Source organism: Falco rusticolus, chromosome 4 (assembly GCF_015220075.1).
Source record: "Falco rusticolus isolate bFalRus1 chromosome 4, bFalRus1.pri, whole genome shotgun sequence".
Classification (NCBI taxonomy): domain Eukaryota; kingdom Metazoa; phylum Chordata; class Aves; order Falconiformes; family Falconidae; genus Falco; species Falco rusticolus.
In genome coordinates this window covers 55,610,996-55,734,429 of record NC_051190.1, presented here as the reverse complement: position 1 = coordinate 55,734,429, position 123,434 = coordinate 55,610,996, and the positions used below count along the sequence as shown (strand labels likewise).

The window sequence follows — 123,434 nt, the reverse complement described above, 5'->3', positions numbered from 1 at the left end:
TCTCATTCCCAGCTGCTCCTGCCTGGCATCTGCACCGTGCTGCTTGCTGCTGGTGGAGGGAACAGCCCTGGCTGGAGGGGGATGGAGGCATCACTTCTTACACTGTCATCAGGCGGTGGCTCTGCCTTTGGGGCACCCAGGGCTGTGTCCAGCTGTGTTTCAAATATCTCCAAGGATGGAAACTACATGACCTCTCTGGACTGGGAACTATCCAATTCCCTCCCTTTCTACACCTCAAGTTTCTCTTGCCATTTCCTTAATTTTTTGGATTAACCCACACAAACTGAAAATAAATATGGCTCAGCTCATCAGCTAAATCAGGTGTAGAACGGGTTTAAATCTACAATTTCCACAGATCTTGTCCACTGACCACTCTTAGTCCTGTAATGGGAAGAGTGCCCGAAATACCGGTGCCATTAGCTACAGACCCGTGTACCACTGACGGCAGATAGCTGCGAACCAGGGCGTGCACTGAACCTGCTTACTCAGCCCAGGTGTGCCCATACCCGAGAGAAGCACTTCAGAGATCTTAGTTTCATGGTTGAAGATGCAAGACTGACCCTTAGAAAGCAATTTATCCTTCAAAGTCAGCAGGCTACAGCTCACAAAACCCCTAACAGCCTTCACCTTTCATTTTTTGCTCTTTTCATTTCATCATGCTGAGTGGCTTCCTCAGCTGTAGGGAACAGAGGAATGATGTTCTGTCTTCCTCCAGTCTGCAGAAGATGGGGACCTGTGACAGGGCTGCTTTTATCTTGGGAGTCAGCCCCAAGCCCACTGCTGGCTTGGGTGATAGGCAGTGAGAGTGATACACTGGCAGCTGTGGTGGGAGGCACTGGAAGATGGGAGATCCCAGAGGACTGGCACCGAACTCAATCATGTACTGGTTCCCCTTTCGCCACATGATGTCATTAGCTCCAGCACCAAGGGTTTCGTTAATAGCTGCTGTGTGGCTGGGTCCTTTTCAGTGCTGATAGATGCTGATGTAAACCAACCCATTTCCATGGCTGCGGCTACATGAATTTGAGCTCTGGGATGAAGGATGTCATTCGCATACCCGCAGCTTTGGGAATGCCCTTCAGGCTCATGCACAGGTGATGTCTGAGCTGCCTGTCCCCACTCCTTTCCATCACCACAGTGAAAAAGTAGTAAATAATCCTGGTAAGCTTTTAAGGAGCCCAGATCTGCAGAAATATATGTAAAGCAGTTTAGAACAATCAATGCCAAGGGAAAAGAAAATGTTTGTTATAAAACATGGGCTCATTTAGTGCTGAGCTGTAGGCACTTTTGCTTCCTGCTAATACTGGGCATGCCATGGGGTTATAGAGCATAAAACATTATTTCTGAGTAGTTTAACTCAGTACTGGTAGAAAGCAGAATAGCCTGACTTTCATAACTGAAACATTATCTGAGATGTTCCTGTCCGGCTGTTCTTCCCATGTGCATGACCTGATGCACTCATGTTCTGGTCCTAAGCCTTGACTCTGTTCCCAGAGCTCAAAGACTTTGTGGTTTAATTTAATTTTTTTTTTTTTTTTATGCATACAGATGGCAGATGAGGCTGTTTTCAGTGTCCTAGTGCAAGCGTAAGACACTGAAGACATTGTCACAGGTTGATGCTGCTGTAAATCAGAAGCTGCTGGGTGGAAGACTGCTGAAGTGCAAAAGCAAGGTTTGGCAGTATAATGGCCCACATCTGCCTCAGGCTTGGCCACCCCGCATGCCTGTGGACAAGGTTAACATTGTGCATGGGGAAACAGGCTCTGCCAAGGATGTATTTGCAAAATGACACGTTGCAAAGGTATTTCCACCCTGCTTTTGCATTTGGAGCTCTGGGAGGAAGAGGGGAAAGGCCAAACCCTGCAGATGAGATAACATGGCAAGGGCCTCACCCTTTGGAAAAGTGAGGGAAGGAGGTAAAAAGAAAACCCCACAAAGCTGCTCAAGACAGCGGTGCAAAGACCCATCACTACTTACTTGAGGTTAAATGTCCTGAGTTGTAGCTGCCAAAGCTTTGCGTGAATTTCTGAGAATGCTTCAGGAGACATTTCCTTGACCCACAACCAAAGCATGTGACATTTTACTATAGATCCCTCACGTAGCCTCGCTCAGGCACTTCTCGGCCCTACAAAATCACGATGGCCAAATGAAAATCTATGGTGCCTCTTACAGGTCTGCCTATAGACCTGATAGAGGAGAACTGGTTATAATTTACTGCTCCCTTATCTGCTGTGCTCCTGGGGATGGGGAAAAAGTTGAGGAAGCAGTACACATGCATGTATATTGACCATAAGATGTGCGAAGATCTCACTTATTGGGGCATATACCTTCCCAAAGCAAAAGACCCTCCTGAGAAGTACATCTCAGCCAGCCATGGCATCCAACCTGTGAGCAAGGCAGGGATGACTGGCAGCTGTGAGGGACTGAGCACCAGCTTCAGGATTTGGCCCAGCTGCCTGCAAAGGGAGTGTTAATGCGGGGAAGTGAACACAGCTTTGCTCTTTGGCCTGGTGGGCTCGGACCGCTGGAGATGGGGGCTTTGCGGGGAAACAGTTTTATAGGGCAGCGCTCCAGCTGACCGGGCAGCACAGAGCTGCTGCTGGCAGCTACCAGTGTGCTGGTTAATGATTAATAGCAGCAAATGGGAATGTCTCAGGACAGGGGAAGGTGCTGGGCAAGCAGGTGAGGCATGCTCCTGTGCTGCAGTGCCACGATGCACGCCTGCGCTGCACCGACAGAGAGATGATCCTCTGGAGCTGCAGGGAGCCATTGCATCCTCCTCTGGGCACCTCGCGTCAGTCGATGGCTCTCAGCACCCAGAGAAGCCTTGATCCTGCAAATGAGCCCTTGCAGCACAGCTCTTGGGCAAGGCTGTGCACGGAGCCGTGTGAGCGACAGATACCACAGAGGCAAATCCTTTTCTCCTGATTCAGAAGAAAGGAGTGGCCTTGGCAAGCTAAGGACAGAAGGGTAAATGCTGATCCAGGGCAGGAATAATTTTGGTGAGAGCTCTAGAGGTGTAGTTTGTCTTCCTGGAGCCACAAGCTTGCAGCAGGATAAGACAGGAGCAGTCGCTCTGGCACAGGGGTCACAGCACTGAGGCAGAAGCAGCCTGTAGCCATTGCTCCAATTTATTGCTTGGCAATCTTAGTGCAAAAGCCATTTTAAGCCAGCTATGCTGGGCTGTGAACTGGGGATATGGGGCTCATGTTTCCTCAGGCTTACAGGAGAAAGTACCCCCCTATGAAAGAAAAGGTGAGAGGGCCAGGGTGGATGTAGCATGACAGCAAGGTCTGCCAGGGCTGCTGGTCAGTCTTGAACCTCTCTTTTATGTCCTAAAATGTCTATAACCCATCTTGAAGGTGGGAGGTGCAACTTTAAGTCTCTGCTAGCAAGGAGGAATACTTTGGTGAATATAACTGCACTGACTATAAATATGGGCTATAACAACACTGATGGAAATGGCCACCCTGTGCCAGACCCCCCCTGGTCTTTCTGTGTGAGCTCTGGCTGCTACTGGAGGCTTTGCAGAGTGATATACTGCAATGCGTTTTCTTTTCCAGAATTACATTTGGGGTAATGTGGAGGAAAATCCTTGGGGAGGGTGTTTCTTCCAGACTCCTGCTGGTGAATGACTCCTGCCTTAGAGCAAAAGACCTAGCATCACCTTTCAGGAGGTTCATCTGCAACTCATCGGGGCACAGGGCTAGCTGGGGAGGTGGCCACCTCTGGGGGTGGCTGGTCGTGCCTGTGTGCACTGCAGGGTGTGGGTTCCTCTGATCCATTCTCCATTTGCTGTCGCCCGCTGCCACCAAGAATTAGCAGGTGCACTGAGAAAACAGGATAGGTGAGGTGGGAGGGTGACGTGGCATGGGCAAACAGCAGCCCTGGCTGCCTGCCAGCCAGAGGAGGAACACAGGGGCCTCAGTTCAGAGCTGGATGTGTTCCCACCATTATTTTATCTGGGGAGACTTCCAGAAGGACCACAGTCCCTCAGACCCATCACCCCAAGTTCCCTGTCAAACCCTACGCCTAATGCTGATGCCAGAGTTTGGGCACCTGCTGTTTTTCAGGTTATTTGCTGTCTGCTAGTACGAATGAGGTTTGTGCTAGAAAAGCTTAGATCTACTACTTCAGAAAATTAGCCTGCTTTTCCAGAATGCCAAAAAGCTTTAGGGAAGTACCTGATGGCAATGAAGACTCAGCAGGAGCTGGCCCTTTATTGTAAATAGATGGAGACTCTAACGGGGTGAGCATCAAGGCAGCATGGTAGACTTCACAGAGTCTAACCATGGGGGAACGATGTGCAGGAAAACAAATCTATTGTGTTCCTGTTCCTGAGTGGTTTTCTTATTTTTACATAAGCCACAAGCAGGCGAGCTGAGGATCTGGACTATCAGCTGTTGATTACTGTTATTAAATTACAATCTTCTTCTAGAGATCTTAAATCCTGATTCAGCCATTCGCAAAGCAAACGCAGGTGATTTACAGACTTAATCCCAGGATAAGGCATCGTGGGAGCCCTGCATGGAGATGTTTACCTCCCTCATGTCTGCCTTAAGATGGTAGCAGGGATTATCTCTCGCTGTTATAGGGATAATACCAGGGAGGGAGTACAGGATACAGATGGATAAGGTTTCCCAACCAGCATCACTGCAGGAACTGGGCAGTAAAGGAGAAGAACAAACACAGGTCACCCATGCTCCAGCTTGGGGATTTGTTCATGAAGCCTCCTGAGCATCCTGTGGCCACCCTGTCCTCAGACCTCAGCCATGGTACGGAGCAGGTGTTTCCCCCAGGTAGGGCAGCATGCTGACCTTGAAGAGGAAGGCAGTGAGGAGAGGCAGACAAAAAGCAGAGAGGATCAGTGAAAACAAACATCCCTACGAACGGGGCGGTGTTGCAAATCACTGAACAGATACTTCAGGAGTTTCACAAAACCTCAGGGGCTCCCTCTCCACCCTAATGAAAACCTTATGAAACCCAGCAAATTCCAGCACGCTTTGGTCAGGGTCATCAAGCAGAGCCTCCGCGATTTCCAGCGTCAGCTGAGCTGGCAGAGAGGAGACATTTGGCAGCAGAGGCCATGCAGGCAGGGGCGGCACAGCCGCGCTGGTTGATGGGTGCACGAGCCTGGCAGCAGTTATCCCGGGCAACCCTTGGGCAGCGGAGGAGCAACTCACTGGTGCCATGGTGGTGACACCCCCTGAGGGCCAGGCTCCTCGGGACTAGGCATGGGAATCACACTACAAGCCAGCAAGATGAGGGATTAATGTTTTGTTCTCCTGTGGGAGCCGGAGCGAACAGAGGTTATTTATGCCTTTTGGATGAGGTTACGTGGGATGCCCGTGCAAGAGCCAGAAAGTCGACTCAGGTCCCCAGCAGCTCGCCCGCACCCTGTGGGAGATGTGACCTGGGTTTCTCTCCTGCAGGGTACAAGGCTGGTCCTTCAGCACTCAGTAAGGCCAACCGGTCCCAGTGGTTTTAATGTGTTTTAGGATCCCTGGATGCTGAAAGGTGTAGCTGCAGGACACGCTAGCTTTACTGGCAAAGGCTGCTGGAGCTCTTACTCTCACTGTTTATATTTTTTTCTTCTAGCATTCAAGAAGACCAGCAGCTTTCACAACTGTGGGAAACCTGATTGCTCACGTTGCTGACCATACCTGAGTGCCCACAAAATAACTCCACCCTCCCTTGCAAGCTTAATTTTTAACCTCTCTCATTTCAGTGACCCAGCTGCATGTGTGACTACAGAAAGTTGCTCTGTTAAGGGCTGGGGTGAGGGATGAAACCCTGAAGCCCTGCCCTGCTTCCAACACACACCAGCCTTCCCCATGAAATTAGTGTCACAGCAGCTGCCTGTCTCCGGTGCCCAGACATGGACAGTGTCGGGGATGTCCATGTACCATGTCAGGTGGCAACTGTGCCCTGGGAGAGGATCTGGGTTTTTCTCAGGGAATTTTGAATTGGTTCCCGAAGTCTTTCCCCAAAATAGAGCAAAAATTTCCCCAGGACAGGCAGTCTGGTAGTGAGCTGAATTTACCAATTTACCATGTTCCGTTGTTCACATCTGCTAAACAGAGTTAATGAATTTCAAACCTTAGGAGGCAAAGGGGTGTGAGGAAAGACCATGCCGGGTGCTGAGCCCGAGGACCTGCCGGCAGAGCCAAGACCAGGGCTTGGGATACAGCAGGTAGCTGGCGCTGGGGCTGGCCAGGTGGCAAGTTATTGTCTGCAAGAATGCAGCCCTGCCTGTGCCAACCAGGAAGGAGCAAGAAAAATCAATCACCCCAAAGGCTAAGAAACTGTCATCCTGCTACGTGTTGCCCCTCCCTGTTTTCCACGGTCCCCAAGGGCACGGAGCCCCATCTACACCTGACACGCGCTTGGTCTGTTAACCCCACTCATCAGACGGTCATGTCATGCTGCTGGAGAAGCTCCAGTACTGCTGCAGCAAGCATGAGGAGGGCACTGATACTCATCACAGCCTCGGTTCAGGTGATGAATGAAGATCAGGCACTTTGCTGGGTGCAGTAGGCACTTCCCCCTGTGCCCTCTGGCCTTCTGCACCTCATCTCCACCTCCTTCTTGTAGACCAGCCCAAGGGTCACACGTAAAAGACCACATGTTGAATGGGCTGGATTAAGTAGGACCCACAGAACTTCTTAAAAACTGGAAGATGAAGGGCTACTTGAGGGGAACAATTTTATTTTTATTATTACAGTTTTTCAATGATTGAAGAATTCTTCCAGCCACTTTTTAAGCAACATCGCAGTCTGGAGAGTCAAGGTGCCTTACCAGAAATAATCTTCAGGAAGACAAAGCCAGAGCTGAAACCCAAGGCTCTTGTATCCCTTGGGCCATACATCCTACCGTGTTGCATTTGGAGCTAAAATGCTGCCTACAGGCTTGGGTGCCCACAACAGATGGTGTCCCCCCGCTGCCACTAACCCCTGTGCAAGAGGCCGGGGAGGAACAGTGGTGCTCATTTGCAGGAAAAACCTTGTGGTGAGGCTGATACACCCAGGGGTGCTTAATCCATGCAAACACTGACACCACCCACTGTTAAGAGGCTGGAGCAACGGCACCGGGAGTTGCTCGTGTGAGCCCAGAGCCTCCTCCCAGGCAGTTCTGGTGACTGTGGTTGAACACTAAATGAGAAACCTGCGATACTTCTGTGTGAGGTGGGACTCTTTCTAATACAAGTGAGAGGTCATGCTTGGGGCATCCTTGTTCTGCTCTCCAGTGGAATTTGACCAGTGTTTCTCCTTCTGTTTCCTTGTTTTTCTGAACAGCAGCACTTGCATGAAGAGCTCGTCCAGCAAAGGGCAGTATTATCTTAGCAATTTTTGGCATGAAGGGAAAGCATCAGAAGTCACGGAACTGCCTCCCTTAGGCCCAGGGCTTGGCCTATTTGGATTAAACATATTATCCAACAAAGCGAATGGACACCAGCTCTATCTGTAGGCATCCGCACAGTGCAAGAGCAATTTCACTTCTTACGAAAACTGCTTGGGGACAGATGATAATCAGGTGCCGGGGATGTTGCTGTGCACGTGATGCCACCAACGTACGCTCACACATGGGCTCTCTGGCTGGGTTTGCACGGGTTTGGCCCCGCCTGGGGTCAGCAGCATCGCCCCCTTTGCAAACAGGGGAGGAGGAGGGTGGCAGTGAAGCTTGGCAGCCTGGGGAGGAGGAAAGGGCAGGGCACTCACACCCCAGTAGCAGTTGGGTCCTGGGCCCTGGGGGCAGATCTGCTGCACCCACCTTTGGTTTCAGGATATTTTCACTCCCTGGTGAGGATCTGGATGAGACCAGGATTTGAGTCCTCGTTACTCAAAGATTTACTGGGGAGGATCTGGATGAGACCGGGACTCAACTCCTTTTTGCTCAAAGATTTACTGGGGAGGACTCTTCCAGACCACATTCCTTCCACACAGAAATCCAGCTCCAGAAGAGCATTTTGGGAGAGGACCACAAACGATGCCTCCAGGGTTGCATTCCTGGGCTGGTGGATGAATCATTTTCCAGTCCCACAAGGGAAAAGCCCATCTCTAACGAACTGAAGGCCAGGAACCAGGCGAGGGAGGGGATCTGAAGGGGATGGACTAGTTTCCAAGTTCCAGGCAGTGCGAGGGAAGGCGCAGGAGAGCAGTCGGCAGCGCAGTGAGCGTGTTCGCACAGCTCTGCCGGCACTGGCCATGGCAGCTGCATGAGGCGCAGGGGCTGCTGCTCCACAACCTGCCCGTGGAGCAAAGGACCTGCCATTTTAAAGGGACCGCACTTTACACATAGGGAGCGCATGGCCCAGATTTGCTGTTTTGCATGAACGACTGACAAATTAAAGATTTCTCAGGAATGTTTTCCACTTTAGCCAGAAAGAAGCAGTTATTCGATAAAAACCCACACCCCAGCTCTCGGCCGTTTCAGCCAAACTCCAAAATACTTCAGAGCTCCCATGATGTAGGCTTGACGCTATTGCCTTACATCCCCTTTCTCTCCTAAACCAGCCTTCCCAGCTGGATTACACTTCCCGGAGGCTCCCCTAATGCAATTTTTCTGGGGTGATTTGCACCTCATGCTCCCTGAAAGCCAAGCAGCAGCAGATCAGCATCCTGCCTGGCCACTGGGAGCTTTCTCAACACTTGCTTTTGATGATAAGTCCAGATACATTCATGCCAGAAAATCCCAGCTGCAGACGCTACAGAAACATAGCTACAGAGATCCCAGCTACAGAAGCGCATGGTGCCTTGTGGTCCCAGAGATGCTTTGGTGGTCAAGGGAAAGAAGCATCACCTGCAGCACGGTCATGGTCGTGGGGTGCATGCTCTGTTTGTCTAGGTGAGGGGTGTCCCCACTCACACAAGGGAAATAGGAAGTGTGAAGCATCCTGAAGAGGCCACACAGGGCAGGGGGGAGGGGAGGGGAGGGGAGGGGAGGAGGGGAGGGGAGGGGAGGGGAGGGGAGGGGAGGGGAGGAGAGGAGAGGAGAGGAGAGAAAGTTCAGTCTGAAGGGACCCACAACAGTCATCTAGTACAACAGCATCATGCACTCTTATAGCCAGGAAGTAGCTGTGTAGTAGTCCTAATACTCTGCTGAAATATTTTAGTTTTTTTTTTAAATTAAGCCACCTTCTCAATGTGACAGAAATCTGGCATCCTGCTGAAACCCAGGCATTTATCCTGACAACAACCTTCTCTCTCTTCTAGAACCTCTCTGTGTGCTGCTCTCTGTGCTATGCTTTCTGTATTCCCCTCCCAGTGCTCTCCCAGCCCACTTCAAAACTTCTGCCTTAGAGCACACGGGCACTGACCACAGCTCCCAGCAAAGTCTCTCCAGCACCAGTAGAACAGCAGCAATTATTTCCCAGAGTTAACATACCTCTCCTTTCTCCCCTTTTGAATATATTCCTTGAATTAGACTTTCTTTTTCTTTTTTCTTTTTTCTTTTTTTTTTTTTTTTTGTTGGCAATGGTTTGTTTTTTTAAAACTTGTGGTTGTTTTTTCTTCTGAAGCCTGGTGTAAATGATCTGGACCCCATCTCCCTGCTCTCTTTCTGCAGCACGGCTTCTTACGATGCTGTTCTCTGGTCTCTATGCATTTGATCTGCTTGGATTTATCATGCAGGGAGATCTCCCTGCTCACATCTCTAATTTTAATCATCACCAGGAAAACTCACCTCTACTCCTTATGGTGTTTGAACTGCAGGTTGCTTCTCCATGGCTTCAGACACCCATCACCCATGCCACTTCCCTGGTTCACCTGGGAGACCATCAGTCAGGTGTGACTAGCCACAGCCCCATTGACTGTAACGTAATTTTGCACGGAGCTTCCTTAAAATAACAGCGGTGTTTAAAAGAGTGCCTCTCTTATCTTCCCCTAGCCTGGTGATTCGATTCACTCAACGCAGTAACCAAAACCATGCGGGGAAAGGGTTCTCCCTGGGGAAAACTGCATTAAGAAATGATCTTTGGGAAGTACCACCAAGCCCAGTGAGCTTAAGGAGATGGCTTTGAGACAGGAGGGTTTAGTTCTTTCCATGGGGCTTTGGGCATGACTAAAGCAATTTTTGCTCAAATTTCCTGTAAGCAATGTGCTTCGGATCAGGCTGGGGGAGCTGAAGGATGAGCAAAGCTATGTTTCGTACCTCTGGACAGGCGACTGATGGAGACAAACATCACCTGGAGCAGATAACAGCAGGGAAAACACTGACCTCAAGAGGATACAACTTTTTGCCCATTGCCACCCAATGATTTGGACTGACCAGCGATGAGGGTGACTTTTCCCACGATCATTTTTCCCAGCAAAAAGCACCTGATGTTATTTTTCCCAATCTTGCATGTTTTCCAACTCAGACAGCTAGCATTTTGTTGAAGCGCTTTGAAGTTCCTGCCTCTGTTGTAGATCTGAAGGCAGCTCTGGTACCTGACAGCTTGTGCTTCCCATCCTCCCACCCACCTCAGCCTGATAACGTCACTCTCCCCTCCTGCCTTGCCACTGTGCAATTGTAAATAGAGCATCAGGATAAGCTCCCAACAGATATTTAGGAAAACAGGACCGTGCCTTTCCGCAAGTTACAGACTTGGACTGGGACTAGTTAGAAATCAGCATCTCCACTTCTTTCCGTTGAGCAGTGGTTCAGGCCAGCAGCCAGTTAGAACTGACTGCTCTGAGGCCAAACGCAGCTCGCCAGTGCTGCAGCCTTTGTTTCCCCATATCTCTGTTACTTCCATTATGGTAGTGCAGCTCATTCGTAACAGTCCTCAGAGCAGCTCTCGGGGCTGATAAAAGATACAAGTAATTAGGCTAGAGCTGTTGCACATTTAAGGGGGGGGAAAAAAGGGGGGGGGGGGAATAATGATTACAGAACTGTTTTGAACTTTGAAAGTGCTATTACAAAATGTGACATTTTTTCGTTGCTTTACAGCTGGCCATGACACAGGAGAGGGGAGCAGGAAGTCTGTAGAAATTGCTAACTTTGCAGTTTGTTTTGATAAAAGATTGGCATTTAAAAAAGCAACTCAGAGCCCTGTCGCCAGGCTCCAATTGCCATCGTTACAGAAGAACCAGCTCTCCAGAGCGTGGAGTGCAGCGGTGGGAGGTCATGGCACAGAAAATCTGGCTCCACATCACACCTTCCCTGGCAGGGTTTTCTCAGCAGTGCCATGGCAGGCGGGATCTCCTCCCTGCAGTGAAACCTCTGACATCCCAGACTGAAGCTAGAAGTCTCTGCGAGCAAACACGCATCCCCCCACTCCATCCAAACAAGCTGCTAGATCTCATGTCACGCCTGTTAGCCCTCTCCTTTTGCAGGAGAGATGCTTCCCTACAGCAACTTTCACCTTAACTATTGTATTTGTAACTACTGATAATTTTGTAAGCTACAGCTAAGGCTCATTCACAACCTGGGTTTACTCCAGACATAGTGCTGCTGCTCCACATTTCCAGCTTCTGCTCAAAATAATTCATCAAGAGCAAGTCCCTACCGTGAGGCAAGTGATGGGAGGCTTATAAAGGCTGGTGGATGGGCCACCTCGAGGTGATGTTGGAGGTGGAGTTGATTACCTGTGGGGAAGCAGAGACAGGAGATAGTTTGTGGTTTTCTAACAGGATGCAAACAATTTATTTTGATCAGCAAACCCAAGCTGTTCTAGCACTTGGCTGTGAGCACAGCCTGGGCGACTCAGAACCAAAGCAAAGCTGATGCAATGGCAGGATGTAGAGCTGCAAGCAAGATGAGGTTTTTAAGAATACTCGTCCCTCTGCAGTCCCACTTTAATTGCGGCATAGGCCAGTGCATTGGATGTGGTTTCTTGTAGCCAGTCTGGCCCCACACCACAGCAAACATCCCAGGGGCTGAGAGGTGTGCTGCAGGGCCAAAAGGGTGATGCTCTCCTGTGGAGATGGAGAAGGGTTGCCTGCAGTTGGAGGTGTCCTTCCTCCCCCAGCCAGGGCTAGGTGGTTTGGGCTGCGGGCCTGTATGGACTGAGAAATCAAACACGCCTCCGTCCAGTAAAGACTGGCGGTATTTCATCACTCACAGCCCGCGCAGCTGTGAGCACCTCGGCAGTGAGTGTGTGGGCTCACAAGATACCTGGGGAGACAACATCGTGTCCCATGGGGTGGGACACAGGGGACCCAGAAGCTCTGCCACAGGTCACCTATGTGATCTGGCGTAGCCTCTCCCTCTCCCTCCTCCACCTCCACTTCCCATCTGTAAAATGGGTACCTTGCCCCTTGATGGAGCCGAGGAACATGAAACGGTGCCTGCGTTCTGCTCCTCTGAAGGCAGAGACCTATAAACCATTTCTCATCCTGCCGACAATCTCGGCAGCTAACCTGTGTTTCACTTCCCTCTGGGTTAAGTTTCCTCAGATCCTGAACCACTTCATTTGCTAAAGCACTTCTGTGCACTTACCAAACGCCTCGTCTCACTGGAGGATGAGCTGCCTTTCTCTTTAATTATGGAAGTTCATAATGATCCCGTATCTGCTTCACTAATATCATGCAATAGTTCTCAGGGGATATCTGCTCTAAAGCTGAAAAAGGTATTAGGGAAGGGAACCCGCTATTATGCTCATTAGTGCCCCTGCTTCAGCCTTCTGTTTCCAGGGTGGAGCTGATACCCATCTCGGTGAGCTCCCTAAAAATGGGTGAGAGGACACAAACCCGGTGCCCATGCAATCCAGCCTGTCAGAGACCACATCAAATTCATGGTTTTAAAATACATAGTAAGAAAGCACCAGAGCTGACAACCTGGTTATGAAGAAGTTAAAAGAAGAACTTGATTTTCTGTAAAGCTGAAATTTAGAAAATCTAAAGCAGCCAGAAAAACCGGTTCCCTTTGCTGCCTGTAGCTGAGTCACCGTAGGCAAATTAAAAGCATTTATCCCCCAGCTCCCAAAGTACAGATTTGAGCCAGGGTGATATGGAGTCCAATGGCACGTGGCCTCAGCCTTTACAGAAGATATAAGAAAACATATTATTTATGGGGTTTTTTTTACCCCTTGGACAATGGGAACTCAGGTAATTTCCTTCCTTTCCATTGGAGTGACGGTGGTAAGCGCCTGTGCCCCAACAGCATCCAGGGAACCGAAATAGTTCAAGGAGAAACAGGATCCTGGAGAGATGGGAGCCATGTTTAACATCAAGTCATTCACTGGAGCCTGACCTTTTCCCTGGTACTGGTACATCACTGGAAAGGCTGGGAGACACCTCCCAAGGAATTTTTTTCCTTTTAATTTAAATTCTCTGTATTGGCTGGGTTACATTAATCGAGTTGCACCTTCATTCTGCATCTCATGGGGAGTATGCGTTTGCTCAGAATCTGATTTTTTTGGAGCACAGAGAACATCTTTGTTTTGCTAACAGGGATGCAGGTGTTACTTGCAGCATCATCCCTTCTGCTCCAGCACCCCCAGGGCCCCGTGCAGCTAGAGGCTGCCCACGACAGGCAAAGCTGTCACCTAGAAAAGCCAGGAATTAGGCTCAGGCATGGATCCCAGGCTTTGGATTTAACTTTCAAGGCAGCCTCCCCCTCACCATGGGAAGGCAGGAGAACCTGCAGTGCTTATTTAAATCCACAAGAACGACCTTTTTCACTCTTTGCAAGGGCAGCTTATATCAAAACATGTATTCAGGGCTACAGCTGAGAGTCTTGTTGAAAAATTCAGACGGCTGTAAGAGGATGAATTAACCTTCAGGTTAAACACAAACGAATCACCCCGTGGTGCATCATATTCCCTGGTGAAGCCAGACAGGGTTTGCTTCTCCCATGTGTGTCTGCAAACACCCATCAGCATGTCTTGGCCCCATGTGTTCTCATTTGTGAATGCCCTTCTAGTAATGCTCCTTCTCTTATCAAATGGCAGTATGTGCAAAATAAAAATATTCTGACTGAATGAAAAGGGCAGTTTTGCTCCTCAGAATTAATGAGGAGCAGGATTGCGAGGGGTTTAGCACGCCTTCCAATCCAGATGTTTTGTACTTAGAGAAATAAAACAACCAACTCTCAGGGAAACCTGTTCATTCCTCTAAAAGAAGGAACAAAAGAAGGGGAACAACGGAGCCGGAAGCAAATAGCGTGTCCAAGGTAGGCTGGAGGGTTTATAGCAGAGCTGGGGGTGATACCCTGGTTGGATGGATCTTCATCAGCTGCTGGAGCCACAAAGCCCTCCTCCTTCACCAGGACATGTGGCCACCCCATCCCTGGGGACAGTCAGCCAGGAGGTGGAAGAAGCCACGTGGGAACTGTAGAATCAAAGAACAGCTCAGGTCGGAAGGGACCTTGAAAGATCATCTGGTCCAACCTTTCGTGGGAAGGGAAGCCTAGGTGAGGTGATCTAGCCCCCTGTCCTGTCACATCTTGAAACCCCCCAGCAACGGAGAATCACTCCACCATGTCCCTGGGGAGGTTGTTCCTGTGATTGACTGTTCTCAACATAAAAATTTTCTTTTGTATGTCAAGATAAAACCTCTCCTGGTGCAGCTTGTACCCATTGCCCACCATATTCTCGATGACTCCTTGTGAAAAGCCTCCATACATTTTGTAGCCACCTTTTAATTACTGGAATGCTGTGATGAGGTCCACCCTGAACCTTGTCTTCTCCAGGCTGAAGAGATCCAACTCCTTCAGTCTTTCCTCATAGGGCAGGTTCTTCCAGGTGGGAAGGAACAGGCAACTGTCAATGCAATGAGAGCAGAAACCCACAGAGATGAGCTGCAAGGGGGGCTTACAGGCTGCAAACCCACCTTCTCTCATCAGTTGGCAGCGCGTTGGGCACATGGCACCGGACGATGCGCTAACTGCGGGGGAGATGCAGCCCTGCCAGCGCGGTCCGTTCCCCGGCAGGTGCAGCCTTCCTGGCCCAGCCCCAAGCCCTGTCCTGGCCGGCTGCGTCCCCCAGTTCCACAGGCTGGCTCGGTCCCAGCGCGCAGGGCTCAGCGCACGCGTGTCCGCAGGGAAGCGGAGGAGGCGCACCGGCCAGCTTGGCACCAGGTTTCCTTCTTTTTTTTTTTTTTTTTTTTTCCTTCCCCTCCTGGAGACTTAACATTTGTCCACAGTTTTCCTGCTGCACTTCAGCCAAATCCCAAACAAGTTACAATGACGCTGCTTTAAAAAGGAGGAAGAAGATGGTTAACAGCAAAGATCTTGGAGAAAAATAAATGGGATTACCATTCTAGGAAAGCGTAAGGACGTTCAATTTGAACTCAACTATTTATTTGTTCAGTGAAGATTTCCCTCGTTATTTTTCACGTGTTGATCATACATTTCTGCATTTTCATAATCAGCAACTAAAATTACCGTGAATACTTGCCTGCCCTGCCTTGGGTTGTGGAGCCACCAGTTCCTTTTGCAAAGGGAACTCAGCAGTCCTTGGGCAAATGAAGAAATTGCTTCTGAAATACTGAGAGATATTTTTTTTTAACCGAAGGAAGAGGTTATCTGTGGACCTGTGGAGTGCAAGCCTGGCAGGGGATTCAGCTACCAGAGTTATGGTGATGCTTTTACTTGAGATAACGTCTTTTAAGCTTTCCTTTAGGTGCCTTTAAAAGCCAGTGCTGCACCGCTGCACCATCTCGTGGTGCGACCGAGCCCTGCATGGCCCCAGCCTCTGAAACCCTCTCCATTTTCATAAACTGTCATCAGGGGTGTATAAAAGCCAAGTGCACCCACCGCCGGACCCCACCACAGCCTGGCCTACCACAGTCCGGAGCCACAAGGTCACCCCACTCCTCCCACAGCTCCCACCCTTCCTGCCTGCTCATCCTCCTCTCCGGGATGCAACGGCCCAAGCATTTTCCAACTGCAACCATCATCATCCCAAGTATTTGCCCATATCCCTCCAGTTACTAGCTCAAGATCTATTCAGCAGATTAGGGATCGGGCAGTGAACCGTTACCCACCCGAACCCGCCTTACTGAATCACTAAGCTGTGTTACAGAGGATTCAGACAAGATCAAGGCTCTACTCGCTATTTAGAGATAAAAGGAAAATTAAGGGTTATGGAGCTACACAGCCCCGTGATGCAGAGCCAAGGGCAGGAGCTGTGTGTTCTCAGTCTTAGCCCTACTCTTACACAGCGTGTGGCTAGAAACGGGCTCAGGTCTCGCATCTTCCACCTTTCTTCCCATCAATGCTTTTACTCATGAAGGAGCAAAATGGCCCAAGACATATTATCCCTGAAAACTTTAGGTGCATAAACACACATAAATTTTTCTATGTATCTACGGGTCTCAGCCTCTCATGGTATGGCACGTAGTAACCAGGTGATTAGGTAGACATTAGAAAAAAAAAATTCTAAAACCAGTTATAAAATGACTTTCCTATTAAAAACATTTCCTATTTCTGTGGGTTAATCTGCTAGCACGTGCTTAGCTTACACCAAACTTCTTCAGCACAATGCTTAGATGCTGCTGTCTGGAGACCCGACTCGGACACACCTGCCAGATGAAAAGCAGCTGCACAAGGTCACCTTGAACTGACTCAAGTCAAGTCACAGGCAGCTCCCCCAGTTCCCTCCAGCTTGCTTCAGGTCTAAGCATTGTCTGACTGTACACTGGTTGTCACTGGTTAACCCAAGGCCAGGATCAGGTCACCTGCCGAGGGATGTTCTGACGACAGGCACTGACTGCCAAGCTACAGAGGCAGATGCCAGCGCAGCCTGGAGGTTAACGCGGTGACTGGCGACCGTGACCAGCGTGTCTCCTGCTCCACGTGCCCCTGCCCACCCCAGCGCACCGAGGGTGGCTGGGTATGGAAGCGACCTTCTGCTTTGGCAGGTGCCTGAATGCCACGTGAGGGACTACGCAGGACCTGCACCAGGGTTGCAGAGGAAACCCCACCAGACCCTATCATCTGTTGTCTCCCACCACCCTACCCCCACCCAGGATCCAAGATCATGCCCCTTCCTCGCCGCCAGCTTACAGACGGGCTTCAGTGGCTTTGGAAGACGCAAGATCGTGCTACTCAAATCCCAGCAAGTCAACAAGAGCGAGCAGGAACTGAAACCACCCACCCAAATACGCTGGTAGAGGAAGAAGCCCTTGATGGTTAGCGGTCAAGGCTTTAATCCTTATTATATCCCAGCTAGTCCAAAAAGTTGGGACAGGAATGGAATGAGGAGAACTTTCTGACTTGATGCTACACAGTCCTTGCTTCCCTCCCCCGGAGAATGGCATGTGTTGGGAAAGGGGCGTTTCTGGGAGCGGACCTCAGCTATATGCATTATCAGACATGAAGAGGATGAAAAAAATAACACAGATAGTTTATTGTCAAACTGAATCAAAGCATGAAAAAAATCATCACAAAGTTACACTGTAAAGAAATTTGGTTTTCACCACAAAAGCTCATTAAAATCTGACAAAGAAAACAACCCATTTTCAAGCCAGTAACTCCTCCAACAACCCTCAGACTCTTTGAGTGCAACATTTATTGAAATGCTGGGAATTCACGGGTGGTGTACATGGCGTTTGTATGAACAAAACGATCAACCCTCATTCTCTGGAAGAACAGTGGCTCTCAGAGGGGGTGACATGTTTCTGGCTTAACGGTGACTCCTCTGTTCGCCTTCAGGTAGCAACAGCCTTGTCCTAGCTGCAGTCCAGCCCGGGGCGGTGGCCAAGGCTGAGGGGTGCCAGCTGCGTTTCTCTGTCCAGCATTTTCCTGCAATTTACATCCCGATCAAACGTGTTTACATCCCGAAAATTAAAAGGCGGTTGCAAAATGTAATGATGCCAGTTGCACAGAGGAGCGGTGGGAGGTACGATTGCAGCACGGGCTCCACCAGGGTCTGGGGGCACAGCGACACAGACACAGCCAGCACCTCCAAAATCCAGGTTGCTGCTGCTTTCAGCGATGACCAACTCTACCCTTGTTAAATTGCTCTTTGGGAAGGTGTGTAATTGCAGATGCGGACCTACTTCACAGAGTCGAATCGATCTCTCATTAAGACTAAGATGTTTGTGTACGTCCTGTGCTTCAGAAATGCTGATTAACGGCGGCATTAGGCAATTAGAGGACAGCCCGCTCCTCAGCGCTGTGCCCTTCCCAACAGCGCTTGAGAAGGCTTGAAACAAAACACACCTGGATGCTTTTCAAGTTTAGAGCTTGCCAATCTGTCCAAACCAATATATTTTATACCCAAAGATAATTTATTTTCCAGTAGCGGCAGCAGAACCAACAGAGGAGTCCAGGAGAACTTCACCTGGTCTCCTGCCAGCATAGCTGGGTTGGTGGGAAATCTGGAAGGCAAAGGTCGCTTGCCAGGAAAACTGCTGCAGACTGCAGGGTCCCCTGGAGCTGCAGCCCACCTGGAAGAGCCCTATCCCACCTTGCAGGGAATTTCAGAGCGGTTGGCTTTCCTTCTGAGTCAGAACACAATAAAAAAGGGGAAAAAAATATTGGAAGGCATATATGTATATAGACTATCATATATTCAGTTTTGCAGACAGTTTCAATCAGTCAGGATAGAAAAACAGTACCTTTCTCACCACTATAAAAGAGCTGTTTTATGAGTTTCGAAATACTTGTTTTACTGAGTGAAAGAAAGGCATCTTTATGCTAAGTAGCAGCTAGGGAGACTCGTAAAACTAAAACAAAACAAAAAAACCAACCTAAAAATTAAAATAGATCAAAACCCCCAACCCACCAGTACAAAGTACAGGCAGTCCAGGTAATTCCAACTGATTACAGGAATAACTAAAAAAATATTTTTAATTGCAACTAATGTGTTATCTTGAGCCAGCTGCTTATTCTAACAGGCCTGAGGTTTTCTGCTCATAAAGCATTAATAGTATGTGCCTTTTCCTAGAAAGGACGGCTCTGCCCAAGTCTTACTGTGTCAGATAAAAAGTCCCAAAATAGAGTTTCCAACCAAATAAAGTGTTTTATTCAGATATTCATTTGGACACGGCAGTGATTTTAAGAACAGCTATTCAAGTAGCTGAAGTAAGCCCTTCAAAAGAAGTCACACAGCTTTGAGACTTGAACAAATTATTGTATGATCTCATCCAAGAGATCTAAATAGCTGGAACATCTGCAAGAGTCACCACCAATTTATTTAGCAGAGTTCATCAGTAGTTCATCAGCTCTGTTTGCACAAGCAGGTGCCAGGGCAGTCAATGAGGAGTCCTATACATGACTTAAAAAGAGGAGAGGAGGAGGAGAGTGGAACAGAGATGGGTGATTTTACTAGCTAACACGGATATGCAATAGCAGGAATAAAGTCCCTGTCAAACTAGGGCAGCGACTATTACTGAAGAAGTGCAGAAGTTATTTTTCCCAGAGAAGTATTACATGCACAAGTAACTATATTGTTAAATTTTTTTTATTTGTGACAGTAAAGAAACCATTCAATACCTGATTGACAACACTTCTCTCTCCTGAAAACACTCATATGGTATCTGTAGTGTTTCTCAAGTATCGCTGGATTGTTCATTGCATTAAAGTGTAAACAGCTCCATTATTAGGAAAAAAAAAAAAGAAAAAAGAAACATTTCCATTGCTTACTCCTCTGTTAAGAAGCTCCCAATAGATCTTTAACAAGAAAGAAAGAGAGTCAGCTGGATTTTTACAATATAATGTGAAACAGAAAAGTGACAGCTGGTTTTGCATAGTTAGCCCAGAGATTTTTAAGCAATTGCCCCACGCAAGTCTCACCTGCCCTCCCCGCCCCACAAAGGCATAACATCACAGCACCTTGGAAATCAGAGGCACAAACTTGTTTTTGTTTTACAAATAGGGCTGTGCGGTACTGTGTTTTATTAGTTTAAAAAGAATCTGTAAAACATAGGATTATGTGTTTGTAAATTAGAGAGCTACAGATTTTTTTTTTACACTGAAATTTCAAGAGCTGCAACATCAGTACACACCAGTGTCATTTAGATACTTTATTGTCCCCAACCAGTCTAATCAAATCATGCTGTGATAAAGTGATTGCATACACTGATAACCAAATCTCTTCAGGTGCTGAGTTTCTTCCAGGTACAACTTTGCTGTTTAAAAAAGATTAAAGGGCAAAACAAATAGACAGATTATTCTTCCAAAGCTACCTAAATGAACACAGCAATATTGTACATTTGCTACGACCTTCCATTCACAACCTGCCACGCTTCCTGGTGGTTAACAAGTATTCTGCGCACAGCCCTAGTTTACAAACGGCAATTTAATCGTAACACTTCAGTTGAATTTCAAGAATCTAAGGCATTCTGCCTTACAGCTTAATTTAAAAATACCTATACAGGCAAAGAACCTTTTTTAGCCCGACATAAAAAGGACAACAGAACTTCAGGCCAGGCAGCATTTCTTTAGCTGAACAGAATGACCAACTGGAAAAGACTATTTAATGCTTCTGTAATATCCAGAAACAGAACTGAAAACCAGGGTTTAACAACCGCCCTGGTGACCTGCATGCATTAACTGCACTTCAAAATATGCAAGAGATGTACGAAAGTAGTATTTTTTTCCTATTTTGATTTTTAAAATCTTGTATTTAAAATACAATCAAATACCCGTATTACAAATTTTACAAACATTCCACTCATTATCTGACTTTATGGACAGAACTATATTGCTTTGTTAAAATCTAGAAACTCTAAATATATAGCGTATGTATATTCACGCAAACTTAACACTTGAAATTTCAAGTACGATGATAGCGCATCAAAATAAACAAGTACGACAGTTTGATCCCTTTGGCCAAATTTGAGTACCCAGGCAAGTCCAAACCTGACTGCAGAGCACTCCAAGTTTTATTTCAATGGGAGTGAGTTTAAAAAATAAATAAATAACTTTTCCATCAAAAGTTATAGAAAACACTCTTAAGATACTAGCAGAGATCAAAACTGTTGTGTTTTGCCTTTGTATTGTCACCAAGTATCATTTTAACGCTGTACTATGTTAAAATAAAGTTGGTTGTTTATTTTTAAACTCGTGGATTTCAAGAGCCAAAATAAACACTACAGAACAAGAATGGTTGCACAGAACATCATCAGAACCGTTCTTCCAGAAGCTGGTGCAGAAGTTCAGTTGTCCATTATATGTGGATTTTAAAACAATACAAGACACTTTAATAATCAACATTCATTCACAGACTTAAGGCAACTGGTTCATGAAATCGCTGCTTTTATAAATGCGAACTAATGACATGGTTCATCTCGTACAACAGGTCACAACCATCAAATGGTAATGTCTCGGTGGGGTCATTTATTGTCTAATTAGAAGATTGTTTGGTCTAATGCTAGCGAAAAAGTCTTTGAATTTTTTCAGCCATTTCTATCATACCTGCACAACTAACTACAACCTGAATACTTCCCTGCAAACTGCATCTGAAGCCCAGAAGCTACAAACACAGTTGAAAATACTGCTCAGAGAACAACTTTTTGGCAGCTTACAGTTTCATTACTCTGAAGTCAAATACAAAATTAAACAATCTTAAACTGAAAGTAAACGTTAATGGACTAACCAGAATCCATACGTCTTTTTTTTTTTTTTTTTTTTACCAACACAGTTTTTTTTAAATTTTTATTTTTTTTAATTTGACAGTTTTTGTCTTTTGTTGTGGCACAGAATTATACAGTACTAAGGTAATGCCAACTGGTAAGAAAACAAAACGGTGATGCCGTACAGACTCACGAGTGTCACGGGACTGCCTCCAACATCCCTCGCTACCCGGCACAGTCAGCAGCTGGCGCACAGCTGCACTGCGAGGGGACAAGTCATCTTTCAGTTTTATACTGCACCTATGACAACCTACTCACTGCCTGCGTAGGCTGGCCTGCCCTTCTATGAAGGAATTTGTTAAGCTGCTTCACCAATGTTTTAGACAAGGATGACGATCCAAGTCCATTCCAAAATTTTTTTCCAAGTCATCAAGACTTTTTGAGAAAAAAAATGAAAAAGGCCAAGGGGATCTACCATTCAGAATTTAGTGCTAGGCTAATTAGAAGCACCAACTAGTCTATTTAGTCTTCTCTGATGACAGCTAACATAGCTGTAATTTTTCTGTTTGTAGATTTCTGGTGCAGGTAATTAAAAGGTGACACTGGAAAGGGGAAAAAAAAAAAAAAAAAAAAAGAGGTGTGCCTTGTTCTTCAAAGGCTTAATCTATTTAAACATTAATCCTTTTGAAAGGGTACCTATGACACTACAGAAGATGCTAAGCAGGTTCTCAGATTTAGAGATGAGAATGACTCAGCTCCAAAGCCAGAGGACCAATTTTAGGCTAGGCTAGTAACATCTGCCCTTCTAGTGAGACTCAATAAAGCTCCCCATCTGTACCTTACACGCTGGGGAAAAAGAAATACAAACCAGAGATGTGGGAAAAATACTTTGTGCATTTTTATATAACAAAGAAAGGAGAGGGCTTCATCCCAATTGAATTTTTTTTTTTTTAAATAACCTTTACAGGTCACCTTTAAATGAGTTCTCTGGTATATCAGATACCATAGGATTAATACATAGGGGTGGGTTATGAAGCCTGCATTTTATTTATTGCCCAAGTTTGCAGCTTACAGAAAATGTTTCATAGCACAGGCACAGTGGCAAAAACAGTATAACAGCCGATGGTCAACTCCATTTGGTGAGTATACAGTAGCAGCAATTAAAAGAAAAAAGTACTCCAAACAGCTCAATACAGATCCAGCTTACCCAGATGGGTTTTTTTTTAAGAAAAGAATCTTAAACTAATAAATAGATCTCCTCCCCATTCTCCCAAGATAATGGTTTTCCAAAAAACGAGAGGCATGGCAGTTGTGCGTAAGCAGAGACAATAGAACTTCATCTGTCTAGACTAAAAGGTGCTTTAGATCTATTAGCCACCTTATTTTCTCAATTCCATCATTCCCTAATACTCAAACAACTGCAGATACGTTCAAAACTGTGCCCAAAATCATATCAGTGAAACAACCATGTAATTAACCCAAATCACCCCTCCCACAAACGCTTCAACCTTCTGAGCATGACAAAATGTAATACAACTTAATGTCATTGTGGAGACAGGAACCCAGCATCTTTGTTTCAACTTTTTCCTTTGTTATATATTACAGTGCTCTATAAAATTTTTCCTTTTTCCTTTTAAAGCATTTAGACAATACAAGACTAAAAGATGTCTGGAAATACGTCTTATACAAAAATGAATTTTTATCTTAAAATAACATTCAAAAAGGCACTTCATTCTGTAAGAAAAAATTCAGAGTCAGGTCAACTGCTCTAAGCAGGGGGTAAAATTGTCTGCATAGTGGGAGGGGAAGAAAGGGAGAGAAATTCAACTGCTGAAATACAAGCTTCTTTTTTTGGCATGTTTTAAGAAAAGCTGATCCAGTAAAAGATGTCCATTTATGAAATTCATTAAAAGAGTCCCATTTAAAATAGCTTCTTTTTTTTTGTTTTTTGTTTTCCTTTAAAAAAGTAGTCTGAACACATGACCTTAGGAGTCAGGCTTCTCAAGGCTTAATAGCATCACTCATGATTGTCCTTCGTGTCCAATGTAACAGGAAGATCAAGAGTAGCACTTCTGACAGGGGCGACTTCCCCAAAGCTTACATTTGAAAGAGCTGAAAAAGATGGAGACAGCCTCTAGCAACTGCAATCTAGTAGCAGAAGTCAGTCAAAGTTAAGGGCTACCTGTTGCAGAGTTTATGAAGCATACTGTAAACTTCTTCCTCTTTGCTTAGTCCTTCAAAGAAAGGAATAAGATCTAGCAGCTCTGTGTCTGTCATGTCATCAAACCAGGACTGCACAGGCACCTGAAACAAAGCAACCAACAATACTAAGATGACTTCATGACGTGAAGAACATGTGAGTTTTGCCTAGGCAGATTACTCATCGCCATCACAGTACGGCAAACTGCTAGTCATTAGCATTCAAGCAGAGCGCCAGGTTCAAGTCCACGTCTTCTAGTATGCAACATCGACCCCCAAATCCAGCTGTAAACCAGCTGACATGCAGCTGCCCCTCTCCTACATGTCCAGGTAACCTACACGACCCAGCACCGGACAACTCAATTTGCTCTGCCTCTTTGACACTCAGAACACACTGGAAGGATGATACCGGTTATAAAGTTGTACTGACACTTTATTTACGGGCAACTTTTTTTTCTCCCCCTCTAAGTATTATCGGTGTGAGTCACTAAACATAGGCATGCAGCAACAACCCCTTCTGGCATGAGGTTGTGGAGGAAATATTTAAACAGTGAGCAGTTCTCTGATTAAAACATAAGACCTTGAGCACACGTTCAGAAAGTAACGCATGTAATAACACTCCTTAAATACGTGGGCTGGGTTTGGGGAAGGAGCTCTGTGTGTCTTCACTAAGGAAGTATACTGAGGTCTTCCAAAGAGTATCTTGGCTCTTGTTACAAGCTCTGGTTTCTGCACAGGCTCGAGTATCAGTTAGCTAGCAGCACTTTTCCATACGTGATTAAACCACTCTGACAAGGCCCTTAATTTCATCTCCCAAATTTCTACAGCTTGTTATTTTCTTGGTACTGAATTCCGACATACCAAATGATGATCTGGATCAGGTTTTTAATTTTAACCATGAACATAAATTAGAGTTACGTGTCCTGGTTATTATAAACAGCAGCTTTAAACCATGTGTGGCACCAACCAGAAAAACATTTTCACCCAATCACTTTGGGCATCAGAGTATTAGGATCCAAACTTAAAAGCTGACTGCTGCAAGACAAATAGCTCCCATTAAAAAAAAAAAAATCCAGAGAGGCAGGACCATGCAAAATAGGGTTCTTGCTAAAAATTTCCTACGTTAATTTTAACAGTTCACATGAAAGGCAGTCTAAAAACATCAAAGAAAACCCTGCAAAGCCTGGTTGTTTAAAAGTCAGTATATCTAAGGGGACTTCCAGCTTGCTGTCCTGGCAGCTATAAAACAGATGTAAGCATCTGTACTGATTGCAGGAATGGATGGAGCAAGTGCCAGACCATTCCATCATAGCTTCTGGAGTTGATATGAAACACACAGTGAAAATGTACAGTGCTCCTAATTATTCTCCCTTGAAGTACTGTTGCCTGCCTTTTATCATTATTCCTAAAACCTGAAGAACTTGTTGACTAACATTTCTAATTATGAAGCGAGTTAGCACAAAAACACTTAAAGGAGAAGCACAACAACACAACAGGATCTTGATTTTTTTTCCTCCCCTCAGCCACGAATACAGAACTCAGATAGTAACCAGTAAAGCATTAATTATCTTGTCTAATATTTTTTTTATTCACACAATGAAAAAAGATGGGAGTATTAAAAGCAGTTCAAGTAAACCATTCATAATCACCACTCCAAAGAACAAAAACTACGCCGGAGGGCAGCTTCGCTTTTTAGAGATAGGTTAGTTATTCAGGTTCTACACCGCTTGGTATTTCTCAAAACTGATGGAGTTCATGCCAAAAGCTAAAACCGAAAGCAGACGAACAGTCACTACTATGACACACTGTCAACATCAGTTCGCCCTAGTCCTTCACCATTTGGCAGTGAATACCAGAACCTACCTGCAGTCTAAGAACATACAGAAACTAGTACAAGTTAAGTGTTCTGAAAAGCTATTTTCTGAATCAGAAAGTCTGGGCAAGGACCAGAAGGATAAAGTTACACTTGAGTACTTAAAATACTAAGAATACTTACTGCATTTTCAGGGTGGAAGATGTAAGATGCAGGAGAATTATCTACTATAATAACTTTACTCAGCTCACGTCCCAGTCGACTCAGATCCTTCACGTAATTTCCTCGATGGAAAACACAGGATTCTCTAAAGAGCCTTGCCCTGAACACACCCCAGCGATCCAGTAAGTCAGCTACTGGGTCTGCATACTTAAAAATAGAAGTTAGAAACACAAAGTTAGCAATCTGCAGATAAGGCTAATTCACAGAACTATACAAAGAAGGGACAGACAATAATTTCAGATAGAATGCCCTTTCTTCATTTTCTTCCCTGTTCCTTGTTAATTAACTTACATGCCTGCAAACCTGCAGTGATTAATAAGGAGATAACAAAAAGTAGGACAGTTATCTTTTTGTGGAAGGCTAACTTGCACCCTAATGTTTTCTGTGATTTATTGATTAGGTTTTATTCTTAGGGCCAACTTACAGTTACCTAGAAGTTGATGGATCCAGAGTTCACAACTAACGTTACCATAAAACCAGCCAATGCTAACAGAAAAACTGCATAAAGCTATTTCCACAGCCCATTCATTTCCATGTGCCTCTGAAGACAAACTGCAATGAATGAATCTGAGCTTGATGTCGTTTTTCAAATGATGCCCTTGGAGCGACTGGGTCAGTAAGAATCTTCAGATTACCAAAATGCATAATTGGGCAATAAAAGATCAGACAAAGATGTTATTACAAAAAATGCCCATACTGGGAAATTATCATTTTATATATAAGATGATACTTTGAGTGAGGCACTGCTTAGAATCCAACAACTGATATAAACTGTCCAAGGAAAAGTATCCAAATAAACTAGAACATGAAATAACCAAGTACTTGACAATGGTAGTTAAAACTTACAGGAGTTACCATTTTCCTATATTTTAAACTAAGAAACAAAAACTGATGTTGAAATCCATCACAATTTAGCTATGAGAACTGTCAGACATCTAACTTCAGTATGAAGTTATTCCATTATTTAGGATTTTCACAATGTGGCTGAACAGAACACAGGAATGAGAGTGCAGGGAGGAATCCCCTGGTCAGAAGGCACTATAGCAGATCAAACAGGGTCCTGCACCCTTCCACCATCTCTACGCTAAGTTGGAGTAAAAGCTTACTAGGGGAGAGTATTACCTGGAAATAATCAGTATGATTTTACAAACAAAACCACCACAAATACAATACACTGAAAGAAGCGAAGAACTTAAGGTGTCTACTACTGTAATGTCTACCACAAAACTACCTACGAGGTACTACTGCTACTGGAGACCAGAGGGCACAAAATATTCCTGTTGATGTTTCAAGCACCACAAAATGTCTAATTTTCTAACTTCAGATTGTAATTGCACCTTGACAGAACAAAAACGTGTTCCCAATTTTCAGACGCAGTAAAATTTCTGAATCACTGGTTGATCATGTAGATAGCATTAAATACAGTGTATTTTATTTCATGCCCAACTTTAATATACTGCTTTACTTGCACGCTATTTGTTCTAATTTCTCACTATAACCATGGTAACTTGGTAAGCCTTTCATATTGGCATTATGAGCAATGCATGGAGGCTACATTATGAGACAAGCCCATATGTGATGGTGTTACCATGGAAACACTTACCCACACACTAGCAGACAAAGTACACACTGTCAGACAAAGAAGCAGAAAAGAAGGGGAAAAAATTAAGATAGTACCAACTGTGGAAATAATTATCCATAGAAAACCCGACCAAAAGTCCACTGATCAGCGCCGTAAGGGCTAATGAGATGGAGAGAGGAACATACCTTGGCTAGACTGGCTGTGAAGAGTACACATTCAAAGAGCTCTCCCATCCTCTGAAGAAACTCATCCACATGTGGTCGTTTCAATACATAAACCTGAAATGATAATGACTACTTAGGTCAAATGATGTTTAAGGTAAAAGGAAAGGACAAAAACAACCCCCAGACACTCCTGTGATCCTAACACTTGAAACAAAAGGTAATGTGGAAGCAGTTCAAATGAAATGCTGAAAGGAAAAAAAAAAGTATACAAGATGAAAGTAGTCATCCAATAATGAGAAATTTGAATGCATGGGCTGCCAAGACCCATGCTGATTATGCAATTGCAAATACTGTGCATCATCTGGAGTGATGCTTCTTGAAAAATCTCATTAAAGGCAAAGAGTGAAAGTGGGGCTTCTCAAGAAGCAAGGATTCAGGTCTCTTAACCGACACTATTTTGGTGCTGGTGTCTTCAGTCCTGAAGAGCTTTACAGAAGCAATAAATCTGATGAAACCTCTGCAATAACAGGAATAGCACAACAGGGACCTGTTTTCTTCCTGTGGCTAATTCTTTCATTTTTTAAAATCCAGACAGTAAGCACTGTCTCTCACTATGGATAGTTACTGGTTACCTGGCTCTGCAGACAAGCTTTCACCAAAAATCTTCACAGCACCACGCCAAATGTCTAGCAAATGCTGCTTTCAGAATTCAGTGATGAAGTCTACAGCACCTTCTACTGGGACCTTGCCTTAAAGATGGTAAATACTCAGGATCTCTCTCCTCTTGAGCAGCTTGGTTTCAGCAATGCTACATTGCCTTTCTGCACTGACAACCATACAGGCAGCTTGGCTGCCTACTGTCAACAACCTGATTAATAGGTGTCAGAGCCTCCTCGCCTCCCTTTCCAGAGCAAGCAAGATGATCTACAGTCACAGAAAATACCAAGATAAGATAACTGCTGCTCAGAAAGCTCTGAAGTAGTTCAAAATATACTGGGAAGAATGTACGGGGAAGAGGGGAGTCTGCTTGAAAAATACTTATTTATCTTGTTTGCAGTTAGATTGAAAGTTTTAGAGAAAACACTGGCAGCATTTTATCTTTCTCTGGCAGCTAATCCTTAATACTGGACATTTCAAGTGGAGAAGTCTGGCACAGAACTGAATGCAGGAAGAATTGCAAGACTGATGCAATTCCAGTAATTTCTTTCTTTGATATGCAGAACTAAGATTAATTGTATGTATTTTACTAGATTCATATTCATAAAGAGGAAAAAAACATAAGGCAGCCAGAGAAAAAGCCTGAAGGAGAAAAATATGGAAGTGCCAGCTTGAACTGAAGTGTAACCAAGTCCTTAGCAAAAAAAGAAAAACAGTTGTGGAATAGGGACCCGAAACTGAAAACCTAAATCTGAAAGCAAAGTTTTATTAAAAACATATATGATGCAGCTGTACCTCAGTGACTAAAGCAGAAATGTTAATTACTTTTCCACTTTATGTAGCATATAGTGCAGAGCACGAAGACTTGCACTTTAAGTTACTTTTATGCAGCTGAACTAAACTATTTCTGGCCCCTCCAATTCAAGCAATATATTCAAACTTTGATACAGATGACAATTTGTAACTTTTAATTTGTAGTATTTTTTTCAAAACCACAGCAGCACCTAACCAAATAAATGTGACATTTTATGAATTAAAGACAGTTAACAGATGCACTTCAACACCATTCTCCTTCCAGATAATTACAGTGGTTTCCTGTATTTCACTAGGCATAAACCAAGTAATTTCCTCTCCTATAACAATGCAATTAATTTTTCACTTCAATCTTACTAAAGAAAGTTGTTCTGTACTATTTCCTTTCCAAATTACACCTTCAAATTTTTTAAAGACACAAAGAGAATTGCAGTTCCTCCGTATTTGGGTACCCAGAAAGAAACTATCTGACTTGCCAATTATAAGAGGAAAGACAGCAGGACGCAAACTACTCCTTGACTCTACAGTTCGTAATCAAGTCCTTAATTCTTTAGCCTTAAATTATATTCCAACACTTATTTTTGAGGCCACAAAAGGGACACTCCAGAGTCTCAAAGTCATGCTTGGATAGTAACTGCTGAATTTAGTATTTATTTCCCTTTTAAAACCTAGTGGCTTCAGCCACAGCAAAAGAAGCCTCCTCTTCACTCTCCATCCCTATCTATGCCTGTGTTGAAGTATTTCCACTTGGAATGTGATTACGAACTCCAAGCCAAGGATATGACTTTGCTGCTTGCAACATAACCCACCTCCTCCATAAAGACAGCATGCAGTAAATCAACTCAGTAGCTACAGACTGAGAGCTCCTTAACCACAGCCTTGCGGACAGGAGTGGCCCTATAAAAGCAAGGATTTGCAACATATGCTCTTTTGGCAATTTGTTGGTCTCCTAATACTGCATCTAGTCAGTATTAGCTGTAAGTACACAGCATTTTAAGCTATATTGTCTCCCTTCTGCAGTTTAGATCTCCTGATCCACCACAGAGCACTGTCAATCTCCTCTGCTTGAGTTTCTCTTGCTGTTTGGCCTTAAATCTTATCTACTGGGCTCAGGCCAACAGCCCCACTTCTCATACCTGATTAATAATAAATATGATCTCTTAGGATCAGGTCTCACCAAATTTTTCCCTTAATTCTCTCCCTCTCCATAAAGACCCAACTTCTTCACCTGTGTTTTTTAAATTTTTTAATTTTTTTTAGCACTGTTTTTTCTGCAGAACAACATATCTTAATACTCTGGATGGTTATTCTCCTTGAAGTTTTGTGTGGGGTTTTTTTTTTTTTGAGAAGTCCTACTTAGACTCTGGAAGAAATTTCAAGCGTACTGGTATCCTGGGCTACAAAATCTCTTTGGTTTACTTCACATAAAAAGCTTTCTTCAGCTGACAGTGCAGCTCTTTTCTCCTCTTCCTCCTCATTTGGAAAATTTTCCCCTTTACTTTGTTAGCGGCTGGACTTGAATCTCAATGCCACATGGTTATTTGTGGCTTGGCTTTCTCCTCTGTTGCCTGATGTCTTCAGTTTAAGCCTCTAGACTAACTGGCTCCTGGCATTTTTCTGAGATTTATATACAGTCTTCAGGGCATTAAAGAACAAAAACCCCCTCCAGTTTTCCTGTATCGTATGCTCACTAATTTCTTCCTTATCAGTAAGAATTCAGAGGAATACAGTCTTTTTTTCTTTTTTTTTCCCCCTTTTTTTTTTTTTAGTTTAAAATGAACCCTACTCTTAAAATGTTAAGGCACAAATCAGGCAGTAGGCCTGTTTTCACAGGAGTCTGTACTTAAGCTGCTAATGGCAGAACCCAACCAATTATCTTTAATTGTTTTCGAGCATTTGGTATTTCCACATACATTTTCAATACCTCAAAGCAGTCTTAAAAAGACTCAGTATTTGTAAACCAAAAGAGAAACCCAGCTCAACTGTAATCAATTGAACAGGTCACAAAGAACTGCCTTTCAAAACCAGCTTTACAATAATGAAATCTTCAAGTAATGACAAAGAATTCTGCCTGTGACAAATTCAAGCTCCTGTAACGTCCTGTTTTGTGGACTAGGTGCATCTTCTTAACAGCAAGCAGAAATTACCGTGTGTCCTTGAGGCTCGTTTTTCTGGTTCACGCAGTTGTGGTTGCCTCCCAGTGCAAGTAACCAAGAATAGGCCAGCTAGAATGGATACAGCCTATCCTGGATTACTTGAACCAGGCCACAGCCTTCTGTAAGAAAATCAATACATTTTGTACTTCACAGAAAGGAAGTTTATTATTCAAACAGCATTTCCCCTCACCAATAAAAAACATTTTGTACGTTACATTCAAGGTATGCATGGAAACATTTCTTTAGCTTTCAACAATTGAACCCAAGCAATTGCTAATTGAATTAGAACAACATACCCAAACACTTAAAAACTGGCTTTACTCACCTAATAAATTACATTCAAGAACGAAATTCCAAGCAACACCAAATCCAACTCTACCTGGCTCTTTACTCTTTGACAGTGACAGCAAGGCACAAAGGCATTGCAAATCAATTTGGATAAAAGAAGGAGCACCATACCCTACAGATCTTCACTCATGGGCGATTAAAGCTATACTTGATGCACAGTTTCTAATCTGGGGATTGTGATTGCCCTGCACTTGTTACATGGGAAGCATGCTCCAAAAGAGAGGACATGTTCTTGCAGAAGTTACGTCAAGGGTACAAAACAGGTTGAACATCTTTCTCCAGCCACTACTTTCACCCTCAGTAACTTCCTCTAAAGGGCACTCTCAGTTGCAACACATTTAACTGGACTTCCCAAAGTTTCTCACCTATAATTCAGTAGAGCAGGGGACCAGCTCTGACTTCCTTTTATTCAGAGAATTAAAGAGAAATGAGAGAATTGGCCAGAAAACCACCAGCTTGCATTAGAACTGTGCTTTTGTATCTATGCCATTGTTTCCAACACAAAGTGTGGGATTCACCTCCTGTAACTTCATCTGCCCTGTAAATGGGTGGATGGGCTGAGTCTCTGCAGGCATCTAAAGACCCATAACAGAACGAGAGGGACCTCCAACACACGAGTTATTTTCTTGTAAAATAAAATGACCAACCCTTTCTAAAGACAAGGTAAATGAAGCTAGAGAAAGAAAGACGGGAGAGGGAAAAGAGGTGTTCAGAAAAGCTATTTTTTAATCTAGGGAAGCTGGTTTACCCAGGCACCCATCAAGATTATGATTTAAATTGTCTTCCCTATAGAAGAACAAGAATCTCTCTGGCCTTTGGATTATAAATTCTGTAAGTGAAAATAAAAACCCGAACCAAAGACAATCTTCTTTGAATACCTCTGTTGCACAACAAAAATTTACATTTACCATGAACAAAACTTGCTCGGTAAGTCAGTCTCAAAACTCTTTCAAGCATACTGAATTTGCCACAACTTGTATTTTTGGTATACGAGATCGTATAATTTCAGATTTCCTTCTGAATGGGCACTTCTGAAATGGGTGTTTTCCACTTGATTTCCATGGAGTTCTGTCTAAGGCAGAGTTCAAGTACAACAATACTCTCTCAGACAATCTCCTGCTTACCAAGATGCTAGGCTTACTGGTAAAACAGGTAGGGATATGCACCACGGACAATATGGTTCCACAACATATGCTTTCACATATCCCATGACGTTTTAAAAATGCGGCTGTATTTCCCAATGCCAATGATTAGTATATAAACTGCTTAAGAAAATGGACAAGCATTATACAGATGACAAATTCTGACAGACAAGAAAACCTGTTGATAGCTGTTCGCTTATGCTCTAAGTGAATACAAAAATTCAGGTTTGAAGCGGGAACTGGTTGTCAAAGCTCTACAGCCTGTGTTAATGCACATGAGACTAAGCCAGAACAGCCACTTTTGCCCTTTAGGTTATTACAGTTTTTTTTAAAAGACTGCTGGCTAGCAGTACACTGCTTTGCCTGCAGAGGAATTACAAACATGGGAACCCAAGACTGCCTGTTCTGCATAAATACTATATAAATTACCTTTATTTCAAGGATTGCAAAGTCCTCACAATTAACTTTACTTCTACCGCCCTGATGCAACTGAGATATTTACCTATTTTAGAGATTAAGAACTTGAAATACAAAGAGATTAAGCAATTTCCTTGAAAGACGAAGGAAGTCTCCAGCAGAGCAGTCAGACTAACTTCACTTGACCTTCTCTGTTAAGAGCATCCTTCCTCCTGTTCACATTTAGGGTATGCACAGATCCACTCCCTTTGACCAGGTGTTTTGTTTTCTTTTGTTGTCTCCCATATGCAGTCATCTCAAGTACCTAACTGCATTATGCTTGATGAAGAACCTGAAAGTTTGCAGCAGGGAGTGGAAAAGCGACATGTTTTTGAAATGCTTGACTGTTAAGCCCAGCCAGTCTTTTATTGGGTTTTGTTTCAAAATGTAAATATACCATCTTGACAAGCTAAGTGATCACAATCCTACACAATTCAAAACTGTTAGGTCCCCTCTTGAAAGCGATCTAGAAAGTTTTAGGAGAGAAAAAGTCCACATTACAGCACCAAACACAACTAAAGCCCAGGTCAAATGAGGACCAACTATACCACAATATAAACCTCCCAAACCATCACTTACATGTTTTAAGCATTCAGTGCTGGTGAACATTACAGGTTTAAGTACCCTAGGTATCGAATTTTTCTACACAAAACAGGCACAGCTGAAAAACTGTCAAAGCAACTATCACTTTAAAACACATTTCAATCCACTGACTGATATTTAGTATATCATTTAAAGAGTGACAATTACACAGACGGTTTTCATAATAGGAAGTTAACACTATGACCTATCAATTGTTCTAAGATCAAAATACGAACCTATTTGTCCAAGTGAAAATAATTCACACAAAACACAACATTTCAGAAATTAAAGTATTTAAAATCTCCATTAAATCACAGCCAGGGAAGATCTGCAACTCAGTAACTGCATTATCTTTAACCGATAACAACCAACAGAAGCCGTTTCAAACAAATTGCAAGATTCATGTATCAGGAAGGCTCAACTTCACATTAGCCTGTATAACCCATCTCCAGCAAGAACTTTAATGTCTGCCTGAAGAGGAAAATTTATGGCGCTGTAATTTCTCTCATTCAGTGCTTTCTGAGATGACTACTGATTAAAGACACTAAAGCTAAGGCACCAAGATACATGAAGGGGATTGATTTTCAAATTATGGGTATTTTGCATTTACTGAAAACCATTTCAGAGTCTTAAGTGAAGTTCTTACAGAATAAGACATAAAAATTAGTCTCCTCGCCAATTTTGTCTGGACCTTTTAAAGATGCTGAAGTATATAAAAAGTCTTATCAGAGGAACTTAAATAACTTAAAGAAAAAAATGGGGACAGAACTTAAACATAGATTGCTACAGAAGCTGAAGAAATGTCTGTTTTTCCTTAATATTTTAATAAAGCTTTGTCCATATGAACTACCAAACAGACATTAAAACCAACTTCTGTCCTGTTTATCTGTGGACAGAATGTGAAATGCAGTATTCAAGTAGTTTTTTCTGGGCCTAGCAATGTTTGAAAACTCATCCCTAGTGTATTTCCCGTTTGAAAATGTTTTAAAATTGAGAGTGAAGTATTGAAGTCCTGAGAGACATATTCTGGAGAACTGAAAAAGTTAAAACTGAGACTTAGTAGTTAGAAACTACATATCTGATCAGACAGGGACACCTCTCTGGATGATACACTCCAGTACACACAGCTTTTGTATTTTGTAAAAGGACATGCTATTGAATGTAAAGCAGCAAATGGAGAATGATAGCACTCTGGGACAGCTCCACCACTAGAACAGCAGCACTTACCTGATGTATTGTTCCATCAATTTCAACAGGAACGATGAAATCAGCATTGCTAATTGGCTAGGAAGAGTGACAAGGAAATAAATCGACATTAAAAATAAGATCATTAGAAGGGAGAATTCAGAGGCATAAAAGAGACGAGCACTTACTTCTCAGGAACAAGTTAATAAGCATTACTGACTATACAGATCCACTCTGTGTGCACACCCTTTACACACACGTAAGTCAGAAGCCTTACACAGCTGTATTCACCAGATACTGCACTTCCCTCTTCTCTTGTATTTTTAAGGTTTGTACAATGTAATATCCATTACTGCTTGAATAACCCCCACTACCACTGACAGTGTTTGCCAGGAAAAAAATCTATTTTGATAACTCTTTCCTCAAGTCTGTGTGGATGACAAAGAAATTCAGCTATGTGCTTCGCGTATTCTACTCTGGGTCATCAATCAGTAATTAATTAAAAATAAAGATAGTGGTAAAAGTAATACCAAACAGTTATATTTGAATCGGGAACTGCAACAAGCTGCAACACGACTGAAGTCATATAGTTAAATTTTGATTCTCAGGATGCGATGCTTCAATAACATGCTGTATCAAATTAATCATGTAAAACTTAATTCAAAAGGGAAGTGCAGGCACACTCTGAGCAAGGTCTTGAATCCATTTTTCTAGCCTGCTGATTACAACTTATTTCTTAAGACTTACCATGAAAATCTGCTTTCCAAAGTAATTTTACTTGACCAACAGAAAAGTGTCCTTGCCGACAGTTTTAAGAGTACGCAATCTAATCTTGGCTACACAGCAGCGGTGGCGGGGGAACACACTGCTGACTGTTCAAGTGGACATCAAATTTGGCAGAACCCTCTAGTATGGCTCACACGTTATGTCCACGATAAAAAAAAAAATCACGTAAACATCCCTGGCTGTAGTTTGTAACTCATTCCACGGTCTGCAGCTTGGAAATGGCTGAGACTCAGAGCTGCCAAATAGAGTTTTAACGTGACTGATTGACAGACAATACGCTTCACCGGTAACAGCCTAAAACGAAGGCTGGGAGTAGTCTGGCTGGTAACTGGTAAGGCATTACTAAGCTAAGGCTGGAAAACCTCTGCACTCAGCTCTATTAAACTCGTACAGACTTTCCCACCTGGTTTTCAGGATGAGCTAACAGGCTGATCTCAAGTACCACACTAAGGAGGTGCCTCTGAACAATCTGTGAGACTAGAAACAGCCTTCAAACCCATTGTGGGGGGAAAGGGGGTGCCAAGAAAGCAGAGAAGCAGCCAACGTAAGGAGCCTTGAGAAGGAGATCACAAACTGGTGAGCCTATGCTCTATGAAAAATGGTAGGAAAAAAGAATCTTGCAGTATTAAACTGACAGCACCACTTTGACCCCATTCCCTGGAAAAGATGAGATTCCAATTCCAGCGTCAAACGAGCCTCCTGGGAGGAGAGCAAAATGACTGTAAGAATTTATAAGAAGGGCAACACCCTCTCTCAGCAGCAAAGTAATAAGCAAGATGGTTTGATCTGACATCTGCAAGTGCTGTGTCAGAGGGCAAATGAGAAGCTACACTGAATCTACTCATCCTGACCAACCAGTAAAGGCAACCAAACCTCCAGAGCAGCTGATGTTGGAAAACTCCATCTTGTCGATGACCGCTGCACTAGTATGATCTAAAGAATTCCTCAAATACCCACACAGATAAAATCTAGTTATTTTTGGGTTTAGCTGACATGAAGCAATTTCCAAGATATATTCCCCTTTCTGCTTCTGAAAAAGATGGAGGGGAGGCTCCCATTCATTACCTGCTTGAAGCCCCTCAGACAGAGGAGATACTCTGCAGCACCTTTAATAGCCACAGAACAGGTACACAAAAACGTTCTAAAGCTTCACCTTAAGAAACCCAAACGAACTGTCAATAAGACCCAGCCACCAGTTTTCAAGTGGGTGCCAGCTCCATGCATACTTTGAAGAGACTTGCACACACTTGAAGAATTTATATATGCATGACTCCCTTAAGCAAGATAAATATTCTGTAGCAGCAGAAAAAGAATAGGTCACTGCAAGTTGCTAAGGTTTTGAAGCCCACTGGTAAAACTACAGCTATTACTAAACTTTTGTAACAGGAGCAACACCAACCAGATGTCAGAGAAAACCACATTCTGTTTAGACAACTTAGTTTTTGCTAACAAATAAAACTCACCCTTAGACTTTGTAACACTAACCAAACTACTCTTAACTACATTATTTGCTTCCCCCACTTCTACTTCAGGTACTATGTAGCTTTCTTGTTGGCACAAGTGGTAAGGAAGGGAGCATGGACTGGGGTTCTGTGTTCCTCTTGACGGGAAGACAGGAGAGAAAAGTCTGCAAGAATTTGCTGGATAAAGGTTTCTGGTGTTGCACACCTGAAGCATGTACATGCCTTGAGTGGGAAGCACGGAGACAGAGCGTGAAAGACAACAATGTATTTCCATGGAAAATTTTTACTTCAGTTAGAACTGTTTCTATTTAATAAAAAGCTTCAGTGTTTTAAATGTTGTAAAAGTGTTTCACAGCCAGTTTTGAATACGATTACATTCCAGACTTGCATGTGGTTTAATTCATTTTATACAAAACCATGTTTGCATCTCCTTGATTTAGTAATTTACGATTTTTCTTCTATTATTGTTTTATGATGGGAATGATAACTATACTGTCTATCTATTCCTTTTTTACTCTTGCCAAAGCACCCCAAACTTTATTCCTTTAATATGCACTTAACATGAAAGACTAGTACCTCCTTGAAGCTTCACAAATATGCAGGGGCATAAAAAGACAAGAATTACCCTCCTTCAGATGTTGCTGCTTTCATAAAAAGCACTTTAAATATTCTGCCTCTCTGGCTGTGTTAAAAAAAATTATCTGCATTTGAAATATGAAGCCTATTTCGTAACAGAATTATGAATTCTAAAATATCATGTGTTTTAAATAAACCCTATTGTACTAAAAAATCACAAATTCATGTATGGTTTTACAGCTTTTAAGTGAGGACCTGCCTGGGTTGAGCAGACACGTTTTAGTTGGGGGTGGCGGGGGGAACCCCAACTGAAAGAAACTGCAAAAGTAAGCTGATTATTCAGGCAGAGCAGTGTGCATATAGGCGTTAAACCCACTGCTCTTCTGGAAATCCTTTGTTATTTCTGATGACCACAAATGGTCTTACTTAAGCTGATTTTTTTTTCCCTTTATGAAACAAAATCCAAACAGCACCACTGGACAGTGCTTGCCACTGAACAGCTAAAGCCATTTCCTCCAACACTTGCTTTTCTCCTACAGACTCCCACCACAGGACTTCACATCAAGATAAAGCCATGTAGCCATAACACTGCAGAAACTCCAGCATTTGCCTAATTTACTTCACACAGAAAAGGACCGGTTTTCTTTTCCTAACACAAAACATTATTCAAGTGTTCAAGATTAAGTAGAATAATCTTTTGATTTTTCTTAAGTATCTACTTAACATCATTTAAATGCCCATTAAATATCATTTGAATAATGGGATGATTAAAATGAGCCCACTAAAAAAGCACTCTGCAATAAAGGCAAACCTCAATCCTAAAAGAAAGGATTTACACTATATCAACCATTAAACAGGTATTTTTTTAAAAACGGTTAAAAGAAAATAACCACCTAAACTGAATCTCATTTTGTTTCAAAAACCAGAAAAATCACAGCAGTTACCCACAGCACTCAGAAAGCAAACTTATTTTTACATTTCAGATAACACTAGACTTCATTATTTTTATGTAAATTCAGACATTTATATTCAGCTTTCCCTTCCTGCTTTTGGCTCTCATATAACTGGGGAGCCATGGTCCCTCCCTTCCCAACCCAGCTGTGTTTCTGACCTCCGTGGAAAATTCTCTACTGCAAGTTCAGTCTGGGTACAGAAGACAAGGATCTGGCAGTGAGGTTAAGAGGTTCCTGCATGCCACCACAAACTGTTACATACCATTTGGCACAATAAAGAGAGTAATCTCTTTGTTTCAGTTTGAGGCACAGGAATGTTTGTTCTAGTATCTCCATATAAGGTCTTCTTTAAGTCAACAAAGACAGGCTGTTGCCAAAATCTAACCACAACATGAATTATGGTTCGCATATTTAAATGCTGGCAACTAAATATTGCAGGATTAAAATGCTGAGTTTATGCTAGCAGTGAAAAATGGAGCGCAACCAAAACTAGAAGACTATGAAGTTGGTAATTCTAGTTTGCTACTAGTAAGGAAACATACTATTAATTCTTATAAATTCTCCAGTCGAAGTACAAAACTATATACTGACACTGATGAGAAATGCTAACAGTACTCTGAGACAATTTAGGTATTTTTGAATTCTCCTATTGTAATTTTAGCCCTACTTAAACAATAGAAAAATACCACTACTTCCATCACACACTGAAATTTGAGGGGTTATAGAAGCTGCTTCTAGAAGATGACTGACTCATCAGCTATAGCTAACACTATTTGCTTTACTGTTGTGAAAGCTAATTACTTAAAAACACTTACTGCAATTGGGACGGCAGCTAGATACAGAAAGCAATCTTCTCCAGCAACACAGCACAACAATCACTGGTGCCCCAAATCAACTGGTTTAAGGTATGCCTACCTAGCATAAAGCTGTACTGTGTTTCCACTCTCCTGGACTAACTATGGCATCATGTAAACATCAAAAACGAAACTTATTTTCAGAGCAACAAGTTTTATACCTGTTAAAATACAGGTCTCTGTTGGAATAGTTGCCATTTGAAGCCATAAAGTCAGTAACTACTCCAGGCCTTGTTGCAGTCAGTGTGACTTTCTCAGAATCAAAAAACCAGCAATGTCTGTGTTACCCCCCTTACAGCTAAAATCGGATGAATAATCATAGGGGTAACAATGGGAACTACCAGGCTTCCTGGGAGAGCCTGTAAGACCAGTTAATGTGTTAAGACACTTAACAGTTCCTACAACATTCACTGACAGATTCAAGTTGCAAGAAATTGCTTTTGAATTTACTTACCTTAAATGAACTGTGCACTAAAGTTTCATCTAAATCAATGACCACACACTTCTTCCCATAGTCTGATGCTGTCAGTTCTGGCAGGAGGTATTTAGCTGGTGGCTAAAAACAAAAAGAAAAGAGGAAGACAACAAAAAAAAGTAAAACCTCTATTGAAGAGGCACTCTTCTGCCAACATCACTATTCTATTAATTACTGGGAACTGAAATACATGACTCGAAGTTGAATGTTTTTCTGGGCTCATTGCAAGTACATGTATGGAAATCAATGGCTCACGCAATACCCATATAGACTTTTTCCCTTTTTTTTTTTTTTTTTTTTAAATGAGAAACTGACTTAGAATGATCTCCAAAGCATTGGAAATGAAAATGGCAAAACACCATCACTAACTAAAAAACCGAGAAAAACAGGACATTTGATAGAATGGTATCTTTTTCCAGTGGCCCTCTTCCTAACACCTGAGGTTTAGTTGCTATCCTGTTTGTTAGGCTATTCACAGTCAAAGCCATTTCCAGCCATATCACACTGATGGACATTTATATAAATGATTTCTGTTTGTCATGAGAGACGCTACAGTGGAGAAATCCGTCCTGGAGTAGGACAGCATTAGTAGTTTTATCTTCCAGGGCATGTCTCTACTCTCAGTTTTACCACTTGTGAGGGTGCTGACCAAGAGCTTTCACATGGTTACATTCCCAATCAAGGTATTAAAACTGCGGTAAAGAACCTAAACCAGGCTCTTCTACAGTACGCTGCCCTTACTAAAAAACGGTACCAATTACATGAATTGACAATTTTTCTGAAAGCAATGCAGACAGTCATGTAGTCTTCAGATCGCTCACTCCCCACTTTAACATACCAGTTTGCGATACAGTTACGTTATTTTACACTTTGGTACTGGATGCTTCCTGAAATAACAGGAATGGGAGAGAATGCTTCCACTTAGAGCTGAAACACTCACTTAAAGAGGTTTTTCTTTTTGATGAAGGAAAAGGACCAGCTTTATAGAAAAGTATCAATAGGGAGAAGCTCAAGACTGAGAGGATATTAAATTAATTAAGAATTGGATACAGAATGCTAACTTCATTTTTTTTGCTGTCTTTTTATCTGTTCAGACAATGTTGCTCTGGTAAGGATGCATCTATCATGGTTTTGTTCTTTTCAATAGCCTTTCGTAGAGGTGGCTGCAGAGATCTGAGGCCACCCCTTTGCAGACAGCGGGTGACAGATGAGTTTGACACCCTCCGAACACTTGCTTTAGCAGCAAGTACAGTTTATTAACCACTGATCGATTTCAGTCATCTTAAGTTGTTAGACACTGGCCAATGATGCCTACTAAGTTCTTGTTTAAATGAAGTAACTAACAAATGAGATTCTGGACTTAAAGTGCCTTTAGCTGAGGTGTAAGTTATTGGGGGATTTTTAGGAGTGCTTACTGAAACTGATTTATTTTCTTACAAGTAAGATCAACAACAGTTTGTTTCTTCAGCTAGCAAAATGGAAGCTGCCTTGCTTACAACCCCCTTGCCTCTATGCATTTTCTCTCAGCACACATCTAACAATGACCTTCAAAAAAAACCCCAACAACTTCTGCTTAATGCCTGTAAAGTATCCATCTGTCACAGTAACTTAGGCTGAAATTTATAGGACACCCTTTCAAGGTTACAGACAGTCCCAAGTATACATTACTTCAACAACTGCTTGAGCTCCACCACTGCTTGTTTTGCAACTAAGATCAGATCTACAGAATTTTGGTTTCTCACTTCTATTTCAAAACCTAAAAGGTATTTAGGCACCCCATCTCAATTTTTCATGTAAGAAGGATCCAGAATTGCAACTTAAATAGACTAAAAGGTTATTGAAAAAAGCCCCAAACCCATTTAAGACAATCATCTTTAAAACCCATGTTCTGATACTGATTTGTCTTTGAAGAATAGAAAAAGGAAGGAATGTCCCAAGAAAATGTAAGTGTACTTCTTGTTTTAAACAAAAGTTCAGTTAATTTTTGTACTCTTAGACTTAGTATTTAGTTCAAATTTTTGACCAAGTTAATCTGAAAAAGCAGTCCAAAGACAGCAATTTCTTCTGCTACGTGAATTCTTTTTCACACTGAAAATATCTATGGGTATCTTTATATATGGAAATAGATATTCATTCATATACAAATATGAGTATGAAAAATACAAGCACTGTCTTATCACAAATATCTTTGTTTTTTATCTGGAAACTAGTATGCCTGTCACCAAGAAAAGGATGGACATACACCAAGGGCTACAAAATGTGAGAACCTTCAACTCTGAGAACCTGAATTCCTTGACTGCACGGCAAGAGACTGCCTGTGCCCATCTTCTTCACCCACCTGCAGCTTTGTTTGCTTTCTCAAAAGCAGCACCCGGGAGAAGAACAGGCTTACCTGCGGCACCTGCACACACATGCTGGTTACTGCTAGTCTCTCTCCCTTTTCACTACTGCCTTAAGAGACAACGTGTAATTATTGACCTAACAATCTACCAAGACTACACCTAAAGGTTTTTCCTGGCGACACTCTCCCACTACTGCACACCAACCTTCCTACACGCTTTCGCTTCTTGAATTCAATCCGATCCTGTTTTCAAAGACACCTAGTCAACAGTTTGCACACGTGAAGATAAGAATAAATAAATTTTCCATTTCAAACCCCGTGTATCTGTTGCCTCAACTCTGAAAACACATTTGCCCCCTGATAATCTAACAGGGATAAGGAAAGTACTCTGAAGCTGAAGGCACTACTAAGTTGCAAGACTGCTAAACATCTTGTGTAGGGCTTTGGAGCAAGGATGACATTTTTGAGGCTTTAGGAACTTAAAGGATTTGTACATAGGGTCAATCCATTTGTTTCGCTGTTCAAGCTTTTCGATCTAAAGCAAATTCCACATGCCAAGAGTAGCAAAGCTTTTAGGCAGAAACACGCATTACTCAATATTGTATTTTAATTTTCTCACTAATGGAGACATATCCAAGCAGAATTCTAATTACCAGATTCCCACCATGGTTAATAGCAAATAGTTATGGATCTTTGATAATTTCTTTTTTTAAACACAGTAGCTTCAAAGATATCTAAGATGATTAAGAGTATTTAATTGTCACTATCAGCAACCCGTATTTACTATGTAATACTCTCTGAAAGAATGCAGACTTCCACAGAACTCAGCAGAAAAATAACATGTGGTATCTCAGTACTGTAAGTCCTAGCTTGGTCTTCAATTCCAACAAGACATAAATTGTATACAAGTTAAAGCTTTTAAACTAGTCACTGTTTGGAATTTATACATTCCAGCCAGGTCTCATGGCTGATCAGCTTAACAGACCTTGTAGTGAAACGACTGCTGCACTGCTTCAGTCCCGTGGAAATAGTATATTCCCTAAGAAAAAAAAAAAAAAAGGGGGTGGTGGTGGCAAGAAAACAGGACTTTTGGTTGAAGCATAAACAGCTGGTCAACACAAACCTTTCAGAAAATTACTGCATAAAACAATCATAACTTTTCTTCCCTGTAGGCCCATATTTCCCACAGAGTCAAGTATCAGAATTAATAAGCCCTTTCTTCGTATACTTGAAATGTTGTCTAGCCTAAGCGTAGCACATTAATTTGCTGTTCATGTTCCCTTCAATTCACGTTTGGTTGCAGTCTACGTAGCTAACAGCTTCTCCCAGCAGTTACACACAGAAATACTCTTATAGAAGATAAATTATTCCCACTTAAAACACAGTTGCCAAAAGATGCTAGCTCCAGTTCTGAAACAGGCAGTTCACAGAATTTTTTCTAGAAAAAATTGTAACAAGAAATTGTTTAAAAGTATGTGAGGATAAGCGAAAAACCAGTATCTCAGTGCTAAGATTTAACTTCTGCAGGGACTCTGAGGACTAATTTTGGTACTGCTCCTTAACACCAGGATTTTAAACTGAACAAAAGAAATGTTCCAACTCATTTAAGAAGGTGCATTAACATGGCTTTGTATTTTCATCTACCTTTTTATTCAAAAGAGTAAGAACAACTGCTGAAGTTGCTATGGGTCTACTTTGATTTCTCTACCGTACTCCTCTCCAAACAAAGCTGAGAAAAATCCATGAAATCACAGGCATTCTGAGCTACACTTAATATGTTTTTGTCAGGTCCATCATAATGTGTCATCTGTTTTTCCTAATTTTGTGTGTGTTTATTTCAGCCCTAAAACTAAGTAATTTTGCAACATCAGAAAAAATTAATTATGCTGCTGTTTAATCTATGCTTTATCTGGGAATCGTTAAAGTTCATCTTTAAAAAAATCCAAAGTCACAGTGTTTCTGTTTTCTAAAGAACCTAACCTGAAGTTGGAATATTTCTTGCTTAGTAGTTATCTCTATCAATAGCCAAGAGAAAATACCTATTACTTCAAGTTTTTAAATAAAGTGCAATTAATACAGGAAAAATCTGACTGAACAGAAGATACACTTCACTGATTTGCACATATGTACGTAAAGCAATGGAAGTTTTCAAACAGGTGACTTCAGCTGACTGACACATTTCATACATGCATGATAAAGCCCCAGAAAACCTTGTATTTTGACTGGAGGCTTCAGCTTTAATGTTTAATGAGTGGGAAGCGGGCACCACTCTTTTCAGAGTCACTAAGGAATTCTCTAAACACTTGATTCCATTTGCAATGAGCCCTATAAAAAGTAAATGCCCAACTTAATTGTGATTGAGCTGTTTAGAAGATTTTCTTCCTGGTATGTACAATATGTACAGTTCCAACAGCCCACTTCTCATCCATGTAGCAGAGCATCAAGAATTTCTGCCTTAACGGGTCTTAAACACACAGTTAAATGCTGTTTCGCAGTGAACCTCTGGGCTCCAGTGCTGTGCTGAGGACAAACAACCCTTGCAAGACTGACAAAGAGGACTGCTTCCATTTTAGGATTTTTTATAATATAACGTATCTTCGTTCCTACCACTCTCTCCATAGGCGGCTTGCTTCTGTCTTTTATTTAGACTATTATGTCCTAATGCTAGCTGGCTTCTGTTTGACAGCCAGAAGTGCTCGTACTCCGATAGTAAATGCGACACAACTGCCTGCGGTTGATGGTCGCTTGACAACACTTGCATGTCCTGCTGGAAGAAGGCATCTGATGGCATCGGAGAAGAGGAATGAGTGTGTTTAAAGTCACCTGCTCACTGTGAACTGCACGTCATGACTGCAAAGATATGCTAATTTTACTGACTTAAAGTGCTGGGAATATAGGTCAGCACAATTACAGCTGGGAAAAAGGAAAAAGCCCCCTTCTTGAATCACTCAATTGCCTACCACTACCCAAATCTAACAGTGCACTGCTTTAACATCGCAAAGACAGTGTTCTAGTAAAGTATCTCAATTTCATGTTTGTACCTGACAAAACTGTACTCATTTGTTGTTTCAAAATTTTGTTTTGTTTGAATTCTTATTAATACCTATGCTCACTTTTAGTCAAAATTTTATTTCAGCTCAGAGCACAGCCAGAACATATTTCATATTCAAATAACTACTAGCAGAGTAACTACAGTTACCAAATGGAATCTGGCAGGTATGTAAAAGGAGAAGTAATTTAGAAATCAGTATTTTCATACATACGAAGTTTTCTATTTGCAGACTTTCATATAAACAAGTTACATGCATGTACATGTGTGTACATATACATCACATGCACGCAAACATATGCATGAGCCACATTAGAATTAACTTCATATTAGAAATAATAGGTAAGCAATAAAGAGTAATTTCTAGCAGTTCTTAAATCCAGGAAAACGTGGTGAAGGAGAGAAGTGATCTGCAGAGTTAGGGCAATCTCCTGACACTACTGCCCCGCAGCACAGCCAGGGTTCTTACAGGAGGTCTTACAGTGCTGGGCTACATGAGAAGGGAAAGATGAAAAAAACGGTATCTTGGGGAATATTTGGGTCTTTAGGGGCTACCAAATATCTCAAGAAAGAGGGCTGTGTCAGTAACTCCACACATCAGCATGGCTATTTCCTGGAAAATTCTGCAATAAAGAAGTATTATAAACAGCACAGGAGCTGAAAAAAAAATATTTCCAGCTTTAAAAAGCCTACGTTCTCATACACACAAAAATAAGTAAAAAAAAGAGCAGCTTTTTAACCAAAAAAATCATGGAATAACTCGGGTTGGAAAAGACCTTTAAGACAGAATCCAAGTGTAACAACAACAATGAAAAGAAAGACTAAACTCTTCAGCTTGAATAATTTTTTTTCCCCCTATTATTTAGTTTTGAAAAATAATTCAGATGTCAAACAGCATTCCAAGGGAATATCCAGGGAAGATAAGTAGAAACATTAAGGCCCATAAAACCAGCAGCTGACAGGGAGAGCATCACCTCAAACGAGTGCAGTAATGCAGTTATGGTCAGTGTACTCTTTGTGTTCCTAGAGTGGTTTGTTTCAAAAAAATTACGTGGTTTCTAACTCTTCTTTTCAACCAGAATACAGGGAAAAATTAGAGGAAATGGTTTCTGTAACTGTCTCTCACATAGTGATGATGGGTCACCTTTTGTGTCAATTAAAGTAAGTAACTTCAACTTTCAGACTACTTCAAGCACTTTCAAAACAATAAAAATTCAGAAATGAATTTAACTGAGATGCAAGATGAAAACCATGTAAAACCCAAACTCTTCTTTTGGTCCCTGTACAACACCTGCAGTTCAATTCATCTCTGAGTATACAATGTTACAGACAGAACATAAAATCCTCTTGTTAACATGCAACACAAAACAGACCTGTTAGACTGCAACATAAGATGAATCAAAGCAAAAGTTATGAAAATTATTAAAAGAAAAAGGGATAAAAATACATACACTTGGTATAGGCATGACCTGCATCTGGTCACCCTGGGGAAAAAGAAAAAAAAAAAATCACTGTAAGGGTAATGGCTTTTAAAGGGTAGAACAAAGGTCTGAAGCAGTAAATGTAGCACTCAAACATTTTAAACTAAAAGGTCAAAGTGTTCAAGAAACCGGGGTAAAAAATAAATAAATAAAAACAGGATCTTGCATTTTAGTCACTGAAATGATCTGTTAGTATATCAACATTTATGATTTTTAGGAGACTGGACTGGTAAACCCCATGCTATGATTAATAAGAGATGACAATAAGAAAGTACCTGTATTTACTGTAACTTTTTCAGCTTTAAGGTCTACAAATGGGTATATTTGTCTATTTTCACTGCAGCAACAAGAGGCTTAGCCAGACCTCGGTAGCAGGGCAGAAGCCCACTCGAAGTTAAGTTCACTTGAGACAACTGCCTCAGAAAAAAAGGCATTTCCATGCAGGCAACAGCAAAACAGTCTGAGGACATGAAGATGATAAACTAACCCAAGGAACCCCACTTTCTTCACCCAGAAAGAGGCAACAGTATCAGTGCTCTTCCCATGGTCTCACTTTTGTATTGTACTCGGGAGAAGGCAAAACAGTCTCTGCCAACTTGACCTTCTGATCCTGGGCCCTGACACTGGGAGACAAAGACAGCTTCCAAAGGAGAAAGGCTGGTCACTGGGTCACCAGTTCAAATACTTAAGAGGTTTTGGGAAGCAGGAACCGTATTTTCTAAACCTTCCGATCTGTCAAAAATAAGTATTTGTTTTCTTGTGGGCACAGCACATAAAAAAAAAGGAAGCTGTCCCTTCTCGTACAGATGATGCTTAGGTAGATGATTTCATTCTTTGATGACTTGGACAACACAGGCTCTGTTTACCAGCAGATTGACTATCTACTGAAAGAGCTGTTTTCAATACCAAAACATCCTCTTCCAGCTGAAAAAGTCTAATGCTCACTTGTTTGGGAGTCTAACATGGTGTTGACACATCACTGACAAACAAAAGTCATTTGATACTATTCTCAAAGTCCTCTTTTTTTTATTGCTATAACAGCACAATTTTTTACTGAAGTTTGACCAAAATCCAGAGAAGATGATGAAGCAGCTAGAGAGCAGCAACTGGCATGAACTATCAAGAAGTTTGCTTTAGGAAAAAGTACCTGATTTCTATAAAAAGAAAGACATCACAGACCTGGTAAGAATCCAAATTTTCCTCAAGGTAATGGCAAAAAGAAAAGAAATATAATTCAGTACGTTAATGTCCTATTAGTGGAACATCATCCGAAGTTCACAGGCCATTTCAGAAAGGAGTGAATCTGAGTAGGTGCCAGCTGGATTAGCTGGCCTGTGATCAAACTGTTATCAAGGATATGGTTACGCAGGCAGAACACAGACTGTGAACCCATGTTTTGTTTAGTTCTGAAAGGCATTTTTTGGATTGACTGGTAGAGAATTCAACTGGAGCTTCTCTTCTGTCAACAGATGAAAACAATCTATGAGAGGAAGAGGCATATCCACAGTTACGGTACAAGATTATCTTAATTGTGGACACAAATACAGCTGTATCACTTCAGGTTTTCCCACAGGCTTCAAGAGGCACTCACTGCAGTGTAACTTGCTTTCTCTTTTGGCAGTCTCCTTGAGAGAGAGCTGCACCCCATGGTATTACTGTTAAACTTGACTTTCATGGGAATCCAGAACCTAAGTTGCTAAAGGACTTGCATTACTACTTCCCTTACTTTTCTTGCAGAATTTCTCAAATCAAAAAACAAGGAAAACAAGCTAATTTCCTAAAAGGAACCCTAAAAGTACCTCTGCAAAAATCAAAATGGTAATGATGACAACTGTAAAAACAAGCAGGAAGATAAATGCAAGAGTCTGCTGGTAAAGCGTAGTGTTCATGAACAGGCAAATACTTTTTAAAAACAACTGTGCTATGGGAAACTTTAAAAAGTGTTCTGTCTCATTTCCTGATGCCTTGGAACAGGAAGGGAAATAGGTCATAATGGTATCGTTTGAAATAGATGACAGATGACTGCATTTGTTGAAGTTTTTCCATAAGCTCCTGATACTGGTAACAGGACAAAGCGGTTCCTAGAATGCCAAAATTTCCCCACTGTGTCACTAATATAACCCAGGAACTGATTGCTCCAGCCACTGAAATCAGGGGGTTTTTTAATGGCACAATATATACAGATGAAACAATAAATTCCGCCTTTTCCCTTAGCTATGTAATTTTAGTGCAAGACACACAACATTTTCAGTACTGTGTCCATTCATTAATGCTGTCTACAGTCATGTACGGTATCAATGAGCATCAAACGACAGGCTACACTACTTTGCTTTTTTCAGAACAGTCTGTATTCAAAGATCAGAAGCTGTTTCATTTTAAAGAATAACCCCCTTAGAGAAGAAGCTGATCAAAAGAACAGATTTATCACATTCATTTCTTTAACACAAAGGTTATCTCAGACTGCGGTAAGTTCTTTAGGAACAATAATATAGTTACTATTTGACTCTTTTGTTGACTTGGAATACCAAGCTTTGTCTCTTCATATAGAAGAGTTTTTGGGAGGCAAAGGAGGTCAGAATGAGTTGGCAGAGAGAGAGGAGCCAAACGTAGCTGTGCAGAGGGGTTTTTTGATCTCTAAATAGACCTGCCATACTGCATACTGATGGTGACCAACAGAACCAAACACTAGGAATTTTCTTGCTCTGATCAGCTAAGAAAAAGAGTACTATTATTGACATTAATCTCAATTATCTTCCTCCACACTGCAGGGTAAGACTGCTTTCCACATCTGTTCAGAAAGTCCACAGCCAATAACCTCCCCGTCGAAGAGTCCACGCTCAGGCAGCTTCTACAGGTCTCCTGCATGAAGACAACACAACTTTTGACCTCAAGAATGTGCTCCCTACAAGCCATTCTTCTCGCTTTGGTAAGCCACATTCACATGGTACAGAGAAGATGCTTTTTCCTGCACTGTGTTATAAACAGAGATCCCTGAAGTAGGCATAAGTGCTGGAGACATCACAACACGTCATTGAAATAGCTTTCCAGCATCACCTTGGAGATGACAGCATTATGCTGCAAAAAGCAGTGGGGAGACGGAGACCTAACTTTTGGAGTGGTTAGGATGGGTGAGGTGGAAATTCAAGGACTTGACCTTTCTGGCTTCATTCTTGTTACAGGGAAAGCAGCAGGGGCAGCTGCTGCCCCCAGAATAAACCTTCTTCTAATTCTGTCTTCTTCCCTGTTGAGTGTGGATCAAGACTTTCTCCTCTAATCCAGCAAGTATAAAACCCCCTTTCCTCATGAATGCTTCGTCTTAATGAACATGAGCCATCTGCACGATTTGGATCTAACTGTGAAACACAAGTAAAGATGACTCTAGTGGAAGTGGGTTGTAAGGGAAATGGCAAGCTGCCGGCAGACTTGTCAGAGCTCCCTCACCCACCATGACTGAAAGCAAAAGGAAGAAAGAACTAGTATACATCTAGCTTTTCTCACCTTTCTCTATCTGGATCCCTCCTTGAAGTCTGCAGATGAAATCTGTATCCGCAAACAGTTCAAAACTCAGGTAGCAAACTCACCCAGAAAACACACCCCTTACACCCAGAAGCATGCCCAGAAAATAGACAACTTGAGTCAAGTTGCTAATTGAAGAACAGAAATGGAGATTTGAATTTACTCAGAAGAAAACAAAAGACACTTCCCTCTTCCAACACTCCAGCCCCTAAAAAAAGCAACCGGCTGAAAGGTGTTGGTGAGCTGCGTGCTGCTGAGGAGGCAGGAAAAAATTAGCAAGGATTCCGTGAGGCTGAACACTGTGTGCTCCCAATGACACATCTGGCTTGGCATCCAAGCTGCAGAGAGGCTGATATACCCACTGTAATAGATATTATGTCTTAGAATACATCTTAATGCTGCACTAAAAAGCTGTTGCATTTTAAGAAAACCAAATATACAATAGTTTCAGTAAATACAAGTTATTATTGGAAAATGTTGTATTGAAACTTTAGAGACAGAACAGACCATTCATTACCAGTATTAGAGTCACACTTGGACAAGCAGCTGCTCTGTGAGTAAGAGGTTTTTAAAATTAACTCAATACTTTAAAGAAGTTTTTGGGCTTTTTTTCCTCCTAATAGAATAAAAGTCAGTGCTGAAAAACCCTGTTTATTCGAAATCATGCTTGGTTTGGTGTTTCTTCCAATCCTATGAGGAGGTGACATGACACTTGACTTGCCAAGCATAACCAAGTCACATCGTTTGGTAAAATTTTAAATGAAGCACTAATTTCATTTTTTCTAATACAGCAAAATAATAATAATAATAATAATAATAAATGAAAATCACACAATGCAATTACTCTGAACAAAATTTCAGAACTGTGTTCAATTACTTTATAAAATACTCTCCCCTGCTTTCACTCCTTTTCAACAGGTTAGCATTTTAAAAAATCAAGATTCCTAATGAGAAGGAAGTTAGCTTGTCACACCAACTTCAAAGAATATGCCAGAAGCAATATAAAACAAACAGTGAATTCCTGTGAAGCCAGCAGAAGCTTTCTCTGTTCCTTTCCTTCCTCTGAAGTCTTTATCACCAGTTTTCATGTAACAACACTACTAACCAGTAAAGACAGAAGGAAAGCACATCCAAGCAATTTTATACTAGTTTCTAATGGTAACTATTTAAAATGATAGGACAATTTTTCTTTTTCCAGTTTTAAAGGGAAGAGTCACAATACATGACCTGATTGGGTCTTAGTCAGAGGTCACCTGTGATGTGATAAATAATTAATAAAACACACAAAAGAGATAGCAGATATAAGTAAGCGACCATTTCAACAGCAGCTCAACAGAATTTAAAGTATTCTAACCTGGCAGGCAGAATAATGCAAAAAGAGCTTTAATTAAATAGCAGAGAAGTTTAAGCAGTATGTTGTCAGGCTTTCTCTTCTTTCCTTGAACAGGTAATTTTCTCATTCTTGGACATTTAATTTCAACAATTTTGATGTAGAGGCCCACTCCACACCCCAATGAACTTACCACTTCTGATCTAGACAAGATGCTCAGTGTAACTCGATCAAATTCAACCAGCCTGCATTTTTCTAAACCACAGCTCTCCTGGTAAAAAGCACTAGCTTGACAGTGTAACAGTATTTAAATATATCTAAATCTTCAATGCTGTTTTTCTTTCTTTAAAAGAATTTCCTACTTACACTAACCATGTTAGCACTCAAAATAAAAACAGCATATAAAACCACATACAAAGCTTATTAGTCTTTAATACTGCATTTAAAATAGAAATGTCACAGACTTATTTGCACTCGCTTAAGAACTACCCAAAAGTTTAGCTATACTTCATTTCTTCTATGAAGATCTGTATGCATCTGAGTGCCTTTCATTCTATTTGAAAAAAATATTTATTTTTTATTTTTATCATTTTAACTTTATTATTTATTTTTAACATATTCCTTGAACTTCTTTACTCTATTGAGCTGCAGTCTGATAATCCTATGAATTCTGTGATCTGTGTCTTGGGCTCCTGTACAACTATTGAACAACTTTAAAACTGCTCGCTAAGGCAGCACAGAGTGAGGATGGAAACTTGTGTAAACACACATGCTATCACTTGCTCAAGGCATAAGATATATCTGGAAAGTAATTAAGTGTTTTAAAAATGCAATCTGAAAACTACCGACTCCAGATCATTTTAACTCACATTTTTCTACAGAAAAAACCAAAAGTCTTCTTTATGTTTTTCTCTCAGTTGTAGTTTTGCTAGTAGCCTCACTTCTGCCTCATTCCTATTCCCTAGCATAGCGGAAAGGGAAATTTTACTAGTTTCCCATTCCTTTTGTTTCTCAGGTGAATGTGCGCACACATGCTACACACTATTCTGCTTTCCCTTCAGCACATCCAGGCTACATTTCTTTCATTTCAGTGAAAATGTACCTTGGCTAGCAAAAGCCTAAAAATACACATACAATTCCTTCCCTTGGCAGAGGAATATTCAGTGCACTTCTGTGTGAGCAGTGTCAGCATGAACTGCTGCACTTCAACCTTCACCTTTACATGTATTTTTAGTATCCATCATTTAAATTTGCTTTCCTTTCCTCTCTCCCATCAAACAGTTCCTCTGCTCTTTCTCCTGAGCTTTTCAAAATTCAAACATAACCAGCAAAATTCAAAACAAAATAAAATGGACTGGAGAAGGCAGGTAAGAAATCAGCTGCACCAAATATGAAAAATTAGCGTGAAGAGCAGAAGGGTAAAAAGATAGAAACATCTCAATTTCTGCTATTACTCCCCATCATGGATACACCTATATCTGCAATCTCTTGAAGTCTGGGGTAAGTGCTAGGGGAATGGTGTTTCAGTTAAGAGTACAGCACTAGTGGAGTTTTGAGAGTGCTGAAAAACAACATGGTATGGAAAAATGGTTGCTGTATTGAACTGAAATTCTTCAGTTGATAACACAAACACTCTCAGTCTTATCAGATTTAAAAAGAACAGTCATGGTTTTATGAATATGACAAGGCAATATAATTACTAGAACTCCATGAAAGTAACATGCTGCTCTGGCGTACAATGCTTTGAAGTGCTAAAAGGTATTATCAATTTGACTTACTAGGTAAACAAAACTTAATAGCTTGGAAAAATGGCCAAAAGCCAGTACCACTGGAGTTGGTGTGCATTAAACATAGGTGAACTGGTTAGAAAAAAGGTCCAAACAATTACTGTTCTCCCCATTTTCAAACTGTTTTTACGTCACTGAAAACTCTTTCAACTGGCATTGAAGAGGTTCCACTATGCTCCAGTGGACACATTTTAACCTTCCTGTAGCTGGGACCAAAGCTAGAGACAACTCAGCAAGCATCTGAAGATTTATGAGAAGTCCACATTTTTTTAGTGTCTTACTCTTACTTTAGATGTCATTTGCTTTTAAAATGTATAGTGCCAATACCCTTCACGGACCAGTTGGTTTTGAATTGCAGTTGAGTAGGCAGTACTAGCCATTCACCATCAAAACAGTAATTTTTTCTCTAACTCATAACGTGTTCCCCATGAGGGAAATCTATTAAGACAAACCTTCAGAAGTGCAGAGTTAAACCTTCATTACAGAAGACCCATATGACAGCAAAATAAGATAAAAATCTGACCTTCTGAAGTCCTCCATTCTCCTCCACCAAAGGAGGAAGAGCACTGGTGCTATTGGTAGATGGTGGTTCGACATTGTAGTCACGAAAGCAGCAGAATAAGGTGCTAAAGATACTTCGACTCCTCTGCTTCTTCAAGCTGATATTACATTGGGACACTAGGAGAGGAAAAAACCAAACAGAAAAATAAATTCATGTAGTACAGACCAAGTTTTCCAGACCACAATGACTGAATTTAAGACGCATGGTTATAACCTCAGAAGTCCTTCTCAAGTCTTAGGATAACCTTGAAGAGGTTCTCCATCCCACTGAGATCCCCTTCCTTCTGTATCGACACATTTTTTCATTGTCAAACTCGCATGGTGACATTAACCTATTATAGCCAACCGACATATCAGCACAACAAAGATCTTGCCACACTAAGAGAATACATTTGAGAGTTTTCCTAGAAATATCCAAAGTAGTAATTACTGTAAATTACATGAAATAACTTGCTGCTAGAATATGTCTCTGGACTGAGGAAGCAAACAGGACTGAGTAAGCAAACAGAAGAAACGCAATGAATGCCTACTGAGGCCCAGGCATATTTTCTAGCTAAATTAACGATCACATGTGCAACATTTAAACTCCTGCTAGGGTCAGAAAAAGATCTGAGATGTTTCTGAGTTTCATCTGTTACTGTTTGGCAGCGTTGCTGGAAGACAAAAGACATGACAGAGGCAGCACTGTGAGCTGCAACACTGCCTGCAGAATAAATCTGGAGAGCGTGTTACTCAATAAGCAGAAGTCCTGGCCTTTCTTTTCAATTTGCTTATTGGTCTATCAGGATTAAAAAAAAAACCCAAACTGGTAAAACATTACATACAGTTCAATGAAAGCAAGTATAGGTTTTTTGAAGACTAAAACCTGTAAATAGAAGCAACAGTTTGGAGAAGAGAAATGCACATAAGACATCTAGTGATTTCTTTAAGATTCAAACTCCTGAATGTTAGGATTTTGAACACACGTTAAAATAAAATAGAAAATAAAATAATTGAATAAAAAAATTAAAATACAAATAAAAAGAGTTGGAAAAGAGTTTTAAGAGTATTTTAAGTAATACTCAATTTGATCACCAAATAGTTTAATGATCTATTGTCAGCTATAAGTATTTGTTTCCTATGTCAGAGTGCAATACCCGACAGATTTAGCACCTTCCAGGGCAGGGACAGCAGGTGCATCCTCTTCATCTTACGCCTTTCACGCAGCCCTTTTTCTTTGATGTTTATCTACACCACTGCAACACACAGAACTGTATGCTATCCATCCTTAACTTGTTATCATCACGTTGTAACACAATGAGACACAGCCGGGGCATGTGCATCTTGTAAATAACTACTTTACCGCAACTATGACCATGAATACTGTGCAAACCGAAACACCACGCACCCCCGCCAGAGCCAGGCACTCCCTTCAGCTGTACCGCCTTACCTCACCCAGCACCAACCCACCCCTCCGTTCAGCAGAGTACTACCTTAGACTACAGAGATTAATGGCTTCCTTTTCAGAGTCAACAAATGATTTCATTTAACATACATGGAAACAAGCCCGAACAAGTTACTTTTTATTCTTTTTTCACAGCTATGCAGCAACACACCTTGAAGTAGCAAACTTTAAAAGGTGGATTCCACTGAGGGAAAAAAAAAAAAAAGGATGCTATGGAAGTTGTAGCACCAAACAGATTAATAGCCATTCGTGCGCTACACAGTTTATTTACTTGCTGCATTAGAAGGAACAAAACATTCTCCCCAGCCCAAAGTTAGAGGGTAAGTGAAATTCTTAGCAAATTCCATTACACACATCAATATATAATTCCCCTTCTTTCCTCCTCTCTCAGATTGTTAGGGAACTGCCACATGTATCTACCTTCCTCCTGATACTACAAATATATCAAGTGCAATCAAGGCAACTGGCAAGAGAAATACAAATAATACAATTATTACTATATGAAGAAAATATCAGTGAAAGAAGAGTTGTGTAGGAAATGGAACAAATCTCCCCTGGAAGCCTTAAGAGATACCATTGTGCTCTGAAGTCAGAAGGTGTGCAGGTACATGTATGTGCTTTGACAAGAAAGCCTCATGGTGCAGATTTTGAGTGAACTTTCAAGCACTCTCTGAAAGTACAAACAAAATCTTCTGATTTTGTAGAGTCAGCATAAGCTAGACATCTACACCTTCTCCTCTCAAAGCACTTGCAAGGTATCCAATGGGTCTAACAGTAATTTTTTGTTCTCTATACAGTACATATTTCCCACAATATTTTCCTGCCTTAAGGGAGTAAGCAACGCTTAGGTTTAGTTATTAATTGCTACTAAGAGGCAAATGTACTGGTATCAAAAACTGAATGTTTTTTTTAAACTTTCACCATTTAAAGTGCTCAGACAACAGAATAAAGTTGGAACTGTGAACAGATTTGCGCGTCGTGTGTTTAAGGAAGTGATTTATTTCTTTGAAGACACTTGCAAACTGAAACCAATCTAAACGTTGCTTTTCAATACTCCAGTTAAACAGAAAATATGCAGAACTCTGGCCATTGATGGTCCAAGCCACAGTAAAAAAAGACTCACTCTCAAAATGTCACATTGTTTGCAACAGATCTGCAGAAACGTGTTTAGAAATTCCCACAGGATGCCTGCGCAGCTATGAAGGACTTTCTCAAAACAGCACTCAAGAAAACTGGTATGGCAAGCACAAGCAAGTTTATTGCAATGTCATCCAGGCAAGGAGAGCTCCTTTCTGACCTTAGACACTGAAATACGCTGAAATTAGAATGGGAAGCACAATGCTGTGTGTGCTGTTCCCTACAGCTAGTGCCACAGAAACCTTCCTAATAATTTTTTTTCTTCAGCCTCTACTTAAAAATATGACAGCAAATAACCACATTTGACTGCTTAAAATAGCAATGCTCTTAAAACAGCATTTATTACAAGCTTTTATTTTTCCTGAACTAAATAATTCTATGGCTAGTCTAAATAACCATTCAAAAATCTCAGACAAAAGCTACTGATTTGTTCAAATCTTTTAAGAATGCTTGTTTTCCTTGATCAAATTATACATCTGCAATCTGGCCACTCACTTTCACTTCGTGAAATATTTGTTGGAGGAAAAATAATGTTGGTTTTCATCTTGGCAGTTTTGCCATTCGTAATACAGCACTGTTTCAAATAGGTCTTTTCATGAATTTGAATGTTATTTTAAAGAGATCCATTTTTAAAAATAATACATTCTAGAGGCTTTACTGTGACCTATTGAACTACAATTTTGGATGCAGTAAGGAACAGAAGTTTTCAAGCGGTTTTACATGTCGTGCTTAATTAATAAACAGGCACATGTATTGCATATGTAGAAAAGATCTGCACCATGTCTCATTTTTAGCAATTATGACAGTGTTGTGCATCACAGAAAATACTTTCTCCTTCCCTAGTTACGCTGGACTACATGCAATATGGTGCTGCTGTTTGCTAGATTTGCTTTTCTTGAAGCAGTGACAAATATAACAACTGTAACTCTGAAGGTGCAAAGAAACATTAATATTGAACCACTACCATAAATTTAGGTATTCTGGATGCCAGCAATTTTTAAAGACAGAAAAAAAACAACTCCAGAGGACAAAAGCTGGTGTTCCTTAAAAGCTTATCCGTAAACCCAGTAGTAATGACACTGGAATGGTAAGCTGAATTATGTCAACTCCAACCCTGAGCAGCACCCGGCCTATGGAATTTTAGAGCACTTTCTTTTTTTCCTCTCCATCTTCCAGGAGTTACAACCTCTCTTTCTGGAACTGATTTCCTGTAACATCCATAGAAGCACTACACTCACTACCCCTATCAGCACTGAAAGCCGAAGACAACTTTAACTGACCTTTTACATCTTCAACACTGCATACCAAACATGTAAAACACCACATACCAAAAAAGCCCAGGCAAAACAACTTCACAATACGAAAACATGTTATCCCTGAAAGCAGAGAAGACTGTAACCTGCAGATACCTACAGAAGAGCTCAAGAAAAGGAACAACGTAAGACTGAGGAGATGCTTTCCCTTACCACCCCCCCAGGTGCACTCTAACCACAGTTTAAGGACCAACTTACCCAAAGGCATCAACTGTGTATGGAACAGCCCTCAACAAATTCCTCTCTCATGACTTTGTCCCATCCCATTTTGAGCCTACGTCAACTTTTAGTGCCAAAAGCACTCTGTGACAAGAAGGCCCACAGCTCAGCCAACAGTTTAGCTGTTTCATAATTCCAAACCTCTCCTTGTTTCTTATCTTTGTACCGATTCGTATTTTTGAGCAAGAGGAGAGGGACTAGAACCACACACAATATCCGGGAATGAAAGGACAGCACCATGAATTTATACACCCACACAACGCTTTGTTCTCTGTTCTATTGCTTTTCTAGTAATTCCTAATATCTTACTTGAGTTTTACAAGTGAGGACTGCGCTAATGTGATTTTTCAGAAGATCTTATTGTAACACCAAGATATCTTTATTAGTAGTTATTTCAGGCATCACTGCAAATTTAAGTCAAGAGTTTTTATCTCTTCCCATGTAGAAATTTTCACATCTATCTACACTTAATTTCATCTGCTATTTTAGAGGCCAGTCATTCAAAATCATGTCACCTTCCTGTAACTCTTCAGTTTTAAATCTATATACAGATGCACATATATGCATACATATTTGCACACAAACAAATACACACCTCCTTTCCCTTACAAATTTTGTCATTTTATTTCCTTATTCCCTTTTCCATATGGTTTAATGCTACACTGAAGAGCAGAATTCTCAGATCTCTGTGTAACTTCTTCCCCAGGAATCTCACAGAGGTTTGCAAGAGCCTTCAGCCAAGCACTTTGTCAAATTAGCTGGATTCGTAGATTATTGCAGACAGGGTCAGAAACAGGAGCACAGCTCTTCCTGTCTAGAAGCAAAGTCCTTCTGGCACAGATATTCCCTGATTTGAAAGTGCAAGGTCTCACCTATAATTTCCAGATCCTATTTCTAACAACAAGCCTCACTGCTCATAACCTGTGTGCTACCCGCTGCTTGCGGGTAAGTTAATTCTTGAATTGCCTACAAGTTTATGGAATCCAATGACGGTCCACAGAAATGTGCTTACTGAGGTCTTCTGGCAAGTCTTAACAAACCCATGGCACTACTAAGCCTGGGGAGGGCTTCAAGGAAAGATAAAGGCAAGTTTTAAAATAAATTACTATAATCATATAAGCTTAAAGGGAAGATATGCACCCATACTGGGTGGTTGTGTTATACAAAGAGAAGAGGAAGCAAAAGACAACACAACAAATTCCATGTATTACAGAAAAATATTATAATAGAATTTAATACAAGAGCATGCTAACAGAAGTAATCTAACAGCATCCTCCCAAACCATCCTTTGGAGGCAGAGGGTTGCACTGCTTTTCTCCCACCCAGGACACTTTCAACAGAAGCTGAAGTTAAACAGTGAAGAAAAAGCTTCTCTCTCGCACTGTCCTCTAAAAGGTATAGTTCAGGTATTCTCCCATCAAGTTTTGCTGTAGTTGTGTGAAATTAAAAAAAAAAGGCTGTCATGCTGCCCTTGTACAATGAACTCCTTGCTGCCGCAGGAAGCCAGTGGGCTGACAGAAGCGCTCCTAATCCAGCCCATCCCGCTGCAGTGCATGACTGAGCTAATTACCACTGAATTTTTTTTCCTAATTAAATGAATGCAATAGCCAGTTCTCCCAAATAATATGAACTGGGTAATGAAGAGACTTTCCATGCACTTACAGATGAACTTGCTAAATGCAATAAAAAGAACATCTGTGTATCGTGAGCTCTCAGCTAACAAGTTTGTTTATAATACAAAATGGAAAGATACAAGCCAGAATAAAGTGGTATTAAACAAAGCCCTTCTTCAAAAGGAAGCCGTTTTGCAATGTATACATGATTAGAGATGCATAATTTGTCCATCTTAAGAGGCTGCATCTGATCTTATTAGAAAAATAGAATTTTATATCCTACATGATTCAAGCTAGAAACAGTCAAGTGGCAGAAAACCACTAACTTTGCTTATACAGCTCCTGGTTTTGTCACTTATTGTCCAGGATAGAAAGTATTTTACAACACTTGGCACTGAATCTGTAAGCAATGCCCACATAGCTTTGGTTTTAAATGCCATTTGCAGTTTGTAATTGAAAAGTTTAATCTTCCATGTAAGCTTTGCAGAAAATACAGCAATACCAGCACTGTCACATACCTGAAACAACCACCCGCAACTGGTTTAACTTTCAAACATGTATAACCCAAGCAAATCGCTCTGTTTATTATTCTGCATGATATAACCCTGAATTATCTTCATTTCAATTGAAGCTGGCAACCTTCCTCCCCCTAAAACCATAATTAAGTAAACGTAAAGTTTTGGTTTTTCCACTGAAATTATGTCTTTGAAGGGAGTGATCCCAGACCAGTTTAGTGAAAGAACAATCTTTCTGAAACATTTAACTCTCCCCTCCCCACCAAACCTTTTCCTACACATTGCATTAGTCTGCTCTGGATATGGAGCTGATTGCATGGCTAGGGGCCAAGAAATAAAAGCTTAAATACGTAACACAGGTGGGGACATAGGGGAAAAATAACCAAGAAACTTATTTCTACTTTTGAGATAATCTCATTATCTCATTTTAATCTACGTAAAGTAGGTCACTGCACTTCCACCTGAAAAAAAATGTCACTATGATTTATGAACTTTTAGGAATTTTAGGAAGAAGTGAACACTAATCTTATTAACCCATTCCGTGATGTTTTGGAAAACAAGCTCAGAAGTTGCACCTGTACACTAAGATCAAATTGTTATGCAAGAACAGTTTATCTCATTCAAAAAGAAGTTATCTAGTGGATATCAGAATACTACAATTTGCTTTCCATACCTGTGAAGTCCTACAAAAATACACTTTCACATAATACCTAGGACAAAAGGAGAAAAAATCATTGGGACGAATGAGAAAGAAATAAGACCTCTACCTAACCAAAGCAAGCTCTGGAAACATTTTTGTTGTGGCAGCTTAAAGCAAAAAAACTTCTTTTGCCCTACATAAATTCTTTACTACAGTCCTCAAATCTTAGTGGATTAAGTATCTGCTGTCGGTTATTGGATGCTCATTTTCTAAGGATCAAAAGTAGTGAAATTCTAAAGTAACTTTTTTAATACGGGACTAAGAAGGTGGCACTGCTTTCTCTGTACAAGGCTGCGATGCATCATGAGATACAGCTGGTAAATATTAACAGCAACTGTACACAGAAGTCAATTGACAAGGAGGGACAAGAAACCATGAAAAGGCTCAAAACAGCACAAAAACCTGATGCATCTCAAGGCAAATTCCAAAACCCTAAAGCAGCTGGTACACTTCAGTCTGCAGGCTGAGGTTTGGTTGGACACACATACATGATGGTATAACCTTCACATCATGTGTGTCAGCTTCTCAAATAAGCCATAACTTAAACACCTGCGCTGTCATGCAGTGTTGCAGTATTCAAAAGTTAGGAGAGCTGCTACTAGGAAATACTGTGTTAAAAGAAATGCATCTGTCAAAGTCTTGCATTTATTCAGCTGGAAGACTGAAGGCAGATCTACTGCTTCAGGGGCATCCAAATTTCATAATGAAGCCAAAAAGTTAAAAACTGTTTTAACAACTTAATTAACCTGCTGAACTATGTTCTGAGTTAAATACCTTCAAGTTCAAATTAAACAGACCAGATTCTGGCTGCCTCCTTTCCTGCTCCAGTGCTTGACAAGCTAACAGGGCCACACTGAGACCACTTCCAATTTAGAGAAGCAGCACATGTACATCTGTATCTCCAAAAGACTGAAAAGTAGGTCTCCCTGTGATCCAGGAAGGAACTAATTAATGCTTAGCACTTTCATTTGTGTGCCTGTATTGCTTGCCACTGCAACAGCCAGGGACAGAAAAGGTGGGTAAGAATACAAGGGAGATAGGAGATAGTCCATCTTCATACATTCCAGAGGAGCCTACGGATAGAAATTCTCAAATCATGTATCTGCTTAAAATTATAAATAAAATTAGTAAATAAAATAAATAACTAGCCACGCCCCACAGTCACCCTTCCATCAGCTGGTAGTCTGAAATGGTAACAGAGCTCCCACACATACAAAGGACCAGAACCACTTGAAAAAAGATAAAACATTAAAAGAAACACCCCCCCAACCCCACCTCACTTTTACGCTACACACAAGGCAAGGTTGCGGCACTGGAGTTTAGTATTCACTGGCAGAAGTGATCAAACCCAATTTTTTTTTTCCTTCTGCTAAACCAAAAGTATTTCACTTCTAAAGTAATTCATGTGCTGCAAAAGCAACACTTCAAAATAGTTTAAGGGCAAAATAAAATATAGCAAATAATGCAAAAGTAGCTCCAGTGCCAAAAGATTACTACTGTTTTTAACTGGATGGAAAAGAAGCTAATTGAATATGCAGGCAATGTTATGGAGATGTATTATGCTACAAAATAAATATAACTTTTTGCAGTGACATTATGGAGTGCTTCAGTAAGTGCTACAGTGCTTCAGTAAGCTTAATGTTTTGTCTCAGCCACAGTAATCTATAGAAGCAATGCCACAGAACCTGATGCATTTAAAGCAGCAGCACACCCTGAAAATTCACTTCAAAAAAAAAGTATTTTCTTTAAAAAACCCAAAGCATTTCAGAAGCTGTAGCATTTCGTCGTTGTTTAAGTGAGGCCTGAGCTGCTCCATCTGGAGATTTTCCCAGTGCTGAAGCTTGGAGCAGCAGTTGAACAGGAAATACTGCGCAGTCTGTGCATGCATTACATTCCTGTCCCACCCCGAGCAGGCAGCCAACAAACAAACCTTTCTTCTAGTAAAAGAGGAAAAAAAAAACCCCCGAAAAAAAAAAAGGCAGACTGCACAAAGTTCACCAGCAGATGTGGCCTATGAATCTAAACTGGCCTTTTCTGCTGATAAAAAAGAATTTGATGCATTTGCAATGTTGGTGTAACGTCATGGTGTTGTGAAGCTGGATCAGCAAAGACCTGGAAGTTTAAAGATGCAAAATCTGCAAAGCTGAGCTTCTGTGGGGTGCTGTTAAGTGAGCAGTAACTGCACATATGTCAGGGGGTTTATTTTAAGAAGGTTTTGCCAAATATTAGCAGCAGCTTACAATCAAGCTGCAACAGTTACTCAGAACTGAATGTTGTACAGCAAAAGAGACCTATCTGCAAAAAAGATTGTTTTATTTCCATTTTATGTGCAGCACTAATGAACGAGGACTCAGCACTTAAGTTTGCCTTCAATCGTAAAGTAACAAACGGTTAGTAACCAGAACATATGTTTGTGTATCTCAACTCTTTTGAATTGCTCCCAGGTTGGCCTCTTACATTCTGGAAGATATTTAATAATAATTTGTTAAATACTTGGGAGGGAAAGCAAAGGAGAAACAAACAAATGGAAACACGAGCAGCACACGGGGTCAAAATGGCAGTATCTCAGAGTTTGTTAGTCACGGCTGATACCCTCTGGCATCGGAAGAGGATTAGAGTCAAAATGGCAACGAAGCAAATGTAAACAAGCATGTGTTTATACAGCAAAAATATGTACAGTATCTGATCTGCTCTGCCTTGGATTGTGCTTACATGTACCATGGTGGGAAAGGCAGAAGAGAACAATTCGCCAAATGCTGAGCAGCTAAAACACAGGAAAAGCAGATACAAGCGAGCAACGGGCAGGCATCTGAAGCCACCACCCAACCAAACCAGTTAACAGTTTTCCCTAAACTTTAATTTAATTCAAAGCTGGTATGATAAACAAACACACACACACGCACACACACACACACACGAGTCTTCGAACCGGTGTTCCTTAAAAATAAAGACAGAGTGAAAAACAAGCTAAAGAAGAGCACTTTTGAAGGGTGTGTTTTTCTTACTACACATGGTATGAATGGACAGACAGACGGACAGTCACCTACGGCACAGACACATACACCTCTGCAACCCCAGGCCATGTTTTCTTTAAGAAGTTATGCCATGAAATCAGTATGCAGTTACTGAAGATCTGTAAAAACCCCTTTTTCTGTGCTCCATGCAAACCACCAAGCTATCCACCTGCTGCACTTATTTTACCCAATCTGTTAATTTTTCAAGTCAAAGCACGATCCAAACCTTAAGACTGTTGCTGGGCACCATACCTACGATCAACCTGCTTCCTTATCAAGTTTGTTGTTTAATAAATAGATGTTTGGGTTCCCCCATTCCCCATCAATGACCAGATTCACAACCTCAGGTTGTGAAATTGAGCTGAGTTTCTTTCTGCCTCCTGCTGCAAGCAGGTTGACTCAAAGACAGGGGATAGTTTTGGTACTTTTTTTGCCTTGAAAGCATGAGATGAGTGGTTCATCAAACCCAAATGTAGAAAAAATGCTTCCACTCTTTTTCCCCTCAGAAATACTAGGACACCTCCAACCAAAGCTTTATCAAAAACTCGCTCATCTGAGGACAGTAAGCTTAATTTACTTTTCCTAAATACAGCCATAAGATGTTCCCATAGAGACAGCAATGTTCCCAACTGTACTTTTTGCAAAAAATACTTCAGTAAGACATCAAATCTAAAGCATTAGTCTATTTTTGTAAGCTTTCTCATCTCTTTCCTAGGAACAGCTCTTATCTAACAGATGCATCTCACCAAAATGCTGTTAAAGGGTGCTCCCTTGCAAGGAAAAGTTTTGGTTTTGCATTTTGCCTTATGAATTGTTCATTCACTTCCTGGGGATAATTCTGGGACATTCTCATTCCTTCCAGGGAAATTGCTCATCCAAAGTCTTCTCCCCAAAAGATACATCCTTAACAGTAAAAATCAAACTAGGATCAAACTAGGACACTTTTTTTTTTTTTTTAAATTAGTTCCTTTGATCTCTATTTCCAATTACCACTTATTTCTCCCAACCCATTCCTATTTTGTGGATATTGAGTGCAGTTCTCATAAATCACCCACTCTGCGAGAAAGTACACATTTAAAATGATGCTAACATTTCTGGTAACATGTTTAACAGAACCAATGCCATTTAAATAATGTAATTTCTGGAAAAGACTGTCTTAATGGAGAAGGGCACACACATGACTACTTTTGAAATATTTACCTTCTTTGGAAGAAAACCAGATGTTGCATAACTTCAAAAGACATCGCCTTTAATAGAGATGATGTTATTTGGACCAATTACTGTTTTCCCCCATTCCTCCCCAAATTTCTCTGTACTAGGAAACCCAGATACAAAGGAAGAAAGAGGAACCCCACTCATTTGGAAGAGGAAACTTCCCCTAAATCACTGCATCATCTGTGCTTTGGTCATTAATATAAAAGTAACAGCTGTTTCTAACAACTAAAAACACTCCTGAAACCAAGTTACAGTCAGCATACAGCTAGTATCACTTTAGCAGGTTATCTGAATCCAGTGCTTCTGGGAGCAAAATTAAAACATCAGGTTTTGATTATAAACTTAATTGTTGCATCTTTAGTCACAGGGATTTCTCAAGAAGCAGGCTGTGAGACACTCGAGTGCATCTGCTGGGACAAAACCTGACTTAGAAGAATTGTTGCCAAAGTAATTTCTCCTCCAGCTTCAGCTTCCATGGAATAGGATTTACTCAACCTTAAGATTATCTTTCATAAATTCTCTCTTTTTTTTTAAATACAATATTTATGGACATGTAATGCTAGTGCATATTACAGAGAGAAAAATGTTTGCAATTGTATTTGCTGCTTTTTTTCTTCAAACTGTTGCATCCGCCCTCACCTGTTAAACTAGAAAGAATTTTGATGAATTTAGGTTTTCTGTAAGACCTACACATATTCAGTAACTATATTAAATCTAAAGTAATTACAGCATCAATCACTGCAGTTTTTCAATTCAGCGTGTCACTTGTGGAACAGCAGCAGTGCCAGATATCTCTGACGAAAATTTTAAGCTGCATTTCATCTTTGTGTAACAAAGCATCTGCACTCCTAAGTAAAGAGGTACATCACAAAAACCCCACATGAGTGTACCGCGAATTCTTATTAATCATTTGCTAAAAAACCTAGCATTGCCCTGGTGAAGCACAAACCCTCCCTCCTTGGCTTTCAAACTTGTCTTCCCTGGGGTGTATTTAAAAAGGCCAGCAGGACACATGCTGTCATTTTTGAGACACAAACATAACGCACTCCTATTAAGTTTAAAACATCTAAATGTCTATCTGAATCCTGATCAACTAAAAAAACCCCAAACAACAACAAACCCTGACTACAGAGGAAGGAACAGCCAAAACCAATATACATCTTACATCATTTAAAAATGTTTAGGAGTCTGATACAAAGATTTTTATTTCCCCACTGGCTGAGTATGTAAGTTGTACAAAAACACAAAGCTTAACTAAATATCAAAACCACCTTTAAAGAAAACGTTCAACTTACCTTACTCAGCAAGTCTGTAATTTTATTAAAAGAGATAAATGCAGTATTTCACATTAAGAATTAAGAAGCCTGAAATGGTAACTATCAACAGTCTATAAAGTACTTCAAACAATGCCAGCAAGCACTTTAACAGCATGGACTGCAGGTACTGCTTAGTATTAAGTATATTTTTAACTAATGCCAAGAAATAAATTGGAAAATATTAATTCCTAGCTCTTCTCACCTTGTACTTTGAACTCAAGATTATTTTATCCATCCTGTATTCCCAGGCCATTAAAAGCAACAAATTCCTACCTGCAAGTATGATATTCAGAAAGCTAGATTAAGAATGAAACAAAAGATATTGGGAAACTGCAAGTTTTGTATGATAAATTTACTACAGTTTGGACAAGAAAAGTAACAGAATTTGCCCAGTTTCCAGCAGCTGCTTTCTAGAATAAAGCCATAGTTTACTGCCTGTTTAGAAATTTAGATAATAAAAATTAAAAAAAAATAATATTAATTTTTCTTATTCCATAAATCTTAATAGGAGGACATTTTTTAAAAAGCATTTTGGTGCCTTGAACAAGTACTTGGATGACTCTACCAAGCTGACAGTTCAGCTGCAGGTTGGAACAGCTGCAGACATGTTTAATTGCTTCTCCAAATACCCAGAACATCAAGTACTTTTGACCTATTTGAAATATCCTAAACTTTGTACTAGAAGGAATGCACACAATTTAATACCCATGCTTTAGCTTCTAACAATCCCATAAAGCAGAAAGCTACCCACTTGTTATTGTACATGTACGTCATGAGAAAGCATAAATGACTGACTGCTGTATAACTGATGTTAAAAACCCAGTGTCTTCATGACGACCAAGTTTGTAGAAGTTTAAATATAAACTGTTTCCTTAATTCTACCAGGAAAAAAAACTGGTAGAAAAAAACTAAACACAAAAATAGCCGAAGCAGTACAGTAACTTTTTGTTGTTTACCAAAGCAAAAATGATGACATTTGTAATTATGTGGATACATTCTACAAACCCCACTTGTTATCCCCAAACAAAGGTCATCTATTGATCTTATCAAAGGAAAATAAAAGAAGGTAAAAATAGCATCTGCACCCATTAACAAAATTAACACTCTTTCCTAGCTTACTTCTTCAGGACATGCCTTTGTGCTAATTGTAGGAGATAACCAAGGCATGATGCAACAGAAATTACTCTTAATATTACTGCTTGCCCAGGCCCTAGTTTCTCAATGTAGATTCTTGCCCAAGCCGTTTATGCAGAACATTTCCAATCAGTTGGTTTCTGCCCGATCTGGCAAAAAATTTAAAAAAATAAAGAGCTGTTTCCCTTCATCAATGATGCAGGGGCGAGGGTGCGCACATAACACGATACTATCCCCCACCGCTTTGCATCCATTTCTTTCTTGGGATAAAGGAGCCGAACTTTTACCATTTGCATTAAACAGACCGTACTGTCCTGTTGTTCTTGGCACCAAGGAAAGCCAGGTCTTTCAGAGCACTTATTCTTCATCTCTTAGGGAGACAGGACCCTTGTCTTACTAAGAGCACTTCTAATAGCAGAGGTCCCAATTAGGCTCAGGGGACAAAAGCAGCTGATGTATGATCTCATGTAGGAGCCCAAACCAGATGACTGATCCAGTCATCTACTGCACTTAGCTTAGATGGAAAAACCCAGGCATACAGACCCATAAATCTTAAATCATATGAAATCTATACCTCAGCATATACTCAAGCACTTAGAAGGCCATCTTTAAGACTTGCCCCTTCTCCTCTCCCCAAAATAATAAGCTCTAACCTTACAGAGCTCCAGCCAGCAGCCAACACTCCGCATCACTCCTCTTCAGTCATCTCACACGCTCAGCACAACTCTGACTCGGACTTTGCCGGTTGGCATTGAGACGCCTGCACCGGCTCTGCAAGCAGGTGTTCACTACAACAACCCCCGGTGATGTGGGTTGTAACTTACACTGAGACGGAAGAGGGGGGCAGCAACAACGATTTCTAACCGAAAACTGCACGGGTGCCTCCGGGATCCCCGGCTGCGTGCAGCAAAACTTGCACTGAGAAAAGCATCGCCTAAGATGGTCACACCTGCCACAGCTGTATGCGCTGTTGATCCTAACAGCTTTAAAAATCCCTTTTGGCCCAAATAATAAGTATTACTTGCTGCACTATAACACGGCACAAGCAGTTTTAAAAGCTGTCTTCTGGCTATTGGCTGAGTGCTAATCAGTTCGGGCAGAGCCTCTCCCTGCCCATTTAGCTCCTTCTGCCCAGCCCCAGCATAATCAATGAATTACTAAAATTCTGCATTCGAATTAATCTCCCAAAGCTACACAAAGCTAAAGCAGAAAAGCATTGTATGTGATTGTGTGCCTGCTGCAAAACAAGCTGTCTGGCATCTCTCCTGCTCCTACATAACCAAAATGAGGAGGACAAATAGCAGCATATCTGCTTCATTACTGCCTTCCCTAGGAAAATCTTATTTTTCTTGGGGACACAGGGAACAACATGACAAGAGAAAGACATGACCAAACAGGATTTTCCCAGACCAAAATTTAACAAAGATCAACAGTACAAATCTGGAGCTAACTCTTGCAATGCTATGAAGACATTCTCTTTTCTGCTGAAGAACTCTACTCCAGAAACACATGTGCATGAACGAAGGCACAAGTCCTCTCCTCCCATGGTCCCAACACAAGCAACGAACTCCAGCCCTACAAAATAAACAAAGTAAGGTCCGTTGTGTTTAAGACTCACACTGCCAAAAATCTCCTGCCAAGGGCCAGACGGCTGGTGGTGGGAAGTTTCTGGGTGGTAATGGGTCTCCATGCTGAACAGAATGATTATTATTATTTTTTGTTTTAATTACATCATTGTAGCTCCAAAATAATTTATGTGGATATCCTCCATAACCTCCTGGTAGCTCACTCATCAGTCCAGCTGACCACAGGCAGCGTTCACAAAGCCAAGCTGATAAGCAGTTGTAGGTTGTAATTCATTTCATTTGTCTACACTAGAACCCACCCTAAAAACACCAAATATTTTTTTTCTTCTCTCCACTGAGAGCCCCTGATGAATAGCTCAGCTGTTCATATTGCAAACATTTACAGTTAGGGGAAAGATCACCATCCCCCACATCACTGCTTTAGTCTTTCCTGTAAGTTAGTGGAGTTGGCTAAGACCAGAAACAATCCATCAAGCCTGCTTATCCTAAAAATTCTGCAAAATAACCCCTTCATTGAACCCTTCTACTCCTCTACCCATATCAATGCAACTACTTCCCAACCACTTGAAACTACAAACCTGAACATCCATATTACAAACAGAAAAGATTGCTCGCAAGAAAAACAAAATACGGGACTAGGGCTTAACCTGAGGTTCCTCAGCAAGGCTGAATCAGGAACAGGGACACCAAACATGATCTCCTGCACCCACCAAATGTACCCCAGCTTTCAGGATTCCTGGGGACTCCAGCAAGTTCTCCATGATATGCTGTGTGAAAAATGCCATGGTACGGAACAGTCTGATGAAAGAACATTTGATGGAAGATTATTTGCCCTAAAGATTATGTGTAACCAGCTCAAAGACCACAACACAATTTGCAAGGGAAAGAGCTTATACAAACAGGGCAAACCTGCTGGGTGGGCTTTCACAGCAGTTTTTTCTCCACTCTCCCTCCCTCCTTTTGCCAAGAGGTGAAAATGGAATGTTTTTTCATACAGAGAATACCTTGGACACTGAGTTGTGCAGTACTTAAACAAGCACATTATCCAGAAAACTCAGGGTTTTTTTTTTCCTTCATTTGAGAAAATGCAATTGTTCAAAGATCTTATTTAATCACCTAGTGCACATTTATAGATGAGCTCAAGCACTGAAGAGGCTGTTTCATCCCTTTAATGAAGGATGAGCACTGTTTCCAAATACCTTCAACAAGCCACGCGTTAAAACATGCTTCACCACCATCCGATAACAATGCAAGGTAATTATAACACTCATCGAATGTTTGTGCCTGCTTTCTGGCCACAGGTTTTAAGTTTCCCACTCCTATCTTAAGTCTTCTGTTCAATCCCAAAGATAGGTGTATCTTCATGAATAATGTTCAAAAATGCCAAGTTCTACTAACCTGCAACATTCCTCTTGCTCTTCTGCTTATGGTACAAACATCTGTATCAGTTTGTGTTTTATGTCACTGTAATTTCACAGCAAATATTAAGGAATATGGCTGGAAGTGAGTATGTAAAGAAAGAGCTAGAAATATGCAGATTCTTTTGCAACTGTATGTTCTGGATACTCCTGTTAAAAGCAAAGACAATACAAAAATCCAAGTAATGCCAGAAGGTACCAACTGCTCCAAGTAACAACTGGGCATACGGAATTGAGGATTGATTTAGATGAAGTGACAAAAGACAATACTGTTATTCTACTTCTAAATAGGATGTATGTACTGCAAAGGGAAAAAGGTTAACCCCACCAATTAAGACAACCAGTTAAAGTCTAAAGAGAACTAGATTCACTTTTCTGCTCCACTCTGAATTTCCATGTTTTTTTGTCAAGTGGCTTTATATGTTTTGTGCTATGGTTCCCTGCCTATAGAACGACTTTTTAAACCCAGGGTAAAAAACACCTACAAAACATTTCCTCCTTTATTTTTATTCTTAGGTAAAGCACACACACAGGCTTCCACTAGGAGCTTGGGGCTGAATATATATAAAAATTTGAGAGGTACTCATATAATTTAATAGTAAGGTCTAGAGAAGTACTTAGCTTGTAACACCCTAACTTTATTCTCTAACAACCTAACTTTATTCCCTTATCATAGGTACCATAAATTCCTGCAGTGGTATCACACACTGTTTTATCCAACATCTAGAAATGACAGTAAACATATCTAGGAAACACTGCTAGACGAGGTCCTTAGCATGTAAGTAACAATTTAAGGTACACCTTCCACAAAATATAATTGTGGTGTTTGGCTATTAGTAATTACAGATATTTTTCCTATTAATAAACTAATTTGTTGCTTAAGATTCTAGTAAAGCAATGGAAAAACGAATCTTGAGAGCTCTTGTCTAAACATGCAGCTTGGTTGGTTTTGTTTTTTTCTTGAGTCATTTCAGGCAATTAAACCAAGCATGATCTAGGAATGAGAAAGTACAAATGAAAAAGAACGCTAAAAATGACATCACTTAGCTTATACTTGCTGTTTATTGTGATACTACCATAGCAGACAGTAGTATAGCATATATATATATACAGCAGAAAATACAATTACAAACCTAAGTTTGCACCAGGTTTAAAATATTCCATATTGAAAGAATTTATTATATTACATAATGCTAAATATGTTTAAATGTTTCTCCAAATGCCATTTACATGCCATAAATAGAAAAGCTCACACAAATTTTGCCTGCCTTAGAACAACAGTACATACACACATGCATGAATACATAGCATGCATATGCATACATCTTGAACAGCTAGATTGAAAGTGGTATAACTAAGAAAAATATGCAGCCCAGCCCTGTATCCAAACCAGAGGTAGTAATTCCTAAACATGGAGTTTAAAGCAACTTCAATAAACAGTCACTCTGGCATTCTAAAAAACACATTCTAACTAGAATTACTTTAACTATTTTTAGGAACTGAATTCCAGTAATATTGTACTAACTATGCAATGATTGTATCAGCTTATTTTCAATAAAATTCTGGCTTCTTCTCCCTGAGGAAATTCTCATAGTACTTGCACGCACCATTCCAGTATAAGAAAGCGTTAGTCACTTTTATTTTTTTATTTTCTCTGTACAGATAATGTATTCTCCAAGTTCATTTCTACTGAGAGGAGAAAAAAGCTTTCAGCTTTGCTCTCCTCATGAATAATACATCAAAAATTTAATATTAGAGACAAATCTTCTTTTTAAGCCTCCAGAAACAGTACTATATTTGCCCTATTACTTTAAAAAGATTCATGTACACATTTAAGTAAGGGTAAACCATAAGCTCCTGTTTTCCATAATTAAGCTGTAACAAAATATTCTACCACTTACCAGTCCAATTTTAAAACAATACTTTATAGCTTTATAACTGCCATCAAAAAAAGATAATCACTTACCGGATCCACAATAAGGAGTATAATACATTCTGGTCCATAACTGTGTTATAATCTGAAGTGGAACAGATTTTTTTCAGCTATACATGAAAACTGATTTGTTTACATGAAGAAGACAAAGAGAATCCTGGCTTCAAGTAAGCATCTATAGTCCACAGTACTAACAGCATATGTAAATAAAAACAAATCCCACAAGCAAAACCATTTACAGCAGAAAAAGTTATGTAAGAAAGCAGAGGGAGAAAAAGAACTGCCTGTTATAAAGGATGAAAACTTCTAGGAAGAGAGAAGTCCTTCTAAGAACGATGGCCACATTGATCTCATCCTTCTTGTTTAAGCCTTGATTCTGCAGACTGATGGCTCCGCTACGGCCTCAGGCTTCCTAATCCTTAGGCTTGGATAAAAATAAACAAACTGCGGAATATGAACCCAGATGTTTCAGAAATTAGAAAGCAAGAGTCCAATTATACTGCTACCATAGAAGTATTTTTAAGTGTTTGTGACTCGCAAGACTGTGTTAGAAGGCAGTATCGCCAAGTTCAATTCCCTGGAGCCTTCAAGTATCTTTTCCAGGAAGCCACCAGCAAGCTGTCGCTTAAGGAACTGGACAAGGTGTCCTTTGAGAAAGGAGCACAAGAAGTACAATCTGCAGAACGAAGGACAAACATAACAAACATAAACTCTGTCTTCATCTCTACGCATTGTCGCTGCTGGAAGGGTAAGTAGAACAGGGGAAGGATATCAAGGGCAGAAAAGTCATTTTTGTTAAAGTGATTGAAAGAAATGGTACGTACTGGACTGTACGGCTGCAGCTACAGGTTTAAGCCAACCATCAGCCCAATTACCCTTTAAAGATACCTTTTAATTTTTCTTCTTTAAGGTATCACGCATGTGAGCTAGGATACTCTGCTTATTATCGCAGCAAGAAAGTAGAAAACAGAAAGTATTATTTTTAACCTAATCTACTACCAAGTCCTTTTAAAATTATCATTAAGTTACTGTCATTCAAAGATTTCACTCTGGTTGGATTTTCAGGTGGCTCTTCATGTTCCCTACAAAAAGACAAATCTAAGGTGCAAGACACGGAAAATGGAGACTTTCTAATGCCTGGTTTGCAGAGAACTTGGTAGCAAATATTGTTCGATGATCTGTTCCCCATCAGAGACTGAAAACGAGCTGTAAACTCTACAAAACCCACATTTCTAAGTGAGTTTTCAAAGGGAAGAGAGGTCCAGGCAGGTTTTGGAACAGGGCACTCCCAAGCTGCTTGGCTTTGCGGCATTCAAGAGACAGCCTCCTACAAACCTGCGGCTCTTCAACTAAAGAGTGGCGAATTCCATGTGCTCTTTTTCCAAGAACTTCTATTTTCCTACTTCTCAACATTTGCTTTAGCCTTGAATAATAAAATTCATATGAGGTGCTCTTTTACCTAAACCCTCTCAGAAATAAAACCCTATTGCTTTCTGAACTGTTAAAACCATGAGAAACTGCCAACCTTCCCTCATTAGCTCCCGTGTTCAGCACAGCGAAAGGGCAGCTTTGCATTGACGGTGACTGCCCCAAATGTCACTCATGTCCCACAGCAGGAGGTCCACCCAGCAGCAGCTGGAACGCAGCGCAGCAAACGGCATAGTCTATGTTTGTCCATTACCCTTTTTCCTTTTGCCTGGCGGCTTGGGCTCGTGAGCTCCTCTCCCCTTATACAGGAAGCTGGGGCCTCAAGCTTAATCCTGCACATTCAGTTTTCTTCTCTTCCAGCTACCACTACAAATGTATTCTCCCAGCGACAGGAAAAAAAAAAAAAAAGAAAGAAAAGCGCAAGCAGCGAAAGCTCTTGCGATCAAATCTTTGCTGAACTTCTCCATGGTGAGATTATTCTCATTTCTGGGAGGAAAGTGAAGGAAAGAAAGATTAACAAATTCCTGCAGCTGAACAAACACACTAAACATTATTCACCAAGAGAGCAGATAATCCAAATACAAATGTACAAACAAACCTTGCAACGCCACTACAAGCAGATAACCACCAATGTCCTCATAGCTTTATTCACCTTTCAGCATTATGCTTCAGGCACTTCATGTGAGCCTGATGCAGCTGCACTGGAGCACTTCCACTGTTTTTTCTGTGGGGTTGGGAAAGTGGCAGCAATAGCAGGCTTGTGGAAGATAGGAAGGAAGATGGAAAAGACATGACTGCAAGCAGAACAGCTTGGCTATGGCAACCACGGAACACAGTGCAGCAGATTGAGGTGGTCAAGGGAGGAAGGAAGAGTCTACAACTTATCATCTTTTAGTCTCAAAGCAGTTGAGTTTCTCTGCACTAAGGCATGTCTCTTTCTAGTGCTCCGCCTGCTTACTCCATGCCAGTCTCTAGGCTCTGCCATCAGCCCCTTCCACCCTCAGAACAGCTTCCTTCCTCCTCAGCTTAAGGCGGCATATCTCCTTTTCTTCCCTCCCTTGGCCAATACAACATTGTCAAGACCACCCCAGTATGACCCAGGGGGAAGAAAAAACCCCAACCAACCAACCAACCAACCGTCAGATTTCTTTATCTTGAAATGTTGTGTTTTGTAATGTTATTTGTGTATGTGTCCCAACAGCTTTCCTCAATTCCTTCTTCCCGAATCTCATGGCCTACTCTAAAATAAGAGTAAAAATAACCCCGTCATCCTTTCCAGTTATTTTGGCACTTCCTCAATTACCGACTCCAGGTAAACTACTATACTATACATAAAGACATCTGGCAATTTGTTGAATTGTATACATGGCACTTCAGGGTACAATTGCCCAATTCCCAGACTCACCATTCCTTCAGCTGCTGAGTAAGATCAGCAGCCACTCCACTACTGTTTCTACTGGATTTACTCTCAATAATTTTAAAGCATTTAAGATGCAGACTGCACAGCAGCTGTTAACTTAAGCACTGACTGTTGTATTGACAGCCTCATCAAAAGGAGCTGATGTATCTTCTATATGCCTATGGTCTGCTGAGTAACACCAGCTACCGACCAAAAGTACTGCAGGACATGCAAAGGGCACCACAAAATGAGGGTGTATTGGACCACCCCCCTACCATCAGTACCTTGAGGTATTCTGCAAAAAGCATTTACTATGGCTAAAGGGAAAAGTTACTTTCTCAAAAGGGCAGGAAGAAGAGCTACTGCTTTAAGTGACAGCTGAACTGATTTAGTTTCAAATTGAAAGAGGGGAGATCTAGATTAGATACAAGGAAGGAATTCTTTACTCTGAGGGTGGTGAGGCGCTGGCACAGGCTGCCCCAGCCCTGGAAATGTCCAAGGCCAATTTGGATGAGGCTCAGAGCAACCTGGGCTGGTGGAAGGTGTCCCTGCCCGTGGCAGGGGGGTTGAAACTAGATGATCTTTAAGGTCTCTTCCAACCCAAACTGATTTGGGTTTGATTTCTTTTAGGTTGTTTGACCTGCTGATTCAAGGTGCTTCCAGTGTTATGAATGAACCTGACACTTTTAAACGCTCATCCTTTATTTCATGTTCAACTACAGAGATCCCATAGCCATTTATATGTAATGTTCAGCAATGTAGTATCAAGAAGAGGTGGGAAAAATTAAGTTACTAGACACACATTAACTACATGCAGAATTAGCCACACCAACACACCTCTTCTATATTTAAAAAAGAAAAAAACGTAAGCCAGTACCAGTACTATTGTGATTTCTGTTGGCAAACAAACTATTGAAATGTTGCAGTCACATCAATCACAGAAACAACACACAGATACATAGATAAATAAATAAAAATCAGGAATTCCTCTCCCAGAGATAAAAAAAAAGAAAATTCTCAATTTGTTCAGCCTTTCACTGAAGGTCTGCTTTTCTAGTCTGATTTCTTTCTCCCAGCTCCTTGGAAAACTCAGATCCAAATCCAGTGCTCAAAGCTTTACACGGCACTTCAGAAGAAGTCTTTCTGAAACAGGGTACAGCAGGACGACTTCACCATTCTCACAAATCAGCTGTCATGTTGGAATGCGTAAACAGGCATATATCTTTTTTTTACTGCTGCATGTCAAATTTGACTCCTACAAGTATCTCAGGATTTTCTACAGACTAGCAACACAATTAGTTGTCCCTTCTCAGTTTTCACAGTGGCTTATTCCACAAAATCTTGAAATAGTCTGATGAAATAACATGAAAAACAGAGACTATACATTTAGCTCATCCAGTCCCTTTCTATTTTTAGTGGAAACATCCAGTGTGTGTCTTTTATTTCAATACCTGCAGATTCAGTATGTTCTCCATTGCATCATCCACTTCATTGAAGACTGACCAGCACCAGACCTAGAACAGGCTGCTACACACTCCCATCTGCCATATCCCTTTCAGGGCCCTGGACTATTGATACATTAGGAAAAGATTTCTCCACCCATTTTATAGCAGTTTATATGCAGACCACAGTTTTCTAGTTTAGCATCTTAAAAGCTTCACTTCAGTTCATGGTAATGTACTAATCCTTTCCTTGTTAACAAGTTACAGAAATGCATTCAGTTTCTTTGACATGGTTTATTTTTGAAAAGAAAAATTTGCTGGATACTATTGGTTTCCTTGGTTTCTTGCAACAGTTCTTATGTTTCCATGTTCCTTTCTGAAAACTGAAATTAAAAATTATGAATAAGGCAGCCTAAGTGTTATGTTCATTCTTCTGGGATTTTTTAGAAGCTTATTTACTCTTCCCAAGGTGTCAAAGGTAACAGCTCACAGCTCTGAAGTTGTATAATTTCACACCAGCCACTCAGCATCCAGTGATTTAATTTGCCATCTGCTCTCAATTAAAGTCTTAGCCAAAGACTGATACAAGCTTCCCTTCCCCCATTTTAATAAAATATTTTAGTGTCAGAAGTTGGTAACTTCCTCTTCCTGCTGAGCAGCAGACCAAGTCCTTTGTCTTCCTTTCATTACTACAATACTCTGATTCTTTGTTTTCCCCACAGCCACTACGAGGTGCATGTTCTGGCAAGCACAAGTCACAGAACATCAAAAAAAACAACAAAAAAAATAACCAGAGAAACACAAACATTCTTTTATACTTATCCCTATTGGAAACTAGGTCAGACTTTCCACAGGCTTGCTTCCTTCCTAACTTCCCTCTCATGCTGGAAAAACGTATCAAGTTAGTATGTTACGGTATTTTCTACCTTCATTTGAACTGGGACAGTCTGTGCTTGTCTCCATAACAAAAAATTTGTTAAACTGCTACCTCACCTTAAGTCTCCTCTTTTCCTTTCAGGTTTGCATCTGAAAGAACCCTCTTGAGCCACGTCTCCCGCTTCTGAGTTTACTGAGGTTTGCCAACTTGTAGTTCACAGATCATAATGTTTACGCTCTCTTTCTCTCTCTTCCCCCTTGAATCCTCTGATGAATGTCACCATTTCACTGTCGCCCTTTCTAAGTCACCTTCCGCTTTTGTGCTCCTGGTGCCTCCTTCCCTAGGATTTCAGGGTCACGCATTTAAGGATCTCTCTCAGCTGCCCTTCCTACATCAAAGTCTATTTGAATGCTAGGAGGACGTGTTGGACAGCTTGCCCTGCTGTACTCCTTCACCAAGCACCTAGCTGCAAAAATCACTTCACCATCGTTTGAATCACTCTGGGACTCATACAGCATAGGGCATGTGCTAATTACAAGATACTGTCAGGTACCTGAATGAAAGCACAGTAAGGATGCAAAGACATAAAGGATCCAAGGAAAAACTATCTACACAACGTGGCTGTACTTACATCATCAGTAGCGTTCAGTTTTACCCCCTATTCTGCTAAGAGACATGTGTTTTCACATGGGGCCCCCAACATCAGGACACGGACATGCTGGAGTGAGTCCAGAGGAGGCCACAAAGGTGCTCAGAGGGCTGGAGCCCCTCTGCTGTGCAGACAGGCTGGGAGAGCTGGGGCTGTTCAGCCTGGGGAAGAGAAGGCGCTTGCAGCAGAAGTGTGTACAGCAGAAGAAGAAACCTTACAGCAGCCTCCCAGTACCTAAAGGGGCCGACAGGAAAGCTGGAGAGGGGCTTTTACAAGGGCATGTAGCAACAGCACAAGGGAGAATGACTTTACACTGAAAGAGGGGAGATTTACATTAGACATAAGGAAGAAATCCTTTACTTGAGGGTGGTGAGACACTGGCACAGGTTGCCCAGAGCAGCTGTGGGTGCCCCAGCCCTGGCAGTGCCCAAGGCCAGGCTGGACAGGGCTGGGAGCAGCCTGGGCTGGTGGAAGGTGCCCTGCTCATGGCACGGGGGTTGGAACTAGATGGTCTCTAAGGTCCCTTCCAACCCAACCCATCCTATGATTCATACAACTCGGTTACTGCAGAAACTTTCCAGTGCTACCACTCTACAGTAAACTTTATTATTTCTAACACTTAATCTTTCTTGATAACTCCATAAATGAAGTTTGATTATTACAATGTCATAAAGACCCATCACAATGCCATTGGGTGCTTCACCACATAACAGAGCACTCTGAAGCTGACACTGCTGACACACATTTATTGAGCAAGGACAGCACTGAAAGTCCGTTGTTACGATGTACCACAGTGCAAGGCAGCAGTCTTCAAAAAGCAAATGCAAACAGTATTTATGTGCTCTGTAATATCTTCACTGCTCCTGTTCATATAAAGTACATCTTACTCCACCCTATAATACATGTGCAGTGTGAACGTAGACCATGGACTGTCTCTTCCTGCATCCCCCAAGTTCTTATGTGGCTTAAAGAGGTGTCATCTGTCACAGCTGAAGGACTCTGCCCAAACTGAGATTCTCTCCTGTGACAGACCCTGCATTTTCCTGCCTTTGCAGATCACCTCCTTTCATCATAACCACTGCTTTTACCACATCTGCCACAACATGTGCATTGCACCGAACCTTTTCCACAAATGCACAATTCATCTCAGATCTTTTTTAAAAAATAATTGCTGTAACAAATCTTCATGTCTCTATGAAATATGGAAGTAATTTTGAGAAGTGCATATTAATCCTTAAGAGATGACTCTCACTTTCTTAAGCAGGCAATTTTAGTATTTTCAGGGTTTATTAAGTGCCACAGGCAGTAACACACAAAAGCAATCTGTAATTCTGCTCAAAATCCCCATACAAGCACCTTCCAACAGGGCACGTTTCCCCTTTTGATCAAATGAGGACCTGCCTATAGCCTTTTCTGTCAGAGTTGCAAAGGTGCCCAGCTCCCTTTAAGAAAGCTGTCACAGAGATCAATGCTTCCACTTTGTGACTAACCACACTGAAATATTTTTGTTTGGGGTGGGGGGTTAGTGCTTTTTTTGTTTAAGGTTTTTTCTAAATTAATTCTGAACTCAAATGCCTGGGAGAAAGGATATATATGTGTGTGTATATATATATATATTAAAAAAAAAGACTTCACGCAATTTTGTATTGTTTCTTTATTAACCTTTGAAGATAATGTGGCATATTAGTAAAAAACACAGGTCCACAGGCTTCACAGTCAGTGAAACACCTATGCATTTCCTTAAAGTTTCCCTTATTTACATAGTATAATATAAACCAATCAACCACCACTTTAACCAATATTATGTCTCCTTACAAGAACTGATAAAAATTTTATTGTGGTTGTCCCAGGTTGATTTTTTTTTTATAGTTTTTGTAAACGGACTACTTCTGAACAGCATTACGTATGTCCAAATGTTCGTAGTAACAGGAAGCTTAAACATGAAAAAAACCAACCAAAACCTGCAGAACTCAAGGAATGCAAATATAACAGGAAACAAAATGTTCAAGACCAATGATGCTTACAGCTCAGATGGACACCAATGGTTTCCCATCATGTTCCAAGCAATAACCAAATAACCACTGTCATCATGCAGCAGAGCTAACAGAGGCCCCTGAACTTACAACTGTCTCTTGTAACAAGAAGTGTTTCTACCACCATGCTCCATCTAGACTATCATTTGACACACAGGCATGCTTAAATCCGTTCAGCCACTGTGCATATATATGCATGCCAAGCAGATCAAGAGAATCGCATTTGTAGTGATGAATGAAATGACTACAGGCACATTTGTAATGTTTCGTGTCAATGGTGACATGTTCATCTATCAGCTTTTCAACATGTACAACCACCTTTCAGCCATGAGATGTCTTATTATAGACTCCAGTAAAAGCAACCACAATGATTAACAATGTTTGGCACATTTGTGTCTATAGGTAGCTCATGAAGTCCAGAAGAGAGTGGGAAGAAAAGGATGAATCCTAAGGAAAACCATTGTAATTTATGAAGATGACTGTAAGAGTCAGACTCTATATACTTCCAGGAAGTGACGCGATTATCCCTTTTTTTTTTTTTTTAAAGGAATAGGGCTGTAACCTTTTTTACTAAAAAGCAGGTTCACATTAAGAACAGCTTTTCATGGACAGCAGTTTAAGAAATAATTATTAACCACACTCCAAACATACTGTTTGTTTTAGGAAATAAGAAGCCAAGCAATTATCAGTGGCAGACCAGGATGTACAACTACGAGGACCACATCCCAGGTCTCTGTGCCAAGAGGGACCACACACATTTCAAGAACTTTTAAGGCAACCTTTCTGAAATACTTCAGAGTACAGGATTTCCAAATACTTTTATGCTAAACAATGTGGAACACTACTAGCAGATAGCCTAATGTCTTACATTTTTCGGGTACTAGTCAAGATAGTAATTGAAGAGAATACACCATCGATGACAGGCCACAAGAGAAACAGCCATGATGTATTCCACGTGGAACCACATTTTAAAGGCAAAGCCCTGTGAAGCATAATGATTAAAAAAAAAAAAAAAAAAAAAAAAAAAAAAAGACAAACCCAAAAGACACAACCTTTCTTCCTTTCTTCTGTCTGACAACTCCTGTTTAAACTTACACCCAGAAAGGGAGCCAAACACACACAACGAAACAGAGAAGATGAGGCTGCAGCAGCTTGTCACATTGCATTGGGAAGATTTTCATTTTTATAAAACAATTTTCCATTTAAGTTAAGCACTTAAATCCACAGATAAAACACACATTGATTAGCTGCTACTTCGCTTCCACGGGGCTATCATTGACAGAAGTTTTGCTGAAAAGAGCCTCACAACAAACACTGAAAAAAGCAGCAGAGCTAGTGTACAAAATGAATTTCAGTAACACATCGAAAATATGTTATCAAAGATTAATATCTTGCCTCCAAAACCAAAGACACTCAACTCTTAAATCTACCAAATTGCAGTTATCAGAGTCACCTCTGTTTAACCATACTGGAGACAAACAGCACAATATATTATAAAAGTATACCAAATACTGCTGGTAAATCATAGAAGACGTGTCCCCAAATATGCAAAAACTAGCTACAAAGATTATTTTGGTACTAACATTCAGTGTTTTGCAAATCTGGCAAAAAATGGAAAAATAATCCACTCCCACGAACATGGGTTTTACTGTAAATGCTTCAGTTTTGGCCTTGCTATCCCATAACAGAGAACGCCAAGTAATTGGCTAATCTGCTTTTTCTTACTTTTCTTGAATAAACCACAAAACTATGCCCTGCCTTCCCCTGCCATTTCACTGCATGAGAATAAAGACTGTATCTTATTACACAGCTTAATGATTATGTTAATCTTAAAACACTGAAGTGAAATACTAATACTGTCACTAAAACAAACAATCAGAAAACATGCTATTGAGTGTAATAGAGCTGTATGCTCAACTATGTGAGAAACAAAACCAGTAATTAACACACATTGTTTTATTTGACAGAATTAACAGAATATAAGCAACCTACTATCACAATGCAGTTTAAAGGGAAAGAGCTGGCTTCTTAGGGACTAATTGGTATTACAGCAATAAAACAACAGACACTGCAAAAGGTAAAGCTGAACCTAAAGAAAGGATACGTCAGAATTTTATTGGGAGACACAGAAAGAATTTTGTATTTTATTTTCTTTGAAGACAGGATTCAGGGGAAATTTTACAATGAGGTACAGATTTTCTACAGCAGTATCTACCAGACATTTTTTTTTTTAATTTTCTGTGCTGAAAATTAACGTTCATGGTATTCTGATGAAATGCTAAGGTGACATAATAACAACAATAATAGTTCCTGAGGCTGTGTGAACAGCAGGTTGTATGAAGAACTAAGCTATATCACCTCTGCAGGTTCTGTGCTAAATAAGAAGTTAAGTCAAAAAGTGGTACCTAAACCACTGTCATCCTACACGTCCTGGGAAAGCTAAAGTGAAGCAGCAGAGATTATTCTACCCAACAGTTAAAAAAAAAAAAAAAATACAAAGCACCTCCAGCACTAATACCACCAAAAAAATCCCTACTTAGTCTTAACAGTAATTTTCTGTAACCCGAGAAGAACATTTTGCAAGGGCTAAGTTGTCCCTTGTTGCAATCTTTAACCCCTGCTCTCCCTGCCCCTTTGTGCAGATATGACTGTCAGTGGTTCAGTTTTACAAGAGAGGAAAATCTGGGAAGCACAGCACTGAAAAGAGGACTTGTGTTAACTGCAAATACTAGCAACAGTTTATTGGAGTAAAGATTAATGTTTTGAAGGATACCAACTCCAGCCTGACATTCCCATCTCTTGTGCGACCTGCAGAACTTCCTGGTGACGTAAGACATAATTGGCACAGAAAATAGTAACAGGCAGAATGAAAGAAGAGTTGAAAAAGTACCCCAAACCACCAAGGTCTTCTATGTTGCTGTTCTTTCAAAACTGAATCTTCTCTACATGACTTCCTCACATATCACCTTACAGTATAATTCCAAAATCTATTTTAAATCATTATACAGTTGGGGGGGTGGGGGTGAGGTGGTGGGGATCTAACAGAAAAAAAATGTCAGAAGTTGTCAGGTGGCAATTTATTCAAAAGTAGCCCACTATTTAAGCTTCTTATTCAGGAACGCAGAGCTGTTTATGGATCATCATGTCATTTCTGGAGGGACTAGTACCCACTTTCCTCACATTCATACTGTACTATGTAAGAGCCATTATCATAACTGCTACTCACTGAGATTATATAGGCTCAGATTCTGTGTGGTCGCCAGAAAATATATCAAACTGCCATGCAACATTGCTGCAGGATATTACGACCTACCAAGTTTTAAAGCAGAGAAAGTTAAGTTTAGAGGCAAAGGATCTCATCTATGTTTTAAAACCAGACAAGCTGAAGTTGATTTCAAGATCAAATGAGTATACACTGTGTAACAACAGCAAACTACTCAGGAGTGAGACCACTACATAGTCAGGAATATGTTTATCAAGGAGTGAAAAACACATGTAATTTAATAACAACATACCATTTTATCCCTTACCATCTTTGAAAAGCTTAGCTGAAACCATTATTACCTTCACATAAATACATAACCAGAAAAAATAGTTTGTATACAACCATAGCTAAGCATCTCTAGGCATTCTGTAGGATGGCCTCAAACAGAATTTTTATCCACAAAAAAGTGGACAAAAAAAGCCATGAAAGGTTTTGGGTTTCCCATCGAACCTTCCATTTTTGGGAAATTTTATTTTTGAAGAAAGTACATGCTGTTGCTCTATTTGAAATAGGAACCAATGCAATATTTTCATTAACAGCATCTCTTAAGCTTACCCTTTTCTCGTTTTCCAGAGAGACTATGCTTTTTGTTTTGGTTTTTACGGTAATGAACACATATAAGCACTGTAACACTGTAGAAGTGTGCTTCCTACTTACTGTAACACTGTAGCTATCACCCTAACACACAACAGTCCCTATCCTAACATTGTGAAGATGTAAAACCACAATTACAGAGTCTGCTAAAACTGGCAGAACTCTTTGCCACTGACCATACAGTCCCATCTTCTCTCCTGGGAGAGAATCAACCCAATTAAAAGGGGGTGGGTGGGTACATGGGGGTGTTAACTACAGCTCAGACATGCAACACTTACAACACATGGTCATAAAAGCAGAGGTGCATCTTCACCCTTATCAAAATATTTTTTCTGGATATGTCACTGGGCAATTAAGAAAAGTTCATGGATTAACAGTACGCATTTATTAAAACAATTAGTAAGTTGGGTACAGTGTCTCAAGAACCAGTAAGTTCCAACAAGAGGGTGCTGAAAAAGAAGAGCATCCCCTTTGAATGTACTCAGGTTCCATTTTCCCAAGAGACTTAACATTTTTGAGGGAGTTTTGACACACAGCATGACTGTTTAAAGTGGGATTTTGTTTATTCTAGAAAATTTTAAGAACTGTGTATGCACAGTAGGATAAATACTTTTAACAGGTGATTATGCTAAACCAAAGAATGGCTTAAATGAGTATATGAGAGCATGACAAAATTGTATTATTTCGTAAAGTGAGGAACCTATAGCTATAGCATCTTCCTATCTTTAGGAAAAAATACAGCCAAGGCAAGTGAGAGAACAGAAGCACTGACTTTAAACTGAAAATTACTGCAAACATAATGGAAGAGAAAGCTCTTTGCAGATGAATTGTATTTAAGTGAGTGGAGAACTGCTTGAGGAAGAGGGAAACATCAGACAAGCAAGTATTTAATTATTCTTTTGTATGTCTAGATTAACATTTTAAGCAGATACAGCAACCTAAAGATGGAATGAAACTCTTGGACATACACAATAACAGTAGAAGAGGCAACAAAGCCAAGCTGCAGCAGGATAAATTCCTCCTAAATACTAAGAACTGCAGCGGTCAAACACTAAAAGAAGTTGCCCCAGATAGGCTGTGAAACTTCCATCCTTGGAGATAATCAACACTTGACTGGGCAAGACTCAAGAGCATCCTCAGCCCTGCGCTGAGCAAGGACCTGCAGATGTCCCTTCCAACCTAAACTACTGTATGGTGCCATGAGCCTGGACACCACCTATCACAACAACCAACCCTGCTACGTAAAGATGATTAACATCTATAGTTTGCGCTCCTGTATATGTTATATATAGAAGTCTTTACAACAGCTGAAATACTACTAATGGGTTAAAAAAAAATTCCTACTTAAAAAAAAATCCTTTTCTAATATTAGTCTGCCAGTCTTGTGTAACAATAAGCCTTTTCTTTTACATTCTTTTATGTAGCAGAAAATTAAAGCTTAGTATTTTTATCTTGAAAAACTATACTGACAAATATGAAAACCTAGAAAGGGCTTGTGTACCATCTGAAAGGTGTTTTTTTTTTAAAACTGACATTTACATCACACTGAATACTTTAAAAGCTTTCATGCATCTTTCCACCAGTTTATCTTACTCTCCTTTTTCTCAGTTTTCTGTTTACCTCAGAAATATCACCCTATCTTCCTTTTCCAGATCCTTACCATCATTCTCTTTCCCTTAAGTTTCTTCCCAGGATGTTAATAGTAAAGGTAGAGCAAGCAGTACCATAGCTTGCCGGTAGAAATAAAAATACCACCTTCCCAATCACATCACAGGAAAAAAAATGATGAAAACTGTTAGCATCTCACCAATTGCTAAACACCTTGTAAATATTCACCAAACTGCAAACTTTCATCATGCATCTTACTGTGACAAAGCCCAGCAGCGAGCTAAATTTTATCCTTAGTATCACAGACCAGCTCCATTAAAATCATACCACTGAGCTTATGGAATGACTTAATCCAGTCTTGAAGTAGAATTTCAGAACAGAAGGTTCAAGTTGGCTGTAAATTCAACCCCCTCCCCAACCCAAACCACATAGCAAGTACCTGCATTAAAATGCCTCCCCTTGAACTAGAGCTTAAACTCACACAAATGAGGTTCTGTACAGGTGCCAAACCCCACACACCTGTGGCATCAATGAGACAAGATTCCAATATATTACAGCTTTAAGTTCACGAAAGGAGGAAAATGGGCACTAGGAAGATGGAAGCCCTGTGAGCAGAGTATTGGTCAGAACCCCATCCCAGGCTTGGCCATGCAGCTCTGTGAAGGCTTCTCATACCACTTCCCTCTACTGATGCAAGCAACCTGAAGTCTAAGTCAAAGGAAATTTATAAAAAAATACAAAGTCTTAGTTCTAAGGAGCTATGAAAATTTGATTTTGCTATGATTGCAGAAAATTCATGCTTCCCGAATATGTTAAAAGAAGTATAGCAATTCTTGCAATGGAATGCAGACTTCAGACTTCTTTTTTAGTCTTAGCAGTACCCTGGGCTATCAGCAAGCATAAAGAGATGAATCCAGACAGAATCCACTCGAGACACTTATGTATGTGTGATCTCTCCCTTTCCTTCCGCAACAGCATCCCATTTCCTTCTATAACCAATGTTAGTGATTGTCCCTGATGAATCCCCCCCCCTTTCCATAACTCTGTATTGATTCCCCTTCAATGCTGCAGACTACAGGAGAGCAGGGAACTAAAAAGTTTCTTACAAAGACTTTAAAAAAATAATTATGCAAAGGATCACAGTCTTGCAAGTGTACTTAGTAAATTCAGAAACAGACAATTATAGCAGATTTTGTGGAAATGCTGAAGGGTAAGCACATAAAAATGTTGGTAATACTCACTCAGGAAGCCAGCTACCAAAATCCATCAGAGAAGGAATTAGAAGAGGTGATACTTTATCAAATTCAGTTGCAGCTTTTTGCATTGGGAGATCTGCTAACATCCTATAGAAGTGTGAAAACAGTCAGAAAGGCCCCTGGAATAATGCAGCCTTTCCATAACCCTCTATATTGTTCTCCTGGCTGTGTAACAGACAAGAAGTTTCTCTACAGTGGCAAAACAACAAGCCACTGCTGATGCTGAGTTCAGGTTTGCCTCTATGGAGTAAAGCGACAGGACTTCTGTGTGACATGAAATTTCCACAAATTGCAATTTGAGTATGTTGCCTGAAGTTGCCTGTGAGCGAACTACGCAATTCTTGTCTGCAACAGGGAAGGCTTTTAAATCTCTTCCATTTTTACTGAACTACTGATTAAATTCAGCCAGGTATTTTGGCTTTGGAAGCTGCACCATAATCAAGACTACCACTGTGCTGAAGCACCAAGTTACTTAATGCTGCTCAGAACAGAAGGTTTCAAAATCTGAAAGCCCATTTTAACAACCACCCCCAATGCTGCTAAACTTAGAGAAGCAGAACACCACCACCAACCGCTGAAATTTTTTTGCCAAGTTCTCCCTCTTCTCCTCCTCCTCCTCTGAAGAGGAGCTAAAGATAAACAGCGGGACTCTGCAAGTCTGTATCCCTGGTTACACTTCAGTGCTGCCAAACACCACTGTGGCATGTACAGTGTGCAGAGCTGATGACAAAATTGTCAAATTAGGATTCTGAACTCCATTCCACCTATCTTTGCACACAGCCAAGCATGGAGGTCAGTGAAAAACTGTGCACACTTCCTTTACTGTTAATGGAGTCTCCAGGACACAATTTATGTCATCCTAAAGCAGACAACTACAACAGTGCAATCAACTGCATCATACAAGCATCTGTGTTTCCTCCACCAATTATTAAAACAAACTCACCTTACTTACATGCACACATGACAATTTTTATTGAGTATCACAGACTTCATAAAAACCAAACAAAACAAAATCGAAAAACATTGAAACACATTGACAAAAATGGAAGATGCCCCGACTTCTAATTTTATCGACCAAAGGAAGGAAATTCTCCTGTTTCTGACCACCTGGTAAGGCACAGCAACATCTCTATTTTTCAAACATGAAAACACTTCTAGCATTGCTACCAACAGCTTGAGTACCTGACTGAAAAAAATCTACCAGATATTTAAGTATTGCATTATTTAGAACTCCTCCAAGTGAGGCAAATGACTGTACTTAAAATACTATGATAGCAGAAAGCCTTGTTTCTAAGAAAATACTGCCAAATGAACAGCATCAAAGATGAGCAGCACACCATCTCTCTCAGTTACGCATCCTCAGCTGATGGACAACAGAACATCTGGCTCAGCTTTTCCTCAAAAAGAACCAAAATGCTGAAATCAATATACAGGTGGTGTTTGTGAATAAACACAGCAAAAAACCCTGTCCAGCAGGGAGGGGAGTCAGTGATGGCCATGCAGGAGCACAAGGGCCCTGGGACACCTCCTGGCACCTCCCGGCTCCATACAGGGCAAGAATAATTATATGTCGTCCTCCCAGTAATCAAGAGAAGTAGCATATTTGGCCACTTTGACCAAAAGGTCACGGTTTAAGAGCACATTGGTATTATTTCCTGTGACTGTTCCAAGGGCTTCATTTAACCTCTGGGAAGTGCTATGAATAGATGTGATGTTTTCCAGAGGGAAGGGTGTTGGTGGTCAGTTCTACCCAAACACTGCCAAAGTAGTATCTTCAGGTTAAGTATCCGAGTACGCCATTCAGTTGACATGTTTTAATTTTTTCTAGAATTTAAAAGTGACTTCACTAGTATATTCTCGATGCTTCTTTTCACTGGAACACAAACCAAGAATTTAACATGTTCATATTCAACTCTCTTGCTCAATACATCTTTACTATTATTTAACACGCAAAACAATTGTTTACAGAGGAGTTAACCCATGCAGACTTTGCAAAGAAAACACATGAATTTATAGGCATTGCCACTTAGTAAAATTGAGATTTATTTAAAAAAAAAAAAAGTGTTTCTGAATACTGGGTCTAAACAGTAACCCTATCACATTAGGAAATTATTCAGTATTTATTTTGCTACAGCACAAGATCATCAAACATCAATAAATGTTTGGTTGCTTTGTAGAAGAAATAGAAAGCAAAACTAAAACTGCCTTCAAAGGACATCTGCCTACTGGACTTGGTACTTCATTTTCACAACTGCACCACTATATCAGCTATTTAACCAAAAACACAGGCTACAGACTCCCAAACAATCACAGCTGCTGTAAACATACAGTCTTAAAGCAAGAAATGTTTACTTCTGTAAAATACTTTGTAACAGCCAGCTAGCTGACTATCACCTAATCAGCTATTAAAAAGGTGATAACTGTGAACCTGTTCCCCAGTCAGAACTATTATGCATTCAAAACTGAGCCACTATTATCCAAAAAGAAATCTTTACTGACCTTATTAGCAGAGGAGAAGATAAAAGTAATTTGTTACTTGAAGGCTCTGATGCAAAGACCACCTACAGTGGGACTTAAGAAATCATCTTCACAATAAAAAACTGCAGAGCTGTTTTGTTTGGTTTGTTTTTTGTTTGTTTTGGTATTTTTTTGGTGGTTTTTTTGGTTTTTTGTTTTTTGTTTTTTTTTTAAGAACAGCATGTATTGGGCTGACAATTACTTGAAAATAGTTTAAAAACACCACATCAATTTTTGGGTTTGTTTTCCCACCTTGACTCCAACTGGTAATTTAAATCGGCCAAAAGAAACATTCTTCAACCTTGCACCATTAGTAAAGGAAAAAAACCCAAACAACCAAGCATTCTGGTAAGTAGGAGATACATTACTGTTTGCTGAAACAAAATAATGAATTTTTACCTATGTACTTCTACAGATTTAAAGTGAATTGCAACATCACCCCATCCACAGCACAAAGGATAAACAAAGCCTAAACGAAACAGATTATTAACCTTAAGATGTTGAATTTAGGACTATCTCAGCATATTCTGTGATGAGTCAGCGCAGCCCTATTTTATTCTTATCTTTCCTTAGTACCCATTGAACCTATTTCCAAAACAAAACCAGTGTTACTTCTACATTTTAGTACAAACACTACTCAAACAAATGCACAACCTTGTACACTAACATCACACCTTCTCAAGGGGTTGGAGTATGTTTTGTACAGACTGAGTACAAATCGTACTGCTAATCCTTTCTGGTCATCGTCACAAGGTTGCCTTCTGAGACGTTTGTGATTAGTTTCTTTTCACAGCTTACATCCCTGCTAATATTACTGGGATTTTGTTGTTGTTTGCTTGGTTTTGGTTTGTTTGCTTTATTTTTGGTGTGTGGGGGTGTATGTATTGTTTTTTTGGTTTTAGGAGCACAGAAGAATTATGTTTTAGGTTGCAAAGATCCAATAAATATTTTTAGATACGCAATTTAGGAAGACTGCAAGCGCTATTTGAACAGTTTGGTGATACAAACACTTTTGGGTTGTTGAGGGAAGAACCAGAAATTTCTGGTGCAACAGGAATTTGCCACTGCAGAAACTGTATTTGAACAGAACCACAGTGGTGCCAGCTCAAGACTAAGTTTTGCACTTCAGGGCTTAATCTAGCATATTGCACAGTGCCAAATGAAATGGCATAATTTCATTCTCTCTGTTTAGTACATATCCTGAAAGAACACTTTGAACAGAAATTATAAAGTGAAACCCTCCTCCTGATCTCATTGTTTCTTGAGATGTGGTATGGTAGTTGCTAAGTGCTATTCTGCACCTCATGGAAACAGTACCTTTCTGATGGATCTAGGGGCATCTGGTCCTTAGGAATCTATTGAAATTGTTTCTTACGCCTGAGGCAGGTGTTGTCTGTAAGCACATTTTTCTCCTTTTGTTAATATTACAGTCTTATAACATGAGAGAGTAAAAGTATCCCATTACTATGTTTAAGATTAACAACTGTTGGATTTAAAAGGTATTTTTAAGGTATTGAAGAGTCCATCACTACTGAAACAACTAAGGTAGTGACATTTTTAAAACCACTCTGCTCTAACAACTCGCTTCCTTGCTCAAACAATGCCAAACAGGTAATATAATAAAGTTCAGCAATAATAGTACAAGTAAATACAGGAATGAGACTTGAAGAGATTCCTCTTTCAAAACTGCCAAGTTTGATTTCCAGTTTTGTTCAAATTTTTATCCTTTTTCCTGCCATGACATGTTTACAAAAAAAAAAAAAAAAGTGGCAGCAACTGTAGGGTAGCATGGTGGGTACCAACAAGACCAAAAGACTTACAGACATACCACTACTCCCCTGCCTCAAACAATCATAATATCAACAGTAAATGCTCTTTGTAGTAATGTTAGCGTGTCTAAGTTGTAAGCATCCTTTTCCAATACAGATATCAAGAATTTGCTGGAGTGTTTCAAATTTCTTACGGGGTAGGAAAAAAAAGCATTCAGGTCAGAGTCTGCATCAAATTGTCAGTTTTATCACGATAGCCTGGAGCTAGAAACATTCAAGTATTCAATCCACTCTGAGGGACATTTCTCTGTTTCTTTTTATGGTTTCACTTTCATTCTCCATTAAACCTCACCATACTTATATCCTTGACATCTTTAATCTCAACACAAGAGGGAATCTTCCAGAAAGACACAAGATTTTGAAATGTGAGGAAAAAGGAGCCCCACAACTATGTACTCAGATAAACCCGATTAAACAAATCCACTTAAAATCTCATTCCTTTGTGGATAAGCAGAGACCTCTACACAGATGCAAATTGTTTTACAGTTATGTTGTAAACCCACTCCTTCTGGGACTCTTCAATTTATGTCAATGTCTCATTAGCAAATGAATTGCACTGTAGATTGCATTCAGTACTCTTTTCCTTTTCTTTTCTTAATTCCCCAACTAACATAGAGTCGTGTAGAATCAAAAAGTGGTTTGCGTTGCAAGGGACCCTAGAGACCATCTAGTTCCAACCCCCCTGCCATGGGCAGGGACACCTGCCCCCAGCCCCGGTGGCTCCCAGCCCCGTCCAGCCTGGCCTTGGGCACTGCCAGGGCTGGGGCACCCACAGCTGCTCTGTGCCAGCATCTCACCACCCTCACAGGGAAGAATTTCTCCCTCATATCTAATCTAAATCATCAGTGTAGATCTATATAATCTGTAAACTTTCTCAGTTTAACATAACCTTCCCCCTCCACACTTCCAAAACTCTCAAATAATTTTCAACTTACTGATTCTCAACAAAATCAGCTTCATATAAGAAGTCATGAGAATTGGCAGCTGGCCAACAAATGGCTTGGTGGAGCGAATCACCTTCCAGCACACATAATCCATTGCAGGAAGATTGTTGGTGAAAGTTCATGATAAATACAAGTGCAGATACTTGACATGTTCAGTTGGTCACTGTGTAAAGATATTTTCCCCTTCCTTCCCCTACTGACACACAATTCATATGCTGAAACATGATCGGTACCTTTATAATGTTATTTTTCAGTACCTTCCTAAGATTACTATTATAATAAATGCAAATTGCTGTCATTTAATTCTGTTTAGGAATTCCCAGATAAACTATTTTGGCAACCGTATCTTCAAGGATTATGCAGGTCATCTGTACAATGTGTGAGCAAATGCTTACTTTCACCCAAATGGGATATTCTGTAATTCTGAAGCTGTGCTGTACTGTGGAGAGTCCTGGCATACTTACTCTATTATACTGGTTATTTTTCATGCATCTCTTCCCTTTAAACACAGCACAACATTCACTCAAGGTTTTTAACTGGTAGTTACAAAGAAGAAATGAGTGTCTTTGCTTTACCAAAGCTGCTATACAGTGGCAGTGATCCTGCATCTGACTCAAGATGGAAGACCCTTATCTTCCTAGATTTTAATAGGGAGTTAAGAAAGAGAGAATGTATCTCCTCCTAAGCTAGCTCCTATGTCATTTTGGCCAACCTGCCAGGGGCTAATCTGCCCGTGCAATATGGTTCGAGGTTCCTCATTACCGCTATCTCACCCCCAAACATCTACTACAGCTTCTCATACTAGAATTAACCCTGGAGACAGTCACCAGAGCCAAACACCTCTGAGCCCCTTAAACTTCAGCATCAGAGCACAAAGAGGCAGCTGTTGCAGTCCAGAACCTTATGACGAGAAAGCGGCAAGAAAGCAAAATACAGCCAGGGAAAGAATTAAAAAAAGAAAAACAAACCAACCAAAGGTCAAAGCTTCACTCCAAAAATCCCTGCAAAAGACATGCTTAAAATGTTTTTCCTGACGTGCTTTGCTTTACAGTGTATTCAGCAAACGGTTAATGTAGGTCTTTAACCAATTTTAGTTTACAAGAAGTCCCATAAGTCCTTTTTTAAAAAAAAAATTGGTAAGGCTTTTGTTAAAGTTTAGTGAGATCCTTTATAATCTTAAAATCTTTCCAGGTGGTAAATATTAGATCTTTCAATGTGCTTGGCTGAAGCAAGTATAAATTATTAAGTATCTTCTAGGAAAATGTCACTATGAACCACTCCTTTGCAGAATGGAATACTTCTGTTGGAACTATCACTAGGAAAAATTGCTGACTTCACAGTTTGAGTAAACCTTACAACTTCAAAACCTATGCCCACCATTTTGAACTTTACTAAAGCTTTCCGATTAGATCCCCAGTAACCGCATGTACTTGCATTCATGGGTAACCCATGCAAGTACGTAGGTATTCAGGTATGTATATACAAAAAAGCTTTTGTGGACAAAACTAAAGCAGCACTGCATCCAAATGGTTAAATGCACGCTGAGAACAACTTTGTACAAAATTCATACCTTTAAAAAGATTTGTTTATGAACATCACTTGAAAGAAACATGCCTGGATTCTTCTACGCATGTCCACTGTAATAGCACCCATTGTGGAAGAATTTCTTTCTGACAGCAAGGAAGATGAAAACCAATCCATCTACCCCAAAATGTTCCCCGAGGCTAGTTCATCTCCATGTGCTGGAGACAAATCCCTCCCTCCCTCTGACTCCCAGAGGCCAGGAGAGCAGTGCTATACACCAAGGAGATAACCAAGCTTTGCAAATCATCAAATAAACAAGAAAGTTGAAAATCTTACTGCTGATTACAGCAGACAAGGAAACAGCAAAATGAGTTTAACTTGCTAATTCTGCTGGGAATCCTGGAAGACAACTCAGGAAGCATGACAGCTGCAGGGGTAGGGGAGAGCACTGTGGTGAATGAAAATCAATACATCACTTCCTACCAAGAAAATAAGAAGGTCCTGCAACAGTAGCAGAAAACAACGGACATAACTGACCAATCAGTTACTCACCAGAGATGATCTGAGTTTCAACACTATCATCAATATACAAACTGTAACTTCAGGTTGATGTTCATAAAATATTTGTTTCCTACAAAACTGTTCTGAATTTTATAAAAAAATTTTAAATTTACATACAAAAGAGGTTTTGACAAACCAGGCATCCTTCTTTCGGGGTAGCTCTCTGTACAAAATATGTCCTGGGGCATTTTATTCACCCTGTCAGGCTTTAAATTTACTTATAACACTCAGAAGAGAGTAATAGTTCTTCCTTGCAAAAAGGAATAAGGAAAAAGATCTCATTTTAAAAAAAATCGCAACATCCTTAGAACCCACCTACCATATATATATACTCAGATTTAACTCAACAGATTTTCTAGATAATAGAATTCTAGCTTCTAGTACAGCCAATCGCTTCTAATAATGGGGTCTTTTTTTTTTTCCAAATTATACTTTATTATCTTGTACAAATAAAACAACATCTGGCACTTTATTGTGAGTGTTCATTTTGATAACACATTGACTAAAGCCTACAAAATTTATGTAGGCCCAACACCATGCACAGAACTTTTTCTGCTCATCTGTCTAAAGGTGGTATTTTTACCACTAGTATCTATATTACACAGTAGTAGCTGATCCTGAAAGGACCGTATAGGACTGACTTTGTTGGGATTTTTTTCTTATAGCAAACATTCTAGAAATACAAAAAGAAGCCAAAATTGTACCACAGTAGACAGTGTGGAACATATTTTTACTCTGATCTATTTAAATGCTACTTACGCTTCCATATTTGTCACATCTATGTCCATTTTACACCTTAACCTCTCCAAGTAAAAATAAAGCAAGTTCCCGTGAAACTCTGGCAAAAGCAGAGTTTATAGAATATTAACATTTCCAACATGAAACTCTTAAAAACGCCTCTGGCTACATTACAGCACAAAAAGCATCTTTCTTCTCTGCCTGCCCACAGCCCCTTACAAAAAGATCTGAAGTTGAGCAAAGCAGTTAAACCCATTGATACAATGTCATCCCGTTTGAGCCTCCTGCCCAGGAAGATGAGCTTGTATCAGCATCATTCAACAGAATAGACACATGAAGACTTCGGAGATGCTGCTGAAAATTTTTGCGAGTTTTTTCAGGTATTAGGAAAATTTCTCCACCAAAAGGGTTGTCAAACACTGGAACAGGCTGCCCAGGGAGGTGGTGGAGTCACCGTCCCTAGAGGTATTTAAAAGATGTGTAGATGTGGCACTTCAGGACATGGTTTAGCAGTGGGCTTGGCAGTGCTGGGTTAACAGCTAGACTCTTACAATCTTAAGGGTCTTTTCCAACCTAAATGATTCTATGATTTTCAAGCCAGGTATCCACTTCTAAGAGGAATCAAATGGTATACAACCCTTACTAACTATCCAGATGTGGTCTTTAAAGATCTAAATAGGCTTGCTCAGCTCTATCAACCACTCTCTTATTGCAGCTTGGAAGATTCCTTCCCCTTTCTGGGAATACTTATGAACTGGGATAAGGGAACACAGACAACCACCCAACTGGTGGAGAGACCCACCAACTTCATCATGAGAGTACCCACCACCCAGGAGTAGTACGAAGATGGATGGGGTCAGAGCAGGTCAAGAGCCTGTAGCAGACACTAAACCTATTCCCTGTCCTATTAGCAGCCCCCATAGGGGCCCAGCAGCCCTCAAGAACCAAGACTTCATACCCGTCCTATGTACATGCCTATCTTCTCTCCCAGCAAGATCTATCCCTCAGGCAGGAAGGAGGAAGGGGAGGAGCAGGAAGAGGGATGAACCACATCTTCCAGTACTGATCCACACAGTGGGTAAAAACCTAAGAAGGCTGTAGATCAAGCTTTGCTTTTCTTTTTTTTTTTTTATTTTGGAAGGAAAATGTTAAATCTTGTGGAAAGAAATAGTTCAAATATAATTCAAAGAAATCCATGCAAAATCCTCCGTCAGGTAGGGTCGAGTAATGAACCAGTTCACTCCCTGGGTTAATATTTCCATATCCAGGATTGCCTGAAACTAGACTTTTAATAGAAAATGTGATACTGAGCAACTAGTGATCATTACCAACAGCTCTTCCAACCCAAAATTTAGCAGAAAACAAAGGCACACTTGCTTACTGAGTGAATATTTAAGATTCAACATATACAAAAATTGTGGGCTAGAACTAATTTGCAACCATTTTTATATTTGGGTGATGATTTTTACAAGATAGTAAACCCCATAAATTAAGTGTTCTGTGATGGAAAAATAAGCTTACCACAGTTAAACCCATCTACCTGGCAAATGGAAATATCATCTTTCACTGACACTGACCAGGGAAGCGAGTTCCATTTCTCTTAGCTTTCACATTCTCAGCATTTTAGTTTCATTATCACTTTAAAGAAACAAACATAGACCCATCATCCAAAGGCTTATTCGGAATATTCAGCTTAAATTCTGAAAGTGTAGCATCGATCACACTGCATTTCAGTGATTATGTCAGAAATGGTATTTGCATTTCTGAATACTGAATTGACAAAATGTAGGTCAACCTTGGTTTTTTAAAGGCATGTTAAACTTCTAAACACTTTAGTTAAATCACTGCATTGAAACAAATATGAATTTGAGATGACATGCACTATGAAGAAATGATAATGCTGCAGCTTACAGACATGGCCTGAATACTAGATATTCATGCAAATTATCATCCACGTTACTGTCAGCACACTTCAGCTTGTTAACTGCTACCCTAAATCAAATCCTGGGTTACTACAGTCTCCCTGGTACATAAAACCTACTGTATGGTTACTCTGGTTTCATATAACAGCTTTGTCATTAGTTAATGATTTAAAATTTTATCCTCTGTGAGCAATTCACATTCCAATGTAGCGCCGGAGTGGCTTCAAACACCTTTTTTTTTTTTTTTAACACTAGTTTATAGTTAAAATTCTGAAGTTAATATAAAAATTTGTTGAAACAATGTCTCAGGAACATTAACATACGTTCACATGTTTGAGTATTCTAAATCCAGGTGATGTAATGGCAAAAAAGAGTATTCAAGATATTTTCATAGGTTTTCAAAATTATTTTTACTGAAGACACAGTAAGGACACTTCTTTTGGCTTTTAATGCGAGATCTTAAAAACTGTTATTGTAATGATTTAGTTTCCACTGTGAACCTTTTTCGAATAATTTATTGCAGAATAAAATACACTTCTGTAGGGACAGTAAAACATTCAGTTACTCTAAATAACTGACAATAGATGCTCAGCTGACAGACAAATTTTATAGAAGTCAGGACAGATGTATCTGAAGAGAGAAAATACAACACCACAGCCTGAGGGTGATACCTAAAGGAGGACTGGACTATTATTACGCTACTACTTAACTTGGCACATGTAAATGTCGAAGAACTTGCATCATTTATGAGGATCAAATTAAAGCATGTAGGTAAAATAAAGAAATTCATTTCTTTGGACTGAATGCCTATTACCCACCAATGATCACGCTCTCTACATTACACTCAGTGCAAAGACTTGTCAGTACTGCACTGTTTTCTATATTTAACCGTATAGATTTTACATTAGAGGTCACTGTTCAACTCCTTAATAAGAATTAATACTTTCCTTATAAAAATAAACAATTTATTTTATCTGTAGAACTGATTATGCAGGGATTCAGATTTTCAGTTTTTCTTTGTGGTTTTCATCTATAGTTTTTCTTAGCTGCTCTCCTTTATTGGCGATCCAATAAATCCCTTTTCACAAACTTAAGCCCCCATTTTAATTTCAAGTTACAAGTCTTGTTAATGCTTCCAACTTCCAGAAGTGCCAAATGACCACAACATAAAATACTTCTGCAAAAATTACCACTTTCATTACTTAAAAAATAAACAGGGAATTCAATTCTCAATGAATTTAGTGCTCAAAATATCTTTAATCACCTACTATCACTTCCAGTAGGGAGAAAGTAAGTTTCTGTTTGCCAGAACTAATTTAACAACATAGACAGGGACGAAAAACCTCCGGAGGCATGACCACCACAGGCATTTCAGAACAAACGTTACAATAATAATACAATATAATTGTAGCAACTTTCCATGCTCAGCTTTCATTTTGACAGACAACTAAATACAGTGCACCACCATGTGGCAACATACTCAGGAATGGTTCACCTACCAAGATCTGTTTTTTTCCACTTTCGAAATTTTTTACAATTTGTTAAGAATAGATGTTAACAATCCCATCTTAGTATTAAAAAAGCTCCTTTTTAACGAGCTGTCACAGCTTCACTTGGCTCAAAAGCTAATTTTTAATACATCTGGATTAGCAAGAAAATATTCAGGCATTTTTATTTGTACAGCACAGTATTAACCTAAAACCTTAACTGCCCCAGGACCAGAGAACAGCTCTGTTTCTTGCCAATCACGCTCGCTTGCACAAGCGAAATTGGGCATAAGCATTAAAAACATAAACCGCATTTTTTACAAAACAAATCAAGCTAAATGCTGAACTCATGGCTGATTAAAAGCTTCAGAAAATTTTAGGGAAAAAAACTGAACACTGGAAGGTATACACATGCATTATTTAGCAGTTGCTCAGCTACTGTAAAACTGCTTCTCTCCAGCTTAAAGAAAAATACCAATTTTTTCCATAAGAAACAGCAACAGAAGGTTCCAAAAATCCTACAAAAACCCTGACTCCCGAAGCCACTACATGCCACTTAATACCCTGAAGCATATTTCTGCAGCCAAACGCTAAACTCTAAGGGAAAAGCAGGTTTTCATTAAACTGGACAGCCTTTGCTCACACAGTACAGTGCTGTTGTAATTCACTGTATCGCAAAATTTCAGAAGATAGGTTCAGGTGATTCTTGTATTTGTTAAATAAAGAGTTAATTCATTGCGCTTTGAAGTATTTGTTTGCCATTTTGTACCAATATACTCCATTCAATCTGAATTAGCAGTGAAGATTCACTTTAAACATCAGTGTCTAAGATCCTGTCCGTGTTCACCGTTTCAGGGTCAGGCTCTCTGCGAGCTCACCGAACCCAAAGGCTTTGCTAAAACTGTTAAGAAATGTAACAGAAAATTGAGTGACGCGATATGCAACCAGAAAGGAAAGTAGGTAGTGCAACGGGTTCTCACAAGCTCTGTACCTTGAGCAGTGGGAAAACCTGTAGTGGAAGAGGCAGCAGCAAGCAGCACTCTCCTTCCAGAGCGCAGGATGGACAGACCTGCAATTCTTTTTCTGCAAAAGTTGTTCTGACACTATTGGAAAATCTCACCACAGAGCAGAGAGTCAATCCAAAGCATGCACTTCAACAGCATTTAAAAAAACAACAACAAAAAACCCTCCCCAAAAAAACACAGAGAAAAAACATTAATCCACCTCTTGTATTAAGATCACGCCGAGGTCCCCTCTTGCCTCAAACTCCAACTACTCTCCTTCCACTCTTTGCCAGCCCTCCCCTGCTAACGCGCAGCCTGAAAAGCCCTTGCTATGCAATTAAGACCATCATGATTCCGAGCCAAAGACAAACCAATAGCAAGAACACAATGCATATTATGCAAGTTACTGCATAGTTATGCAAGTTATATGCATATTTTCGCTACACAGAGTAGCTCACTGTACCGACGACTCTGAAGACACTTGTTTGATGTGGATGCTTACTCTTCTTTCAAGCTGTCAAATTTTCCTGCTTGCCTCAGCTGGCTTTTTTACACTAAAATTTCAACCAGCTGCTGACAATATTAGCGAAGCTCTTCCAGTACATACAATATAGGCCATTAAAGTCATAACAACATCTGAGCACAGAATCACGTAAGTTTACTCCAAACCCGGTCTTAGGAGACATCGTAGGCAGAGCACCAGCACCTTATTGACTGTAGATGCCCCACGTTCAACATTGCCAAAACAGAGGTAAACACGTCTTGAGACAAACAAGGCATTGTGGCAGAAGTATCACTTCACAAGCTATGTGAATTAAAGAGAATTACATCAGCACTCCTATACTGAACAAAAAAATATTTTTTTGTTTAGACACCTCCCAACCTGACGGCTTTTTATTTTTTTAAATCTACCTCCACACTCCTCCTGCAATCACCACGGGTGAGATGAGAAGACAAGAGAATTCACATACAGCCTTTTGAAAGCAACAGGGATCAACTTCTCCAACGATACAGGACCCCTCAGTATTTACAAGATGAGTCACATAAAAATGGAAGCTTTCTGGGTACTAAAAGCATTGATTTTAGGGGGAGATATATCAATCTCCATTTTTAGAAAACCACTCAGAGGTCTATTACCATACCTACTAGGGCATATCGCCACACTATTTCTCATTTCTGTCCTTTCTCCCCTTTTTACCAGCACTGCCTGTAACAAAGCACAAACTTGTCACTCAACTTCCAAGATCTGTGAGCAATCACACACAACTCCCCAGAACCTGAACACTGCTGCTTACCCATGCCTTCCTCATTGCCAGCTGCAAGGGCACAACCACTTGCAGCCCAGGACCACTCCAAGCTTCCAAAAGGAAATAAGGTTAAGGGATTTCGTCAATATGCAGACTTTTGAGAAGCAGCAGCTCCTCCGGCCAAGCTGGATTCGTCTTATTTTGGAGTAAAACGCAATCCAAATGTGATGCCTTACGCAAGCAACAACTGTTTATCTACAGAGTAAACAGAGCCCACTTTTAAAAGCAGCCCATGTTTCTTTCTGAGACGTCTAAGTATCCTCCAACAGCAAACCTGAAAGCTACACAGATTCTTAAATGTGAGGCATGGAGAAATGCAGGCAAGTAGAGAGTAATCAGGAAACCTTTTTCCAAAAAGCAAGGGGGAGGGGGGAAGGATTAAATCTTTACAGCTGAGATTGGAAAATTTTCCAACACATCCAGCACAGGTATCCTTTCCCTGAAACAGGGCACTAACTGCAAAGTGACAACCTCACGAAGGTACCTCGCCGACCCTCGAGGAACAAGAGTATTTTATTTACATAGCTACTGATTAAACTCCATAGTTAAAGCACTGTAACAAGTTCTCAGCTGTATCCAGCAAGCAGTTTCCGAGACCTTCATGCAAATATCTTCATCCCACAAAAAGAGCCCAACCAAATCCAACAAACCCTCCTCTATTCCCAGCAGCCAGAGAGGATTATATGGTCACTGAAGAATGCAAGTTGTTACTACATGCATTTTTAAGCACCGATTTCCAGGGAAAAAAAACCGAAACCGAACAAACCAAAAAAAAAAATACATGAAGAAAGAAAGAAGGCAGCTCACCTTTATCCTGAGTGCAGGACAGGATCTCCTCCTCTTTGGGGTTAGTCACCTGGGTGATAATGGACGGGTTGTCCATGGAAACAGAGTGAGATTCCACCTGGCTATTTCCCTCCCAGAGGCAGGCTTGTGTGCGGGGAGGGGGTGTGTGGTGGTGGGATTTGTTTGTTGTTTAAAAATCAACACGCAGATTTGTATTTAAAAAAGAAAACAACAACAAAAAAACCCAACTCTTCCAGGAGCGATGCCAAGCTGGGGGGGGGGGGAGGGGGGGAGGAGGGGGAGCACCGTGCACAGGGGCCCCTCCGGTAGCGCTGCCACCGCCGCCTCCTCCAGGCGCCAATTCTTCACGGGGAAGGGGGGGGGAAGGGGAGGGGGAAGGGGGGGGGTGAGACAAATTAACCCCCCCCTTAAAACCAAAATTAATTAATCCAATTCACCCCGCCGGGAAGCCCTCCGCAGCGCTCCCCCCGAGCCCCCGCCGGAGCCGCCGCCGCCTCCCGAGGCGGGGGAAGTGCCCCCGGCCCTCCGCGCCCGCCTCCCCCCGCGGCGAGCCCCCGCCTCACGCCGCCCCCCGCATCCACCTGAGCCGCCCCGCGGGGCCTTCCCCCGAGCGCGTCCCCCGGCACAGCCCCCCGCGCCTACATACCCCGCCGCCGCCGCCGCCGCCGCCCTCCTCCGCGCCTATCTCATCCCCGCGCCCCCCCGCCCCGGCCCCCCTCACACCTCCGCCCCGGCCCTCCCTCCCCCCCACCCCCCTTCCCGCGGGCAGCGCTGCGGGCTCGGCGGAGCGACGCCGGGCCGCCCCCTCCTCCTCCGCCTCCTCCTCCTCCTCCTCCTCCCCCCTTTCCCGGGTCACGGGCCGCCGCCGTGCGCGGGCGAGGAGGGAAGCGCGGTGCGAGGGGAGGAAGGGAGGGGAAAGGGGCCGAGCCGGGCCGCGCTCCCCGCGCTGCGCCACAACCCGCCGTCGCCGCCGCCGCCGCGCTCGCAGCCTGTCAGCCCGCCCGGCGCGGCCCGCGCCCCGCCCCGCTCCGCCCCCGCGCCGCGGGACGCTCCAACATGGAGGCGGGGAGCGGGCAGCGCCCGGGCCCCGCTGCGCGGTAAACAACGGGGCGGGGCCACGGCGAGGGCGGGGCCGCGGCGGGGGGCGGGGCCGCGGCGGGACCGGGCCTGCGGCGGGACCGGGCCTGCGGAGACGGCGGGGGGGTGGCCATTGTCGTGGCGTACAAAGGGCTCTTCTGCCGGTCGCGGGCGGGGTGCGGCCGCCCCGGGAGGCGGGAAGGCGTTTGAGCGCCATTTCCCCCCCTCAGGGGCTGTCCCGTGGCCGTGCGGGGCTGCGCGGGGGCTGGTTTACTTCGGGTACGGGCGTTACTCGCCCGAGGAGGCGATTTGGCCGGTGGGGAATGAAATATTTTTACAGGTGGCCGTGAAGTGTTTTTCAGAGGTGAGCGTGTAACTAGAAAGTACAGAGGGCAGCTTTGGCAGCTCTTCTCGGAGAAAACACTATTATTTTCGGATTTTGAGTTTTTTTGGGTTTTTTTTGTTTTTTTTCCCCTAGAGCATCTTAAAAGGCATGTCTGACTCTCCAGGAATTCCCAGTGCTGCTGTGTGCGGCGGGAGGCGGTGCAGCTGCCTGCCCTGCTCCTGCCTGCCTCAGGGCCCTGCCCCTGGCCAGGGGCTGGGCCCTGATGCTGGGGAAGGTAGGTGGGGGAGCCCACCCGGAAAAATGGCTCTTTTATGGGATTGTCAGAGTGCAAAATCAAGAGAAAACCTTTAAGAAAGCATGGTGGCATATTTAAATAAGGAACTGCAACCTCTTTTCTTGCCTAGAAAAAAATACTTCATGTGCAAGTCTCTGTTGCAACCTTGCTACAAAAAGGACAGATATAAATTTAAGTTCCATTAATTAACTGGGGGAAAATCCTTCTGTAGCTGGCATAGACCCAGGTGATGTGAATTTTAGTAACAGTAGCTACAACTATCTTTTTTTTGCCCTAAAAGAGAAAGCCACTGCCTGTGTGCTTTTTAAAAATATGTACATAAAAATATATATGTAGTTCTGAACAGTTTTACCTAGCAGTAGCAGAAACATGGCGTTTCAACTGCCAAGCTAGGTTGCAGAAATGACTGTTGTGTTTAATTCCACCAACAGCAAGCAGCTGTTCTTGTTGCAGAGCTTTACCATGAAGGGAGGCTATGGGCCCAGCACTGAGGAATTTCTGATCTGTGGTAGTGCCCATCTAGTTTCTGGGGAAAATTGTTTAAAGCTCTGGGGCCTTGTTTCGCTCTCAGTGAGTGCATTCTTACAGTCAACACGCTTAAATGTTTTGCTGTGAGTCTTCAAATTGCTGCATTTGTTCAATGTAGAAAAAGTTGTTCAAAATCTAGCTGTGTTTTCTCTCCCAAAGCTAACACTCCCTAAACAGCAGTACATGCAGAGATACCAGTATTGCAGGTTTCTGGGACTTGTATTTTAGGTTTGCCCGTCCTACTCTTACGACAAACACTTGCACAGGGAATGAGCGCAATGCCACTGCTTGCATTGCATCCAATTGTGCAGGTTTCAACCTGTGATTTAGCTTTGGCTTCTTAAGACAAGAGTCCTGCAGTTGCAAACAGTCCCTTACAGGTTAGATCGGGCACAGATGAATAGAAGTTAGTATGTGTTGGCTGATGGAATTAGTCCTGCTACCTGTAAAGGTGGAGAGCTCCTGCTCCTAAGCTATTATGAAGCTTTATCATAGCACTAGTTATGTTGTAATCTAGCAAGTGCTTGATCTTTTACCCGCCCAGGCACTGGAGGCATTTTTAATTATCTGAGGGTTAATTTGCATAGAAGCTTTTGCTGAAACAATAAATTCATACCTCTTGTTATTATTTGGTGTGAGTTTCTGTATCAATATTTATATTCAGATAAAACGAAAGTAGCTTCCTACTGGTGTTAAGCGAAAGGGGCTTGCTTCAGAGCAAGTTTGAGAGTCGTCCAGTGCTGAAAACATCTTCCACTTCTTTGCAGGGAAAGGGCAATTATAATGTGTGTTTAGGAGACCACGTGCTCTAGTGCCTCTTTTCTAGGCAGGGATGAGGAGATACAAACAACTTGTCTGCTCAAAAGCACGTTTTGCAAGGCTTGACAAATGCATTGTTCACCTTGGGCCCATGTGTTATGTATGTTTTAAATGATGGTAGGATTGGTTTTGCAACTTAAGTTGTAAAACTCCAGTTGAACAGCTAGCTGTTTGTTTATCTTATGAAGGAATTTGATACTTACTTCAGTTTAGAGAGGGAACTGCTATTTATGGTGATACATAAAGTGGAAGTAGCATGAGAGTACGTGCCAGGAGGGGATATCTCACCCTATACTTGTCCCTTTGCCACTGTCATGCACTCCGTCACTCCTCCAGTCCAAAGTGGAGAGCAGAAAAGCAGAATCCTGATAACACACTAGGAGCTGTAGGAAGTCCATGCTCTTGCACGGCAGTGGGAGGCAGAATGGAAGTTTGGGAAGCTCAGCTGTGCGGGTACTGGCAGCACTGTTGTAACGCTTGGAGGAAGGGAACCATTTCCTACATGTGGTTCAGCCTGTCCCAGCCCTCTCACTCCCATTCCTGTGCAGGTTATGAGATGGGTGCAACAGAATCAAGAGCAAGCCATGTTGTTTCCTTTCGGCTGTGACTTTAGAGACACTCTGAAGTGTATACAGTGTCTTCTATCTATGTTTCTTTACATGCTACATGAACTAAATCCTGAATAATCTGGTGGAACAAGTGAACAGTTTCATCCCCATGTTACAGATAGGAGGTGGAGGCACAGGCGAAGCAACACTTTGCAGGAAATGGCAGTACAAGCTAGGAGGACATCCAGATTTTCATCATGACTTCTGATATTTGTCCTTGCCACTAAAACGTGTCCCCCTTTCAATGCCATAGGATGTTTTATAACAGGGGGAAAAAATGTTTTTGTAGCAGAACTGTTCTACATGAAAAGGAAGCATTTATTTTCATTGATATCAGCTCAGTGCAGGCTTGACCCTGGGCCCACAATGGGAGTTTTACCCTTGACTTTGATGGAAGAACAATCAAGGTCTCATGATATTATGTCCTAAAGAAAGGAAAATACTGCAGTTTGTATCAGTAAGAGAAATGTCTCATAGTTAGTGTAAGCCTCTATATTCTTGCAATAGATGGTTTATTAGATTGATTACATGTCTTAACTTCACTTCAGCTATTAATCAGTTTTGGCAGCCATTTATTGCTTTGTGTACTTGGAAGTAACAGAGATTATTCCTTAATTATCTCGTTGCAGTTCATTCATTGTTTCCTAAATAGTGCCATTACAATGGTAAATTGCAGCAGTAAAACACGTCAATACAAAGTTATGGAGTTCCCTTTTTATGATTGCATTCATAAAGTTAAGGCAATCTGCGTAAAATGTAGCTGTGATTTCAGTGCAGTGACCTATTTGATATGGCAGGAGAGATTTTGATGAGAAAACAGTAGAGCATTTAAGAGCGCTGGGACTCTGCTTTCACCAAAGTAAAACATAGCATATTCCCTGTTGGAATATCTGAGATTTTATTAAACTAGTACTTACTTGATCATTTTTTGTTTCACCAAATGCTGTGAAATCCAAAAATTCTGTGCCTTTGCATACGATGTATTTATTTCTTTTTGTCTGTGCAAAAAGAAATGAGAAAACTCCAACCTATACTTATCATTAGAGGTTATTATTGCTGTCCCAGGGAAGGGTAAAAGAGTACCAAATGAATCAGAAGGAAAAGGCTGCTTTAGTATTATCTTCAGATCTGGCAGCAATTCATAAAGTAGCAGTTGCATAACAATTTCCATTCTAAGTCCCTTTTTCAGTCAACTGTAACTGTACCTAACTTTAACATTCTGAGTTTTCTGTTTCAGGCTGAGTTGTTTGGGAGGAATCAGTATTACTGTCAAGGCGAGAAAGATTCATGAAAGCCACTTTTAAGAGCTGTAACATAAACTGTCTCCCTTCTTCTTCCCCAGTAAAACAAAAAAATAAAAGTTTTTCTGCGGGGAAGATAACATTGCAAATTTTGGGTCCTGTTTTTTATTCTCCTTGACTTTTCACTGTGCATATCGTAGCAGAAAATGTACATCATTAGCTTGGGTCAAGTTAGTGCCGAAGATAAGGTGAATGGGTTTTTTACTAACATTAACAATTTATGTTCAATCCTGCATTCCTATAGACTCCTAATCCAGAAACTTTAAGGAATCCAACTCAGATGTGGCCTGATTGTGCCAGATGCTAGCCACCCACTTGAGAAATGATGCCTAAAAAGCACTCAACCCACTATGAAGCAAACATATAATTAAAACGCCTGGCTGTAATTTTGGTGATGAGTTGAATTCAACTGGTGACCAACAGGTGGAAGGCTCTGTAGAACTCATCACCTGGTGAACTACAAATGACATATCCAGTCCTCCCTAGTTGCAAATGATAAACTTTTGCAAGAGAGCATGGTTTGTTTTCTTTTTTTTTTTTTTTTGTTTGGTTTTTGTTTGGTTTTTCTTTTAGCAAGCAACCGAATCATGTTCCAGCCTTTTGAAAGACTAGCAAAGTCTCCCATTCACTGTGTGTGCTAGTTGCATCTTCTGCTTCATATGGTCAAGTTTAAACAGTATCCTACTGCCCTAAGATGCTCATCAGCATCTTGGAGCTGGATGAGCTGCCACCAGAATTCAGCTAGCAGAGACATTTGCAAGAAAGCTCCCACTTAGTTAAAACCAGCTGACTGAAGGCAGCTATGTAAATTCTTTAGCCTAAATAATATGGCCTAAACCAAATTAGGGCTTACTCTGAATGTTTCAAAGGTGAAGGGTCTGGAACACAAGTCTTAGGAGCAGCTGAAGGAACTGGGTTTGTTTAGTCTGGAGGAGACTCAGGGGTGTTCTTACTGCTCTCTACAACTACCTGAAAGGTTGGTAGACAGGTGGGGTAGGTCTCTTCTCCCAGATAACTAGCAACAGGACAGGAGGAAGTGGTCTCGAGTTATGCCAGGGAAGGTTTAGGTTGGATATTCGGAAAAAATTTCTTCACTGAAAGGTTGGTGAAGCATTGGAATGGGCTGCTCAGGGAGGTGGTGGAATCACCATACCTGGAGGTATTTTAAAAACATATAGTAGATGCAGTGCTTACCAACATGGTTTAGCGATGGACTTGGCAGTGGTAGGTGAATGGTTGGACTTGATGATCTTAAAGGTCTTTTCCAACCTAAATGAAACTACGGAAGCAATACCACAGGGCCAGAAACAACCATTTAGGAGGCAACAGTAACTTCAAGTAGTGCAGTTGCTTGTCTATCTGCAGCCTTAGACGATATCCAGGCTATAACATTGTGTTGTTGGTCAGAGATAAGAGGTGGGAACTCTGTGTCATCAAGGGACCACAGTCAAGACGCGACTTCACTTTTGATTGTACTTCTGTTTCACTTGAGCACAGCAGTGGAATAGGGTCAAACTTGGCTTTGCCCTTATCTGGGTACCCATTGTGAGCACTCTGTTCCCCTGTATCATCCTATAGGATTCCTACCAATACAGCTGTAGAGACTTGGTTTCCATTTCAGTTTTACTGGTTGTCGGATAGTTTATCTGTGAAACAGATGTAATAGCTAATCTCGTGTTATGGTTCCATGGCTGTTTATAACTCCTATTTATAGCAACTATGGAAAGCCTGGGAGAAGATTTTATAGGGCACTGGGGTAACCAGTTACTGCATGTTCCCCTGAGGCTACATAGCATCAAGTGTAGCAGCTTGTCCTTTCCAGACTAGGTCATGTTCATCTTAACTCTGGCTTTCCCTATCTTTTGGAGATCTGACTTTGTGCTCCTGGTATTGGTAAGCAATGGGTTTTGCTCCATGATTTATACTTGCGAGTGTCCCAACTGATTTCCAAGAAGAGGCTCCATAACTAAGCTCTACCTTGTGCACCAGCTCAGGTGGGTATCTTCACAGCACTTGAAAGCGATCTGCTGAGTTGTTTGGACTTTTACTGGAGGGAAATAAGAAAGGTACACAGTGTTTCAATAACTCTTAGAGGTTTATACTTTTAAATGCTTCTAAATGTTCTGAATTCCCATCTTGATTACTGGTACCTATTCTTAAAAACCCCAAATATGTGAAATATTCGTGAAATACCTGATTCAGTGAGGCATTGACTAATGCAACCATTATAAATCACATCTAAAACTTGCCTCCTTGAAACAGGGCAACAAATACCATTCTTACTGATAGCTACATGATGGGAATGCTACATTAATAACAGCAACAGTAGATGCATGCCATGTTAGTGATGCAGTTATGCTTTCCCATTAAGTACAGTACACATGGAAAAATATTTGTCTACCAAATCTGGGGGAACCAGCTGATGAGCTGTGAGAAAGTCCTGGCTTTGTGGATGATTAAATGGGATAAGAAAAGCATGACAAAGGCCTGAAACAGCCCTCAGCAAGGACTTCAGGTCATCTTGGCACACTGAAGTGGTAATTTATTCTAGGAGTCACTACTGAAATCATCAGTGTGAGCTATGAAATAAAGCAATGGTATGAATAAAGGCAGTAGAATTTGGCCTAATTGAGAAACAGAAAAGGAGGGGTGAGGAACGTGAAAGGTCTTGTAAGTGCAATGTCCTGTCAACTGATATTCATGGTAAGTAGCCATCTAATTTTTTTTTGAAAGAACTTCTCAGAAGGAAAACCTGCTGACTGTTGGGAAGATAAAGTCAAAACGATTAACAATTGCAATGAGAAATTCTAGTCAGTGCCTAATTTTATGCCATTCATTTCAAATTGCATAAATGGTAACTTTGCTTTTGGCCTCGTGCCTAGAACAGCACCTGAGAACACATCATTGCATCATCATTGAGAGTCTTTTGGCCTTCTTTTTTAATTATGGGTTGGCTTTGGAAAGTGAAATGGCTTGATTGGTTAAGGCTGATACTAGACCTAACTAGCAGTGAATGACTACCACAAAAAATTGCTAGCATGAAACCCACAGACTCTTTGAAGTCTTTGGAGCTATGCTTACTTGCTGCTCTGACCATTTGATTGAAATTTTGTTCACACGGCTGCTAGTGAAACAGGAGAGTGTCTGGAATGTGAAAGAGCATTTTGCATGTGGTGGGGTGGTCTGTGTGGCTGGAAGTAGAGAAATCTGAGTCAAAGTGGGTAGGCTTGAGTGTGGAAAAGAGGGGAGAGTATCTGCAGATGTAACAAGAGGGAGCCTTAGGCATGTGTGAGTTCTGTACACAAGCTGTGAGGGGGAAGGGTTGATGGGGGAAGTGGTAAGGCAGAGGAAAGGAAAAATGAACCACAGAAAGGGTAGGAAATAGGAAATTGTTAAAGCTCGTAACAACTCTCAGCATTTCAATTGTAGTGGCTTCCCCCTGGAGAATTTCCTAGCAGGGCATTTAAAATGTGGGGTGATCTTCAGCACCTGGTTGCTGGAGAGCTGCAAAGAAACTTAGCAGCATTTGTTGGGGAAAGAAGCTCTAGATATTGGAAGAGCAAAGATAATTTAAAGGAGTTCTGTGGCTGTGCTTGGGAATAATATGGTTCTGTTCTCCAGATATTCCTTCTGCTACCTGTGTGATGAAAAGGAGTACAGTGGACACCAGGACCTCCAGATGACTTTCCTGAATATACAAAGCTGTGGAGGTGCTGCTGCTTGACTGGTTCCTGGTGACTCCCAAAGCGGGAGACACTGGCCATCCACAAAAAGTTTGGAGTAATTAATATTCTACACTTTACACTGAAGAATTTGTAGTCCAGTAAAAGGAACACAAAACAGGTTCTCTGATAAGTATCTACAAGTAGCAGAAGGTTCTAAGCATCAGGAAGATGCAATTATGTAGGACAATCAGGATGAAATTGATGTTAATAAAAATATTTGATGGTGAGATCAAGGTAACTCAATACTCTTGTCAAAATTAGTCTCATTGTGCTGGATTCTGTATGAAGAGTAGTAGAAGGTGACCCACAGCCTAAAGATTTACAGTTGAAGTGTAAAAAGAAATATAATTTCATGTGGAAAGCCAAAGCATAGAAAGAGTAATTCAACTGAGATTACAGTTTCTGGCAGGGTTGGGACTACCTGATCTGCTAGCTCTCCACTCTGAGACTGAAGCTATCATTTAAGGTCTTTAAAATCAACCCGGTAAAGGCACAGGAAAGAGTATAGTGTGGTAAGTTGTGTACTACTCCTTGAAGATAGGCAAAGTCCGTAATTCCTGGTGCTGTCACCCACCTGTCAGAAGCAGAAGCACAGAGCAGCCCATGGGGATGCGGGAGCTCGGTCCTGCAAACAGACACAAAGGACTCACAGAGGGTGTACTATTGCCTCATGCAACCGCAGCGCAATCGTTTGCTAAAAAGGTGCCAAGTATAAAAATGTAACTGATGCTGTGTCAGTGGGTCAGTGGGAAGCCTCTGCTTGTTTATTTTTGGAGCCACCATCCCAGCAGGATACTGCTGAACAGAGATTCTCACATAAGCCATTTCCAACTTGAAGCCTGTCCCAAGCCACCAACTTAATGAGTGCCATCGCTGTCATTTACAGCTAGCAAAGACGTGGCTGTAAATGGAAGCAAATAGATTGTAGCGCTGTTAGCTGAAGATGTGTAGGCAGTCCTGCCACAGCAACAGACTTCACACAGTTGCAAAGTGTTGAGTGCTCCGGAGACTGATATACCATGTTAATTCAATTAATTGGTTCCTCAGCTTGGTTGAAAGGTCAACCTGAGAAGTGCAGATATCTGCAGCCAAACAATTTTTTTTTTCTTTTCTGTAGTGGGTAAGGTGTTCTGCATGTGGTTGTCTGTCAAATGTCAGCTGCAACATGGTGCATCTTGATGTTCTCAGGTGATTTTCTCCAAGCATCACTTGACTGGTATTCTACATTTGGCTATCCCTTGGGACAGTAATTGAAACATTTTCCTTGCATACTTGCATTACGTTCATTTGGGGAAATACATATGATGGAGGACAAGCCAAACTGGCCTTTAGAGACTGTGATAAAACTGGGAAATAGTATCACCATATGTTGGTCCAAGCATCATTTGCAATGCTTTGCCCCTGCAGCTCTGTGTAGCGCAAGTGTACTCTGTTCCATTTGCATGCAGAGAAGACTTTGAGCTGCCTGGTGTTTTGTGTGAAATTTCCCCTTGGCTAAAGGCCCTGTGCAAGATCCATGCACCATTTAAGTTCTTTATGCATTAGCTTTTACCAGAATAGTTAAATAATTAAGACAGTCTGCTGGCCAATATATTGATAAATGAATTACTTGGCTTCCATTGGTTGCTATTTATGTGACTGTGTGGGTTATTATTTGCAGATATTTGTGCAGCTCCAACTACAAGTGGAAGTACCTGGATCATGGAGCGATAACACTTTTTGGGAGAGTTGCATTTTGCCTTCACAGGGAACCCCCCCAGCTCTCTCCCTAAGGAGGACTTTGTGGCTGAGGGGTTGGATTGTATTTGCAGACTGCCTGGGCCTGAGACAAAACCAACAAGCAGCTCTAGGACACCTGCTTGACCTGTACTGCTTTGATTTAGGGAAATTAAACTCTACCCCATAGAGAAAGAGCTGAAATCCTGCTGCTTTTGGGAATGTTATTTCAATGTACTTGTTCAGTGAGTTGGCCTGGTAGTTTACAATTCAAAAACCCTAGAGCATTTGTGAATTGTGAGGGAAGTACACTATTCATTATCTGCTGTCAGGCATTCATCATTCCAGTGTAAGCTTCAATCCTCTCATCAGGATGCAGAACATTACTTATGACCAGTCACAGGCCATGAATAATGGCTTAACGAAATGAACAGTTCTCTAACAATTCGGACTCAGGTTTGTTAATCAAAACTATTCAGAGCCAGATTCTGGCACCCTCTCACACACACACTGAATAACACCTATCCCCAGTGCAGTCTCTTTGGTTTTAATTGCACTTATGGTTTAACAAACCTTTTAAAAAAAAAAAAAAAAAGAATTGGCTGACCTCACCTAACTAGCTGACGGGAAAAGCTGGAGTTTACCTCCACCAAAATAAATAGTTCTTGTCTCATTCTGCATTAGCACATGCTGTACAAAAGCACTTTGGCAGTGATGATGAATCTGCATGTCTCTTCCTTAGCTCCATCAGATGGGATATCCACACTGGTCAGCAGCTAAGCACTGCCTAAAGCTAGCAATAATTTAAACATATCTTATTCTTTATGTGGGAAAAGTAAGTCAAATGACATATTTTTTATGGGCCCTTATGGACGGCAATGAAATAGCATGACCATATTCATCCATGTGTGGGATTATGCACTGCTCTAATCAACTTCCCAGTCGAGGTTTCACACCAACAGCAGTTCTCTCCTGTGTATTGCCAAACATACTTCAGACTCCTGGAAAGTGGAATGTATTGGTGTATTTGCAACCCAGTCCCCAAGTACTCCTCTACAAGTGTTCAAAGCAGCTGGTAGCTCTAGCTGTCTTCCCCAGTCGTAGGAGGCTTCTTACATTTTTTGCTTTTCTGAACTGTGCCAAGGAAGCTAGTATTGTATATCCAGAAGCAGGGATTAAGTTGGAACATTTTGTTTATGGAGAGCTTTCGGGGTAGTGGTGGTAAGGTAAAGCCCTGGAAATACTCAGCTGAATCTTCTATCTTCAATACTATCTTTGCATTGAAAAGCAATTGTAAAGCTGTCATTACACAAAGTGGGTAGGCCCTCCAAGAGTGGTTTGCCAGCATTATTTCAGGGCATGGGACTGCTCACAGATGTGGATATGTCCAGGATCCTGGGTGCATTCCTACTCCCTCTAGTATTCTTGGGCCGAGACTGCCAGTCGGGACTCTCAGGGATGTTAGTTACCAGCTTCCATTGTGGTCAGACTCCTCTATGTGTTTGAACAGAACTCTGCATTTTATTTTACAAACTCATTTTTAAAATAATTTTCAGTGCATAATCTTCCATAATGAGTTCTGCTTCCTTGGATCATATTTTGGGAAACAGTCCTGTGACTGTGACAGCAGTTTCACCCCTGGGATGTATTTCCCCTATGATTAAATGTCAGTCCATTTGAATGGCTAAATCAGTGCTCAAAATGAGGAAGAAAAAACCTTCTAGATTCATGTCAGAGTATCTCTCGATCAGCAACGGCTGGTGCAGGGGAGGCACAGCTTGCTCTGGGTTTTTTTCCAGCAGATTACGGTCTGAGGCACTAGCTGCAATGAGTGGGAAGGGAGGAGTAGGGAAAAGAGGGAGAAAAAAGAAAAGGCCCTCATCTAGAGAGAATCCAGGAGCGCTTCTCTCTCCCTCCTCTGCCTTGCAATCACTGCCACCAGCTCTTCATCATCTCTTTCTGCCCTCAGGGCTATAAATGTGGGCATCTGTGGGGGAATAACCTGATACATGGTTTTGTTCCTCTTGGGAGTTTTCAGCAAATTTTCATTTTGGTTGTTTCTTCAGGCATTGTATGTTGTTTATTAGAGAAAAGAGTGGAAAAATGCAACCCAAACAACATTTCAGCTTCTCCAGCAAAGTTTCTATTTTGATTTATTGAAAACTTGTCCAACCAGTTATTTATATTTTATCTGTGAAAGGCTCAAAAAATTTCATCTGAAACAGATATTTCCATGGAAACGTCCATCTTTGATGAGATGTCGTTCCTCAGATGTTTCAGCTGAAGAATTTTGTCAGTTCTGGCAGGAAAAAAAAAAAAAAAAAAAAAAAAAAGAGTAGGGGACAGAATAAACAAAGACCAAGCTCACAGGAAAACATGCAATGCTTCAAGTTAATGGGCTAAAATGTCAGCTGGTAAACTGCCATAAAGCCAGAGAAGTCAACCAGTCAACATGAGTCAATGGAGCTATGCTAATTTACATGGAGGATCTGGCCTTAGATTTTAATAGAACCAGCCTGGCAAGCTGTTTCTCCGCTTACCCATCCTCCTCCCTATTTAATAAGCTCTCAGTCATACTTGGCCTATCCTTTAATAATTCACCCTTCTCTCTTCACGATCCTTCTTCCTTCTCTGGAGATAATGGGATGGGATTTTCTGCTTGCAGCCCTCACAGAAATATCATAGGCAGGTTAAACTCTGCACAGCTGGCTACTGGCTTCTAACATATCCCTTGTGCCTCTTTCTGGACTCTAATATCCATCTTCTGTTTGGTCTTTATTTAGCTGGTGCCAACTGACTTCGGTGCTATTTGCTATATATTATGATATAGCGTATTGTAATCTATAGATTCTGGGATATTGAAGTATTAAACTCACAGAACAATCAATTACTTAAATGGGAGTTGTGTGTGTCTGGCTGCAATTCTGGAAAGCAGATCTATGAGGTAGCTCTAGGACACAATCCAACTTCTGGACCAAGAGACTGCTCTACTGCAGAAGCTACTATTTCTTTCTTGCTCAGGGCCAAATAGGTATTTACAAAAGAATTGGCAAGATGCACGATATTGTATGGTTTTTTTATTATGTATAACTACAGTATGAATGACCATGTGTAACTGCTCAGTCCTATGTAACGTAGCTGTATGAAATGAATGCTCGACGATATCCAGTTCCAGAGTTGCGCATTTCTTACCCTGTTCCCTTGGAGCCAAGATCCAAAGTGCTGCATTTTGTGAGACCCACCAGACTACTTTTCTTAATCTAGTTCTAGTTTCTCCCTCTCAGCTATTTCAATTAAACAGAATAGGGAAGTGCTGATGCAAAAAAAACCCCTTTGCAGACCTTAAAAGGCTTGTGCATCTTTTTTTTTTTTTTTTTTTTTAAAGATCCTCATTGAAAAAGGAATGACACCTGATTCTCCCCTGAAGAAGTAAATAGTTTGGAGTCCCCAGAGAATATGACCCCCTATTTCCAGTGATGTATTTCAAATGCTTCAGTTCGTTGCACCTGATCTTGTTCATGTGGAGAAGTGAAGACACCATGCAAAGTCTGAGATGTCTTCTCTGTTGATTTCTCAGAAGCACTTTGCATGGAGCACACTTTTTGCACACCTTTTCCAGAGTAGCTGAGATGCTGTTTGATTGCCCCAGGTACAGAGCTGGTAACTACATCTTCCAGAGAAATAGAAGTGTATGAATGGTTCCCTTACTGAAACCCTATGGACTTTGTATTGATTATATCAACCTTTTGGAACAATAGAATTGTGATGGATGTTGTTTGAATTTCAGCTTGGCATCTTGACTGGCATTCCTGTTTAATGAATTTTCCTTATTTGTTAAATTTAATTGATGGTTCTTACATTTATTTCTAAAGAACATTGTTTTAATTAAAAAAACCTCTCCTCTACAGAAATTAATAGTCACCATCTATATGGCACAAAAGGGTATGTGGTGAACATAGAGAATAATTAGTAGCTGTAGGAGGAGAACTTAAGAGATGGTGATTATGAATATGTAATAGAGGAAATAGACTACAAGGAAATTAAACCAATAAATTTATGAGTGAATAATTGACCTCTGAGTAAATATGAGCATTGTCTCAGCAGCCGCTTGATGTGTTGTTAACCACTCAGTATTTCAGAACATTACCTACCCTTTTAAGTAACCAGCTCTTTGCTATTGGCAACGACTCGCTCTCTGGAGTTGCCTTCCTATTTTACAGGGTGATTGTTTACTGTATGCATAATGCTATAAATACACATGGTGCCAAAGCTTTAGAGTAGGTGGGAGAAAGGTAATATAATCTGTTACATATGTGTAAATCTGCCCTTAGCCAAAAGAAATAGTTGTAGGGACTAACTAAACCTGCTTCCAGAATTACGCTGTTAGAAATGAAAGTAAAATTTTATCACTACTACCAAATGAAAACAGATCTCTTTCCACGGTGAGGGCATGAGTCCAAAGTTGAGATTTTCAGAACGGATAGTGAAGTTTCTAAAGTAAATTTTCAAAGTTTTCAAAGTTTCCATTTTCCCTCAGATTTGATGACTAGTTAGGAATTGTGACTTGAAAGACTGTAAGCTAGAGATGTCAGTCTGTTCCCAAGAAAGTCCCAGTGTCTTCCAGACGAGAGGCCTGATAGATATGAGCAGATATGTTAGCCAGAAAAGTGAAGCCTGGTGGTGGTTGTATTTGAGAGGTAGATCCCAAGAAACATAGAGCGTCCATGAGTAAGGGCTAGGCCTTCAACCTGGATTGTATAATGGAGTAAGTGGGGTCAGAGCTCCCTGAACGAAGAGTAGATTCGTATTTTGAGAATTCAGAAATCATAATGATAAAAAATAAGATGGTCGAGTTTGTTCATTGGGAAACTTTTCTGTTACGAGGGTCTGTGGAGAATAAGGTGTAATGGCTTTATACTGAGGATAAAGACTATGTTTTCATTCTGGAGAGATGAGTTATTCCCACTGATTATGGTCCAAACACATTGCTAAATTATTGCCAGTTTTACACCAATGAAACTGATAACAAAGATATGATATCAGAGGAGCTATGTCTCTTCTCCTCCTTCCCATTAAGTGCTGGTTAGCACACCAAACAGTTTTTACATCATAGAATAGAGGGCAAGTCGTTATCTAGAAAATGTAATGATCAACTACAATACGTAACTGGTTGAATCAGGTGAGTAGTGTGAAAGATGAGGTTCACTTGCTGGCCTTGGCCTCTTTGTTTGGCAAAGAGAGATAAGAAGACAAAGCTCAGTTTTATCAGAAGTTAACAAATGACTAAGTAGATGAGAATCTCAAATCAGCTCTTTATTTTACTGTGATCCAAGTAATTAATGGAGTATGCTTGGGGGTGGTAAAAGACTAAACATAAACCCTTCACTATCTTCCCCTTCATCATCTCTGCTGGAACACGGAGTGGTGCTTTGGGAGGTACTGTCTGTATCAGTGAAGCCCAGGTAGAACCTTTGGGTCTGAAGGGAGCTGGGCGCTTAGTTCTTTAGCCTCCTTGGAAAGTCCTAATCTACATAGCTGTAGGTGACATGAGTCCATACTTACAGTCCCAAGTCCCACCTTTGGCTATCTTGCTGAAAGTCATCAGGTTTGGGGAGCTAAGGTTATGAGCCAGAGGAATGAAATCATAAGCTTATCCCAAAGGAAAGATGTACATGTGCTCCACTTACACAGCTGTTAGCAGCAGTGAATATTTTTCTTTCTGGGAAAAGGAGAACAACTTGTAAGCTAAAAGCAAGTAGTCCAGAAAAAATTACCCAGTTTTTTGTTTGGTTTTTTTTTGGTGATGATGGGAAGGTTTTAGAGGATACCTCTACAATAGTGAAACAAATAGTGTTGATCCCATAGAATTTGCCTTCTATTATTTTTCTGATTGTTAGAATGGTCCGTGGCACATTTTTTGGCCCAGGCCACCTAGTGCTGTCCCAAACAGTTTCCAATCACTGTTTGGAAGCTCACATGGATAAAGAATCTTTCCCTATAGGCTGTTTGGATGAGGTTGCCCTTTTCTGGAAGCTGAAGGACTCTGATAGTATGGACACAGCCAGTCTATGGTAGTTGGCCTCTGGACCATAAAATACTCCCTGGCACAATTTAGTCCACTAGAAGAGGTGTAGCTGAAACTTCTTAGGCTGTAGTCAGACATTCAGGGGAAATCCTTCCTCACCTCTTCAGCTAAGAATAGCTGAGATAAATTGTAAGAGGAAGAGGGAATATATGAGATTTTTTGCACAAATGATCCACATTAAAAATGACAAGACTGTTTGGAAGATCTGACACTACTTGAATTGCAGTTTAGTACTTTCTGGAGCATTTTGCATTTTTGGAGGTTTTCAGTGTTTGTGGAAAGTAGAGGGCATGATGGAGAATTTGGATACTGGAACTGAGGGTATATTTGGAGCCTCTCCATCTGTGTCCTGACTCAAAACAAACAAACAGCAGCAAAGACATAAAGGCCAAGTTCAAATTGAGCGCTAAAACTAAGATGCAAAAGGGAGGAGCAACAATGCAGGCTCCAAGAAAGCATCCTTATGCACTTCTTCTTACAAGCAAACACTTATATATTGGTCTGAATAGGTCTGAATGGGCTTACATGTTTTCTAGAAATGAGGACAGGGTTGTGCAGAACTAGAAATCTGATGCTGGATAAGTTTGATTCTGAAGTTCCTGAGAAGGGACTTCTGGGGAGGTGGATTTAGCTGTACGGGCAGGGAAGTTAGAAACTAAGTGGTTACAGAAATCAAAAAATGCAAAGAGATTATCCATAGGAAGAGGTCTGAAGAAGTAAAGGTTAGCCTTGTTTAATCAGCGTTAGCATTTTCTACATGTTTAAATACTGTCTGAAATGTTCTGCATTGTAAAGCGATGTTAAACATAGTGGGCTGATTCCATTTTTACTGGCACAAATGAGAAATAAACTTCTCCACTCACTTGAGCTTCTACTGCATGTGAGATCAAAATCGGAGCCAGAGGCATTTGGAGTTTGAAAGAAATGTTGTTGGTTTTGATGTCTATTTTTGCTGCCTCTATTTAGAGCAAACATAGCCAGGGCTGGAAGTGAATACACTGCCTCTAAAGAGGTGAATTATTCCCAGCCAATCTGTAGTGGCAGAAGTGTGGTACCTTATGGGCTTGAAATAGACCATCCTCATTAACCACATGTTGGGCCAAACTCCATTAATTTCTACGGCCCCTCAGGGCTGAATTTAGCCCATCATAACATCATTGGAAGCTATTTTTGCGCCCTGTGCTCTAAGTTGGATTCTATGATACACTATAAACTAGGTAAAGCCATGATATTTTAGGCTTTTTGGCACTGAGTAGTTTCTCAGTATTTGTCCGTGCTTTTCTCAAGAGTTCCCAACAGTACTAATTAGTGGACTTTAGTAAGGGTTGAAATTCAGGGAGAACTAATGCAGCCAGTGTCTTGGGGGTACTTGTGTCTTCAGAGCCGTGTCCTTCTAGAGATGTTTGAAGAGAGCTGTGTGATGTGGTGATGTGTTGGCCAGTAGTTGATGTGACTTCACTAGCAGTAGTGATTGTAGGAGTACCAGTGATATGGAGTGAAGGAAAACTAGGCAAGACTCTAGGCAAGTTTTCTCCTAAAGCCTCTAGTGTGGCCCACCTAGGGCTCTTGAATTGCATGTTAACTCACGTGCATGTGCCATTCTGGTCTAGGATATGTAGAAACCTTTCAGTCTTTGCTGGTGTTGAAGCAGCTGTGTGATTTAGAGTTTGAGTTGAGGAAAGAGTGGAGGTGGCAAGGTTGCTCAGGCTGACATCACGAGTCCGTCCTGGGACTAGAGCAGATGGCCAGACTCCTTCCCACAAGGAACAGTAGGAAGCTAAGAAGCAGTTGACATAGCTGGTCTACGTGCTCCTTCTTAAGCCCTCCCCTCAATCTGTCTTTCCATTGGTCACTTGTCTTGTGGCTTTTGGCCACCTTAAGATTCTGGTATGTGTCTCATGAGCTCAGGACTGTCAGTCACTGCTGGGGTTTAGCAGCACAAATAGGACTGATTGAGTTGATAAGAAAACTTCTCCCAAATGTACACAGGTCTCCAAACCATGGTGCCGTTCTCCAGCTGAGGTGAAGCAGGTGAAGATGGATGGCCTGCTGACATTTGACAGTTTGCCATGATGTTACGTGATGCTGTTCTCCTGTGTTGTTATTCCCGTGGCAACAACCACAATCATTTGACACATCATCCTGCCTGATGCATGCCTGAGCTGCACTGTACTGGCATTAGCTGGTTTACACCTGCTGAATAATCGCGCTCTCGCTAGCTTTAAGATCGGGCATGTGAACTTCAGCCATTCTGAGAACAGCTTCACTGGAGCAAAAAATCCAGTTAAAGAGAGAAACATTGCAGGCAGTGAGCTGCTGAGTTGTTACACAGCCCTCCTCAGATAGCCTCACACCAATGCAGAGGATCAAAGGTGAGGTGACCTTGTGCATTGGAGGTGAGGCAAAGTCCTCTGCAGGGACTGAAATGTGCATTAGCTCTGGAATGCAGACAGGCAGACACTGCCCCTGTTAGCAGCTGTAGGCATGGGTCTGAGATCATCTGCGTCTAAGGGGAAAAAGCTCCGCATGAGTCCAAACCCCAGAGAAGTCAGTGGAAAGACTCCCATCAATTGTGAATCAGATGCTCAGAGAGAATACTCTTAGATCTGTTCTTCTGATCAGGATTGTGACTAGTCTGGGTGATGTTTAGTTTTGGTCCACTCTGTTTTGAAGCTGGCTGAAGCGTCTGGAAAGCCTAGAAACCTCTCTTTAATTTGCTAAATAGGGAACTTGCATCTTATCCTGTAATTTCACAATTCGCATTATAATCTCCAAAGAAACATTAAAATGGGCTGTGTTTTAAAGGTTATTGTTTCTCATCCCATCTCCAGCTCACTCTTTTTATTTCAGTGGTCTAAATATTACGATTGTTATTTCTGGGTATGTGTGAATCAGCAGTTCTGCACTTGCTGATTTCTATACCAACTTCTGGCCTGGGTAATTAAACTAAGCAATCGTTTGACTACTTTTAGAGGCTTTGTCCAGCAAGGCCTGTTTCCCTGGCTTGTCGTACGGATCCAAAGTAACAAGTTGCCCAGTGCTGTTTGCCAGATCTCCATTGCTTTGAAAGGTGCAGGGCAGAGAACACAAAGGTGTTGGTCAAGATGAAAGCGGGACTTCCATCCCTTGTTCTGTTTTGGGCTCACAGGTGCCACTACAAGGTACAGTCCGGTAACTTTAATCTCTCTTGAAGTTAAGAGAGATGGGGACATTTAATTCTGAGTAGTCATCCTGGACTCTCTTTGCATTCCAGCAATTTACCTCATCCTAAAGGAGACATTTGCAAGACATGCCCTATTGAGTTATGCCCTAAAAGACCCTGGCTGTCTTCATGGACTCTAATGGGGTCTAGCAAGTAAGCTCAGAGATAGACATCTACAGCTGAGCTATGGAGATTTGATTAGAGAGCCTCAGATTCACAGTCTAGTTTTCTCTGGATCTCAGGATTTTAAAATCAAACCTCTGTTCCGTCTGTTTTCACTTCAGTCAGTCATCTCTGGAGATGGATTTGCCTTCTTTCTGAGATACGATGTGAATTTGGTCCCTAAAACATCTGCACATGTGACCCTTTGCAGAAATCATGCTTTCATGAGTTTCTTGCCCTGGGGCATGCCTCCCTTTCAAACCACCCTCTAGGACGTATTTCATAATAGGGGAGTGAGTGGGACAGTTGTACTTCTTTCCTTTACTAGTTGGGAAACCACCACTGACCAGAGAACCCATGAGCAAAAAAGCAACTAGGGCAGAAAGCCCAGGCAAGTTCACCCTGGACAAAACCCATCACGACGTTCTCGTGAGCCACTGTACTTGCTGAACAGGAGAGCCACATCTGGACCATACCTTACAACACACCATGGGATCCTTAGGATGAAAGAAGATATATAAATGCAAAATATCTCTATTGGTTATAAATGACAGCAAAGGGGAAACGTGTGATTTAAAGCAGTGCCAGCTCTGGTCTAATAGCAGATAAACAGCACTGGGGCTGTTGGTCAAATGGTGCTATCTGCTCTACGCCACTTGTGTTCAGACAGACTGCAGGGGAAGGATATTCTTTTCTGTCAACTCACAAAGGTCTGCGTGTTCCTATATGTCTTTCCTACAGAGATAAAGACATGGACAGTGCTGACATGTTAAATTCCTCTTTTCTGGAGCGATTATGCAATCCCGCTGGTGTAAAACTCCTGCTTCCTAGAGTGGTGCAAGCAAGCTCTGCCGCTGCAAAGAGGGAGGGCGGTTTGGCATGGTGCTGCGCCACCCCAAAGCAAGAGGTGTGACTTGTCAGCGGGAAAATCATGGAAGCGATTATATGGAAGGTGACAAAAGAAGTTAATGCACGGACCTTCCAAGAAAGTACCATACAGTCTCCATGGCAGTTCTTCCTCTCACCATGTGTATTATGTAAAATAACGAGAGATGGCCTGACTCAGCTGGGTAACCTCCGGAAAATCTGGGCAGGATTGCCATGCTGCAGGCTGCCATTACATGATCCATCTTTGGAAATACTGTCCCATCAGGGGGACTTTCAAATCATAATTTCCAAGTCCCACTGTCCTGAGGACTCTGGGAATGATTTTCATCTCATGCAACTTCAGGGAGTTAATCAGTCATCATGTGCTGCTTTAGATGCCCCATGTTATCAGAGGCATCTGCATAAGGCTGGCAGATAGGAGATGGGACCTGTGCGAGGCTGCAAAGGGCACTCAAATACAGACATTTACATAAAATCAGATGAGCCTCATCCCGGATCTGGTCTATCTCACACTGACATCAGTTTAGTACCAAGAAAACAGCAATCCATGGACCTGATTTTACTTGTAATTACAGCAGTGTTGATGAGATCAGATTCAGAGCCACCATTTGGCAGTTGTCCCCCAAAGTAAGCTCTGACAGATACTCATTATAGTAATGTTTTCATGGCTCTTTGTGTAAAAACAAGAGTTTCAGTTACGAGTTATTTGTTTGGATTCAAGCCAATTGCAAGCAGATTCAATTTTAACGGGGTGTCCCACGACGCTTTCAATTACAATGAGGTGAGTAAGAGATGTTTTGGTTTGCTGGCAATGCTGAAAGATAATTGCACACATCTATATTGTTCCTGATCTAATAAAAAGTTTCACTCAATCCCAGAGAAAACATTTAAGTTTGCTTTTAAGCATTTTTCACTTTAAGAAGAAAAACAGAGTAAAAGGAAATCTCTGAACAAAGAGACATTTCATAGTGAAATCCATCTCAAGCAACTTATGTTTTTT

The 123,434-nt window shown here is 41.1% G+C and overlaps 1 protein-coding gene and 1 long non-coding RNA gene across 7 annotated transcripts; both read right to left on the bottom strand.

The window, feature by feature from the left end:
- Positions 1-17,248: 17,248 nt before the first annotated feature.
- CTDSPL (CTD small phosphatase like) lies at positions 17,249-101,892 on the bottom strand. Of its 6 annotated transcripts, none has more exons than XM_037385700.1 (9): positions 101,683-101,891; positions 53,897-54,051; positions 46,711-46,743; positions 43,196-43,249; positions 39,849-39,950; positions 34,805-34,861; positions 27,445-27,537; positions 25,639-25,824; positions 17,249-23,747 (listed from the first exon to the last, which is right to left on the bottom strand). In XM_037385700.1, the coding sequence occupies exons 1-9, from the start codon at positions 101,756-101,758 to the stop codon at positions 23,622-23,624; spliced, it is 882 nt and encodes a 293-aa protein (XP_037241597.1). In that variant the 5' UTR covers positions 101,759-101,891; the 3' UTR covers positions 17,249-23,621. The 6 variants fall into 6 exon arrangements, with proteins under 6 accessions (XP_037241597.1, XP_037241601.1, XP_037241599.1 ...); XM_037385704.1 differs by lacking the exon at positions 101,683-101,891 and adding an exon at positions 100,864-100,887; XM_037385703.1 differs by having other exon boundaries at positions 23,597-23,770; positions 101,683-101,892.
- On the bottom strand, positions 97,575-100,852 carry LOC119147118. The gene is made up of 2 exons (XR_005103949.1): positions 99,556-100,852; positions 97,575-99,465 (listed from the first exon to the last, which is right to left on the bottom strand). It is a non-coding gene; the product is annotated as an uncharacterized LOC119147118 (long non-coding RNA).
- Positions 101,893-123,434: the final 21,542 nt, after the last annotated feature.

What these genes read in the sequence shown, in the direction of transcription:
- CTDSPL (XM_037385700.1), bottom strand. Translation starts at nt 101,758, where the DNA reads ATGGACAACCCGTCCATTATCACCCAGGTGACTAACCCCAAAGAGGAG. An exon ending in GTCCTGCACTCAGGATAAAG is followed by an intron (nt 54,052 to 101,682) that starts GTGAGCTGCCTT and finishes TTCCTCTCCTAG; the next exon opens with TGTCCCAATGTAATATCAGC. An exon ending in TAGTGCACAGTTCATTTAAG is followed by an intron (nt 34,862 to 39,848) that starts GTAAGTAAATTC and finishes CACTCTTCCTAG; the next exon opens with CCAATTAGCAATGCTGATTT.